This window comes from Lytechinus pictus, chromosome 11 (genome assembly GCF_037042905.1).
Source record: "Lytechinus pictus isolate F3 Inbred chromosome 11, Lp3.0, whole genome shotgun sequence".
Classification (NCBI taxonomy): domain Eukaryota; kingdom Metazoa; phylum Echinodermata; class Echinoidea; order Temnopleuroida; family Toxopneustidae; genus Lytechinus; species Lytechinus pictus.
The window spans coordinates 32,862,201-32,993,564 of NC_087255.1; the positions used below are offsets into that span (position 1 = coordinate 32,862,201).

The 131,364-nt window shown below is 36.4% G+C and overlaps 7 protein-coding genes across 19 annotated transcripts in view; 4 read left to right on the plus strand and 3 right to left on the minus strand.

Annotated features, from left to right (window-relative positions):
* The window catches only part of LOC129271205 (ubiquitin carboxyl-terminal hydrolase 24-like), a 64,660-nt gene extending 37,931 nt beyond the window's left edge, over positions 1-26,729 (plus strand). For both annotated transcript variants that reach the window (XM_054908580.2, XM_054908581.2), the window contains 20 exons: positions 4,886-5,030; positions 5,384-5,500; positions 5,732-5,959; positions 6,368-6,450; positions 7,134-7,272; positions 8,820-8,939; positions 9,563-9,777; positions 10,338-10,480; positions 11,381-11,516; positions 12,482-12,707; positions 13,413-13,516; positions 13,899-14,012; positions 15,433-15,652; positions 16,266-16,358; positions 17,016-17,127; positions 17,638-17,762; positions 19,071-19,184; positions 20,346-20,484; positions 21,070-21,224; positions 21,518-26,729. In XM_054908580.2, the coding sequence (XP_054764555.2) occupies positions 4,886-5,030; positions 5,384-5,500; positions 5,732-5,959; positions 6,368-6,450; positions 7,134-7,272; positions 8,820-8,939; positions 9,563-9,777; positions 10,338-10,480; positions 11,381-11,516; positions 12,482-12,707; positions 13,413-13,516; positions 13,899-14,012; positions 15,433-15,652; positions 16,266-16,358; positions 17,016-17,127; positions 17,638-17,762; positions 19,071-19,184; positions 20,346-20,484; positions 21,070-21,224; positions 21,518-21,832 (3,043 nt within the window). In that variant the 3' untranslated portion in view covers positions 21,833-26,729. The remainder of the gene's footprint in view (positions 1-4,885; positions 5,031-5,383; positions 5,501-5,731; positions 5,960-6,367; positions 6,451-7,133; positions 7,273-8,819; positions 8,940-9,562; positions 9,778-10,337; positions 10,481-11,380; positions 11,517-12,481; positions 12,708-13,412; positions 13,517-13,898; positions 14,013-15,432; positions 15,653-16,265; positions 16,359-17,015; positions 17,128-17,637; positions 17,763-19,070; positions 19,185-20,345; positions 20,485-21,069; positions 21,225-21,517) is intronic.
* A 3,698-nt stretch (positions 26,730-30,427) lies between these two features.
* Positions 30,428-42,781, minus strand: LOC129271206 (glutaryl-CoA dehydrogenase, mitochondrial-like). 6 transcript variants are annotated; one of them, XR_010295054.1, is made up of 10 exons: positions 42,590-42,781; positions 39,311-39,490; positions 37,706-37,939; positions 37,012-37,141; positions 36,039-36,261; positions 35,452-35,555; positions 34,456-34,581; positions 33,871-34,031; positions 31,957-33,308; positions 30,428-30,988 (listed from the first exon to the last, which is right to left on the minus strand). XR_010295054.1 is itself a non-coding variant. In XM_054908582.2 (9 exons), exons 1-9 carry the CDS (start codon positions 42,690-42,692, stop codon positions 33,232-33,234), a joined length of 1,338 nt encoding a protein of 445 aa, XP_054764557.2. In that variant the 5' UTR covers positions 42,693-42,781; the 3' UTR covers positions 30,428-33,231. The 6 variants fall into 6 exon arrangements, 1 of the variants encoding a protein (XP_054764557.2); XR_010295053.1 differs by having other exon boundaries at positions 30,428-30,995; XR_010295052.1 differs by having other exon boundaries at positions 31,205-33,308.
* Positions 42,782-54,070: 11,289 nt separating this feature from the next.
* On the plus strand, positions 54,071-74,222 carry LOC129271207 (phospholipid phosphatase-related protein type 5-like). Of its 6 annotated transcripts, none has more exons than XM_054908585.2 (9): positions 54,071-54,476; positions 59,871-60,139; positions 60,660-60,810; positions 63,177-63,309; positions 63,761-63,932; positions 64,827-64,884; positions 65,827-66,003; positions 66,624-66,830; positions 71,549-74,222. In XM_054908585.2, exons 2-9 carry the CDS (start codon positions 60,042-60,044, stop codon positions 71,558-71,560), a joined length of 1,008 nt encoding a protein of 335 aa, XP_054764560.2. In that variant the 5' UTR covers positions 54,071-54,476; positions 59,871-60,041; the 3' UTR covers positions 71,561-74,222. The 6 variants fall into 6 exon arrangements, with proteins under 6 accessions (XP_054764560.2, XP_054764558.2, XP_054764561.2 ...); XM_054908586.2 differs by having other exon boundaries at positions 54,209-54,476; positions 70,250-74,222; XM_064106375.1 differs by having other exon boundaries at positions 54,272-54,472.
* Positions 74,223-74,310: 88 nt separating this feature from the next.
* Positions 74,311-75,642, plus strand: LOC135155911 (uncharacterized). Its single transcript, XM_064106374.1, has 2 exons — positions 74,311-74,546; positions 74,577-75,642. Exons 1-2 carry the CDS (start codon positions 74,354-74,356, stop codon positions 75,545-75,547), a joined length of 1,164 nt encoding a protein of 387 aa, XP_063962444.1. The 5' UTR covers positions 74,311-74,353; the 3' UTR covers positions 75,548-75,642.
* Positions 75,608-91,605, minus strand: LOC129271208 (V-type proton ATPase 21 kDa proteolipid subunit c''-like). Its single transcript, XM_054908587.2, has 7 exons — positions 90,988-91,605; positions 84,161-84,209; positions 83,174-83,257; positions 82,354-82,431; positions 80,567-80,691; positions 79,649-79,839; positions 75,608-78,214 (listed from the first exon to the last, which is right to left on the minus strand). The coding sequence occupies exons 1-7, from the start codon at positions 91,043-91,045 to the stop codon at positions 78,176-78,178; spliced, it is 624 nt and encodes a 207-aa protein (XP_054764562.2). The 5' UTR covers positions 91,046-91,605; the 3' UTR covers positions 75,608-78,175.
* A 2,744-nt stretch (positions 91,606-94,349) lies between these two features.
* On the minus strand, positions 94,350-120,326 carry LOC129271210 (R3H domain-containing protein 4-like). 2 transcript variants are annotated; one of them, XM_064106379.1, is made up of 9 exons: positions 120,176-120,326; positions 110,472-110,661; positions 105,343-105,497; positions 103,166-103,287; positions 102,461-102,650; positions 100,278-100,363; positions 99,789-99,930; positions 98,754-98,895; positions 94,350-98,579 (listed from the first exon to the last, which is right to left on the minus strand). In XM_064106379.1, the coding sequence occupies exons 2-8, from the start codon at positions 110,495-110,497 to the stop codon at positions 98,792-98,794; spliced, it is 825 nt and encodes a 274-aa protein (XP_063962449.1). In that variant the 5' UTR covers positions 110,498-110,661; positions 120,176-120,326; the 3' UTR covers positions 94,350-98,579; positions 98,754-98,791. The 2 variants fall into 2 exon arrangements, with proteins under 2 accessions (XP_063962449.1, XP_063962447.1); XM_064106377.1 differs by having other exon boundaries at positions 94,350-98,895.
* Positions 114,240-118,268, plus strand: LOC135156052 (uncharacterized protein K02A2.6-like). Its single transcript, XM_064107092.1, has one exon. The coding sequence runs from the start codon at positions 114,240-114,242 to the stop codon at positions 118,266-118,268; it is 4,029 nt and encodes a 1,342-aa protein (XP_063963162.1).
* Positions 120,327-131,364: the final 11,038 nt, after the last annotated feature.

Consider the following 131,364-nt stretch of genomic DNA (forward strand, 5'->3'; position numbering starts at 1 on the left):
GACTCGAGGAGCAGGAGGGAAAGCTGTTGGAGCTGGAGACGAAAGTGATGGAGCAATCAACTGAGCTAGCTCGGATGAAAACTTCAGAAGAGGAGAGATCGGATTGCACCTTGGGTCTGAATAGGAAGATTGATTTGCTGGAACAGTACACACGACGGAACAGCGTCCGTGTCCATGGTATTCGTGAGAGCTCTACTGAAAACACTGATCAAATCATCTGTAACTTAGCCACGGAAAAGCTTGGAATTGAACTAGATGTCAATGATATAGATCGTTCACACAGAGTCTCATCGGCTAGAAATGGAGAAAGGAAAGAGCCCCGTCCAATCATCGTAAAATTTTGTTCGTATCGCACGAGATCAAAATTCATCAAAGCAAGGATCAAGCTGAAGGATACAGGTATTTTCATCAACGAGGACCTGACAAAAACCAACCAGAGCATCTTCTATAATGTACGCCATCACAAGAAGGTCTTGCGAGCATGGACTGCGGATGGAAGGATTTTTGCTGGTGTCAAGAACTCAGGAGGTCAAATCACAAATAAAATGATCACTTGTGTTGAGGATCTTGGGAAATTGTAAAATGACATAATGAATAACTTAACAGCATGTTAGCTTTTTTTCTTATTGTTATCTTTTTGTCTTCGTCTTCTTTTTTCTTCTTCTTCTTTCTTTTCCTTCTTTTTCTCCTCCTTCTTTCTCTTCTCCTTCTTCCTCATCTTTGGAAGGCAATACAAATAATAATGTGTATTTAAGATATTCTAAAACCTGGCAGCTTAATGTTTTCTGATGTATAATACGTTTACTTTGTATTTTTATGTGTTTTTAAATCGGTAGAGTAAGATTTTTACATTTTAGCTGTGTATATTGTGTTGCTGTTTGTGTAGTATACATCTTTTATGTCTTTATCTGTCCCGAGCCTGTTTCAAAATTTTGATAATGATTCTGTAAATACTCTGTCAGAGATTTTGACTCCAGCAAATAGTAACACTAACAGCTGTAATCAATCATATTTTACACCTAATGATTTTAATGTGAATTTGAACCGGAACTTTAGTGATACTGTTTTAAAAGATTTATTTTCATGTATGCACATTAATTGTAGAAGTTTAGTAGGAAATTATGACAATGTAATATCATTTTTAAGCTGCTTGGATCTGAAATTCACAGTCATTGGCTTATCTGAAACCTGGTTACAAGATAATGCTCTCACTGCAATATATAATTTTAATGGTTATACTTTTATTGGTCAAGGGAGAACGTGCAAAAGGGGAGGTGGTGTAGGCTTTTTTATTAGAAATGACATTGAATATAAAAGTCGACCAGACTTAAGTGTGAAAGAATTACATATAGAAGCAATATGTATTGAAGTGAGTATGTGTAATAATGTATTTGTTCTTGCTACAGTCTACAGGCCACCTGGACAATCTGTTGATATGTTTTTAAATTCACTTAGAACAATACTTGAAACGTTGTGCAATGAAAAGAAAACTATTTATTTGTTGGGCGATTTTAATATAGATTTGTTAAGTTTTAATAAAGTTAACTATGTAAATACATTTATTGACACTGTTCTGTCATACTCTTTACATCCATTAATTTTTAAACCCACTCGTGTTACAGGACGATCTGCCACAGTTTTAGATAACATAATAACAAACGATGATGATAACATCATTTTATCTGGTCTCATGCTGTCGGATGTAAGTGACCACTTTCCAATTTTTTCCATCAGTAATATACATGTTAAAACCAGTGAATGTGTAAACAGCAATATAAGGGACTATAGTGAAAGAAATATTATTCGATTCAGTCAAGCTCTCCAGCACGTCTCCTGGGTATATGATGATTCCAGTCCTTGTGTCAGTTATGATATTTTTTTAGAATCCTTTTTAAATGTATATAATAATTGTTTTCCTGTAAAATCATGTAAGGCAAAAATTAATCAGAAATACAAACCATGGATTACCAAGGAATTGCATAAACTTTGTAAAAAGAAATATAAAATGTATGTTAAGTACCTAAAAAATCCTACTGAATATAGAAAGAGCGTTTATAAAACCATAAGAAATAAGGTGACAAATATGATAAAATATGCTAAATTATCTTACTACAAATGTAAGTTTCAAACTGCTACTGGTAATTCACGTCATACATGGAAAATAATTAATAAAGCACTAGGTCAGCGAAATAAACGAAAAGTCATCAAGTCACTTCTAAATGATAATGAGGAAGTTACAGATGCTATCGCAATGAGTGCATGTTTTAACACGTATTTTGTCAATATAGGTCCAAACCTTGTTTCTAAGCTGGGGCAGTGCAATAATAGTGTTGATGTTTTGGATTATATAAAAAAGAACGACAAAACTTTATTTTTTCAGCCTATTACACCAAAAGAGATTATAGAAATTGTCAGTGGGTTTAAGAATAACACAAGTCCTGGATATGATGAAATAACAATCAAAATTCTTAAGAGAGTTGTTCATATTATTTGCATACCACTATGTTCTATATTTAATGCTTGTCTTGCCATGGGAGTCTTCCCAGATCAACTTAAAATAGCCAAGGTTGTACCTGTGTTTAAGAATGGAGCCCGTGAAATTTTAAAAAACTATCGTCCAATTTCTGTTTTACCAATTTTTTCTAAGGTTTTTGAAAGATGTATATACAACCGTTTATTCAATTTTATTTCTGAGTGCAATATTTTAAATGACAATCAATATGGCTTTAGGAAAAATCACTCCACTGCTTCAGCATTAATAGATTTTATTCACAAGGTAGTAAATGCTCTTGATAATAAGGAAACAATGATAGGTCTTTTCCTTGACCTGAGCAAAGCTTTTGATACGTTGGATCACATAATACTATTACGTAAATTGTTTCATTATGGAATTCGTGGTAATGTTCTTAAGTTATTTGAAAGTTATCTTTGTAATCGTAAACAGTATGTCACTCTTGCCAACAATAAATCTTCACTTCAACAAATCACTTGTGGGGTTCCCCAAGGGTCAATTTTAGGACCACTTCTATTCACTCTATATATCAATGACTTGCCTAACGTATCAAGTGTTATCAAATGTATTTTATTTGCAGATGACACCAGCATGTTCATGTCCCATAAAAATCATGATTTTTTACAAAATGTATTCAATAAAGAACTACACAACATATCCAACTGGTTCTTAATAAACAAGTTAACTTTGAATATCTCCAAAACACATTTTATGATTTTTTCAAATAAAAAAAGAAATAATATTGATATAAATATTCAATTAAACAACATTCAGATTCAAGAGGTGTCTTCGTTAACATTCTTGGGTGTAATCGTTGATAATAAGCTTACTTGGGGTGAACATGTTGGTGTCATCTGTAACAAGATTGCAAAAAATGTTGGTGTATTATACAAATTATGCAGCTTTCCTAGAGAGATTTTAATTCTTTTATATAATACTTTAATTTTACCTTATTTAAATTATTGCAACCCAGTCTGGGGAAATTCTTTCAAATGTCATATCAACAGATTATTTCTTTTACAAAAAAGAGCAATACGAATAATAAATCATGCCCCATACCTTGCCCATACTCAACCAATATTTTGTCATTTGAGAGTACTAAAATTTGAAGATATATTTAAGTTCAACATTGCAATTTTCATGTACTCTTGCCATAATAATGTTTTACCGAAGACACTGTTGCAATATTTCTGTACAAATAGTTCCATACACATGCATATGACTAGGAATGCATCAAACTTTCACTTGCCATTTTTTAAAACCTCTTTGTATAAACAATCAATATTTTATCAGGGTCCTGTCATTTGGAATTCCATTCCTTGCCAAATTCGTAACAGTAAATCTCTAAATGTTTTCAAAAAAAAATATAAGACTTTTTTACTGGATCATTATCATTTGCATTAATATCGTAGGCTCTTGTATCATAGTTTTGTTTTTGTCTAGGGTTTGTACGGTATTTTGTTTTCTTAATTTTTAGTATAATTGTGTTATTTCAATTTATTTCATTAAGTATCTTGGGTTGGCGTTTATAAGGCTCGTCCTTTTTTGCCACTGCCCTCACTCATGTTAACTGGATTTTAATGTATATTCGTGTCATCTATCTTATCTGTTTATATGTTTGTACTTTGTTGATTTCTTTTTATGAGTGAAAAATAAATACGAATTGAATTAATACATGCCAATGACTCTATTTCCATATAATTCTCTATATTCGTGGGCATGTCACCATTTAATCGCTGAGCACTTTTGTAATTTTATATCATTTTCTAGCGATGGTGAAATTATTTTGTAGTATTTTTTTTGGGTTGGTGTTTCAAAAGTTGTTTTTGATTTATGCTGTAATGGCTGGTGACTTGTTGTGGGGTGCCTAAGCATATCCTCACTCATTTTGAATCCAGTGAGGATTTCTGAAAATATCATGTCAGGAAATTTGCATTCATTTCCACTTCTTAATTTTCATACAAGTTTATATTCAAATATTGTAAAATTATTTCCTCTTGTGATCACACACTACCTCAGTTATTGATTTTAATTCATTCTTGTATTTATTTTTAAAAAGAATAATTATATTTTGTATGTAATGATTTAGTATTGTTGTTCAATGTTTTGGGTACAAGTACCTTAAGTCATAATCATATCCTATTGTAATATTGTCATTTCAGAGATTTGAATTGGTCTTATCTATCCTTCGGGCTGATCTTGGGTGCCAATCACTTTTATCTTTTTGCTTGATTTAAAATCTTACCTTTGTTCTTGCATATCAGGAATAGAATGACTCTAAAGTATTAGAGTAAATTAGGAGTTTTAACAGGATAACAAAATAATTGTTTCTGTTTTTCATTTATGTGTGTATTTTTTGTTGTTATTTTTTAGGATATCTGGTAAGGAATCGCGTGTAGCAGCCTTTGAGTTACTGGTTGTGCTATGCGAGGGTTGTCCGTACAATCTACAGAGGATCGCAACACAGCTTATCAATATGCATCATCAGTTGGACCCTTCCATTGCCAAAGAGTGGGAGGTAAGTCAAGTTAATGAGGGACATAATTTGCAAGCTTTAATACTGTAAATGGATTTTTCTCTATATCGGGGGGGGGGGGGGGGGGACTATTTCATTAATATTTGTGTACAAAAGTTGGTCTTCTTTATAGTCTAATGCAAGAGGGGCTAAACCCATTTGGTCTATTAAAAACTCTATATAATACTTAGTCTGCTTCTTGCTTGTCTCTTTTTAGTTCTTACCTCCTGTAGAAGGTACAGGTAGGATGACCAAGTATGTTGGTCTGAAGAATGGACGTGCTACCTGCTTTGTGGCAACAAACATATTTTCATATTCATTATATTTTTTCTGATTTTTTCCTTTTCTGTTTGAAGTTCTTGCCACCCGTAGAAGGTAGGATGACTAAGTATGTTGGTCTGAAGAACGGAGGAGCTACCTGCTACATGAACTCTGTTATTCAACAACTATACATGACTCCAGGCATCAGGGAGGTTAGTATTTCAATTATTTTTTTTTTACTTTGTCATGGTAAAATGGTTACGACCCCTTCCTACATCAAGGTTACCTTTTCCTTTCAGTGATACAATTTTCTGGGTATCCTTTCAGGTCACACCTGAGAATAAGAAACGTTTGATATCTTTCTAAGATCTAGATGTTTCTGATTATTTATACCCACACCAACATCTTTCTATCTTATTAATTTTTGTAATGAAAAATTTCAGGGTATCCTAGCTGGCCACACCCCTGAGAAGGAGAAGGGAGAGGACAGTATCTTCTATCAGATGCAGAATGTCTTTGGTCACCTCCTAGAGAGCAAGCTACAGTACTACGAGCCAGAGAGGTTTTGGAAGGTCTTCAAGTTCTGGGGGGAGCCGGTCAACATCAGGGAGCAGCAAGATGCCTTTGATTTCTTCACCATACTCACTGATCAGCTGGATGAGTACCTCAAGGTGAGTTAGGGATTTCCCCTTTTGAATAAAGGGATTCTCCCCTTATTAATTTGGGACTTTCCCTATCCATTGCTAAGATCTTTCAAAAACTGTTATTGTATATTGAATAGCAAAAAGATGTGTTTATTAGTACGATCTTGTTTTATTTATTTGTTATTATTATTAATTTTTTTGGGGGGGGAGGGGAGGAATGTTGTTTATTGGAAATTCAGATACTTTCCTTGTCCTTCATATTTAATTTTTTTTAAAATATAAATTGTATAAGGCCATGATACCATAAATAGCTTCCCAAAAGATAATAAAGTGCATGATTGTATATATTGATAATATTTTGCCCTGATTTTGCAATCTTAAAGATTTGTATGATTTTATAATTTTGTATAATTTTACCATCTGATATTTTTGCAGCAATCTGGTCAGAAAGAAGTGATGAAACAGAAGTTCCAGGGTCTGTATCTCAACCAAATGATCTGTCAAGACTGCCCTCACAGGTTGGTTTTATGCAATTTAGGATTCTACAGTCATTTATCGATAATTGTGATGTCATGCATACAAATAAATAGCCTTTGTTACAAAAGTAATACTCCTCTGAAAATGAAGTCTCTCAAATTACTTCACTAATTTGTATTTTGCTACTTTTCTATTTTAAACTGATTTTATTGGACTTATGAAGACTCAACCAGGTGAATTTCATAGAAACCAAAAGGTTCCTGCCAAAATGGTTAATTTCAAGTTTGGTGCTGACCTAATGGTGTCGGCATTGGGCCAATGTTTACATTAACTCAGCACAAAAGTAAAAGATAAGACTGGGGACAAGTCTCACTTGGTGTTGTGTTCAGCTAAATAACATGATTTTTGGACTATTTTTATAAACTTGGATTAAGCCATGGAAGGGAATCTAAATCATGCTTCAAACGCCAACACCAGCACTTACACCAAACATGAAAGTGCTTAGTGTACACGGCTAGTTTTAATTGTACTTTCAGTTGAGTATTTTAAGAAACAAATAGTGATTTTCACAATTTTGCTGTGTGCCAATCAGATGCAAGGATTTCAGTAGCTTGTAACAATATTCAGTGAAAATCACCGATTATTTTTTCATGAATTGCTACTCTTATGTGAAAAATACCAAACACTACATTATAATTCATTGTTTATTTGTTCGTCTATGTAGGAAGGAGAGAGAAGAGGAATTCTTTGCTCTGAATCTGACGGTCAAATCCAACAATCTCAACGATTCTTTAGAGCAGTTTGTCAGGGGTGAGATGCTGGAAGGGGAGAATGCCTATCTATGTGAAGAGTGCAATGAAAAGGTAAACAATGCACACAGTTGAATTTCTAGACAGTTTTTAAGTGCAAGTGCTTTGCCCATTGCAGTTTTGTTTATTATTATTAGTATCATAATTGTAATTCTTGTGGTGAGGGTAGTGATGGTGATGGTGATGATGATGATGGTGATGATGATGATGATGATGCTGATGATGATGTTGATGATGCTGATGGTGATGATAATGTTGATGATGATGAGATGATGATGGTGATGATGCCAATCTTGATGACGACAGCGTCGATGATGATGATGATTAAAGGGGAATCCAACTCAGATAAAAACTTGTTTTTATAAGGAAAAGAAAAATCAGACAAGTTGATAGGTGAAAGTTTGAACAATATTGGACAAACAACAAGAAAGTTATGAATTTTTAAAAGTTGTAAATATTGGTAATCACGATACCCATGGAGACTTCAAATTGGCCGCATATGGGATGTCATAGTGATGTAAGGCAAGGACTACTCTTCCATGTACTCCAATACATATTATGACTAAAATGTCATTTTTCCAAAAAGTTTTATTTCAAATTATATTTTTCTTTCATGAGGACATAAAACAATATACTACCTGGGTTACATTTAGATTACTGCCCCAGGGGAATGGGTACTTAGGAGAAAACCACTAATCCCTGATAATAAAGTACATGGCCTATGGGAAAGTTGTCCTTGCCCCTTGTCATAATTTACTAACTTAGTTGCCAATTTGAAATCTACATAGTATTAGTGATCTCAATTTTAAAGCAGCTATAACTTTCTTATTGCTTGTCCAATTTCTTTCAAACTTTCACCATTCTGTTTCATTTATATTTCTCCCTCCCAACACAACATTTTATGGCCAAGGCTGGATTCCCCTTTAACATTATGACATGGACCTGGCCAGGGTGGATTATCAATTGTTGCCGTAGGGTGCTGTGACAATGCTCAGCACCCCCAGTAACAATAGAATAATCCTCCTTGGCCAGGGCCCTTCATTATGTTCAGGGGGGATGAGAAATTTTAGCTGATTTCAGCTATTTTTGCTTTTCGTTTCAGTTTTATTTCAGTTTATTTCAGTTTTCGTCTGTACAAAAGTATGGGAACTCTTTCAATTTTAGCTGTTTTCAACACTATTCAGCTCTTTTTATTGATGATTACTCACACCCTGGATGATGGTGATGATGATGATGATTGTTCATCATCTGTTATATTCTTCTAAACATGTATAATATATCCACTGAAAATATCAAATTCATTTCTTTTCTTTCATTTCCAGACTCTTCATCAATCACTTTACATAAGCAGCTCCCTATTGGTTCTTTATTCTTGTACATTCCTTGATTTATTTTGGATTGGATGTATTGTATGCACGACTAAAGTCTGGGGGGGGGGTGTTTCATAAAGCTGGTCATAAGTTATGCATGACTGATGGCCATTTCTTTCACGAAATTGTATGTTCGTATGTAGCACTGAATGTTCCAAATTAGCACCTAAGAACATGTTCCGGTCGTGCATTAATTCCTAAACTTTTCTTGTGGTTATCAATGTATTACAGAGGAATACTATAAAGAGGACATGCATAAAGACACTGCCACCTGTATTGGTAATACAGCTCAAGAGGTTTGGATATGACTGGGAGGCCGGGAGAGCTCTCAAGTGTGATGACTACTTCAAGGTGAGATGATGATGATGATGATGATATTTGTGATGGTGATGATGATGATGATGGTGATGATGATGATGATATTGGTGATGGTGATGATGATGATGATGATAATGATGATGATGATGATATTGGTGATGATGATGATGATGATATTGATATTGGTGATGATGATGATGATGATGGTGATGTTGATGATGATGATGATAGTGATGATGATGATGATATTGGTGATGATGATGATGATAGTGAAGATTGTTGATGGTACTAGTGGTGGTTGTGATGATGATGATGAATATACTTGTAATTATGATAATGATGTTAATGATGATCATGATCATGATGATAGAGATGAAGCTTTTAATGAATTTAATTGTATAGATGTAGATGATAATATACATAATGATGATGATTGTAGTGGGGGATTCTATTGATTTTGGGTGATGGCAATGGTGGTGTTTGTCTATATAGTTATTTTGATGTTTTACGATGTTGATGTTCATTATTAAAAAGTAATAATGATGATCATAGTGACAGACATTTCAATGTGATGAGGTTTGGAAGAGTTACCTAAAGTGAGTAATACTGTGCAGGTATCACAATATGTGAAATGCTTCTATTCTCTATTACATCAGTTTCCATGGGTGTTGGACATGGAGCCGTTCACATCCAAGGGTATGGCACGTAGAGAGCAGCAGCAGCAAGCTGATGATCCACCCAGTCCTATGAACTATCAGAGGAATGTCTCCTCCCAGAGTTCTACTGATGATCTCTACCAATTGGTGGGTGTGGTCGTTCACAGCGGGCAAGCCAATGCCGGCCATTACTACTCCTTTATAAAGGATAGGGCGTAAGTCATTCTTTTGATTATTATGATGTTCTTTCTTTCGATGTGTCCAATAGTCTGGTACACTGTATGGGGCATCATGTGACCTGACATCCAATTTTCGGCTTTTCTCAGTTTCCCCTAGCCCAAAGTCTGTCATTGTAAGTCTATAGCAAATCATTAACAAAAAGTTACGGTCGAATGTAATGTTAAGTGTATCTTTATGTTACACTTCCTTGTTTGAATATGTGAAATGTTTCTCCTGAAAAAGAAAAACAGCTAAGTTCTTGGGAAACATAGAGTTTTCTTAAAACCTTGAGGAATGTTTATGTATCAAAGGGATTAATTTTTTTTCTTGCTTTTCCTTTGATTTTCTGGTTTGGTATTAATAGTTTAAGCTTATTGCATAGTTATACCATGCTTTGAGAAAATATAATTAGGAATTGTTAGTCCTAGGTTAGACTAGCAATTATGTTTGGTATTATGATGCTACAAATGATGTATATATTTGAACCAATCCTTTTACAAAATTTAATGCATGTTTGATGTAATCATTTTTTTTGTCTGTTGTTGTTTTGGAACAGAGGTACATCCATCACTAACATCAGCAAGGGAAAGTGGTTCCGCTTCAACGACACGCAGGTTGAAGAGTTCATCATGTCAGATGCTGCCCTCGAGGCTGAGTGCTTCGGAGGCTCCTTTAGGTCCAAGTCCAATGAGACAACAGGTCAGAATGATTCCTTTGAATCAACATTTGATTTCCTGTTTAATGATGGAAAAAAAAGTCTAAGGCCCATATTCTGATCTGTGCTCTAACTCAAACCATGGTCTCAGGGTTTGCTGCAAGAAATATTTGACAATAATTTGATTATATAGTTTGAAAGATTTTCTGCCACATTTGGCTACTCATAGCTGAACCTTAGATTTTTACCATGGGTTTAGTGTACTAAAGTTCAGAATAAAGACCTAAGATTGATAAGGACAAATCAGTATTAGAAAAATGTAATAACTAATACAGCGCTACAGGCTTACTTCATACCCCCCCCCCCACAATATACAGCATACATGTACCTTCATAGAATAATGACATTCATACTAAACATATTGTTCCTTAGCGAATGATGTGTTATGAGTGTTGTAGAGAGAAACGTAAAATTATTTATCACACTAGTGGGCATATTTAAGACTACGTGATGACATGAAGAAGAAGACCAACGTTTAGATGGAAACATGGTGGAAAAAGAAAGAAATAAGGTTGGTCTAAAAAGAGGATTCTCAAAAGAGAAAGAAGTGGAAGTTGAGAGTTGTCAATATGTGAGAGTAAGTAAAGAGGGAAAAAATCTGACTGAAAGAAATGATGATTACAAATAATTGATGATCACTTTATTGCACACACACTTGGTAATAATCCAGGAATTTTATGATTTTAGCTGGTGTTTTTCAAAGTGGCCGTGGCAGATTGGTATTAATGTTTTCAACTTTTGATGTGTTTTTTATTTGTCAGGTTCATATGGACCAGAGAATCAATTTTATGAGTAGTTTATGGTTTTAGCTGATGTTTTTCAAAGTGGCCGTGGCAGATTGATATTAATGTTTTCAATTTTTGTTCTTGTTTTTTATTCATCAGGTTCATATGGACCAGAGAATCGATTGAGGACGTGGAGTGGGTACATGCTGTTCTATGAGAAGATGGAAGGTATGAGAAGTCCAGACCCAATGGCTAGAATAGGACGCAAGGGATATCATCATGGTGATATTCATGGGTGAGTAAAGACCTTGCATGGCCTTGTAGCATAACCATCATTAATAATAACAATAATACTTGCTCATGTACATGTAGCACTTACTTTATCAGAAGTCTCAAGCACTCTACAGTAATGCAGTATAGTTACCCTGGCTTTAGCAGAACAGCTGTTAGGCACGCTGCATTTCAATGAATAAATTCCTACCAGGTACCCATTCACCTCACCTGGGTTGAGTGCAGCACAACGTTGGTAAATTTCTTGGGTAAATTATAAAATGATGATAGAGATCCTAATCAAATGATTGGCTGGAATCTATTACATGACCAGTCATTTATTTTAATTAGTTAGTAGCCAAATTTGTTAACTAATGAATGGTACTAATAACTAGTTCCGTTGACCTGATATGGTTTTGAGATGAGGACGATTTATCAAATAACAAGGGTCCACAACACTATCTTATAAAACATATAGTTTTGCTTGGGTATTAGAAAAATTACCCACATTTGTTACTTTTAAACAGTTCAAATGCCCTTAACTTTTTCATTCATTGGTAGCTGCCATGGTAACAATGTTCGATGAGCTTATCGAAATCAAGGATTTCCATGGAAGTGGAGCTTTGGATAGCAAAAAATATAAAAGCAACTTAATGTGAAAGGGTCGTGATCAGATTTGACTCTGGCATTGTGGAATAGACTTTGCTTATGCCTATCAGTTCAAAAATATATATAAATATTTTCTACTATTTAAAATCAATTGGGTATATGTTTTGTGCAAAGATTAGTGAAAGTTGAGGAAAGAGACATATTTTTAACAAAATGATTTGGTGAATAAGGCTGATAAAATTGAGGTTGCTGTGAAAGTACTGCCCATTGACCCTTTGGGTCCATTCCTCTTTTACATGTAGTTAACCAAGGGCTCTAAATCATTGCTATGAGGAAATCAACCATTGACATTTAGTCCTATCTCTCTTTTCTTCTTCCCAGGAGTATGGATGGCCTCAGTTCACCTGAACTCTCCCCAACGGGCGACAGGATGAGTGAGCTCTCTGCTCTGGTCCACAAGGGCGAGAAGAGAGGATTCTTCATGGATAAAATGCCCGCAGCCATCCAGAGACTGATAGAGGATGAGAACCTACAGTTCTTGAGGAACAGGGCGGTCTATAACCAAGAGTACTTCAGCTTTGTCCGAAAACTGGCATCCTGCAGTCTGGTGAGTGGTCTTTGATGTTTGAGATTGGATGATCGATTTGGTTTCAAGAATCAGGTCTTGTGATAATGCTGCCAACTATTGCATCTGTCTAGAATATATTACTACTTGCATTCATTTGCCGTAGATCAATTGCCGTAGATCAATTTACCAACATGAACCAGTTGAATGTATTTCTTTAAACAAAGGTAATCTGTGAAAATCTGTAAGCTTGCCAAAGATATACCTGATATAGGAACAAATCATGTTTGGGAATGGATTCCAAGTATTACATTTCTCTCATTAATAATCTGGTTTATTGATTTATTATTTACCTTTCCGCTTGGTACCCTGGCAAGGGCAATAAACAATTTTTTAAACTTGATATTTTTTATTTGATTCAATGACGGATCAGCTTTGAACAAATCTCTCATTTGCGATAAGAAATTTTTTCATATATTTGTTTCAGTAACATGCCCTTTTTGAAAATGATTCATTATTGCTTGAAATAAAGGGCAACCTTAATGACAGAGTTAATATTGATATGTATGTAAAATACAGTGAGGTTTTTATGCACCAAGTGTGTTTTTTTTATTCAAATTTATATACACTCATTAACTTGATTTGAAAATTCATGGTAATGACACATCTTTGTACTGGATACTTCTTATTTCTATGTTTTTTGTATAAAAGTATTCTAACAGAATATTCTTTTTATTTTATCCTTAGCATATGACATACCATCCAGCCTACAGCATGATGGCCCTACAGAGCATCAAACTTGCCATGCACTTTGTTCTCAATACTCTCTTCAGAACGAAGAAGAAGCTACGGTAAGTTGATGTTGGGCCCTGTAATTGATCAAATCAGTCTCATTTATGCTCAAAACATGATAATTTCAGGGTATTACAACCTTTCATATGAACTAGTTAGCAGACATAAAATTTCAGGAAGGTCCTACAAGCAGGGGGACAGACTAATACTTCACTGAATTGCCTGAATAATAGCATTCAAGCCTCAACAAAGTTCCATTTCACTGAGTATATTAACATTTTCATTTTGGTTAATTTATATTCATTCATGCATTTGTTCTTTCGTTTGTTTGTTCGTTTGTTCGCTCGATCACTCATTCATTTATTTTCTGGGGGGATATTAATTTGTATGAGGCAGCAGAGTATGTAAGGATAACTATTGATCTTGATGACGCTGTTGTAGGTATGATCTTGAGGATTGGAGAGACCTGATTGATAGCATCGTCAGGGACAGTCCTGAAGCATGTGAGTGGGCTCTGGAGCTCTTGGCGTCATCGCAAGGCAGAGACTACCTCAGGTAACCAATTTGCATCATGATGCTTTAGTCTCTGAATGATAAAAATACTATAAAACCTACTTAGGGACCACCTTCATAGATAGACCACCTTCCCATAAAGATCATATTTTGTTTAACTTGACAATAGGACCTTTATCAGACCTTCATTTTTGAGGAGCGCGATCGCGCCGGCGCTCCTACCGTGCTCCTAAAAAAAATAAGGATAACAAAAAATCGTGCTCCTAAAAAAGAAAAAAAAAACTTTCACAAAAAGTTGCTGAAATTTCACATTTTACATCTTTATATTTACGAAATAGGCATCTGTTTTCCATAATTTCTTGAAATTATTTTGATCTAGTTGGAAACTACCGAAAAAATGAAGAATATTCACCTGTTTCCCGACTCTGATTTGATTTTAAACTCGGTAAATATTGTAGTCCCATATGTAGACTTTCATGGTAACACCATATATTTACCGAGTGTAAATTCAAATCAGAGTCGGGAAAAAGGTGAATATTCTTCATTTTTCTGATAGTTTTCAACTAAAGCAAAATAATTTCAAGGAATCATGGAAAATAGATGGCCATTTCATTGATTTAAAGATGTAAAATGTGAAATTTTAGCAATTTTTTTGTACAGTATTTTTTTTTAAGCAGGAGCGCGATATTTTGTAAACGTATTGACCCAGGCCCAGTTTCACCACAGATTAATAGCTACACAGCTATTGCATATACGATGTTAAGAAAAATCTACAATATATCATACATGTATTGTATTAAATTTATTTGAGCTCCTCAAGGAGAGCGATTCTGAGGAGCTCAATTGAGCTCTTCAAAAAAATAAGGAGAGCGATTTATTGAGCTCCTCAAAATTATAAACCTGAAGGACTGCTTTATTTATAAAGACCACCTGATCATGAAGACTGCTTTTCTTGTCTCCCTTGGATGGTTTTTATATATATGTTTCATTATATTAATTGAATCTATAAAGATCTACAATTTCTCCCTTGAACAGTTTTCATATATACACATTTCATTTAGCAAGATATATGGGGTGCTTTTCCAGCCACTACAATTCGGAACTATTATTCACCCTGGCTCTAGCTAATGCCACCTCTTGATTCTGATTTGTCTGGTTAGCCATAACTTACACCAGATCACCATCAACACCATTGTGTATCATCAACGTACAGTTATCAATATTTTGACTCCTTGGTCAACCTCTGTTCATTTTTTTCTCACTCACATTTCCCTTTGAGTGTCTAAACCAATTCAATTACGGCAATGGCCAAAATCATCCAAAGTGGAATGCAATACTTCGTTCAGTGATTTCATGGCACCCACCAGGCCTACCTTAAGAACAGAGTGTATGATAAAATTACAGTTAGTAATATTTTGTAGACTCCTTGGCTAACCACCACTACCTTTTTTTTTATTTCCAGGGCATTCCTCCTAGAGTGTCCAAACCAAGAGGTCCGTATGGCAATGGCTAAGATGGTCAAGAGCGTGATGCAGTGTTTTGTCCAGCGGAGCCATGACACCCACCAAGTCCACCTCGACACCATCCTGGAGCATCTACTGTCCCTCCTGGACAAGGAGGTCCTGGAGCACTGCAGGAGCTGTGTTGAGTACTTTTGGCTGCTCAGCATGTACCTCGAGCTTGTAAGAATTTATTTTATTCTTTCATTGATTTTATTTGTTCATTCATTTATTTATTTTGTATTCTTTTACAACATAGTTCTGTCAGTACGATACTGTTTTCTTTGGGGCAATGTATAACATTAACACACACAAAAAAAGCATATATATCTATGTACAGTACAAATGGGAAAATACATATCATATATAAAACAAGATGGAATTTTCAGATTAATATTATCTCATATGATGTAAAACTTCATAGATGTTAGAACAATAGTGTATCCCAGAACTGTATAGATAGGATAGAAGGAATAATTAAGAGATACCGAGGGAAAAGTGGAGAATAATTAAATGTGAGTGAGGGATGGGAAGAAAGCAGGATATATAACAGTAAATAGTGAGCTAAAGCAGAGGGAAGTAGGCACATCACATTATATATATATATAATATCCACTCCAAACTGCACTGACCAAGAAACAGACCAGATTCAATGAGATAGATTCATAATGCTCAATGTGGATTAATTTCTTTTGCTGAAGGAAAGCATATGTACATTCATACAGGATCAACTTGGCACTGAAGAGTTGAGACTGAAATAACTCTTCTTCTCTTTTATCCGTTGTCTATCTTGTAGGGATCTGACACGTGTGAACATTTATTCAGAAGGAAAGCTTTCCATAGACTCATCACATTCCTGATAGGACCTCCCTCGGAGCTCAACGACATGGTAAGATATGCGCATTGATAATACTGATAAGATAATAATTCGGTTGTTTTTAAGTTGCTTGTGATTTATAAATCAAATTCCTAAATCCAAAAAATCATGGGGGATTGGTCACTTGCACATGCTGGACCATCCTTGTGGAATCAGTTGCCATATGCCATTTGTAGTATTTCAAACATCGATTGTTTCAAAATTGCTCTAAAAACCCTTTTGTTTAAAATTGCCTTCCAGTAGTTTCATTTCATTGTCATGACTGTGTTTCTGTTATCCTTGTCCCTTCCTGCTCCATGTTATTTTTCTCTTATTTCCTTTTCGCAGCGCCTAGAGCACATAATCAATGTGGATTTATCATCATCATCATCATCATCACCACCACCACCACCACCGTCGACGTCGTTATCGTCGCCGCCGCCATCGTTATCGTCGCCGTCGTCGTCGTAGTCGTAATCAAGATGGTGAGGGTGATGATAACGATGTAATAGTAATGGTGATGACGATGATGATGACAATGATGACGATGATGACGATGATTACGATGATGATAATGATGATGATGATGTCGATGATGACAATGATCATCATCATCACCATCCCCGTCCCCATCCCCTTCATCATAATAACAATCATTATTATTCATCTGATTTCTCCCTTTGTCATTAGGACATTCAGACCAGACGATGGACATCACTCCAAACCAGAGAATTTGGATTCCTTCATACCATGCTTGCTGCTATGGTCCTACACACAGATGTATCTCCACATTGGTCTGTTGGTGAGTAAAACATTCATGAGCTTTAGGTGTTTTACCAAGGTTGAAGTCTGACCAAAATTCATTCTAAAGTACCAATGTGCACATGATATTTAATGAGTAAATCTTATTGAGAAATGTGTTGTAGTGTGTTCCCCATGAGCGTGGAGATATGATCTTATATGTGATTCAATACCATGTTTAGCTGGGGATTTAAGAGCATTTAGTCAGACTTAAATCTTTGTGAAACACCCCCTTGTAGAATTAGTAGTCTCTGGATTAGACAGAATCCTTTAAGGATTATGAAGGTAAAGTTAATTTATGGTCATTTTAGTGATTTATCAAAGAAACTGCCTCATATAGTGATCAGGAATGCATGCATGAATTAGTACATGTAGGAATAAGAGTTACATACACAGAAATTGACTACAGACAAATGTTTGGCATGAATAATTTTAGCTGTTTTCTCAATTTTTCTTATATGAGTAATTAGATATCTTTTTTAAAATGTTCCAATGTATTCTGTTTTACCAGACCTTGGTACCAAGCCAAAGAGAAGACCAATCTTGATCTTGGAGAACCTGAACAGATTCTTACCCATCCCAGAAGATATGAGACATATATTATTTGGTCCACCTTGCCTTAAATATATTAAGGAGGTATGACAGATGAATAGATGGATGGATGATTGATGGATGGATGGATGGTTGGGTGGCTGGGTGGGTGGATGGATGGATGGGTGGGTGGCTGGGTGGGTGGATGGATGGATGGGTGGGTGGCTGGGTGGATGGATGGATGGATGGATGGATGGATGGAGGATACATGGATGGGTGAATAGATGGAGGGGGTAGGAAGAAAAGAAGGATAGAGTAAGAATATGAAAAAAGGAGAGAAAGTGAACAGAAAGGTAAGGGGCAACCATAGAAGTTTTGTAGATGGATGGTGGGTGGAAAGATGGATTGATAAGCAGATATGATAGATAGGTATGTAGATGAATAAAGACATGTTGGTCGGTAAGCATGGTTGACACTTGCACGCATTTCAAAACATTGTATGCGCATATCGAGTGGACCTTCCTAATATAATAGCAACACTGATGTGTGTTGCTGCCCTCTACGTTTGTTGCATACATCGGCCGTGAATAATACGTGTGAGGAATTTGATACTGGCCCAAAATCCCCAATTTTGAGGATAACCGGAGGATGGACACGGAGTGAAATACGGGTGTAGAGTAAGATATTAAGCTATTTATCTTTCTCGTTATATTTTTGTTTTTGTAATTTTTGCAATAAACCATCATTTCATCCCACCTTTGTCACTCGGTATATCCGAAATGGTTCACCGTCCCGAAGTTTGGGTAGGTGGAGCGTAGTGTAGCTTTAGTGAAGTGGAGTGGAGCCTGCACGAACTTCGCTCGAGGTAAGGCCAAGCATACTTCATGCATAGTTTGCGAATGATATGCGGAAAATGTTGTGTGCAGACCATGTGATCAGTGTAGGTGGTCCTGATCAACGAACGTAGAGGGTGTCTACACCAGAACGTTTAAATATTTGAATTTGCGCTTAGATACATCGCAGAATAGGGTGTCAAAAATATTTGCTGAAAGCACATCGGGACAGTGCATGAACTATGCGCAAGCAATGTGGAAACATGTTGCAACTATGTCGTGAACGTTGCGGGGCAATGCGTGCACTAGTACAGACAAGTCGTGCCATAAAATGTCCTGCACTGGCACGCATCATTGCGGGTCAATGCGGGAACCACAATGCGTGCGAGTGTCAACCGGGCAGTAGAAAGATAGATTTACATTTCTATGGTTTATGATATATGAAAATATGTAAATTCATCTTTAACTTAAATGAGAAAGTATAACAATTAGCAAGTGGCAGAGTGTAGTTGAATGAAAGATGAAGAAGAAGATTATTTTAATGTAACTCAGATGTATTGCATTTGATTGTTATTTACAGTCTGTGTTAGCTTTCCGTGAAGTCCATTCCTCAACCACACCAATCCTTGATATGTTACTACACTGTAGCTTCTGCAACCAAGGATTCACATTGAATGTCATGATGATCATACATGTGAGTTAAAACCTTCTTGCTCTTTGGGTTGAATTCGTAAAGGTGGTTTAAATTTAGACCATGTACGGGTACTTATCATGCACTTTGAATGATCCAATGGTTTCTAATGAAGAATGCATGCATGTGTTTGGTAATATGTGTAGTGGTCCACCTGCACTCCTCCTATCAGTTATATCAGGAGGAGAGACCTGCAGGTCATAGTGATTCAGTTCACTTTTTGCCTCCCAGGCACAGGTGACACCAAATGAATAATGATAATAACTCAATTTACACATGTCAGGGTTTTGATCATGGACTAAAGCAAGCTTAGTAAAGATTATTAAATAATCTGATCAATGTAGACTAAATTTCATTTTATCAACAAGGAATAGAAAATGCAATATTTTTGTCAAAGTTTGATAAGGGGAACATGATCCTATTTTCTTACAACATGGAAAATTTCAGGATATCTCATTAAGCACAAGAAAGGGTCACTAATCCTTGCATAACTAACAAAGAGCTTTATAAAACAACCCTGGGATTCATGAGAAGATGAGTACATTTCCCATGAAACAATATATTATATTGGATGGCTCAGAATGGAATACCAGAAATATTCCAAGAGTTTGGGCAAATATTCCATGAATCGCAGATAAGTGGAATATTAGCCCTAATGAGTGGAATATTTCTGGTATTCCATCAAATAAGCCATCCAATATAATTATTATCATCTATCCCATCCCAACCCCCCCCCAAAAAAAAGAGGGAGAAATTTGGTTGAACAAGTCATATCACTTATCACATTATGGCATCATCACTTCATTAGGATAAGTTTTGTCGTTGACATGCGACTTAAATGTAGTTCATTATGACGTCAGTGAGTGCCATTGTGCTCTATTCTGCGCATCACATTGCTTTCATTGTTGTACGCGTTGTATATTTCACGCATTCGCGCATGCGTACTAGACTGTTGAATATGGTCTCTTACTCAACGGTAAATTTTGTACAAGAGCCTATGGAATATTTGTCTGATTTTGGTCCTTTTTAGGGATATGCTCTGATACTCCACAGGCAATTGACGCAGACCGAAATATGCGTATTTAATGCATCGCTAAAACAGTCTGTATAGATGATAATTCTTAACAATAATCTGTCATGTGATTGGTTGATTTTACCCATCAGAGTCAAGTATCATCTGCACCGTCTAATGAACTGAAGGCTATCTTTGTACTGTTGCTAGAGCTGTTACTACTTGATGATCCTCTACAGTTAGGAAGATTAAAACTGGCCATGGAAGGCAATGACAACAATGGCTTATTCAGTAAGTTTAATACCATGTAGTAGGAGAAGATTAAAAAAAATATGAATTACCATAAGGAGAAAACTTCACAGAAGTTAGATGTAACAGTTCTGATATTCATGACAATGACAGAATAATTGTTTTATCTTGTAAGAGTCAACATAATGTGATATTTGGTATGTGAAAATTTAAGAAAAAAAAATCATTTTAAAGTATTGAATAGGAATTGCACTCAAAGAAATGAGCTAACTCAAAATAAATTAGTGTCTATTTTCTCAACAATCTTGCATCATCATCATCATTTACCAGCAGCAGCATTTAGAGTTCATCTATCCAAATGTTGGGGTTAGACAATTTATTTCTTTTGTAGTGACAGCTTCCCATGCTTTTCTTGCTTGTCTCTTTGTCATAATAGATGTACATTTAAAGTTAAAAACAAAACAAAAACCCCACATCAGATACCCCAAATCTCACTTGCAGATAAAAGTATGTTTTATCTCTTGTAAATATACCAGGAGTATATATTTGGGAACAAGATTTGATAAAAAAATTAGTAAATTTTGAGTGAATTAGCATTGATATTACCATGCCCTCCTAATGTTACAGGTATCATCAGGAACTGTACAGGCAACGACAGTCGTCGGTCCTACCAGTGCATCAAGTTCTTGGTTCATTTATCCAACAAGTCACCACTTGCCAAAGAATACCTGACGTCGGTCTCCCAGAAGTGGCATTGGGCCGTCAACTGGCTCAAGAAGAAGGTCAGTGTAACAGCCCTGAAAGACGGAGCGAACTCTATAAAAAGCTAGTCTTACAATAAAGTATATGCCATATCCTGTATTTCAATTGTCAAGGACCAAATTCATTTTAGATTTCTAACATTTGTTATTGATAAGATAAATGAAATTGGGCATTCGGAAAGCAAACTATAAATCTGACTTGCAATGATAAAGTGTTCTTTGGAGAGATTGCAAGGAATTTGTATAAGTCATAGGATTCTGTTCTAAAAATGAAACGGTGATGATCTTAATTTCCTTTTTTCATTTTTTGGCAGATGACAGAGCACTACTGGAACCCACAGAGTTCCATCTCCAACGAGTCATCAACCAGCAAGGGTTTCCAACGCACCATGAGTGCTCAGGACACCCTGGCAGAGGCTACCGCCCTCCTGACGGAACTCACCACCCAAGACGAAGATGAGGACGACGATGCTATCACCAAGGAAGAGGGTGAGGGAGACGAGACTACAGAGGGCACCGTCACGCCAAGGATGGAGGTCAACGGGTCGTCGGAAGGGTCTGAGGTTAACGGAAACAGCGGGGAGAAGTCGACGGAAAAGATAAGTGGAATAGATGATGTGGATGGGTAACTTGATGACAAGACCTGAAAAAGGTTGCTGGTAACAGATTTGCTTTGGGAACCTTGCTGATCCTGCGTTAAATCCTTTGGATTCAAATTAGTGAGGACTCTCCGGATTGAGACATTGACCCAAGTATCAGATAAAAAGGAATTATGCCATAGGAAATTGATTGGGATCAAGAATATGGACATTACCTACTTCTACAACTATGATCTGATTCAAGGAGTGTCCTAGCAAGGGGGCCATCTGGGACCGGAAAGCAGGTTCTGAGAGGTTAATCTTGATGTTGCACACCATACACAGGTTGATTCCTTGGAAGGAACATTGCAGAATAAGGACAGTGTCTTGGTATCCAACAGCAGTCACTTGGTTTGATTTGAATTATGGGTTCAATGAGGGATATCGCAACGGGCTGTCCTGGAGGGAAAGGAGGTTCTGGATGATTAACCCAGGTGACATGCTCCACATATTGAATGAGTCCTCGGAAGGAACATTGAAGAGGAAGAAACCTTGCCTTTGATCCTTGAAGCAGTCTTTGTTTCACACCTGCTGGTCAAAAGCCCCAGAACTCAGCACAATTGAATGAATCAAGAATTGTTTGAACTATTCTGAAGGGATTGTTATGCTCCATGTTGTGGTACCAGAATGGAAGTTGGATTACTCAAAGCAATTGATATGATTTGCGACATGGCGACCTTGAGCGAATTCAGCGGGATGAGGCCTTAACAGATCTTATACGGAGCTTGGTGATCATTGCTGTTTGAGCTATTGTTGATGGTTCTGAACCAAGGCTCTATCTTGAACGCAGGATGCCATCTTGTATCTACTCCTTCAGAAGCATGACTTGGGCTAAGATGATGAATCAATCTAATCTGACCCAAGTTCTTGCAGGTCTTTCTTCAACCTCATTATGAGAGAAAGGATGATAACCCTATGATGACTATGTTTTCATTGCCATGGTATTGGTAACCATAGAGTTTCTACTTGAACTTCACAGATGATTTTGGAGTTGCCATGGTTTAGAGATGAATACCCAACCATAATTTATTGAACATACAAAGTGTGTTATTAAGATTATATTTATCAAGGACAGATTTTTTTGAATGATGTATGAGTGTTATCAAATCAATTTCTTCAGAAATCCATGTACTTAATCTTCATGTTGCTAAGACCTAGCTCGGACTACATATGTACAAATATTATTAGCAACCAAAGCAATATGTTTCATGTGAATGATTAAGCACAACAGTTGAGCCTTTCTGGTATACAGTTTTGGTACATTTTGCATTCTGGATGCAATATTTATTAGACTGGTTTGAAGTGACCTTCATTGATCGCTATTAACCTATCCATGACCTCCACTGACCTTTCCATGACCTTTCAGCAAGTTCAGGGTAGTTTGATGTAGTCAATGTTAATTCTGATTTATCATATATCTCTTTTGGAAATATTTAATCTCCAATTTTGAATGTATGTTATCTGCCCCTCTGTGGAATTTGTATCCACCATTGTTACTAATAACAGGTGGCTGTTTCATGGAGCTGTTTGTAACTTACGAGCACCATTACCGTCGATTGGAGACCCTTTCTGAGGAACTAAATCAGCAATGATATAAATCTATTGTGTATCTACTGTAAGAAAGGATCACCAGTCGTTGGTAAAGTCGCTCATAACTTACGAACAGCTTTATGAAATACCCACCAGGAATGGTATTACCATAAGAGGTAAATTCAATTGAATGGTAACTTTCTATCAAATTCATGATAAATTTTGTAATGATATAATTGGTAGAATATTTGTGACTCAGCTGCCATTTCATATTCATGACTTCAGGGACGTCACAGGCTCGTCTTCATATAGCACCAAATGTATTTTTGTCTTTTTAATGAAATTACATTACACATATTGATATGAAGTTTCTTGAACACAAGTTTCTCTATGTTATGAATATGGGAGTATAAGTTTGGTCATGGAAACATAACAAAATTGTAAGGATGATCTTATATTAGGCCGTGGTTGATATCTTTCATTACCAAACTGGTTTTGAAGTGCATTTGTATTCATCGGTGTACATACCAACAAGTGCCAATTTGAGAGAGAAAAAAAATGATGCAACTTTGACAGTTTCAACTTTTTCATGTTTTGACATCTGCCATGTTTTTGCTTGATGTATAGAGAAGTTTCTACTGTAATTAGTGCCTCAATCGACATCTGTCCAAATTATATATTTCAATTCAATTCAATTCAATTTAATTGCATAACAGGTCACAACTAGAAATGTACACTTGCATGTGAAAATAAGCCAGCTCTTTGACATGAAACTTTGCTGTATACTTCATTTGGAATAAAGCTTACTTGTGCTTTTTGCCAGTGCCGAAATGATGGATTTTTAATTAGTGCTTTTAGTTGAACCTAAATGTGGAAATTAACATTTTCTAGCAACTACTGTATACTGAACTCTGAAGAAGACTAAATGAATTCCAGCTAAACTTCAACTAATGCTAATACTGATAAAGTGAGTACCGGTATAATTCCTATCTGTGAGACTGCACAGAAACTCTAATGACCCAAGATATTCTATACACTGAAATATTAAATGAACAGTTGTATAGTCTGGATTCTTCATGATAGTAAAGATTAAAGAGATATCCGAAGTGCATCTGTTTTTTGTGTGAATTTTGAATACATGTTCAGTATTCATGCTCTGTCATGAAAAATTGCATTGTTGTACTCTTCTCTCTAATCATCTTTGTTATTGATCTATTCCTATTCCAATTATTATCTTTCTAGATTCTTCATTTGATTTTTATCACACTATCACTACTGCTAATCTCTTTTCCTCTCCTTACCCTCTTCTATTTATCTGCTTTATTCTTCCAATTTTAATTTTCTTTTGATTATAATCAGCTGATTTTTAAGAGTATTTATTGTACTTCCAAAGAAGCAGGACTATTTAAGGTCAACAGTTTTATTTTTGTATGTGAGAATTCAGTCTAGAGTTTGAATCGGAAGCAAGAGAACGAAGTCCGCATTGTAGCAATATATATATATTTTATTTCTTGGGGTGTACTGTCACAGCGAGTACTTGACTATTTAAGTTTATCGTACTTTTTATATTATGCAATTTTCATTTTATTTTTATATTAAAGCATTGGTATTAGAATTGTTTTCAAAAAGCATTGGAAGAAAGTGAGTTTATTTAGAAGAAATAGATGAGACCCCCACCTTCCAATTTTTTTTTTGGGGGGGTGTAGGGTATGACACTTAATAATATGAGGAATGGCAGAGACTTGTTGTCACCTGCAGTACTGTGAAACTGGACCGATACAACCACCTACAATTGCTATGTAAAAAACTCATGAAATCTTTGTGCGCTGGGCAATGAACCCCTTGATATGTGCTGAATTATTTTTAGAGAGGGATCAGGAGCTGTAAACAAAATGGACTTGCTCAATTCAACTCACTATAACTTTTCACTTCAACATTTTGAGGGGAAATGTTTCACAGTGAAGTTGTAGAGAATTTCACAAGCTTTCTGACTATATAACATTTTTTTGGGGGAAAATAATGATAACAAATTTGGTAAATAATGCCTCATTTCATACACAAATATGGCATTGTTATGGTAAAGATAAATACAATGGATTGTTTGTTTGAGCGTGAATTGTGAAGTTCGCTTGGCACCGAGTGTGCATTGGTGCAAAGTATGCATGAAAAGAGTTAATCAGAAGATACAACCTATATAAATGATTATTTATTTCTGGCATCAGGAGTAAAGATTATCTTAATTAATATTTTTTATGATATTTAATATATTTTCCACATTTTGGAACTTTTTTCATTTTATCAGTTTTGTTTAAAAAAAATTATTTATGCAACAGAGATAAGATCTCTGATATTCAAGATTGTCTGTTATTTTATGTTATGAATGATGGGGATCTAGGACCTGCCAATAGCTCATATTCATGTCACAGTTATTTATTGAACAAGAAAATGGAGTGAGTTCAGATTAATATGGTTTAAGAATAGTGGTTTCAAAATTAATATTTACATGTTTTTACCACATTTGATATGATTTTATATTTACAAGTACATTTAAATTTATAATTTCAACATTTCTTAATCTTTTTAAAATACCCAATCATTTGTATTCTTTGTGCTGGAGAATTCAATATGTGAGAGCATAATGTAATAATTAGTTGATGGACAATTATGTTTACCAGTCTTACATAGTCTTAAAGATTCATTTGTTTTTTTCAATGTTTATTTTGAGTTGCTTCCATAGAGTTTTTTAATAAAATATTGCAAAATCAAAGTGAAAAATACTTTACTTGATCTTGTATTCGAGTAAGAGGTAACCGAATAATTCACATGCAATACAATGAGACAATAACACTATGCTAACCATCGAAGCCTGGGGCTGTTATGTTTGCAAGATATATTGAATTAATTTCTCTGTTTTAATGTGCAACAATGAATTGACTTTTTTGATGTGTATGCTGTTAATGTACTTCACTGTTGTCTATATGCGAACAATGAAATAGATGGATGGATGTTTTTTAAAGTATGGATTACGATTGTCTAAACAAACGAGTACTGTGTATGTATCTAGAATATACTCAGGTAGCTCAATATGTAGCATAAGATGGAGATAGATAGAGCTGTTGTTTATATATGAAGGAAAAATAAGATTTCTATGAAATACCGAAAAGCATTTCACATGCATTTCCTCCTTTTTTTATTTGCAGAATTTTATAGAGTGAAATGAATAAAAAAGAGGTTACTACTTTGGCAATCAAAAGTGATGGATGTACAGTTTATTTGGATGAAATGTAAAGATTAAATGATGTTGTGCTGATAAGAGTATAACAAGAATAAATACTATTTCACTTTGAATAAAATAATTGTGTTTTGAATTTGTTTTGATTTGTCCTGAAATGACTATTACAATAATATTTCCATTTTCAGAACACCAGAGCATCACTTACCTTACATACACTAAAGTGAATGTTAGTTTAAAAGAATGTTAGTTTATTAGTTAAGAGTGTAGATTGTCACTGAGGCTTTTTTTTTTATAGAATAATTGACCAGTTTGTAGTAATTTTTTTTCCCACAAATCTTATTTCCAATACCCCTTTAATGTTTTTATTTTTCAGCCCTCTAAATATGCATTGACCTGATATCACACCGAGGCCCTGTATTGTTAATGCGGAGTTGCAAGAAACTTGCGATCAATTGCAAGTATATTTTTGGTCTCTAAATGAATCATAAGTTGTAAAATTAATTGTGACTTTGCAATTGATTTGTTTCGGGTTTCGTGAAACAAGCAGTGTAATCAGATTTGCTACAGTTGAGATTGATCTATTGTTAGCTTGCAACAGAATATTTGCAATTGATTGCAAAGATTTTCTTGCAACATCCCCTAAGACATACAAACATTATTTACAATTGAACTTTTCCATTCAAGATATGCCAGACTTATGGGGTGTTGCATGAAACTTACAATCACTTGCAAGTCTATTATTGGACTGTACATCAATCATATTTCTTGCAATTGATTGCTAATCTGCTCCATGAAACAAGTAGTGTAATCTACTTTGCTAAGTTAATTGTAAAATGCAAGAGAATATTTGCAATCAATTGCAAGAAATATGATTGATTGACCTGGCAACCCCGGTCGACCCATCCTCTCAGGAAATGGTTCCTCAACAGAGAACATCTCCCTTTTTGTTGATTACCACATTAAGCCCCTTGTCTCACGTGCACCCTCTTACATCCACGACACTCCAGACTTTCTCAGGAAACTAAATGACATCAAGGACCAGATACCCGAGACTGCGATCATCGGCACTTTCGATGTTTCTTCACTGTACACCAGCATTCCCCACGACGAAGGTATCCAAGCATCATGTGAAGCCTTGGCCGCCAGTGGCCATTCCAGTCCCCCCATATCCGATATCAAATCTCTGATGTCTCATGTACTAACAAAAAACAACTTCACATTCATGGGCAAGCACTACCTACAGATATTCGGTACAGCAATGGGCACCCGGATGGCTCCTTCATTCGCCTGTCTCTTCATGACGAAGCTGGAACAGCAGATGTTAGATTCAGCCCCCTGTCGCCCATGGATTTGGTGGCGTTACATAGACGACATTTTCTTCATCTGGACCAGGGATGAAGACAGCCTCCATACATTCATTGACCACATCAATTCCTTCCACAGGACCATCCAATTCACTTCTGATTTCTCCCAACAGGAAACCCACTTCCTTGATGTTACAGTCCAGAAAAAGTCTAATGGTATCACCACTACCCTATACTCTAAACCCACAGATACCCACCAGTACCTCCACTCATCCAGCTGCCACCCCCGTCACTGCAAAACCGGCATCGCTTACAGTCAAGCCCTCAGACTTCGCCGTATCTGCTCCGAGGACCCTGATTTTTCCTTCCATGCCAGGAATCTGCAGAAACATCTCTGTGCTAGGGGCCACGGGGCCAGGGCAGTCCAACTGGCAATTAACAAAGTTCGTTCTCTCCCCAGATCTGAAGTTCTCAAACCAAAAAGTGACAAGGAGACCACCGACAGAATACCGCTTGTGACCACCTTCCATCCCAATCTACCCCCTCTCCGCAAAATCCTGTTTGATAACCACCACATTTTACACACTTCTGATCGTCTCCAACAGGCCGTTCCCGATACTCCCCTTCTAGCATACCGACGCCCACCGAATCTCAGGGACCTCATTGTTCGTGCTGAAGTGCCCTCCCTCACTAACCATTCTTCTCCCATACAGCATGGCACCTTCAAATGCACCAGCAACAGGTGCATCATATGTGAAATACACCTTCACGAGGGCGATACTTTCACCAGCAACTCTACCAGCCTGTCTCACCAAATCAAGGGCAACATCACATGCACTACCACTAATGTTGTATATCTCATCACTTGCAGAGTTTGTAGGGTACAATACATAGGGGAAACCAAGACCACACTCAAGAAACGATTCTACGGGCACAGATCCACCGTCATCACAGCAAAGCTGGACACTCCAGTTGGCCGCCATTTTAACCTCCCCAACCACTCCATCACTGACATGATGCTACAGGGCATCGAATCTTTAGGTACCCGTCCTGACTCAGTCCGTACTAGCAGGGAGAAGCTCTGGATGAGACGACTTCGCACCACCCAACCTCATGGCCTGAACATCCAAGAGGGGAACGACTGATTTTTCTTTCCTATCCACTTTCAATTTATATATACATATAATTTTTCCCCTCAGCTCTTTTGAATAGTTACATTATAGTTTCTTACTCTACTTTCCTCCCATATCTCATACAAGCTCAGCTCCAATTTTTCCTTCCTTATTCAGGCGATATAATAATTATTATTATATATATATATATATTTGTTTTTTCTCCACTCACCTCTTTTAGATTTACCACATTTGCTTATTTACATGTATACTATGGTTTCTTCATAATACACCCCCTCTCTTCTATATTTGCTTTTACCTTTTTAGGCAATTTGCTTCCTCTTTTTCACATATACAGAATTTTTTTTCTTTCCTACTATATAGTCTTATGTTTTTTCCCGTCACACCTAGCGGATTACCATATCAGTTACACCATATGTGTATATATTTATATATTTTTTCATATACATTTCTTTTTTGGATATATTTATATACATATCACTTATAGATACATATTTACACTTACCTTCTTCTCTTAGTTTGTTTAATGCTTTATCATATAAACTTATATGTCTTTTGCACATTATCAGTTGTTCCTCATTCTTTTTCTTCTTTTTTCCCCCCACTCTTATGCACCAGTTTATTAAGCCTTTCTTTGTAACCTGTTTGACCCACCTCTCACTAATTCTCTAGTTATTCATCCCTCTATCACTGTTTTGTTCCAGATCCTGTTTGATGTTGCCTGCCTCATTTTCTTAATCCCTCTTGGCCTTACTTACACTAACTTCCCTTTGTGTCTGCCTACTCCTTTTCTTTCATCCCCTTCACTAACCTGATTGGTCTTCTCTACTCACTAATGCCCCTTTTGTCTCCTTGTTTCTAGTGTTGCTGTAGCTTGTTTGTGGTCTATATTATGGTTGTTCCACTTTATATGTTTGTCATTTTGCCTCCGACGAAGATTCTGCTAGGATCGAAAGCTTAGGCCCCTTTTTGACTTTATAAACTTTACATTTCAGCGTTTTTGATACCATATCTGGGAAAAACATCCACAACCCGAATTTGGTTGGAATCTGTCCATAGGGGCCCCAAGATTTTTCCACATGAATACAAAACTTACCCTCATTGAAATCGATGTAAACATTGGCCTGGTTCCAAACTGTTATGAACCTGCCTATTTTACACTGATTGCAATGGATATTTCAGGTATTGATTTATAGAATGACCATGAACCAATTCAAGTGAAATTTGGTGTATTGAGGTTTTACATCATGCTCTACGGATATACGGTCATGAAAATGCTGAAATGCAAAAAAAAAAAGACAAGAAAATTGACTATTTCACTCTTTGGTGCTCATTCTATCCACACTTCAACATGCCCCCAGGATCAAATCAAATCAGAAACTACTTTTGATGGTTCTTTCAATATCTTTATTCACTCTCACCATTTTATACATGTTCAAATAAAAATATACACTTTGAAATTGATGACATAATTGGTTTTGATGTCCATCATGCACATCAAATCTATACAAGGCTTCTAAAGCCAACCAAACTCATCACGGGTCTGCAGTATAAGACTAATATTTGAATGCAACTTACAAGAAATGAATTCCCTTTTTTGTAATCTGCTTATCGTTAATAAAGCTAAGTTCACAAAAAGCTTCATGACATCTCTCAGAAAAATACTGTTAACTGAGTATTGTCATGTATGGTCATAAAATCAGACTAGGGAGTGTGGGGGAAAAAGGGTGTTATTTCCACATACATGTTGATTTTCACTTTTGTCACCCACATGATTATTATGAAGTCATTTTATTTTTTATGGGTGTCATTCTTCCACCATATTACATAAGCATTTAGCGAAGCATGAATCAGGGATTTCAGTGTAAGGACTTAAGTCGATTTCTAGGAGTAGCATTCAAATGAAAGAGCACTGCAAAAACACTGGTGTTCATTTAACACCAGCCTGGTATCTATATCAGTAAACACCAGGGAAGTGTTGAAAAAAACACTGGTTTGGCATTAGGCTAACACCAGATAGGTACTAAAGCAATATCAATAGTGTTGAAACAATATTGGTTTTATTCTAAACTGGTGTTGTTTCAACACTTCCCTGGTGTTTACCGATATAGATACCAGGCTGGTGTTAAATGAACACTGGCGTTTTTGTAGTGTGTTATACAGCAGACCCCTCTTACGATTGTCACATATTACAATAATAATAATGGCATAATACATGTGACCATATTCGGGGGAGGGAGGGGAGAGCGGGATAGAACCATAAATCAAACATTTTGTGCAACAAAACTGGTAGTGCTTGTATTAACTGCAAAGATAGAACATACATATATTATGTTATTCATACATGTAGGTGCCAATGATAAATTCAGGGGAAAGTTTAAAGAATCATCTTTCCAGTGATCTTGACTGACAAACGACTGACAAACTTGCTCTGAGACAATCAGATGCAGCAATTTCAGTAGCTTATAACGATGTTTACTGACTTCTTATCGTGAAATGCTCCCCTGAATTTTCATCAAGTATATTCTTCCCAAGACAAGACTTGTACGATAATAAATACCTTTCATGTTGGCATGATTTGATTTATCACAAGTTTAAACCTCCTTACCATACTTTCAAATCTAATAGTTCTCAAAGCAGTACAGGTTCTATTATGCATAGAGAGACATTTTCTTTTTATCAGCACTTGAGGCAATTTGAACATAACTTTACAATTACCTGTATATGTGTTCCATGATTTACTACTCTCAACACATACTTCATCCTGCAGTTACATGCTGTATTTTATGTACAGTATTATAAGACTTTCAAGCTTGTTACAGAAGAACTATTGCAGTATGAAGTAGTTTGATATCAATACACTCATGGATGTTAAATACATGTGTTTTTTCCTATGACATTTCTTTTTCCAGCATCATAATCAGGTTTATTCCGTCAGACTATACATCATAAGTATTCAAGCTATAGACTAATTGCAACAATTTGACCAACCCATTGTTGTGGTTACTTCTAATGACAAAGTTGTAGGTTTTATATTTTCTCTCTTTTTGTAGTTAAAAAGTGAGGTGAGACTTTGAAAATATACAATTCCATGACTTGTAGCCTTATTCAGAGACTTTAAAATGGTACAGAAAGAGAAAATAGACAAAAAGTCAAGGAAAATACAATTTCAATGCCTGGACGTGCAATTCAAATGCATCAACCAGATTACCTTTAAACAAAAAAAGGTAGAAAAAAGTATAAAGGATATTTCAGACACAACCAAAAAATACATCAACAAGTACACATGCATTGTGCATTGAATTTTCAAATTCATAATGTTCATGTACAAACATTTACATGAATTTTCACATTTACTTTCAATACATTATTCTTAATTTTCTAATTCAGCTTACTCTTTCCCGCCGAGGATGAATAAATAACCAAAATAAAAATAGTATTGGCAGCAAAAGTTTGTTATGATACCCATCATTTAAGGAAATGGCAGAACTGCATTTCCGATATGGCCATAGATCTGGTAACAATTTCTATAAGTTCACATGCAAGAAATAGATTGATATCAACATAATGATATCAGGTGACTTAGGTCAGTACCAAAACATATTGGTAGAAAATACTCTTTACACCCACAATGATATATTGATAAATGTGAATGCTTAAGGTATGTAATGGTTTCTTTTGATTCACAAACAAGACATCAAATAACTTTTAAACATTTTCTATTGAACTGATAAAAATACCCTTTTATATTCTGGACCTCCATTATGATATTGCAGGATTAGCTCATCCTGTTGGATATAATGATGATGTAAAGCCAAGATACAGTTAATATCTTGAAAAATGCAGAGGGTAAAGCTGATGTGTGTCCAAATTACAGCATACAGAAAAACAAAGGAACAACTGCTAAAATCGAATATATTCCGTGGATAAATGGGATGCAAGACAAGGTCAAAGGTCATATCCTGCCCATCTTCACAATAGCTTCATGACATGTAGCCATTGAGATATCGATTTTTTGAATAGTAGTCCATCATCTGGTGTCTCATGAAGCAAATAGTAAGTGATATTCACTGGCTAATCTATTCTGAACCAATCAGGAGCAAGGATTCTTGGTAGCTTATAACAGTTGTCAGTGAAAATGACTGATTACTTGTTTTATGAAAAGCTCCACTAGGGTAAGGGTCATGCCTATTTGCTGGTTGCAGTGAATGATTGGAGTCCTGTGATAGCTCGGCCAAGGATTAGGGCATGGATGTCATGTGTACCTACACAAAAATAAAAATCATCATTCTGATTATGAACAATTCTTTAACATAATCTAAAACCCCTTTCAATACTTCACCCTCAAATAGGTTTGACCGACTGCCTATCAGAACAGTGCAGACTGAATCTGGATCAGAATATTGCAGACTCGGCAATAAAAATTGTGCTTGTATTTAAAAATAAAAAGTAATCTATATGAGTCTAGTAGAAAATGTGTTTTGCCGAGAAATATGAGCATGGTATCAGGACAATTTCTAAGCAATAATAACACACAGTCCCACATGTGCTAATCTGTGTTGGCAAACTTCAGTACACTTGCTTTCAGCTTAGATTACTTTTCAGGAAATGTTGTGGTTCAGTCACTTGACTCAACTAATCCAAGGGTTCAAGGTTACAATTTAGCCAGCACTATTGTCCTTCGTATGACATTTAACACTCTCCAACCAGGTATTAAATTATTTTCTTAATAGGATGCAGACATCAATGTATTATGAAGATATGGTGACAATTGATCTTTATTTTCTTTCTCATGAAATTATTTTCTATTGTGAGTTTGATTCTTACCTTCATACGTGTTAACAGCCTCTAGATTCATGACGTGTCTAATGACATGGTACTCATCACAGATACCATTACCACCGAGCATATCCCTTGATACCCGGGCAATGTCCAGGGCCTTACCGCAAGAGTTCCTCTTTATTAGGGAGATCATCTCGGGTGTGGCTCTGATAAAAGATATGAGTTCACAGGTCAAAGGAATTAACAGATAGGCCAAGAAACAAGTGCACCATATGATTTTGGTAGTGTTAGGTCTTTGACCTCCACACCCATTTGTTTTTGGAAGTGTTTATACAGCATTAACATCACTGATAGATCATTGTTATGGAATAGGTAACATAAACTCGTAATCAAGAAGTCAAACAAAAATAAATACAACATTATGTAGGCCTACTTTTATCGCTATGTTAAGAATTCATACATTAATTATTTTGAAGATAGTTTGGAATATTCATAAAGCTTTCTGTTTTTATAATAGGGGGTTCATGAGTGAGTTTAGAAAATAAGACAGAATACTTATTTTTCCAAGTTGATGATAATTTTTCATCAGATGAAAAGAATTTGGCAAGTAGAAAATCTCTTAATACTCACTTTCCCTCATCCTTCAGCCTTCCAACTTGAATACACGATTGCAAACCAAGGGAGATCTCTGTTAACATGTCAGCCATCTTCTTCTGCATCAGCTGATTCCTAGCCAAAGGTGAACCGAACTGTACCCTGGGAAGACAATGTCACATAACAGTCGATGGCTTAGGATTAGAATATCAGTGGAGGTCTATGTGGTTATTTTTTTGCTGCTTCAAAGTTGATATATAATTGTTCAAGTAGACTCCTGAAGACGGACAGTCAACCTGCCCGAAACGTCGAGTAACCTCTCTTCACTTCAACCTGCTACTACTCAAACCATCGCTACTCAAGCCATATTCAGCTCATCTCATCTGGTTTACAGTCCTTTTCAGGACTTCACTCACTTTCAAGAAAAGAATACTTCTAATTTTCTCTGTTCATTCTATCTCGTCTTTCCATTTCAATCTTTCTGCCCGTTTTTCCCTTTCCTTCTCTTCTTCATATTACACATGGTGAACCGTAAACCTTCTCTAAGTTCAAGTATGGTCCACTTTCACAAAGAAACTATCACTTCCCCTCACTTTGCCACAATGATGTATATATATGGGGAATGTAAACTACATGTACCAGAAATTTCTCGCTCAGTACTTTCACATTGGCTAATTTAAACTTGGATGCCCTGTCGATACGCCTCAATGCCTCTGTCCCCTGCCATGGATATTTAGTGTGCTCTCTGTTTAATTTTTCGAATTTATGCTGTAAATTGGAAAGTGGCTCGGCCTTGCCAAAAAATTATTGAAATCTAAGGCCAGGAACATTTGTTTGGTGCAAATTTAGAAAACATTATGATCATGTATACGTGTTGCAGAATGATTAAAAGCATACTGGTAGGATTCCCCCTAAATGATTTTCACAAGTGCCATACCCTTTGAGCAACCGATTACTCAAATCTCATTATAAAAACAATCGAGACATATCAAACTATTAATTATGTTTAGTCTAAACAAGTGTAAGACTTACCTATCTAATGTATACTGCCTTGCTGTTTCCAAGCAGAATTCGGCAGCCCCTAATGTGCCCCATGCGATTCCGTACCTTGCGTTGTTCAGACAACCAAACGGCCCCTGTAAATATGAACAAACATGGATCAGTACATGAACTTGAGAAGGCTCTAAGATGTAACTTCTGAAGGTTTCCATTGTGAATGAGGTAGTATTGATGTTTGGAGTTGCACCACATATTCTTTTGTTGGCAAATGTTTGGTCCTGAAATTATTTTTGGATGGTCTTATTCAGGACCAAACATTTACCCACAAAAGAATTCATGGTGTACTGATACACTACTACAATAGACAAGGTTAATATCATAGAAGTCCACTTTCTCTTTCAATGATGTCTTATTCCTATAAACTGAGAGCTCCTATTATAAGATGCCGTTCCAATGTATTCCTTAATTCCTTTCGTAATTATCATTTCTTTACCACTTTCAATCACTATCAGTGAACAGTTAATGTACAACAATGAATTCTCCTCAATACGGAAAATTTTGCAACTTTTTTTGAGTACCAAGGGGTTGAATTCCAAAGGTCAAAGTTCAATGCTTCTCACCCCAAGACCCTTCACATTGGGCAGCATATTCTCCTCCGGGATCTCTACATCCTCCATAACGATCTGTCCTGTGGCTGATGCTCGCAGTGAGAACTTGCCATCTATGTACGGAGCAGAGAGACCTTTCATTCCCTTCTCCAGGATAAAGCCTCTGATCTTGCCTCCTTCTTCCTGATTCTTCCCCCACACCACAAAGACATCGGCGATGGGCGAGTTGGTGATCCTGTAAAATAAACAGGGCAAACAAATAATAATATACAAAAAATGCACATTTACAGGTGTGTTATGGAGTGCACTCGAGGGTATTTACAATATGCGACAAGCACGAGGCACTCGAGTGCTTTTGCATATTATGAATGCCAAAGTAGCCTGCATCGTTATAATATCACAAATTTTGAAATGTGCATTATTTGTTTTATAAGACAGGTCAGAAGTATATATTTTTAGTGGAAATGTAGTTTGAATCCCTCAAACTTTTTCAAATAATATGCGACTTGCTTTCGCACTCACTTTGGATATATCCCTGAACCCATTTTATAATAAATGATAACATGCAACATTTACACAGCACATAATATATTTTTCAAAGCGCTGCATACTATTACCCTGATCATTCAATTAATTCCTTCTTACCAGGTACTCATTTACTACACCTGGGTGAAGAGTCACAAATGTAGATAAGTGCTTAGGGTAGTGTATTCTGACTTTCCACTCTCAATCAGAAGGTCATGGGTTTGAATCCCAGCCATAATGTTTTTTTTCCTTCAGCAGCTTGAGCTTAATCTATTAATTTAATACATTTATTTATATGTCCATTTAAATCAGCTTAAGTTTTGGCCATTTAGATGTATTGCCTAGAGTTGATTCAATCATCAAATGCTGGTTTTTTTTCTAAAGGGTGGATATTCATTAACATTCCTCTAAACAAATATCCAGATTTAAAGAAAAAGAAATGCTCTCAATACTGACATACCATGACTTGGACCCGTTGAGGGTGAATGTCTTTGATGAAGGATTATAGACAGCTTTAGTCTCCATACCAGCAGGGTCGCTGCCGTGATTGGGTTCTGTCAGGCCAAAGGCTCCTATCAGCTCACCAGAAGCTAAACAGAGATTAATAAGTAAACAATAGATACTATTCATGGGAGAATTGCTCATTAATGGAGGTTGGGAAATAATCTTCTGAATAAGACTAATTCTAATCCACTTTCAGTGTCAACTCAGTACTGATTAACAGTAGTTTTTTTATGAAGCAGCGATTGATCAAACACTTGATTATGGAGTAGAGTGACTTTTAAATGTTAACTACCATTTAGGATCAGAACTGGTATCATTGACATTTGTTTCTGCATGCCATACACAATGACTCTACATTTTCTCCCTCTCTCTCTCTCTCCTCCAGTTGGTATTCACTACTTTTTTCTTATTAATTGATCTATAAACTTGTTAAACTTAAAATATTTCTCTCTAAGCTGCCCTCCTTTCTAATAATATCTTTCTTTATCTTGCTCTCTGTGTATCTGTGTCTGTCTCTCCAGCTCTATCTCTGTCTCTCTTTCTCTGAAATCTACATTCTCAATGTGTTCTTCTCTTTTTCTCTCTCTTGCCTTCCTTCTCTTCTCCATTCCCTCCTCATCCTCCCCATCAATCTATCCCTCACTCCTCACCTAGCCTGGGTAGATATTTCTCTTTCTGTGCCTCTGTCCCATATGCATTGATAGGATGCATAACGAGCGAAGACTGAACGCTGAATGCTGATCTATAGCTGCTGTCTACATACTCTATCTCCCTGGCGAGTAAACCATAAGCGACAGAGGATACCCCAGCACACCCGTAGCCTTTGATGGTTGGTCCTAGCACTCCAAGGGCACCAAGCTCATAGAAGATATTCCGGTCAAACTCTGCATGGGTTCACGGGAAAAGGAAAAAAGATGCAGAATGCAGCATAATATATTTCACTATCAGACAATTTCAAGGGGGATATCTTTCCAATGAGAACCAAATTCAACCAAATGATCTCACAATGATCATTACTGTACTTTGGGATTGCTCTTAGATCAATGTGTTCTTCAAGGAACACAGAAGAGATACAAAGCTCAGAATTGAAATTAACTGAATAAATCACAACCCTTTATTAAGAAACAGAATTGAAGTAATAATAATAATCTAATTTGAAAATATTTCTTTATAATCATAATACTTCAAGAATAAAAAATATAGTTTAGGGTTACAGAGAAAACCACCATAGATTTTAGGAAGGCAGTTTCCAAATGAAAATATTGATAAGCCATTTGGTCATTAACTTTTCATCCTGACCACAAAGCTATCATGATACGGATTATTTTCATTTGGTCTAATGCCAATTCGTCCAATTGCCAACTCATCTATTATCATTTGGTCTACCATCAGTTAGTCCAATTTTCACATGGTCTAATTGCCATTTCGTCCACTTACCATTTTGTCTAACAACTAGTTGGTCCAATAGCCATTTAGTCCATATAGCATTTGCTCTAATTAGACTAAGTGTTAATTGAGCAACATGAATGAAAATAAAACAGATATTAGAACTGGTTATGAGACGAAATGGTCAAAAATAGTGATTAGACAAAGTGATGATTGGACCAAATGGTTGTTAGACGAAAAATTGATGGACAGAATAGCATTGGACTAAATGACGGTAGACCATGTGGTGATTGGACGACTTGGCAGTAGATGAATTGGCAATTTACCTACGATACCATAAAAGTTGAAGGGTCAAACTATCAATTCAGGAGATAAATTAATTTTGTGTCTTAGATATACATATTTATAAAAGTGATATGGATCCTAATATTTGCCTGAAATCTATCACATGATGACCAGTCATTTATTCTAGCTAACAGATAAATTTGCCAATGACTGGTAATAATTTGGAGATGACAATGGTTCATGAAATAACAAGGACCCACATCATTATCTCATGAAACATTATTGTACAGGGCCCCATCCTCGCAAGCTATGCTTTTCTTGGGGTCCTTCCGATTTTTATTTATGAATTTTGTATGTATTTGTTTTGATTGAGTTTTTAATGGAAAATAAATGAATTGAATTGAAAATTGAATTGAAATTGAATTGAAATTGAAAGATCTCATTTCGCTTGGGCATTACAATTATTACCCACATTTGTTACATTTCTAACAGTCTGAATGCCCTCAGATATGCCTCACATGTGTTGGAACCATTTCAAAGGTACCTTGTGCTGTTGTGCATGTTATTGTCTGTATAATAGTTACCTCCATTTCTATTAGCCATTAGGATTCTTGGCATGAGCTTCTCTTGGCAATATGCTTTGAACTGATCCCGGACCAAGATCTCTTCCTCTGTCAGTTGGCTCTCGAGGTTAAAGGCATCTTTCCAACTAAATTCAACCTTTCTTGTCGCTTTCTTTTCACCTGTATCTGACTTTTCAGAAGCTAGCATTTACAAATGAATACAGTTAAGGAAATGACATTGCAAGTCAACTTTAAAGAAACTGTATGGTTTTCTTGCAGAGCAACTGGCCTATTTTATGCGTAAATGCTTTCCATGAAAACGGCCATAATGGTGGCGTATATTGGCAAATATTTCCTTGCTGTTCCTAAAAACTCTGTAGGTCGAGAAATTCACATAAAAAATAAGATTTTGATAATCATTATGACAGAAAATTTGGAGTGTTCAAATTGCACTTTTTATAATTTTGATGGCAACATCATCAGCTGGCAGGAAAAATGGATTTCCATACCTTGTTTACATTTGGTTATCCATTACTCTGAGCTCTGTATGATTGTTTTAAAAAAAGTGCCAGGAATCTTAGTGTAATATAACAATAGCAAATGATTTTTACTCTCCAAAATGAAGTCAATCATCCTAGATTAGGGTTGGCAATGAGCACAAATGGTGCTATTGTGGATGTGCACAAAATTTGTATACATGTGGATTGTGCGCGTTGGCTCTCTCTACAATGCATTGCTGGCGATCACTACATGGTTATTCCTATTGCAGGAGGGATTTCCCTCTCTGTGGCATACTTGAATGTGACACTCAGCCGAAAGGCAAAGTTTCCCTGCGGCCGAGTGTCACATACACATTCAAGAACATGCCGAGACAACTTTGACTTTTGGGCAAGTTTTCCTTGGGGACGAGTTACACCGCATCCAGGCATCCCATCGATTTTCCATACAGATTACGTCATTATAAAGAATCCGGGACAGCCATGGACAACTCCACCGGGTCGATTTGTCCAGGGTTTGCTCCGGTTCGGACAAATCGACCCCGGGAATTTGACCACTTGAATTCTTCTTCAAAATGTCATGAAAATGAGTTTCTACCTTTGCTTCAGTGGTGTAATGAGCCAAAAACTTTGAGGGGGCTCAATATGGCGTATCGCATAAAAATAATAAGAAGTTGTTGACATTTTTATTACAAAAATCCATGTTTGTGATAGATTTTGCCATATTTTTCGGAAAAAATATATCTCACCATTGTTCTTTCCTTTTCATTCCTCTTTTTTTTTTAGTCGTGAATTTTTTTTGGGAGGGGGGCATGGCACAGAAATGTCAAAATTTTTGTCAAGAATATAGTAGAAACATAGAAAGTTGGAAAACTAATTTCATAGTTTTGAAGAAGAATTCAAGTGGTCGAGTTGTCCGAAGAACCAGAGCCAACCCTGGACAACTCGACCGAGTCAGGTTGTCCAGGGCAGCAGGTTGGGCTGTCAAGGGTCAGGCTGTCCGGCCCCCATTGCAAAGTGTCAAATGTCAATTGCATTGGGTAGGAAGCGTGGGAACATTTTGAAGACACAATCAAGACATCAGTCTGGTAAGGACTGGTTATTTAGAAAAAAACTTCATACTTAGATCTATGGCATCAGGGACAGGGGCAGTGAAAAATTAGAAAAAAAATAATGTGAAGTTAGACTTAGAACCCCAGGTTTTTTTTTTTCTTGAAAATTACCATTTCTAAATTCTGGATTTTATTTGGAAATCCATGTTTGTTTGTGTTTTGACAGGGGCCTATATAAAAGTATGTCTTGACTGCGTGATGACAAGACAACATCAAATTTCTAAAATCATCACAAATTCCTCTCGACTAGCTACGCCACGCATGCACGGCCCACGCCGTCGTAGCTCACCCATGCCATGGGTGCATTACATGCCGTCATGTACAGGAAAATGGAAGGCATGGCGCATGCAAAATTGCAACACTTCCATGGCCCTTGCATGATTTACCGAACGATGTGAAGTCAATTCCCCCTAATATCATGAATATCCCTCAAATAGCATTATCTAAATAAAAGCGCTATTTCTCTTCTCATGACAAAATATGGAGCAGTCTTCTATTTCCAAAGTTTTTCGTCTAATGAGCTAAAGAGGGAGAAATTTATCTTCATATCAAAGACACTACAAAGAAAAGACTAGGCACAAAAACTATTTTACACGTAAATCGATGCAAAGCGTTACGCGAAGTCGGCATCCGGCAGTGTCCTATCTTTATATTGTTAAGACTTTGGTGGAACGTTTGTTGACAAACGAACTGTAGCACTGCTGGCTCTGTTCAAGGAACGCAGAATTTTCTATTTTTTTGTTTAATTTGTCATCGCTTTGAATGTTTTCAAAAAGTATTATCGTCAGCAAGTTTAAGTTATTGCATTTATTGGTGTCTATATTTTATCAAACAATCATGGGAATTGCACATACAATGAATCTAGACTACATGTAGAATCTAGTTATAAAATACTGACGAGCTGAATTAAGGTTGAGAATTAACAATTATATTAGCGCCACCAACGACCTTCCTTTTCTGTGGAAGAGACATGCGAAGCCACTTTTCCGGCCGAGGTAAGGGATTTTGCTCTCTTTATGTGCTTTTTTAGTTTTTATATAAAAAATGGAAAATGGAACGCCCGTCACCAGAAAAAGCACTGGTGAGTAGCGGAATGAGCTTCAGCCAACAAGTAACATTATTGTATTCCCATTAAAAAGGCGTTGTGAAGCGATATTATTTATTATTAACCAACTCAAAAATCCACTGCATAAACACGTTCGTAGTGCGAGGTTAGTATAGTACACATTCGTAGTGCGAGGTTAGTATAGTACACGTTCATAGTGCGAGGTTAATAGTATACCCAGTTGTTGTGTGACCGGACAGGTTGTTTGTTCGGACGATCAATTTTAGAAAGTCATTTGGAAAAAAATTACAAGTGAAGTTTCATCAATTTTTAGTACAAAATGTTAGGAAATATTATAAAGAATAAAATAGAAGATGATTACAAGTATTGAATTCATATTTATAGTGTAATCCAAAGACAAAAAAGAAGGCTTCAAAAAGATAAACTGTCCGGACACCCAACCCCCCATCCTATAGTATACTAACCTCGCAACATGTGTGAGTGTGCGTAGCTAACGTTAGAACTATTCTAACTTCTCTTGAGTTGGTTCAATGACAACAATAATGAGAATGTGTGGGACAGTGCTTTGAAAAATATCATTGGCATTGCATCATATAAATCAGTAAGCTATAAGTATAAAGGATACGTTGTGTTGCAGGTACCGTTCCTAAGGATCTACATGGTGAGAAAACAACTGGCTGAGTAACTTTCCTCAGTAAATCTGGGGTTAAAATTCTCCGGAGGGCCATTATTTCAAGTCGTGAATACGGTCCTGTCGCAGTCACTTTTCCGTCTTTACGCAATCCACTAACCGATGACGTGACGTCACATCATCTATAGCTGCATTTCAAGAACCTGTAGTTTCATAATTATTATGTTACATCGATCATTATGAATAATGAGTTGAATGATTTTTAATAAAATAAAATAAATTGAATAAAAACAGCATGAAAATATTTTAAAGGGAATTTTACTTCACTATAATTTCGTTTGTACATTCACTAAAAAATAAATACAACAAGCGACTTTTCTTTTTTAAAGACGGTTCTGAATTCAACCAATGGGGGAAGTCGTGATGTAACACACCTTCTTCCAGCCCACCACTCTCAAAGAAAACCTTTTTATTTGGGAATGCTCATCGCAAGCAAGCAATGCATACCAATACTGAGGTGAAAGTTACTCTGCTGAGGAAAAGAATGGGGAACCTGTTTTCACTTGTCTTTCTAAGCTAAATCCCCATTTTATTCCCTACTCGTCAATCTTTCTTCTTTGCACCTGCCGCAAAGAACCCGTTTTTCTGTCCAGAACTCATGGCCATGGGTTAGCCATAATTTTTTGGTTGCCCTCCTACTGATATAGGGTCTACCACTCTACCTACTAGTAAAATATAAGTGAATATCTAGATGTTAGATAACAAACTATACCTGTACAGTCAATACATGAAATTATACATTACTAGATCGGATGAAAAGTTAACTTGTTTCTGACTTGTTTCAAAAGAAATGCGATCAAATTTATTATTTAATAATTTGCAAAAAAATTAAAAATTGGGATATCGACAAAATAACTGTAGGATTTCTCTTTGGTATATAACCGAACCGGAACTTCTCAAATGTGAAAATTCCAGGATATAGGCCTAATGTACGTTTATGGTTTTCTCATTTTGCAGTAATTAAGTTCAAGAAAGGTGGTGGAAGGAAAGTTTAAAATCCCATTATAGGAAACATGGAGAAGGCCTAATATTTTCATTCAAATTTTCACAAAAAATCATTCTGGTGAGATTTATCTTCAATACTTATCATTATTTTAACCAACCGTAATCTAAATTAAATCATAGGTTAAAGCGCCCCCTTTATAGGAGGGGTGTGACAAGGAAGGAGCCAAAATCTGTCACATAATTTATAGGTCTATGAGGAAACGAAAAAACGTAATATATACATTTTTTTAATGAAAGGAAAATTGAGAAAAATAAGATTTCAAGAGGTTTTTAATCCCCTTAATTGCTATTGACATTGAATGCATCAACATTTTAAAAACGATTTTGGAGAGTGAAAACGTACAGTAGCTTTTGAAATATTTCCCTTCAAATCCTCTGAATACTAATTTAGTATTTAAAGGATTTGAAGGGAAAGATTTCAAAAGCTACGTACGTTTTCACTCTCCCAAATCGTTTACAATTTTATGTGGTATTATTAAGGCTTGGATGATCAGGAGGTACATGCTTTGATGCCATGCGAGCCTAAAATTTGATTCAAGGAGCAACATGAATGACTGCAATAAATACATCCCGAAGATCATACAGTTAATAATCCTACAAGAGTTGTAGGAGTATTCATTGCCAAATAACTCAAAATCAACATAATATTTTTAAAAACACTGTTTAGTATAGCTATAAAATTATTCTCATTTCAATTTTATTGAAAATGTATTTCAATAAGGTTTATATCCAATAATAAGCATTATCCCACATAAAATAAACTGAAATTAAATTATTTGGGAGAAAATGCTGATTTAGGACATAACAGTTATGTACATGTATAGGATGCATTACAAGGACTTTCATGAATTAATATTTTTTAGTTGTAAGCAAGTGACTCAATCGGCCGTTAGGCCTAAATCTAGCAGAAATTGGATGCTCATTGCTTTTCGTAGTAACTATGCCGTTTGATGATCAATGAAGAGTATTTTAACATGTAATAGCCCCTTATGACTTGTGTGGAACAAATTTATGTTAATATCAACATGATAAAAAATGTTCTTCTTCTGATTTATGTCTTAAAGTCTTACCAATTTCAAAGATATACCTAAATTTTATCTCAGTCATGCCGGATTGTATAGATAATTCCTAATCTCGGATTATTATTATTAACAGATTTTTATAACATGACTATTTTCTTTCTTTTCCATTCGACCCAATTCTTTTGAATTTCAGAGCGCTAGATAAAAATGTTCATTGTAATTTGCACACACTATAAAAATTAATATTATCATTATCATACATGTATTTTCAAATTAGTACCCCTTGCATTGATTGAAGCTTTTATCAAAATTTATGTGCTTAATGTTCTCGACCCATAACCTATGCGACCCCCTGTTGCACCACAAATTGTCACCCCGCGACAATTTTGTGCAAAAACTGACCCGAAAAATCGTCACCCCATCACAAATTGTCGCCTCGCGACAATTTGTGCTGCACGTGCCGGTCTCAATTTTTAAACATATTGGGCCAATTTTGTGTCGGCAAAAAGAAATGCATATTGTCGCCTAATACACCAAAATTTGTCTTCAACCACCAGACTGGTGTGTAGTGTATATAGGCCGCCCTGGTGTGTGTCGTTGTTTGTGGTAAGGTTGTGTGCATTGTGTTAATAGAGGTGAGTGTTGTGTTGGTATGTGTGTGTGTAAGGGTGTGCGTGTGTGTTTGTATGTGTGTATTATTATTATTTTTATTTATTATTATCATTTATTTATTTATTTTATTCATTTATTCATTTTATTCTATTATAGGCATTTTATTTAAACTCCAATCTATTCTTCCCGAAAAACATCTGATAATGCTATACAATTCTTTAATCCTTCCTTATTTACAATACTGTAATATTGCATGGGGAGGGACAGGTTCAACAAAACTTGAACCCTTGCACAAACTTCAGAAAAAGGCTTTACGAATTTGTACATCTTCTCATTTCCTTGCCCATTCTCAACCAATATTCTTTAGACTTAAAACGTTGAATATTTTTGATATTCATACTTACCAAACTGCTATTCTAATGTTCAAACTAAAAAAAAACAATATTACCTAGCAATATCTCTTCATTTTTTCAACAAAATAAGCATATTCATTCTTACAATACCCGACAAAGTTCAAAATTACACTATTCAAAAGTAGAAAATGATCGCTCACTGAGATTAATCCGTCATCAAGGTCCTCGTATATGAAATACTCTGAATGTGAATGTTACATCATGCAGCTATTTAAACTCTTTTAAACAAAAATGTAAATCAAGCTTGCTATCCACTTATAGTCACTAAATATACATTTTTTTTTTCTCTCTCTAATAATTGGATAATATGTATGTACATTGTGCTTTACCGGTATTTGATGCGTCTCACTCTTTGTGGCTGGTTCACTTACAAATTTTAGAGTGACTTGTTCCAGGCACAATTGACTAGGCACAAATACCTCCCCCCCCCCCATGCCTGTGTGATTGACTGTGTGGTGTGGATGTGTTTGTTTTGTTTTTGCTTTGTTACTCTGTTTAAACGCTTTTTTTTATCATCTTCTTTGTGTACACAATCTACTGAATTTTTGTTCCTGGGGGGGAACATTTAACCCACAAGCTTCGCTTTTTAGTTCCCCCCTTTTTCCTCATCTATTATATTATTGGTTACAGCCCGATAGACCGCGGGTCCGATAGACCGCGGGTCCGATAGTCCGCGGGTCCGATAGACCGCGGGTCCGATAGTCCGCGGGTCCGATAGACCGCGGGTCCGATAGACCGCGGGTCCGATAGTCCGCGGTGTGTGTAAAATTATGATCAGGATATATTGAGATCCAATGTCATCAAGAGGTCAAAAGGCCAATGGTACGAGTCCATGGGGTTCTATAACGATGACCCAAAGGACAATCGCCCCCTGACATCTACTTCAAGGAAAATATTATCCCCATATTTTTATCGTGCAGGGACTGTTACCCCCCCCCCCCCCGGAAAATTACCCTCTAGACGCCATACGGAGCCTCTAAAATGCCATCGACTTGACGACATGGCGAGATACTTTATCTTGCCTTGTCGACTAAATAAGCTTATTACGTCCGCATGGCGCGATACGTTATCCTGCCAAGTCAGTCCACTTATAAAAAGTTATATGTCAACATGGCAAGATATTTTATCTTGCCAAGTCGACTTAAATAAGTTACATGTCAACAAGGCGATATATCGGGATTCTCGCCGGGACTTGTTCACTTCATATCTCGCCATGTAGACATATCGACTTGACAAGATAGAATATATCGCTATGTCGAAATAATAAGCGTATTAATTACTTAGGCGGTGGAAGCGGGGGGGGGGGGGTATTTCCCCTCTAAATTTGAGGTGGGGGACGGTCCCCCTAGATTTTTAGTTGAGAACCTTTTTGTTTGCTTGTCAATTTTTTTTCTACGTCCCCCCCCCCTAAATTGAGGTGGGCCCCCCTAAAATCTTTTTGTCCCTCCCCCCCTAATTTTGGTTGATAACCTTTTTTTTTTCTTGTCAAGAAATTTTGGTGGTCCCTCCTATAAATTTTGGTTGATTTGCTTGTCAAAATTTTTACCTGTGTCCATCCCAAAATTTCAGGTGGACCCCCTAAATTTTTTTTGCCTTCCGCCACCAATTATTAATTAAGACATGGCAAGATAAAGTACCACGCCATGTCTTCACGTTGATGGCATTTTCAAAACTCCGTACTAGGGGTAATTATCCGGGGTAATTGTCTGGAGAGTAAATTTCCGGGGGGGGGGGGTAACAGTCCCCGGCGGTAAAAATATGGGGATAATGTTTTCCTTGAAGTAGTTGTTAGGGGGATATTGCCCTAATTGGGTTATTGTTATAGAACACAGGCGCGGATCCAGGATTTCGTGGGGAGGGAGGGGGGGATTTGACCTGATTTTTGGCGCCCATGTGTACTTTTCGAAAAATGGCGCCCACTCCCTCCTGGCCAGGCTAACTTAAGTGCCTTAAATGGATTTTGAATTATCTTATAATCACATTAAAAAAAAAAACCACTTTTTCATCAATATCCATCCATCAATATATAATGTGATATCAATGGGAGCGCGAAGCACGAGCGATGGGGGGGGGGGTTCAAATTGGTGTAACTTCTAACCAGAGTAGGCCCTATACTAGAATATTGTGTGAACGGGAGCTGTAGTTTCTGTACTGTTGATTAAGAATACCCTTCAATAATATTAATGATAACCTCTTGGGAATAATGCAATCTCGAAGCAATCGACTAATTCTCCTCATCAGTGGCGTATTTATTCAGCATGGGGTGCACGGGGGGGGGGGGGGTGGCGACGACACCAAGTTAAAAAAAATAAATGAAGTGGGAGGGGGGTAGACGTTAAAGAAAATCTGAGATTTCATTCTTAAAAACACATTGAGGTATCTCACATGGCCTAAATAAATAATGAGAACGCGAAGCGCGCCATGATTTTTAAAATATATTTTTCATGTATTATATCCTGAAAGCCTAAGTCAGGGGCGGACCCAGCTTCCGCCAATAGGGGGAGGGGCCATTTTTCACCCATATTTTCCCCGATCGGCCGCTCAAAGTTGATTTTTTTTTCTTTGAAGGGGTTGTCCCAGTGCCGTAATGAGCCAACAATTTCGAGGGGGCTCGATATGGTGTATCGCATAAAAATAATAAGAAGTTGCCAGTGAGCGAAGCGAGCAAGCAAATATGCCGACATTTTTATTACAAAATACAAGGTTGTGATAGATTTTGACATAATATTTGGTAAATAATATTATATTTCATCCTAATCCATTTCCTTTTCTCTCTATTTTTTCTTAGTCTTGATTCTCTCTTTTTTTTTTTGGGGGGGGGGGGGGTGGGCAAAACGCCCATGTCCTAACAGTCATTTCCTAGCTTTACTTTATAAGCCACATAAATGTGTAATAATCTCTTAAGCCCTATGTAATCTAAAAATGAAATTTCATGTATTTTGTCCTGAAAATTGAACATTTTGGGCAATGTTTGTGAACCTGAACAGGACGCGTATGTAACTAGATAATTACCACGAGCGCGAAGCGCGAGCAGAAATGTTAAATATTCGTTCTGGCCTGGTCGAAAAGGGACCTGTTAAGGATGTTTTGTAGTTAGCCATTAAGACGATACATATTTCAACGATTGAATAATGCGAGCGCGAAGCGCGAGCTGAACATTTTTGATATCCAACCTAAAAAGATGAGATTTCAAATCCCCCTATGGGACATTCGATTCATGTTTGTCAATCATGAAAAAGCATGGGTAATTTTTGGTATCTTTTTACAATAATAATGTGAGCGCAAAGCGCGAGCAGAAAATTTTTGATATTCTGATCCGAAACTGGATAATTTTAGCACATTTTGAATAAGATCAAGCTTTGTATCTCAAAAAACATGCGTGCGCGTGTTTTAGAGTTCGACAGAATCCTGGCAATCTGAATACATTTCATTTTTCATCATAAAAATCAATAATGCGAGCGCAGAGCCCGAGCTGAAAATAATATTTGAAATTCTGATATGAAAAGGGTCAATTTAAGCACTGTTTACAGCACTGTGTATATAGTGAAATTTGATAGCACTATATAAATAATGCGAGCGCGAAGCGCGAGCTGATATTTTATTATTATTTTGACCTAGGATCGAGACATTTTAGGCCTAAGGACATTTTGTCATCATATAAGAATGATGACTGTCTTCTATTTCTTTTCCTAAAACTTGTCGATATTTATTTCTGAAAAAGGGACAATTTAGTTATTATGAATTCATACAAATTTTATTTAATATTAGTTAATCTGTTAAGCCTAGTGTGTGAAATTTGTTGACAGTGCATGAGGCCTGAAAACTGGATATTTTAAGTATTTTTGTAATCATGAATAGGATTCATTGGTTGATATATTTTTAGCAAATAATGCGAGCGCAAATCGCGATCCGGAATTTTTTAATGGGGGGATTTAAGTAGTTTGTTATAGAATTAATATACAGGTATACATAACTCATCAATCAAAATGCGAGCGCACAGCGCTAGCTCATAGGCCTTTATTATTATTTTTTTTACAATCGAGACACCTGAAAAGGTATATTTAGAAAATCTTATATGACATACAAAAAGACAATAGGTAGGCCTACTTGGCAAATCGTGCTAGCGCACAAAATGTTGTAAATGTTGATTCAAACCATAAAACGGACATTTTCCAGAGCACTTAAAAACATAAATTGGTAAATAAAACAAAATAATGAAAGATCGATGTCCGAGCTGAATTATGTTTTGTATATTGATATCAAAACTTGATATTTTAAACTACATATCAGCATATTGAGCAAGATATGTATCTCATCGAACAGGCAATGCGAGCGCGATGCGCGAGCGAAACTTTAATATAGTGACATTAAATATTTTCAAAAATTGTTTTCCAAGTCTTCTCCTGACCTTATTTTATTCACTCGTCTTCCTCCTGTTATGTTTCGTCTTCTTTTTTTCTCCTTTCTTCCCCCCTTTTTTTTCTTTCCCCGTTTTTCCCAATTTATTTGCTCTGTCAATAGGGGGGAGGTTGCCCTCGGGCCGCCTGGATCCGCCTATGTTAGTAGTTGTTATGAAGAACACGATGCATATCTATTAAGAAATGAATGCGACCGCGAAGCGCTAGCTGAAAACTTGATGAAATGAAAAATACATTTTCAGTTGTCAGGTTAGAATATCAAATATTTTCAGCTTGTGCTTCTCGTTCGCATAAAAAACTGTAAGGTCGGGATGCGTATATAACTAAACAATTCATTGATGCCAGCGCGAAGCGCGAGCTCAATTTTTTTATATACTGACTTAAGAAAGACTAAGGTATAATTCCTATTCTAATTGCTTGTCCTTTTCTCTTTGTTTCTGTTTCTTACCCCTTTTTTGCGCCACCATGGGGGGGGGGGGGGGGGAATCTTTGCCCCCTGGATCGGCCAATGTATGTTGACTTGAAAAACACTAACACTTACATGTGGGATTGATGCAGAGGATGCATACCTCATTAATCAAATATTGCGAGCGCGTAGCCTTTTTTGTGACCCTGAACATGGTATCTATCTCGCTAAACAGACTTAAAACTCGAAAACATTGGTTTTGTCTGTTATCGTAAAAACGGGATATTTTAATTCAGCCGCATTAATTTAAGTTTTTTGGGCAGGACATATATTTCACTATAAACAGGCAATACGAGCAATGTTGCGCCCCTGGTCATAAATGAATTTGCATTAAGCCCCCTAAGTTCAAGGTCAATTTGTAGCCCTCGGTTGAATATAAACTTGGCGCCCCCATGTGAAATATAACTTTGCCCTCCCTCCCCCTCTCTGAAACATGTATTTGTCGCCATATGGTCAAAATTCAAATTAGCGCTCCCCTAGTTCGAATATCAATTTGGCGCCCCCCCCCCTCCAGTTCAAACATCAGTTCGGCGCCCCATAGTTCGAAAGTCATTTTGGCGCCATCAAATCGACGTCCAGGTCAACATCTCCCTCTTCCGTTTCCCATCTCCATTTCTTTGTTTTTTTCTTTCTCTTATCCTCATTCCCCTTCCTTCCTTTCTCTTTCTTTCTCTCTTTCTTTCCCCCTCTTCCTCTCCCCTTTTCTTCTTCTCTTCTTTTCCTCCTCTCTCTCTCTTTTTCTTCTCTTTATTTTCCCCTTTTCTTCTCTCATTTATTGTCTTCCTTTCCCCCTTTTCTTGTCTTTTTCCCCCATTTTTTCTTTCCCCCTTTTCTTCTCTTTTTCTGTCTTTTCTTTCCCTCTTTTCCTCTCTCTTTTCTCGTTTTTCTTCTCTTCCTCCCCCCTTACTCTTTTTTTTCTCTTTTCCCATCTTCCTCTCTCTTTAAATATTATTCTCTTCCTTCTTTTTTTTTCTTCTTCTTTTCCTCCTTTTCCTTACTCCGTTCTTTTCTTTTCTTTCTTTTCCCCTCTTCCTCTTTTTTTCTCTTTCCCCTTTACTTTTCCCTTTTTCTTTTCTTTCCTTTCCCCCTTTTTTTCTTTTTATCTTTTTTTCTTCTCTCCCTCCCCCTTCCTCTCTCTCTCGCTTTCTTCTCTTCTTTTCCCCTCTTCCTCTCTCTCTCTTTTCTTATCTTTCTTCCCATCTTCCTCTATTTAAATATTCTTCTCTTCCTTCCTTTTTTTTCTTCTTTTTCCTCAGTCCTTTTCCATTCTCCTTTCTTTTCTTCTCTTCCTTTTCTCTACTCTCTTTTTTTTCCTCTTCTTTCCCCTTTTCTTTTCCCATTTTCTTTGTCTTTCCTTTCCCCTTTTTCTTCTCTTTTTTTCTTCTCTTCCTTTCTCCTTCGTACTCTCTTTTCTATTCTCTTCTTTTCCCATTTTCCTCTTTCTTTTTTTATTTTCTCCCTTTTCCCCTCTCCCCCCTCTTTTTTTGAGCTGGGGGTGGGGGGGGGGGGGGCTGAGGCAGTTTCCCCTCGGCCCCCCCATGGATCCGCACCTGATAGAACCCCATGGCCTCGTATCATTTGACCTTTGGACCTCTCGATGACATTTGATATATCTGATCATAATTTTACACACACTGCGGACTATCGGACCCGCGGTCTATCGGACCCGCGGACTATCGGACCCGCGGTCTATCGGACCCGCGGTCTATCGGACCCGCTGTCTAACGGACCCGCGGTCTATCGGACCCGCGGTCTATCGGGATGTCCCCATATTATTGTACATGAATTATGAAATGCATTTTTTTTTATGCTCTCTTTATGTATGTAAATATTCAATGACTAGAAATGCATTTATAATGTTATGTGTTGTAAATATGAATTTTTTTTTTTTTTACTGATATGGAAATAAAGACATTGAATTGAAAAAAAAAAATCATTATTACTACTATTATTATTATAATAATTATTAAATCATAATAATAATTATCATTATTTTATTATTATTAGTGTTTTTTTTTTTTTTGGGGGGGGGGGTTATAACCACTTGGTCTAGCAGTAGCAGTTGGTCAAACTCTCTGATAGTCTAATACCATATGAGCTTAACCCATTAGTAACAGTTTGGTCTAACTTCCACTTGGTCTAATGTATAGGACTTGGTCAAATTCTTGCTTGGTCTCATGACCACTTGGTATAATTGCCGAATCGTCAAATAGCCAAATGGTCTATCGCCTTTTCGTCTAAATCCCAAATAAATATTTCCAGTCTGTTACAGGTTGACCAAGTGGTATTAGACCAATTATTAGACCAAATAGAAATTAGACCAAATGGAAATTAGACGGAATGGTAAATAGGCAAAATGAAAATTAGACCAAAAGGTAAACTTGTTGTAGACGAAATGGAATCAGACCATGTGTAGGATGAGGCTAAACGGCCATTAGTCAAATCGGGTTTAGACCAACTGGCATTTTACCTTTGGGGAGGCTAATATAGAGAACAGCAGCAGAGCGTGTGGAAAATTCGTTTTTTATCCACTTGGTCTAACAACAGTTGGACTAATTCTCCGTTTGTCTAATAACACATGGGCTTAACCCATTTTGTCTACTAATAATTTGGTCTAATTTGCAATTGGTCTAATATATACTTGGTCTAAATCTCATTTGGTCTTATGACCAATTCGTCTAATAGCCAAAATTGCATTTTCGTGTAATGCCCAAATGACTATTTAGTCTATACACAACAAAAAAAGTAAGTCCCCCTAAATCAAAATGCTGTAACAATCAGACCTGAATAGGGATACTTTGAGAACTTTATGGAATACACGAAAATAATGGGTACCTGACAAATCAGAAAATGTTAATATTCACAACATAAAACTGGCATTTTTAGAGAGCACCTTTTAAAAATCAATTTCAAACTGAATAATTAAAGTTCGATTTCCGAGCTGAAGTATGTTTTGTATATTGACTTCCATATTGAGCAAGATATGTAAATACAGGCAATGCAAGCGCGAGCGAAAGTTTGATATAGTGACATGAAATATTTTGTTTATTATCCAAGTCTTCCCCCCATCTTATTTTATTCACCCGTTTTCCTCCTTTCCCCTCTCTTTTCCCTCCTTTTTTCTTTCTTTCCCCCTTTTTTTTCTTTGTTTTTCTACGCCAATAGGGGGGCCAGTGCCCCTCGGGCCCCCTGGATCCGCCTATGCTACAGGGCAAATGAAATAAAATCACCACCTTCAGGCGGAACTTTTTGGCAACCCAAGTAGGCCTGATAGTTCTTTCCGGTGTCCTAAGAAATACCAGTTATATGAATCAGCGCGAACAGCACTGCCGAGCTTTTTGTTGATTTCGAACAAACCATTTCAATATCTTCAAAGAATTCGAACATTAAACAGTCTGTCCTCGGAATATAAAACGAGTCCGTTTGATAAGGTTCACTGGACACCACGTTCCAAAACTGAACAGAAATGGCTTTTCAGCACATAAAAGTTATATACACCTTCTCTATAATGCCTGTATGCAATAACCCATACAGTTTACACGCCGCTAGGGTTCCACCCGATTTCACACCACAGGCACACACACACACCCCTACCTGTGTACGCCAAGCCTATACACACACACCTTGGCGAGTGTGACACACACATGGTGTGTTGGGTGTGGCGGTAAATAATAGACGACGACAAAAGCTTCTAAGCCAATATAGTAGAAGGGTGTGTATTGTTATCTTCTTCGCTTAATCAATCGCATGAAGAATACATTATCAAAAACCGTCTTCCTAAAGTGGTACATGTGTTTACAAGAGAAGGTCTGCTGTAGATGCGTGAAAACATTTGGCAGGATACTACCACATACAACTGTTGCGTGCCACCAACTGTTGATGTAGGTAAGTTGCAATGCTGGCGCTTTTTTGCGTCCGCCAAGTGAAAGTATTAACAGGTGCATTGTATATTTGGCCTATAAGTGAAACTTCGATTGTGTTGCTCCCCGGTGTTGCTCAATTATAATATGAAACCGGAAAATAGGATGCCATAATAGAAGTGTCAGTGTAGGCGGGTCAGTATATTGTTGCTGCAGTTGTCAGAGTCTTATACCAATCATTGATGGTGGATCAATGATAACGTCAACGGTGTCGTGTTTCTTCAGGTTACATCTGGCTCCTTCAGGGTTGAAGATTCTTGTAGAATCTTGTGTTTTAGCCTTGAGGACTCCGTGATGAAATGTTTTAATATGTAAAAATATTTTAAAATATCATCACGGAGTACTCAAGGCTAGTCGCGTTCGTTTATTTCTCTTGGTAGTCCTATCTATATGCATCTAGCCTAATCATCTTGAAATGTTGACATTGTATTTTATATACCGTGTTTTAATATTGGGGGACATAAATCTAATGACGGCTGGCGTCGCTTTTGTGTAAGTCCTAGTATAGGCATAGATATTTCCACTTCATCTAGTATAGCAAGGTTGATAACTTACGTGAACTTTCATTTATTCATCTTATTCAGTCCTTATTCCTTGTACCCACATTGCATATGTACTTTGCAGGTTGGATTACATTATATTACAAAAATAATGATCGACAATTATGCATGTATGCATTTCATATTCCAAGATTTGGTTATTTCTAATAATTTAGAATTGCAGAAGATAATCTTAAAAAGTTAATAATCATAAAACATCTAAAGCAAGGATATCATACATACTTTTCAGAAAAGGCAAAAAGCTGATTTAGATTGTTCATATTCATAATATTCATAGTACTGCAATGGGAAATTTGCCATGAATTCAGACAATGTCTGATTATTTTCAAAGCTTAGGATTAAATGTATTTGTATATTATATTCATCTCAATTTCTATTATGGGACTGTCGTGATCTATTGCCTTTGAAATAAAAAATACAACACTTCACGTGACAAAAGATTGAATTCCATAAACTATATCCTATTATGATTGAAATATTACACACTGAAAGGAATCACTCGAATGAAGAAAAAGAGTTTTAAATCAGAATAAGCTTAAAGGTCCAGTTAAAATAGAAACTAGTTATTTTAAAACAACACAACGTATTGTAGAAAGAGTCTTATAGTTAAATTATTATTTTCTAGTTTGATAAAATTGTGCCAAAGGACAATTTCATTACTTTATTCATCGGTATATAATTTTATTTATTTATTCATTTTTAGAGGGTAGGGTGGGGTGTGATTTTTAATTGTTGCTCATTTTGTGTGTATTAATATTTAGGTCAGGATTGTGTTGCATTTAATATCACAGCAACTTCAATGGGACTTTAATTTTAATTGCTAATGAGCTCCGTTACCATAGTAATTGTCACACAGCAAAGCAAAGCTATCTTGACCAAAGTTTTTGTGAGTATTTTGTCTGAATATTGAATATAGGCTTAATATTTAAAACCAGGTCAGTTAAACGCGGTTGCGCTTTAAGAAGGAAAGAATGAATATGCATTCGAGTGGATTTGACCCGTTTTCAGGGATACCTTGTTCATTAGAAAATAATTTATATAACTTTATTAAATTGAAAAAAAAATTGTTAACATGCATGCATGAACAAGTGTATGGATATGTTTACTACATGTATATACATTACTAATTCTCGCAGTACAGAGTATATTTTTGGGGAGAAAATATAATTCAGAGGATTTTTTATTTATTTATATACATTGTAAAACGAAAGACAAATTCGATTATAATGTAATCCTGTCTTGGACAATCTGATTATTCTAAATTCACTCCCCCTTTTCACAACCTTCCATGATCCTGTTGAATTTCTGTCTTTTTATGGCATTTCATGTTCCACTCACTCCCTTTTCTAAATCCCTCTAACCCTCTTAATGTCTTTTGTATTTTCCTCGAATTCTTCTTAAGCTCCCTCAACCAGAAAGTTTTACATTACTGAAAACAAAGGTATTCCCTTTTTTTATCATGCGATGTTTTTCTTTTTGAGTTCTTGGTAGACTGCTTTCTGTTTTCATAGGTTATTTATAGAGGACTAACATAATTATTTTCAGTGGTAGGACTACATGGGGAATACCATTTTTTGTCCCTGACGTATATACAATTCCGAGGGCAAGAAAATGTGCCTCTTCCAACCTCCGAGACAAGAGCTAAAATTGCACCCATTTGAACATCAGGATTTTAGGTAAAATGCCGCCCTTCGAAACTTTACATGCCAATAGCTACTTCGAATCGTTCGTCGGATCTATCGTTCAATGGAGGGGGGGGGGTATCCCTTTCATTCCATTCCCTTATTTCTTCTCCTTCTCTTTTACTCTTTTGCGCCCTTTGAAAGCGGCGTTCATGGTATGTGCCTTCTTCCCCATTACAACCATTGTTGATTGGTCAATAGTATAAGCAGGCCTGAGTGTAAGAGGAAGAATCCGATTGAGCAAAATTATGTACACATGCCCATATCACCATTCCAAAAACGATTTCTCAATTTCTTCAAAGTGATTTTTTTAGAGGAGATGTTCCCCTAACTAAATTTACAAATTTACAACGTGATCTTGGTTGCTAATAACTGATCAGGGACCGTCGCGGAACCGGGGTGGAGGAAATATGTACACTTGAAAATGACCATTAAATTTATGCATGCATGTTCACACCCAGCCCCCCTTTAAATGCATCCCGTCGCCCCTGTTTATGGTCATATATTCAGTGGTACTAGAATATGATATGGTATAAGCCGACCATCATGTACAACTATTATAATACTGTAGTGGTTTTACAATAGCGGGCCATTTATCCCATGTAGAAGAGGAAATAAACCCCCACCTGATCGGTCCAGAACACAAAGCAGATGGAATTCAGACCTTGTATACACAGAATTAGAGGCCCTTTTCAAATCGCAAGGGGGAAGGGAAATGCAAATAATCATTAAAAATATCAAATTTACATGATCCCATTTCTAATTTCAACATGTTCACTCCAATGTAAGATCTCTCAAAAGGATCCAGTGTGTCTATTAGAAATGCAGGAGCGGCTTCGAGGGTCTTTTTTTATAAGAAGGGGTACGATAGCATTTAGGTGACGTCATCATTGTTCTAAATTCAGAAACGGAGATAATTAAAAGTTAAATGACATAACTAATCGTTTTTTATATCAATATTTCAATTTCTCACTCCTTTTCTCCCCCTATATCTTTACTACTTATAAACAAAATCTGGTGGAGGGGTCAGTCGTGCCGACTGTATCCCCGCCATATAAGGATGATGTCAAACATTACGACGGAATTGAATATTACAAAACAAGTCGATACTCTGAGAGAAATGCTCTGTCTTGATTTTGGTCCTTATTTAAAAAAAAAATTGTAATGTTCTTTCGAAATTTGTGTATATTGAATATGATTATTTTGATTCACTTAATTAGACTAACACAATCATATATTAAAAATATATCCCCATGTGTAAAAAAAATCATGGATTTTTCACTTAACACCAAATAGTGATTGAATTATATATTTACATAAATAATACCATTAGTCGTTAAACTTACACCTTGATTCAAACACTGGTGTAAGTGTACCATAGCCCCCTGTCAATACAGGTGGTTTAGTTTTAACACCTCTGTTTCTGCCTTCAGAGTCATGCGTGACTTGATTTTTAAACATGAAACGAGTTCAGTGTTCAAAGTTCGGTGTTTTGTGTTACTCAATACTGTTGTTGCGATTGTACGAGCCAGGACTGATTTTTTTTTTCAAATACGATTTAAATGATGTATTGATCGAAACATGGAAGAACAGAGGTATTCTGTTAATACCGCTGAAATGGGTCATCCATATTTTATATGATGAATACGATTTGTTAAATTTGAACATGTATGTATTTCATTATTTTCATATGGAAATAAATACAAACAAACAAACAAGCATAGGCTACATTTTACAGTTTGAAGGCATATCAATCACTGTTCTTATAAAGAGTTTACTTGTATTTCACTGCATGAAGTGCCTACATAATATACATATCACTCACTTGTATGCCTACCACACCTGTGTAAATATGTTAATCCAATTTGACCGATCGTTATTGATTCATTTATTAAATAATATTTCTCAATGACAACGATGTATATAGAGGCAAATAGTGTGTGACTTGCTCTATATGTACGCGTGTTCAGATTCTCTTGAGAAAACGATACATGTAAGCCTAGAATGTTAGCAGAGTTGTGTTAAAATGTGTAAAGTGTTAAAAAATGTACATTCTGGTGATGATTACATTTTCTTTTCTTTAAATGGAATAATGTGTTAGTAGAATCTTTGGAGGGTAGCGAAAACTATAATCACTCAAAAATAATCCGTATCAAATGCGGAAGCCTACCTTGTTATTTAAAGAAAATTCCAAAATTTAGCTACAGTGTTGACACATTTAACCCACGGAGGTTCAGTTTTGCAGTCTTTTTAAACTCTTGATTACTAGTAATCAGTAAAGAATATAATTGGAAAGAGAAGATTGTACTGAAAAGTGATGTAATTTCCAATACAGCACTTCGTGCCGTTCCTAAATTAAACTTGTTTTCATTGAAGCTAATCATTATCTTGATAATGTTCTGTAAACTGGTATCGGAATGAAAACATTTCAGGTTATCAATATTATGCACAGAGATTCATGTTTAATAATGTCTATGAATTTATGTTCCAGTGTCTATCATAAAAATACATTTCTTTTGGGGGATTATTGAACTTATAAAAAGGAAATAATTGACGCCAAAGTTAGGAATAAAAATTGATTAATTTAAACCTTAGATACATGTAATTATATACATGTACAATTTACCTGTCTATGAAATGCCATTTGACACAACTCAAGCTATATCATTTATGATTGTTCTGTTATTCAAGGTCATCTATTTTGATTTTCCCCGTTTACGTTATTTTATGTTTGTTTCTATTGTACAATTTACCAATGTCGTATCCATTATTGAAAGGAAAGACTTGAACACCCCTTGCACTAAAATTGCTACACCTGTGGGCAATATTAACTGATTTGTATTTTTATTTTAATTGGTGTTGATTCCAATCGATTTTTTCTTCAAATAGATCAGTATGTCACTATTTCATGATACTGAAAATGTTGAAAATGAATGAAATATTTGGTATATAAGAAACATCCCCCTCCTTCAAACATAATTTAATCCCAAAATGTTCACATGCAAAAAGCTTAGAAATAATAAGTTTACATGCTATGTGGTAGAAAGTGTTAGTTACACTATAGAAACCAACGTCATGAGCACGTTTTCAATCAACGTAATCTTTTTCATTTTACAGATATTAAATGGGTGAATACTAAACGGTGAAAGGACTTAAATTCCCAACTGCAGTGATCGATTTGGATTCAACACACAACACTACTCCTCACCAGTTTTGCATGCACTACTACGTGTGATCTCTCACCAATCGTTACCTAGCAACAGAACGCTCCCATCATCCATAGACACAATGAGGGGTCGTCATAGCAACCAGACTACGAATAACTGGCTTATCCCCTGTTTCTTTCTATTCGATTGTATTCTACTGGCAGCCCTAGTGGTATTATGGTGAGCGCTTTATGATATTAATTTGTATGCAATTCGTTGGCTCGTTGGCCCTGCATAACTGCATTACAAACAAATCTAGAGGGTGTTCTCTCCCCATTCCATCCTCCCCTCTCTGTCCGATCCTTAAAAAAAAAAAATCCGTTTAGATTATTTCCACGATGCCATTTTTGGTTATGAAGAAAACAGATCTATTTTGGTCTGATGAACAAAAAAACAAAACATAGCGTTTCATAATTTCAAATTATTTTCAAAACATAGTAATTTGATTTTCCAACGAGAATGAAAAAAAATGGCCCTGAAGTTGAACTCTGAACAACAACAAAACATTAACAGATTAAGTAGTTTGGTTGATACCTGCTACTGACCGATCAAGGCAAATAGGTTAGTTCGAATGGAATATCGTCGTTCCGTTTGGAGTCGGTTTTGTAAGTGTGAATAAAGCGTTAGAAAAGGATATCCACCCCAATCCCGGGATCATCTTGTTTAATTCCATCATGATTTCGTTTTGTTCAAAATATAGGTATTTCATGCAATGGCAGACGGCGACATTCACATTACACGATGCCACGATACCGTGTATCGATATCGCCTACTACAGCTATCCCGAGAAGGTCGATATCATACCCGAAACTATCGTTTTTGTCCTCGTATTCGTTCTCCCGCCAATTGTGGTAAGTTTGATTGTTTAAATTGATTTGATTATTTGACTGGTTAATCGATTGGTTAATAGCCTAGATTTATTTAAATGATTTGAAAACTTGGACCGAGCCCCCATTGCTCAGTGTCCCGGAAAACAACCAAAGTTGCCAACTTTATCTGTTTGATGCTTTTTACCCTTATAAAGATAAGTAACTCCACTTAATTAATTTCTCAAGATATAGGTATTTTGATTGGTAAATTATAATCTATATTGAGATGTTGATGAAACAATTATGAAACTAGAATTATACAATCACAATTATACATGTATACTAACAAACTTACCGTCTAATAATAACATACATAAACTGTGAATCATTCAAACAATATTTAATTAAAGCAATGGATTATCTGTGCTACTACTATTATGTATAACTTCGAAATGTCAACCAGGATAAACAACTTGAACTAGATAAGGCTAACTTATAATGTTACTGTTATGTACTCCTAATTAATCTACAGTAATTAGTAATTAAGACACATAAATAAGCACACGTCTGATACTCTTGGTATATGATTCCAAAGCAAGTTTATTCCGCATTGCGCCTGCGCAGCTACAATTGTGAGTCATGGTATGACATCATGTATGACATCATTATCAATATATAACAGTTACATTACAGTTTTCACATTTATTAGTTCGCCATATTTTAAAATATCATAATTGCACTTGTTAACATAATGGAAATATCTCTCATAACAAGATTCTATGAATATGAATAACTATATAATACGTTACAAACACTCTTTTTGTTGTGGCAGTTATTGTATTTGCTGTTATGCAGAACGCAAGCGATACGTCTGATGTGGCATAGACTACGAATTGTAGATGCTTTTTTTTTAATTCGTAGTCTTTGCCACATCAGACATATCGCTTGCGTTCTGCATAACAGCAAATACAATAACTGCAGCCTCCGCTTAGATTATAGGCTAGACTTGGCGTATTTATTTGTTTTGCCAATGGCATGATGGCAGGGATCGTCTAAGAAATTCACCATCAATATGTCAATCATAATTAGTTATAAAAATGAATGTATTTTCTGAGAAGCCTTGCTGGATCGTGATGCGAGAATTTGTCTAAAAATGTACCACCTATTGGTCATTTATAATTCTGTTTATTAAAATGTACGTATATTTATAGAACCTGGCTGGATCATGATACGAGGGGCCATCTAAAATTTCACCCACACTATTTTTTTTTTTAAAGATGTTTTATTGTTTTTCTCTCAAATCAAATTTCATATACAATGCAGTTTACAAAGTAATAATTGTAAATAATAATTCGAACAAAATAATCTCTTAATCTCTTCTATTGTAACAATATATCGATATTCATGTGAAGAATCGTCATGTGAATTTACCAACCAATTACTATAACTGGTGTAATATTTAACAATACAGAACGCAGGATTTTGTGTTAGGAATCGTCTAATAAATCTATCACAATTGTTCTTTCTTATTTTGATGAATGAACAAGATGACAAGCTTTTATGGATCATCATGTGCGGGATCATCTAAGAAATTTGCCAATTAAATTGTCATTTTAGTAAAAACACTGCATGAACAAGATTGAAATGTTCGCTGGATAATGGTGTGTGGTATTTTTGTCATGGAGATTTACCAACAAATTATTTTCATTCACATGTACGAAGACGATAAGAAGCTTTTATGGATTTTCATGCGAGGGATCGTCTGATAAATTCAAAACTGTCGCTTGTATTTAATGATATATAAAGAGACGAGATACTGGATGACGTGAGTAATGGGATAGGCATCTCCCAGATGTCATTCATATTCTAGCATATAATGATGTGAGTGATCTACAAGATACTCATCAAGCAATATTTATTAAGCTTACTCTATTATAAATTCCATAGCGATATTACCAAATTGAACAAGAGAAAGATCAATGTTTTTTGTATTGCCATTGTCTGTCTAATTAAACATTGTCCTTGGATGTAGAAATGAACTGAATTCCACCAACAGTAGCCCTACTCCTTCGACAATTATGAATCAAATCTCAGTCTCACTCCCCCTCTTTTTATCGCTCTCTCTCCCCCTCTCTCTTTTTTCTCTCTCGCTCTCCATATCACCCCCTTTCTCACCCCTCTCCCTCGCACTCTTTCTTTTTCTCTCTCTTTAACTATCCATATTCTCTAATAATTCTCACTTCGCCCCGCTCTCCTCTTATTTCTCCTCTCCTCACTATCTCTCTTTTCTCTATTATGTTCTATCACTCTTTTCTCTATCTCTCCCCCTCGCTCTCTCCCTCTGTCTTGTTGTCTCTATTTCTAATACTCTCTCTCCCCCTCTCTCTTTCTCTCCCTCCTCTTTGTAGGTGTTATTCGGTGAGGCAGCGGTGGGTTTATACAACCTTCAAGGCGGTAAGAAGCAACTCTTCATGGAAAAATCGGTCTCGACTTTTGGCATGAAGCTCCACGCTCTCCTTAGGAGAACTGTCCGTTTTACAGGTAAGGCATAAGAGGGGGTGGGTGGTATTGGTATTGTCGAAAGGGATGCTAGAATAATTCATAAAGCTTGTCAGCACCTACAAGTTGTTATTCTCTCACCAAAGTAACAATCAGAGGCCAGTACGTGATTCCACGGAAAGAGTTTAACTCATCACTGAAAGATTTTAAAATTGAGATTTAAAAATCAATCTACCGTATAGGATTAAAATTAAATCCATCAACCACAACCGATGTGAATTTTACTTGAAATCACTGTGGTGATCAACAATTTTTTTCTGTCTCGAAATATGCCGAAATCGGTGGAAATGTTTACACTTTAGAGGTGATTGTTTAAGGATTGATATGTTTCACTCTTTTTAGAATGACTACAGTCATCAATCAGGGATACTGAAAGTATTTGCATAAACTACGAACTCTGAATTCACTCTAAATTCAACCATTTTTTATCCAGGTATCTTCTTGCTTGGTGCGTTCATCACCTGGATTCTTACTCGTGCGGGTCAGCTCATCCTGAGCCACCCTGCTCCGGATTTCTTCACCCGATCAAGCTGCACACCGTGTTCGGACCCCACGGCTCTGACATTCACACTCAGTGAATGCCCCGCACCAGTGGATGCCTTCAGGTATATGGTGTGGGTGGGTGTATGTGCGCGCGTGTGAGTTATGGACGAGTTGGTGAGTTAGCGTGTGTGTGTGTGTGAGGATGTGAAGGGGTGTATGTATATGGAGGTGATGTGTGTACGCGTGTGTGGGTTTGTGGAAGGGTACGTGGTTGAGGGTGGGTGTGTGGGTGAGTGAAGGAAGGTGTGCATAAATGCGGCGTTGTGTGTTTGTGTAGTGGTGGTGAGAGTGAGAGTGTTGGTAGAGGTGGTGGTGGTGATGATGACGATGGTTATGATTATGGTCGTGGTGAAAGTGCTAATGATGGTGATGAAATGGACGTACTAGAGATCCATGGTGATGATAAAGATGGTTTCTTTGTGGTGATATTGAATACGGTGGTAGTGATGATGATATTGATGATGATGGTGATTTTGTTCTGGGAGATGAGGAATCGGTGGAGGTCAGGGGCGACACCGACGGGCTTTTTTATAGGGGCAAGATGACCTAAAATTGACATTTTTCCTTAATTGACTTATTGGGTCTCACATAGTCCAGGCCTCTTTTTAATTTTTTTTACATGTTTGCTAGCCTTTGTTGTCCTTTCTTCATGACTTTTTTTTTCTGTTTTTCCCCCTCTCCTTTAACAACTTTGAAAATCATATTAATGGTGGTGATGCTGAAGTTGATGATTTTGATACCGATGGAAGTTATGATGATAATCGTTACGGTGTTACAGCTGATGTGGTTTTCATTCCCATCAGCATCATTTATTAGGCAACTAGATATTCTCCAAATATCCCACAAGTATATACAGGTTGCAAATAGGTTAGCATATCAATTGTTACAGCATTATGTAATATAATCAAATTATCATTATAGATAACAATTATATGTATGTTTTTCTTTTATTGCAGGCAATCTTTCCCGTCCCTCTATGCTTCACTCAGCACCTATGCCTCAATCTATGTTGCTGTGAGTATCATTTATTCATCCTCTGTTTCTCTCTTCAATAAATTCCCCAAAAGTAATATTATATTTGAACTGAATATTATTATTTTTATATTACTTTGTTTTATTTACCTTTAAAATATTTTGTGGCCATTTATGGAAAAGTAATAATAAATTATGTTTAGTAAATGTTTTGTTTTTCCTTTTTTTTTCTTGATAAACCCGTGTCCCCCCTTTTTTTGCTCTTTAGATTTTCTTAGAGGAAAATTTCGTTTTTGTACTAGTGGTAACTGTAATATGTTTACTTGTCACATTTCGTGGGTGGGAAATATCGACCTATTCTACTTCCAAGATCGAAATTTTTGTCGACAAGAACCCAATTTGTGACGAGGTGAACCTCCCTCCCCCAAAATTTTGACTGCTATTATTCATCATAGTATCGTGCAATAACATACTCATTACAGTAATTCATTCATATCCACTATCTTTCAATAAAAATAACAAAGGGCTTGCAAAGTTATATAATTTAACCTACACTGTAAAAAACCCCGTGATTTTACAGAAAAAAGAAGATTTTGCAGAAAGCAATAACAGAATCATTCTGTAAATTCATAAAACAGGAATTTTTCTGCAATTTAACAGAACAGGCCTGTTTAAAAAGGGAAAAAGGGTGTTTTATTTAGGGAAATTTGTAAGCTTCCATACACCAAATACCAATTTCCTGTAAGATTACGCAATCTGGTAAGATTACAGGTGTTCTCGAGACTCTGTTGCAGGAACTTCTTTTATTTTAAGGATACATTTTCTAACAGTGTAGAGAGGAGACTGCAAGAAACAAAGAAGAGCTTTGTACCTAACAGGCTTCACCACATCCCAACCTCTGTGATTATCATGCAGGTTTTTTTTAGCACAGTGCTATCATATTATAATTGTAATTGTACCCTAATTAATCCACTCATTAAACAGGTATACGTCACAAATTTGATGAAGCTGAACTCGGCCCACACCCTTCGCCCTTTCGCTGGTCTCTGTTTCATCGCCGTACCGTACTTACTGGGAATGCAGCAGATCGCAGCGCACAGAGCACATTGGAGTGACGTCATTGGAGGATGGATCCTAGGGGCCGTCGTGGCTTTCTATCTGGTAGGTGCATGGTGTTTGATTTGACCCTTGACCCTTGACCAGGCCTGACCTGACTTGATTTAATTTGACCTGTCAAGCGCACTATACTGCACTCAAGAAACCAACCGTCCGTCAATATCATAGCCTGAAAACGGATTCCGAAAATGATTATGAAACTTTCAGTTTTAGATCTTGAATACTAGATAACGTTACGTCATGAATGGGAGATTTGTAGTATTTTACAGAGGAAGGCAGATGGACTACGATTAAAAAATAGCTAAATACAAAATGCAATGAACTAATTTAGGAAGAAAAAATGATAGGGCACTGAAAAGGAATAGCCTTTGAAAGAGGGAGGGAGAAGGTATAAGCATGGAAAATAAAAAAATCAGCTGCCAGTGGTAGCTCCATAGGCCTACCTTTATCTCAACTTAGATCATCTCATCATTTTTTAAATTTTAATCATATCTATGTGGTAGCAACAACTATCTCATATTGCCTTCGACTTTCATTTAATGAAAATGACAAACTTTTGAGACAGAATTAAATTCAAAGCCCGAATCAAAGCTAGATCAATTGCTGTCATATAGGTGGATCATAGTTATTTAAATAAGGATTGTATCTCTGTTTATCTTTGAAAGATCTACGGAGTCCTCGATGCCTTCCTCGGCCCTCTCATGTCCACCACGAGCCCGGGGTTGGACAGTGACGTCGACGCTAACGAGGATTACGTCATCGAACACGACCACGCCCTTCGAAACGGCACCACCCTTGACAAGCCTATGCAGATGAACGGCCTGCGACACAGCCAGCGGGAACGTGACGGGTACATGGATCGAGGAATGGAGGTAAATGGAAGCTTGTATGGCCCTAGGGATGCTAACGCTATCAGTGGCAAACGGGTTCCTGACGGGAAAAGCAGGGGTGTAGATCATTACGTTTACTAACAAAAACATTGAGCATAAAACCATCTTGCTTTACTGTCCTAATTCTGGCATAGAGGGCGCCGAGTTTCACTCGCTTCGGACAAGCATTCAGATATTGGAACTTGACACTCCCCCTTTTCTGCTTATTAAAAAAAAATGATTAGCACATTGGAATATTTAAATTAAAAAAGATCCTCTTTGATTCATTAAATGATTTCCACACCTGAACGCTCAAAGTCGAATATAATTTTAAAGTAACAGTGTTTCTTTTTATATACAGAATGACCAAATCTGAATTCTCGATTCTCACTTTGCATATAGCATTGTATTTTGTTGAATGTTGTCGAGTTTGTAATTTTAATGTATTCAACCAAGGAATGGTCCAATGTTTTTCCTCAGTGTTTCTTATTCAAGAAATTGAATCTGTCCGATGTGTATTAGAAGCCGGTCGCAATAATATTGTTTTCTAGGAACACTTTTCATGCAATGGAAAATGTTTATAATCTCATGGTAACACAAATAGAAATGTCTTTAATTATTATATATCATCATGTTTTCAAAAATCTAACTACACATCATCATCGGAAAAATGGTGTATATACTACTAAATGAATGCTATATAATTCTCATATCAAAATAATTTATTAATAATTTATTTTTGATTCATATTGTGCAATTTCTAATTCTTTAAAACAAAATGACAAAAGTTCGCTTTATCAACGAGAAAACGAAAATTTGTCAAAAGAGCTTCCAAATCGGTTTATTCACATTATTTTCCTTGCTTCATATCCAAAAAAAGGGAAATGAGTAATTAATGAAAACAGTACTTTATTTTGCAAGAGAATGACAATATATATATTTTCATTGATTGAATAATTCCAAATATTGTTTCTTTATTGTTAACTGAAAATTCTTGTTTTTATTAGAATGAATCATAAACAAAATGTGATGAAGAAGCTATGATCCCGTCTATTTGTTATATATATTGGGGAAAGGACTTGTTTGTTTGTTTTCATTTCCATATAAAAAGCATAAATAAAATACATGAAAATCAAGAAAACATTTACGATGGAGGATAGCCCATTTCAGTGATATTTACTATCAATGTTCTTCCATGGGGTCCTAATTAAAAAACACTGATTTCGTTCAATAACTAAACATGTATTCGACCAAAATACCTTCTTAAATGAATAAATTACTGTTTACCCTATATTTTATCGTGATATATTGTTAAAAATTGGTGTCTTCCGAAATGTTCCATTAATGTTTTTATATTATCTGCTATGGGTTGTCTGGAAATATTAACTGCGGTCGACATGGTCGATCTTATGTCTTCTTTGTTATTGTCTTTTAATATCTTTGCTGTATGCTTCTAAATTGCTTTTGTGTGATCATTTCTGCCCTGTAAAATTCTTCAATTGGGAGTGGTGACTTAAAGATGTTCGTAAAGTAACTCAAAACATAAGTACGAATGGCAAGCTTGTGATGTGTCTACGGCATCAATTTAAATCACATCATGTAAAAGTTGACGAATGGTTCGTTCAAGAAACTTACGTTTAATTCAAAATTTAGTGTATTTGTTTTTTATATTTGTTCAATTAGTACTTGACTTTCTTGAACATCTCATACGCTTGGATTCGGGACTTACGCTTAATGCAGAAAATAATATGCCCTAACAACTTACATACTCTCTTTAATAAAAGCCCTGAGGTCATTAATTTTGTGGTACTTCATATTCCAGTCGGTCGTTAATTTATTCATAAATTTATGTACAGCTTTAATGAAACCGCCCCATGGTTAGATAATGCACTTGTCAATATATTTTGTATATGATTTTTTTTCATTTAATTATCTCTGTTGCATGACTGTAAATTTTCTTTCTTTTGTAAAACACCCTTTACTTTTTCTTTTCCTTGCTAATTGTATACACGCTTAAAATGATTGGCAAAAATAACCAATTGTGTTGCTGAATTGTGCCCGACTCCCAAAACTGTCCAAATAAATCAAATCATTGGTTCGAATCTACCTTATTTTCATTAATTTTGAGCATTATTTTTGGATGGATACAATTTATATTTACGAACAGATTGGTTATTTGAAACATTCCTTTTTAAAAGTGTGTTGTTTATGTTTCAAAATGTTTATATCGCAAATATTATATATTTTTATATCACTGCAAAAGATTGAAAGATCTCAAACACAAAGAAATAATTTTGATTTATTTTTAGCATAATGATAGTCCAAGGAAGGCTAATGCGAAATTTTGGATGCAATGTAGCTATAACACTTCCATAGATTATTATATCAGTTTGTATATCTTGTTGCTTATGAATATTTCTGTTTGTACCTAACTGCTTCCATTGTGATTAAATCAGCTGAATTCAGGTAAAATTTGACGTGTCATTTTCTACCTTTTGGTGGTGTTCTTTGATTTATTTCATTTAATTTGTCGGGTCTATAATATTCTGTAATTTTCTACAGTTTGCAGTTTGCATGATTTGATTTGTGTCTATCAAGCTACTTTAGTAACTGTTGTTATTCATATTCCATTCTAAATCGTCTATCGAACACATTAATTTGTATTGATATTATCTAAAGATGGAGGTTTTTGTTATATAAATCTAATAATCTACCTTCAAAAGTTGAAACTGCTTTTTTTAACTTTGAAAATACAAGAAGAAGAAGAAAATAAGCCTTTATGATTGTAGCTTCGATATAAACCAACACGTGACTTTTATCGCATAGGCTAAATCTCGATGAAAATATTATTTGAATATAAGGTTGTTGGTTTACTACTCTACGAGGTCTATATGGAAATCGGCATAATGAATTGATGGTCTTCATGTAAGGGTGTGTGTGTGTGTGTGTGTGTGGGAGGGGGGGGTGGGGTGAGAGTAGGTGATTAAAATGATTTGCTAGTGTGTGCTGGGGAATGTGCTTGTGTGTGGAATTATTTGAGTGGTAGAAGAGCACAGAACGCAGGCCTATTTAAAAAAAGAATCTACGAAACAAAAGATGAATGTGGTCGAGGTAAAATGGAAACTGTTCACTGATATAGGTTGAGTGTACATATTCGTACATTCATTCACGAGCTTACATGATTGTCAATGATCGCCTTTAAAAAGGTACTTTTCATTCAACAATATTATAGGTCAAATGATCATACCTACCTTTAATTTAAGATGTTGAGTAAACGAAAACGATCTGCGGTATCCAGACCTGTTGGACGGTGACTGTGATCACTAATTTCATATCTAACGCTGATAACACCTTGATCAATCACTAACTCTATACTGGTTTGTTTTATTCATTTCTTTCCATGCACCCCATTCTAACATCAGCATCTACAGTAACCGGGGCAACGGGGAGGACTTCTTCTAACCAATCACAATCCTCCTACCACATACCCCGACCGCTCACGAAAAAGGGCGTCTACTCGTACCTCTACGACGGTCGTAGGGGGCGTCCCGTTTTCAAACCCTTACGGACGCCACCGTCGCCGCCGCCCGTAATTCCACGAACCCGAAACGCCCACCCTGATCGGCCCATACAAGTCGTCAATACTGTGAACAGGACTGCTAATTCGGAATACTTCTGAAACATATCGTCATAATAAAGACTTTTCGACATCTTTAACGGAAATATACCTCACTGGAAAATACATAATTATTTCACTGAGAGACCTGCAGACCTGGGCCTGCAGAATGATTGTTAAACTTCTGCACAATATCTGCGACTTTTAAGCCACTTTTCTATTTGGAAATTTAAGCAAAATACACTTCTGTGGAATGTGGGCGATCGGCTTTTTTATGCAGTGTTACTGTGTGAGCTTTCATCGTCATCTTGTCACCTTTTTATATATCAATTTATTTTCCATGTTATCAATACTAATACTTTTCATTCGCCGTGGGATTCAATATTATTGTGCTATAGGCCCTATAAGTGGGTGAACGTGAACTGTTTATCATTTTCGGTCTTTATTATATATTACTCTTTAAATGTATTTTATATTAAAAAGATTTAATGATGGTAAGTGCCAACTTATAGTTTCCTATATTAGCCTATGATATAATCTGCCAATAATCTATAAGTAAGATGAAATATTTGGATTTTATAAAATGAGATCAGTTTATTTTACTATTGAAGACATTTGCAAACAGACTCTCCAAAATTATAATGAGTCTATATTGTAATTGAACGGATTAATTTATGTGCATCCTTGGGGACCTTATACTAGTATTTCATAATGCAAAAAAAAAAAAAAAACATTAACGGGAATAGATATTTGTCCGTATGCTTAAACATATACATTCTCTTTTTTTCCAGCATTTAATTCATATAAAATACATGCTCTCTTGCTACGTACTCTCGTGATTTCACCGTAAGAATACGGTTAAACAGCATTGGATCACACCAATTATTTTACATCGGTGTAAGTTCAACAGTGTTATCTCAACACCTTTGGTGATAACTTTTCAACGCTTTGGTGTTATATTCAATCTCTATAGGGTGTATATTTTAACATCTCAATGTGTGGTCCTCTCGGGACAACTTGTGTGTAAATCTTAACATCTTATTTCATTGTATAATGAGATCTTAAACCGTAAGTTTTGATAACACTTTATATCTTACTTCCCCAGAGTCACCGCTGAGACGCCCTCAACGCAGTTACGCTCAAGAGTACATGGATCAGTACAACCTTTGAAGCTAAAAATAGCGATTATAATTATAAAACATTATCTAGTCCCCTTCTCTTTTCTGAAATGCATGAATAAATCAAAATGCGAAAAAGTTCAATCTTCATGAATTAGAGTAAATCAATTATTTCATATAAAGTCGAACTGTATTTTCAGTAAATTTGATGTCATTTCATGATCACTCTTCTGGTGATCATTGAGATAACTCCCACACGAGTAAACAAAAAAAAAAAATCACATTTCACTCATAGTTTACTCTAATTACACCCCTTAGAGAGAGAAAAACTATATATCTATCTATCTATCCTGGCAAAGGGTTATTTTAAGAGGCAGTTACTTAAGGCAATGCAAAACTAAAATTGGATATTACATAATCGAATAGCTTGTAACATGAGGACCATAAGTTATTTAGATTAGATATCCCGTTGATCAATAATTATCATTAAGAAAACAAAAATAGGATTTAAGATCCATTATAGGTTATTAGAAGGTTCAATTTGGTGTATGTCTATGGTGTATCAACATGAAGACATATATATTCGTTCATCTATTAATGATAATGCTTACCTTTTGGCCAAATATTATAATTTCATGTATTTGTTTTTTTTCAACAACGGTTGTGCTTGACCTACACGTAAATCAATTCCAGCACAGTTGGTAAAAATATAAACGTGTAAACGGCGGTGTCTTAACGTAGTAACAATGTTTTATATAACAAAAAGATGTCTTTCAAATGAAACAAGTGGAATCTAGATTCATATTAATTTATCGATATATAAAACAAATCGATATAAAAAATATTCGCCAAGAATGTAGGCTACGTCTAATATTAAATGTCCGGAAGTTGGTGGTTCATTGTTAAGACTTGTATTGTGTTTCATAATAGCAAATACTATATTTCCAAGTGCTTTCAACTAACTCCATTTCTATGAAAAACAAACACATTGTTAGCTTATGTGAGTAAGATTGTATATTTATCAACCAATTTCAAATGCACGGGATGTATTCTCGTCGATAGTGTATGAAAGGTAAATGCTTATTAATACAATTCATGTAAAGTATATGTATGGATTAAAAACTGTGTTACGTATATTCATAAGTGACCCGGAAGTGACCTTATAATCGTAAAACCATATTTTGTGAATGATTCTGTTTTAGAACCAGTGCTGAGGTTTATTTTTTTAAATCAAAGTAGGCCTACAAGCCATTGCCAATTTGCTGCCACAGCTTTTGTAATGATATTGACTGAACGCTCGGTATCAATTGAGAATTATTTTTATATAAGCTAATATTTTTGTGTCCAATCAAAGATTTACAATAAATTTAATCATATAATCATCAAATAATGTTAAAGTAAAAACATAAATACATCTAAACATGCTGTATGTGCAAGTGTGAGCACTGGCATGACTGGTGTAAAGGATAACAAGTTTGTGGAGCTAATGTTTTGAATTTGCTCATTAAACTGTTAGAAATTGTACACTGCATCAAGAAATAGGCCTACATCAGTGTCTACATACTGTACATGTAGCTATATTATAAAGGAAACCCATTTTAACCCATCTTAAAGTTGATATCACTTAAACGGCACTTTAAGTCACATACGGGTGTTTAGAATAAAATTTAAATATTAGCTTATATCTTGCATCATTATCCCGACATATTAGGGTAAATATGGATGCACTAAAATGAGATTTATAGGTTTATATTAGTGAATTTGTATGGCGTGGAAAAAGTGGGACAAGGCGGGGTGGGGGTGGGGGCTACCCAGCCAGGGAAACTTGATATTATGAGATAGAGGAGCAAGAGATTAGTATCAATTATTATACGCTCTCAGAATTTTTTAAAACCAAATCCAGAGTTGGTTAAGTTATCAACCAACCAACGGTTGATAAAAAAAAAATCCCAATACATTTTGCATACAGCTTTGTTTACAACCGTTTATATGTTCATACTTGTAGGTTGATTAAACCTTTCTGAGAATGTAAGTATGCCTGCATTTATTCCATTTTGAAAATGTGAAAACGTAGCTTTTGTACTTTTTGTAATGTTCTTGTACAAATTGATTTGTTGTGATATTCGTATTATCAGTGGTGCATTTGTAATTTTGTTGAGACTTCATTAGTACATACAATAATATTTTGTACAGTTAATGGTTTAAAATACCGATCTTTTTAAATTGATAACATAAAAATAAATCATTTTGCCAAATACCGCAAATATATCATCACAATTGTTAAATCAATTTGATGCTTCAAAAAGAAACATCTCCGTTATAACAGAGGTAATAGAATATATTAGTGTGCTTGACGATAGTGGTACGTACAAATACCCATACTACATTCAAGAAAGAACTATGTTATCAGAAAAATATAAGAGGAAATATCAGAGGAATATCATGTCCATGATATTCCACTCAATGTGATATGTTTTCCCATTTAATGTTTCTCAAATTATATTTTGTTTGTGTTCATATTGGTGGGATAGATATATTAGCATTTGTATGTTAAGTGGGATATATATTTTTATCTCAGTCTTTCAGTTATCAATAGCCATGGTGATTTATCATATAAATTAAGAATGAAATTAAACCACATTATGTAAAAAGTAAAGTCAATGTGTTGTTCATATTGGAATTACATTTTGGAATTGTCATGTAAGAGGGGGGGGGGGGGGTGGGGGAGGGGGTGGAGAGGGAGGGGAGATAGAGCAAAGAAATAAGGAAAATATAGAGAGAGGGGAATTCAAATGCAGAGATTCTCTTTCTTTACTTCCCCTCTCTCCCCCACCTTCAACATTTCTCTTCCCCTCTCTCCTCCACCTTCCGCATCTCTCTTCCCCTCTCTCCCCAACCTTTCAAATTTCTCTTCCCCTCTATCTCCTCCACCTTCCGCATCTCTCTCCCCCACTTTCCACATTTCTCTTCCCCTCTCTCCCCCACCTTCCGCATCTCTTTCTCTCTCTCCCCCACTTTCCACATTTCTCTTCCCCTCTCTCTCCCCCTTCCACATTTCTCTTCCCCTCTCTTCCCCACCTTCCACATTTATCTTCCCCTTTCTCCACCACCTTCTTCATCTCCCTTTCCCTCTCTCCCCCACCTTCCACATTTCTCTTCCCCTCTCTCCCCCACCTTCCACATTTCTCTTCCCCTCTCTCCACCACCTTCCACATCTCTCTCCCCCACCTTCCACCTTTCTCTTCCCCTCTCTCCCCCACCTTCCGCATCTCTTTCTCTCTCTCCCCCACTTTCCACATTTCTCTTCCCCTCTCTCTCCCCCTTCCACATTTCTCTTCCCCACCTTCCACATTTATCTTCCCCTTTCTCCACCACCTTCTGCATCTCCCTTTCCCTCTCTCCCCCACCTTCCACATTTCTCTTCCCCTCTCTCCACCACCTTCTGCATCTCCCTTTCCCTCTCTCCCCCACCTTCCACATTTCTCTTCCCCTCTCTCCCCCACCTTCCACCTTTCTCTTCCCCTCTCTCCACCACCTTCTGCATCTCTCTTCCCCACTTTCCACATTTCTCTTCCCCTCTCTCTCCCCCTTCCACATTTCTCTTCCCCACCTTCCACATTTATCTTCCCCTTTCTCCACCACCTTCTGCATCTCCCTTTCCCTCTCTCCCCCACCTTCCACATTTCTCTTCCCCTCTCTCCACCACCTTCTGCATCTCCCTTTCCCTCTCTCCCCCACCTTCCACATTTCTCTTCCCCTCTCTCCCCCACCTTCCACCTTTCTCTTCCCCTCTCTCCACCACCTTCTGCATCTCTCTTCCCCACCTTCCTCATTTCTCTTCCCCTCTCTCCCCCACCTTCCACATTTCACATCCCCTCTCTCCCCCACCTTTCACATCTCTTCCCCGCCCAACCATCTGTCTTTGCCCCTCTACCTCCTATATACTCATCATCTCCAGCAGGTTTGATAAGACAATCTCCAAATGATATTTTCTTCACAACTGATGTTATACTCCTTTTATCAAAATAATGCAAAAACCATATTCATACAGATATAGAATGCTTTTTATTAAAGCTTCAATCACATTTTCATAACGGATAACATACATGTACATGAATATCTAAATGGACGAGACAATTTATAGGGAAGAATTTGTGTCATTTCTCGCAATTTACACATTTATATTGCAATTTCCCTTTCTCAGCTTATTCATTACCTACTACAGAGAAACAATGGCTAAAGTAAAAATTACCTTGTTACTTTGTTCGCCTATCAATAAATCTATGCAAGTCTCCTTATGATAAAATAATTACTCAATTTGAATATACAATAAAATCATGTCATTGAGAAACTTAAAGAATTCATATTGGAGTTTAAATGTAAATGGGCTGCAACACCATGACGATTTAGCCATCATATTCCAACATACTGTACTCGTGACCTCCTATACGCACATTTACTATCAAGAATCCCATACTTTATATCAAGAATTGTGATTTGTTACCAGCCAAAATTCTAAGAATTAAATTCTTTACAAGAAGATTCACTTGTGTTAAGACAAGGCAATTCTTGATATAAAGAAAAGGGATGAACATCTTGACATAGCCTAGGTATATCGGCTCAGGTGTATCAGCACTTTAAATGACAAAATTTATACATGATTTTGTCAACATTCATCAAATACACTTATAAATTAATAGAAATAAGGAAGTTAACTTGGACAATGGCAATTGTTATTTGCCACATTCCTAGCCTTACATTGTAATTTGGTGATCCATTATCTTTTTTTTTATTCAAAAACTATTTCACTACCCAAAATAATCTTACTTATGGAATGAAAACTTTAACATTTGTATAAAAAAAATTACAGAAAGCATAGGAAATAAATGAATAATCCATCTTTCTCAGTTCCAACCAGGCAGTGGTATGTCGATTTTTTTGTGGAAAGAGTACTCCCGCCTGAAATCAGAATGAATTGCATTAACAGAATAAAATTTTGAAAGCAAAATACTGAATATTAAATTCAAACCAGATTAAAAAAATGGTTATTTTCATGTTTGTATTATTGTGGTTAACATATTATGAGTGTGAAATGAGTGAGGTGATTTTTTTCATTCCTGTTTTTGCATGATATTATTTTTCCACTATGATTACAAACGAATAGTAGGTAAATAGTTCTGTCCAAATACTCATAACCTAAAATCCATTACATGCGATACCACATCACATTCATCATAATTGATAACCCGTCAATCCATTGACAAGTATACACAAAATGTATCCTAACCAAATCATAATGCAAAAAACCTAATGTCTCTCTAATTCAAATACAAGTTACATATTTTAATCCTTATCATTCCAAGATATAAATATCTATTACATAAACATCCAACGAAACATGAAATATAATCTTATATAAACTGTCTACCTTTCCCGAACAACAAATCCATTGGCATTAGCAAAAAGTCATCACGATAGGGATTTGTGACAAACACCAAATGCATTACTCATATATTTCTTGTGTTGAGTACTGAGTTACCTCACATATGTACACTAATTTTTTATGACTATACAACAATCACCTGTATCTCAACTATTTTGGCTAAATTTCATATACGCTATTAAAGGGTTCTAAGGATCGTATCAAGAAACATGCTATTTCTATAAACAAATGAAAGGTTATGCCACATTATACATGGAATGATTTGTTATTACACAAGCAAGAATGAAAGATTACCTCTCCTGAGAGAGTAGCTCGAACAACTAAAAATCATCACGTCCAAGTTTATAAAAGGGCTTCAAAACCAGGGTTTGAAAATGATTAATGCAAATTTTCTGCATTAATTATGATTAATTTTCTGCACACATTGAGAAAGGGTACAATAACGTATAGGCGTTTTTGTCAAATGGGACTGAAGTTAGGTTTGTTGCTATGGTGTGAGCATAAAACAGCTCATAATTTAGAATTAGTGTGTCCACTCTCTATTTAAATCAACTGAAATACAAAGTAGGCTCAAACTATAGTGACATGAAGCTTGAACCTAAAAACCTCTTAATACAATTAGCACGATCTATTAGACATTTGCCCAATGCACATGGTGATATTAGCATAAACCACGGTCTTAAACCAAAGCTTCAAAATCAATTATTATGAATGATGGGCCAAAGAGTCAAATATGATGTAGTATGGTGGCAGAGGTTAAAGATCGAGCTGAATTCTTTGGATATACTATTGGTGCATCATTAAATCACATATTTGAGAACTTGTAAGCGTTTTTGGATTTCACAAAAAATGGCTGTGTTACCTTACTTATAAGAAACACCTGGATTCAGAATGGACAGCTAAATGTTTGAACAAAAAAAAAAAAAAATCAAGAAGGCTGTCCAACAACTTTTCCTTCTTATCCTCTTCAATATATGTTATTAAAAAAAATCAGAAATGATTGTGATATATTTTAAACCCAAATGCACCGTGAAATTAGCCAATTATATTTTATGTCAGAAACCATTTACAATGTTGATGAAAATAAGGATGATCACATAGCTGAGCCTTGAGATAATGAAATATCATTTTAGTATAAATAAGATGATTTGCTGCAATCTCTGTTTGTTGTTCAGGCTATATCCTCACTCTTAAAGGAATATTTGCTGGCCTGTACAGAGATAGGAAGAGAAAGAAATAGGGAGATACAAAGAGAGAAAGAGGGGGGGGGGGGTAGAGAGAGAGAGAGAGAGATGGAGCAACAGATAAAGGGAGGGGGAGATAGAGAGATAATCAGGTTGAAGAAACAGGGAAAAAAAATTGATAATAAAATTGATAATAAAAATATGACAATTCTTCAAATGTAGTAATATTTTATAGAATAGGCATTGAATTGTTTGATATGTCCCTTCGGACTGAACCACTTGCCACTATCAAGTATAGTATCAATTAATCTTACATGTACTCCTTGTGAACTCAATGGAAAAAATGTGCTGGGATGGGGGGTTATTCACACCAAAGTACTTTTCAAGATAAACAGTAGGCCTTTGGGTAAAAAATTAACTACACCTAGGTATTCAAAAAAAAAATTCACTAGCCATAATCATTAAGTCTTCATATATAATCATTAGCATTAGGTAGTAAAAAATGACTCTTCATGCCAACATAAAACAATAGTTGATTGTGTCGGTCAGGCTTTAACACATCCCTGGAAAATCTGACATAAAATCTTTCAATCTCCTATTCTAACATATACACTTTTATCACATGAAAAAGATTAACCTGTTGCATGCTACAAATACTCATGTACATGAAACTGTTAAGTTCAGTAGAATACAGGCGAAGTTTGGTTAAAAATTACAGTTTTACTTATTTTCACCAATTCCTATAAGTAGCAAACAGAGAATATGCCCAACCCCCCTCCCCCGTGCTTCGCTGTCCCCACTACATCCTGCCGAGAAAAAAGGGATTATATTCAATTGGTCTACAAGCAATTGGTCCCCTTGTCAGACAGTCTAATTCCACCTGGGTGATATCAATTCAGTCTAATTCTCATTTAGTCCAATGTCCAGTTGGTCTAATTACTGTAATTTCAACTTGGTCTACTTCATATTCTTTTATTTTGTTAAATTAAAATTTGATTCAAATTCAGTTCATCTATTCATACAGAATCAGTTGTGGTAGACCAGGCAAATATAAGATGAAATGTGTATAGCCCAATGGGCATTAGACAAACTGGTTAAGTTGCTAAGTCTAAGTGGCAATTTGACCAAAATGATTAGAAGACAAACCAGTGGATGTTTCATAAAGCTGTTCGAAAGTTATGAGCGATTTTACGAATGACTGGTGATCCTTTCTTAGGACCTACATCAACACCAATAAAAATATGGTGTGTATCATTTACCACAAGATCTCCAGTCATTCATAAAGTCAATCCCAACTTATGAACAGCTTTATGAAACTCTGACCTAGTTCGAGATGAAGTCAGATTATACTACGTGGGATGAAACCAAATGGAAAAGTAGACAAAGTGGGTGTAGACTACTAGGCAATGTACAGAAGTAAATACACATTTCACTTTGGAATGAAAGGCAATGGTACTCACTTGCAAGATACCGACAATGACACCGAATAGTCCGATAGCGCTTCCGAAGATCTCGACGATGAGGACCTTGACGAATAGACTGGCATCTTGGGCGTCGGCTAGGGCGGCTCCGCTACCCACAATGCCCACACAGATCCCACAGGCTAGATTGGTAAAACCCACAGTCAAACCAGCACCAAAGATGGCATAACCTGGGAAGAAAAACAAATTTGAATATTGCAATGATCTTAAAATGGATCAAATTAAATTATCACCCAGGTGTTTGTATGTATTTATAAAAAGGATGTGCTACATGATTGTAGAAGAAAATGAATTGTTGTTGAGATATGAGCATTTGTTTTTCTTCTTGTGCTTTCATAATTATGTTACTGTGTTCTGTCGCATTCTGTTGATGCATTGATGAAAGAGTTGCAAAGTTACAAAGAGTTGCGATTGATCCGATCGATCACAACTATGGACGGCAAGCAATCTCAACATCTATTATGCATGTTTTTCAAAATATTTTCTAGCTATGATGTATATTCATGCATTCATTGTTTTCTTGAAAATTCACTATGCTTCTCTTTATTTACAAAGCAAATAACTTTCCTGGAGGAGAAATTATGACACTGATGGATTTCCAGAGTTACGATTGATTGGATCAATCGTAACTCTTTGTAAGACGGGGCCCAGGTTACGTACTGCATCGTCTAGAGCTTATCAATTACAAACTAAATTCACGGCTTAAACTTCCATATTTTAGTTCAAGTCCACTGTTCAATAGGGCACATTCCTATACATGTATTACAATGCACATGGGGGGGGGGGGGGGGAGGGAAGGCACAAGAAATGTACAACGCCAGAGAAAGTCACATTGATGCACTGAAAAGAGAATCCATGGTCTTAGATGGAGTCAGATTAACATCCAATTATCCTTACCTGCAAGATAATTATTTGCCATTGTCTTTTCTGAAAGCTCATTTGTTCCAAAATCCTTCACTTGACCCGAGAGAACAATTGCCATGATGATACCGTAAATGGCCACTGCTTCACAGAAAATAATGCTGCAAGGGTGATATAAAAGGAGCAAGTTATAAACACGATTTCATTTTAAAAAGATCGTCAATCTATGCAGTCAATTTTCAGAGCACAATACCTTTTCAATGAAATAAACATGAGCACATTGATTCCTAAACATCATCAGTATCAATTTTCAAATCATTTTAATTGAAAAGGTATTTTGCAATAAAGTTTACTGCAACTCCTGTAGAATTATGACTTCATGGATATCTGGATTCATTCATTGTAGTCAAACAGTTCTGGTACAAATCTGATTTTAAAACAATGACTTCTTTACAAATTGAAACAGCAAGTTTTATATGTGCTAGTCTTGTGTGAACTTGTTGATTTAAGTTTCAATCAGGGTCTAGCCTGCAGACTAGACATGCTCATCTACATGTAAACATGTATTGCGAAATGACCCCGTCCTCTCTAATTTTTAAAAAAATGTTTCTTTAACCAAAATACATGTAGCAGAGATATTCTTCACACGAGATGATACTTTTAATAGGCTCTGTATTATTATTAAATTGCCCATTCGTATACATGTCATTGAGACAACATAAATAAATATACAGTACACAGGTTAATAAATCCAAAATTTGAAAACATAATATAATTAGGATCATTTATTATTTCAGTTTCAAATATTGTACTATTAATGACACAACTAAGATCCCAATACACTTTTGATTGTTATCAGTTATCAATGTTGTTTCTGAATGAGCAATCACTATACCTAGTCCTTCCTGTGTCGGTGAGGTATTACTTCCTGTTTCAAGTTGGGTTATCTGTAATGTCCTTCCCTTGCTACACAGATGAGCCTTACAACTATGCATGTTTAGCTATACATGTATGTTTATATTACAGGTAGTACAATAATTGGGCTTGTTACATGAATTTCATTCATTTCCTAATACCAAATTGATGCATTTCCCATAATTAATTATTGAAGTGGGTATCAAAGCTACTGGTACTATTGCCTTTGATGCATACCCAAAAATTTGGGGTGAATGTTGTCAATTGAAAATTAACAAAAGGAAAGACATTATATGATCTTCAGATATCAATCAGACAATAAAAAAATAAATGCCCAATACATGTTGCATAGCAATCCACATGATCTGCAACATATAACCACTATGTCCCATCTAAAATTTAATTTACCATGTATTAATTAAGAAGTCCGTGTATGTTTTGATTTCTTAATAAAACACACAATTAAAAAAAAAAAAAATGTGAATAGCTGAATAGCTATGCAAAATTATTTGAGTGAAATTAAGTTTCCTCAAAGTACCCATTCCCCTGGGACAGTAATCAAAATATAAAACAGGTAGCACATTATTTTGTGTTCTCATGAAAGAAAAATAAAATTTGAAGTAAACCCTTAGAAATTTTTTATTTTATTTTATGTACTCGATCACCAAAACATTCCCAATGCGGTAAATTTGAAATATCCAGGGTATAGGTTTTGTGCATACCAGTTTGTATAACTTTTAAAAATCCGTAATTTTCTTGTTTGTCCAATAATGTTAAAAGTTTTACCCATCTACTCAATCTTATTTTCTTTCCCCCCTGTAAAAAATAACCTTTTATTTGGGTTGGATTCCCCTTAAATGTTTGATGTTGTGGCATGAAATTTTGTAGGTAGAATTTTATGAACCTACCTGATGAGATTTTTGGTTCTGATACGGGGAGCTTTTACACCTCCTCCTACAATACTTGTTCCTGTTGTGAAAATACCCCTGCATTGGGAGAAAACATTAAGATCATTAGTCACTTTAACAGTTAACATGCAAATAGAATCCTCATAAAGCCCAAGTCTACCCCAAAAACATGCACAAAACTGAAAATATTGATTAATCAGACATTAAGTAAATAAAAATACATTAAAGTTTGCTTGATTAAAAAAAAACATAACCCTTTATTATAAGAAGTCAACAGTTACATGTATGCAAATCCTGGTTGGTATGAGAGATCCAACATTGACACCACCCACTCATTATTTATTTTGAATTTTATCAGAAAGTGTTAATTTTCCATCATAATAATGTAAATAATAGCTTAATTCCACTGTATAATGATGGACTTGCCACTCTTGCAACTTATTATGATTAAACAAAGAGCCTCCTCACTATTACATCTGCAAATATGAATATTCCACATTTCATATAGTAAAATACAAAGGAAATATTAATTTTTAAGAAATTATTAAAAATCTTTTCTGTAAACAAAGGAAATAGTGAGCGAGTAACGTCGTCGACTCCTAAATTGTCTGTTTTCTGCATATATATGCTTTTATGAAAAATTATCAAAACTTATTCTACATCTGATCTTGAGGAAATTTTCCGCTTTATTATGGTTGCTTGATTCTTCTCTATTTATTCATGAATGGGGGTGGGCAATCTTCAATTGGAAATTCAAATAATTATCTGGGGTTCATTAAAACACCCATCAGCAATAGATACATGTAGGATTTCTACTCACCATGCTGCCCCTACAACAGATAGTGCTATTGATAAACCCACACCCACATCAGCCCACATGTAGGGCTCTATCGCTAATAGGAACCTGGTGTGTAAAAAACAAAGAAAGAAGATATATTAATTCTAACAGTGATTTTAGAATGTGAAAGAAACTGTCCATGATCTGGAAATGTTTACAATAAATGAAAACAATTACTCTATTTACCGAAGAACGTTGTCACTTCAGCTATTTTAGCTGATCTCCGAGCAGGCTTCTCATACCTCAAGTGCCTGACAAGAAGGCAGAAGATTCATTTTAAAATTATTTGGTTATGACTCGGCTGGGGATCAAATCAACGGCCTCTCTTTCATAAGACGGGCGCTCTACCAGTAAGCCATCATGCCCAGTAGATTAAGCAGCTGTATAATTCTTCCAAGCAATGGGGTTTGCCGTTAAAGCTAATGAAATTACCAAAATGATGATAACTTGATGTAGTTTTGCCAACAGTCAAATGCACTGTCCAAAGAAATAATTGCATGGGTCTGTGCACAAATTGTTGGCCCGACCATTTCGAACATCACTTTTTTTCCCTTCAAAGTATTAATCAATTGCTACATGTTATAGTGAGATGAATAATGGATTTATAAACCACATACTTTTTTTGCATTACCAGTATTCTGGCCATAATTGTAAATTGCATGCGTCATCCATCATAACATTATTATTTAATAAAAAAAAACCTTCTTCATATTATAACATTTCATCTATAATGTACATCAATATCGGTTTATTTTTCCTTTTTTTGTCAAACTTAATACATTTATCAAACAAATACAATTGATGCACATTCAAAATACGAGTACCTGTTTCCTAAACATGCAATATTATAGATATTAATTATTTCATTCTTTGATAAAATTGTTGAATTCAAGGACATTTTAACACTTTTTTTTCAGTTTGTAATATAGATAAACCAAACATGGCAGGGGTGGGTTAAGTTTTACTTACCATCCAAAATCTAGTCTGTACAGCTGATCAGTCAACAGATACCACAGTACTGCAAAATTGACATACAAAAACATGTCTTTTTAGTCTTTAAGAAGAAAAAAATCTTAAATTTCATTACTTTCACCTGTATACTGGAAATAGTCTTCCATTTTGTACTTAAGCAGACATGGAAGAGATAACAAAATATAAACTCAAAGTAACTCTCTTCTTACTTATATCGGTTTTAGCTATTAAAGAAACATATTCAGACCTCAAGCTGTATTCTACGATAAAATGTATACAGAAGATGCAAAAAAAAAAAAAAAAAAAACCCAAAACCAAAACCAAAAAGTGAAACACATGCATGTACATCTCACAATAACTAGTATTAACATAATGAAAAACAATGGTTCATGTTGGTTAAGTATAATTGAAAAAAAAAAAAAAATTTTATTACTTGAAATTTACCTGTAATTACATTCATCCCATTTCCTATACTTGTGTAAGTGTTATGAAATAGAGGCATATAGAAATGATTTTTTTTTTCGGTTGGCGACAGCACACAAATTGCGCGGTTTGCAAACAAGCTGTCGCCAAGCGAAAGACAATGAAATCAAGATGGCGACACAAGGTGGCAAGTTTTCCCCGTCTTTTCATAACATTTTCCTAATTTTTTAAAAGAATTCTTGTTTAAAAATGAAATCAATATCGTAGAAATGAAGTTGTATCCCATGTACATGATTTAGGGCTAGATCTTTTAGAAGGAAAGTGGAAATCTCGGTGGGCGAAAATTTCAGGTTTTTTGGCGGTACATGCAGATAAATGGGAAGCAATTCCTGGCTCCGTTGAGAGAAAGCATACGTTAGTAAATGATTTTTACTCTCTAGGAGCCTCCTGGCTAGTCAGCCATGAAATAAAAATTTAAATCAATGCAAGAATATTCTTTAGTACTGACTTAGCAAGGTAAATTTATTGATCATCTAGACCACAAAGTCATCAAAAACCTTTATCCGTCCGAGAATTGCCAGGAATACGGTAACAAACAGAGAACAAGGTCAAGGTTATATCATAACCTGCCTTGTTCATTGAATGAGTGTCATCCATATTATCAAATTTTATGACGTTTACGGTGCAAAAACAGAGTGGAAAGCATGTTGCGATTTGCTTTTTTTAAAACAGAACCACATAACTGACATGGCTGAATTCTGTTTTTCCCTTTTCATGACTGAAACAGAGACTCCAACCCCAAGCACCTTCTGATCTGGAGATTCTCCCACCTGGATCCCCTAGCAAACTGGAGACTCTAATTTGATGTGCGCGAAGCGAACATCACGAGCGCGAAGTCCCTTGCAGCCGGGGTCCTGGGCCCACTAAAAGGGTCCAGGAAGCTCTAGGGTTCTAGATGCTCTCTTATGCCATCTCAGGCTAATTTTTGAATACGATGGCACCAGTGGCGTAATGAGCTCAAAAATTCGAAGGGGCTAGATATAGAATATCGCGAAAACTTGGAGAGTTGCGAGCGAGCGAAAATTTTGATGTTTTATTTCAGAAATCCAATTTTGTTATAGATTTCGACATTTTAATAAAATGATAACATCACATTTCACCCTACTGTCTTTCCTTTTCTCTCTTTCTTTTCTTAGTCGTGACCCCCCCTTACCCATCTGTATAACTTAGGAGGGTACCAAGTAATTAACAATTGAATGAATCAAATCATACATTTTGGCTTGATACAACTTAATATTGTAGGAAGTCACCCCCATCCCCATACAGGTCTGCTACCGGTAGAGGGCGGAAGTCCACTTAAGACGCCGGAGCACGTTAAACGATTGTACTTGAAGCTGATCTTGAATGGAAAACACCGGAACTGAGGAATCTCTCCAGGAAAACACTGGTAGGTGCCTTGTTTTCTATTCTATAGTTCTTGTACCACAACCTAGTGGTCAATCTAGGGGTGCGACCGCTACATTAATAAAAACTTTTCATATATCATTATTAATGCATGCATGTAAAATTGATAAGCATCTATAGACGGGTCAATATATGGTTTGACCCGGAACAAATTGCAACAAATGATTTCTCAACTGTTTCTGGCAGTATTTGACCTCAGGAATAACATACTAAAAATCTACCAAAATCCGCACATGGGAAACTAGTTATTTTCAAGATGGCGTCCAAGATGGCCGCCATTCACTGAAAATGGATATAACTCACTCATTATCCACCCTAGAATCCTATTTGGATTCATATTCCATGGTCCAGTGGGTAAACAAATTTATTGATACAAGTTAGAGTGAATATTAGCACTCCAGGGTACCAGGAAAATCCAAGATGGCGCCCATAATAGCTGCCGTAGGCTAAAAAAAAATCAAAAATTCATCTATTACTTACTTAAAAGGCTTTAATTTGGTTTTTATTCAATGGTTTTAACGGTGAAGTAGTGCATCAGGACAAGTTACAAGGACGGCCAGTGGTCTGGTGTGTCAAAAAATCCAAGATTTCTTCAAAAAATTGAGTTTAAAATGGCCTTTAATACTTAAAATTGACATAGCTCATATCATATCCACCTGGGATATATGATTTTGGTGTTCAGACCATGGTTTCAATGGTCGAATAATACATTGGGACAAGTTACAAGGACAGTCAGTGGTCCAATATGTTCAAAAATCCAAGATGGCTTCCAAAAATGGAGTAAAAAAAAAATGCTGTTGCTACTTAAAAAAACAACAACCTAGGTTGTTCAATATCCGGGTATATGATTTTTGTGCCTATTCCAAGGTTAAATGGGTCAAATAATACATTGGGATAAGTTACAAGGACGATGGGTTGTCAATTATGTCCAAAGTCCACAGTGGCTTTAAAAGAATAGTATAAGATAGCCGCTGGTATTTACAAATTGGCATAGTTCATGTGATATCCATCAAGGGAATATGATTTTGATGTCTGTACCATGGTATTAAAAGTCAGAAAGTCAGTTACAAGGACAGTCAGTTGTCCAGTATGTCGAAAATCCAAGATGGCTTCCAAAAGATCGGAGTCTAAAATGACTGCTGTTACTTTAAAAATGGACATAGTTCATTTAAAATCCACCAAGGAGATATGATTTCGGTGTCCACACTATGGTTCATGGTTAAAAGAATACGTTTGGACTGGTTACATTTATATGCAGTTGTCCATTTTGCCTAAAAATCCAAGAGGGTTTTCAAAAAAGGCATCTAAAACGACTCATATCACTCAATAATGGTCAGAGTTCTACAACGTCTATCTGTAAGAAATAATGTTGGTGACTAGATTGTGGTATGAAGGGTCAAATAATACATTCGGACAAGTAACAAAGATGGTTAGTATTCCACTTTGTCAAAAAAAATCCATGGCGGATTCTAAAATTTCACCAAAATGGGTGCTGTTACCAGCTCATGAAACAATATGATAACTTATCCCCATGCATTTAAGTGTAGGCACCAAGATTATTTCTCACAGGTGGATATTGTATGAACTATGTCAATTTTTAAGTAAAAGCAGTCACTTTAGAACCCCTTTTTTTTAAAGCCAACTTGGATTTTAAGGCAAAATGGATAACTGCATATCATGGTAATCAGTCCCAAAGTGTTTTTTACCCTTGAAGCCCTAGTGTACATACCAAAATAATATCCCAAGGTGTATTTGTAATGTTCTATATCCACTTTTAAGTTACAGCAGTCATTTAAGACCCCTATTTTTAAAGCCATCTTCGATTTTTTGACATAAATGACACCTGACTGTCCTTTCAACTTAACCCAATGTGTTACTTAACCCTTTAAACTCTAGTGTAGACAGCAAAATCATACCTTCAATGTATATTTCTAATAAACAATGTACATGTATACTTTTAAGTAACAAAAGTCAATTTACACCCCATTTTTGAAGTCATCTTGAATTTTTTTAACATACAGACAACTGGCTGGTCTTGTAACTTAGCTTAGTGTATTACTTGACTCTTTAAACCATGATTCAGACACCAAACTCATATTCACCAGACAGATATTGAACAAACTATGTCCTATTATAAGTAACATCAAACATTTTTTTACTCCATGTTTGGAAGCCATCTTGGAATTTTGGACATACTAGATAACTGACTCTCATTGTAACTTGTCCTAATATATAATTTGACCCTTGAAACCATAGTTCAGACCCCAAAATCATATCTCACAGGTGGATATGAGCTTTGCCACTTTTAAGTATCAGCAGCAATTTTAGAATCAATTTTTGGAAGCCATATTGCATTTTTGGTCATACCAGACCACTGACTGTCCTTAAAACTTGTCCTAATGTATTATTTTTACCCTTGAAACCAGCGGTTTAGACACCAAAATCGTATCTCCCAGGCCGATATGAAATAAGCTATGTCCGTTTTAAGTAACATCAGTCAATTTAGAATCAATTTTTGGAAGCCAACTTAGACTTTTTGAGAATCAATTTTTGGAAGCCAACTTAGACTTTTTGACAAACCAGGCCACAGACTGTCCTAATGTATTAATTAACACTTGAAACCAGAGGTGTAGATACCAAATCACATCTCCCAGACCGATATGAAATGAGCTATGTCCGCTTTAGGTATCAGCAGTCTATTTTTAAGATCATTTTTTTGGAAGCCATCTTCGATTTTTTGACATATCAGATCACTGCACTGTCCTTGTAACTTATCCTAATATATTATTTGACCCTTGAAACCAGTGGTTTAGACATCAAAATCACTTCTACCAGGCCAAAATGGAATGAGCTATGTCCGCTTTAAGTATTAGCAGCCATTTCAGAATCTATTTTTGGAATCCATCGCGGATTTTCGCACATACCAGACCACTGGCTTTCCTTGTAATTTGTCCCAAATTATTATTTGACCCATTTAACCATGGTGTAGACACAGAAATCATATTTCTGGATATTGAGCAAACTATGTCGTTTTTTTTTTAAGTAGCAGCAGCAATTTTAGACTCCATTTTGGAAGCCATCTTGGATTTTTTAACATATTGGTCCACTGACTGTCCTTGTAACTTGTCCCAATGTCTTATTTAACCATTGAAAACATGGTCTTGACACCAAAATAATTATGTCCCAGGCAATATGAAATGAAAAATGTCCCTTTTAATTATCAACAGCCATTTTAAACTCCATTTTTGGAAGCCATCTTGGAATCTTGGACACCATCTTGGATTTTTGGACACACCATGGACCACTGGCTGTCCTTGTAACTTGTTCCAATGTACATGTACTACTTCACCATTAAAAGTAAGATTAGTTAAAAGCATTGAATAAAAACCAAATTAAAGCCAAAGAATTGTGGATTTTCAGCCTACGGCAGCCATTTTGGGCGCCATCTTGGATTTGCTAGGTACACTGGAGGGCTTATAATTCACTCTAGCCTGTATCAACAATTGTTACCCCCTAGACCATTGGATATGATCCGAAATAGGATTCAAGGGTAGATAATGAGTCAGTTGTATCCATTTTCAGTGAATGGCAGCCATCTTGGACGCCATCTTGAAAATAAACACTTTCCCGGATGCGGATTTTGGTAGATTTTTAGTATGTTGTTCCTGAGGTCAAATAGTACAAAAAAACATTGAAAAATCATTTGTTGCAATTTGTTCCGGGTGAAGGTATTTTTGGTCGTATATTGACCCGTCTACTACAAAATCATACGTTTTTGTGAGACCTTTATCCATATCAACCAGTGAAGACATACTACCTCACGGGCTTAAAATTGACATTTCCATCCATCTTGTCTCAATACTTGATGATCTCTGGAGTAAGATTGCTCCAAACGCCATAGCGGGGCGCGCCAATGGGCGAGATCGCGCGCAGCGTTGACGCGCTAATTAAGTCTTAAACTTGAATATCGGCTTGGATATGGAAATTTAATTCGGGTTTTCAAAAAGGAGTTCGGGCGGGAGAAAATACATCTTATGCGGGAGACACAGGGCCTGGGCAGCGCAGGAGATGTAAAATCTCAAGCGGGAGAACGGGAGATTTTGCGAAAAAGGGCTTTCGATGGGAGATCTCCCGCCAAAAGCGGGAGTGTTGGAGTCTCTGCTGAAACAGAAAAGTGGCACTTATCAAACCTTGTCCTTGATTCACACGGACATGCAGTCACTGTATGGCAAGTTTCGCCAAGTCTGCGCAGTCCCCCTTGTCTGCACACACGCGTATCTGCGCGATTCTAATAAAAGATATGCAACGAGCACGAACTTTAAACGTGCAATACATAGACAGGTATTCATAAAAAATCCGACTCAAAATGGTGGAAAAATAATGAATTTAGGTCATTTCATGTGACGGCCTCAAAATGCAGCCTTTCTCATCAAAATCCCCGAATCGTGTGCAAAGTGAATGCGTGCGCAGACATGGGGTATCAATATCATTTTTTTTTCAATCTGAAAATGACTGCCCGAGGTTTTTTCAAGAAAATCCTATAGGGCCTATTTTCTTTCATTTTTTAATGAGAAATTTGGTACACTTACCGGTACTCTTATTCTTAATAATGTAACTTTGTAAGGAACATTATTAATTGAAAGATTTTTTGAAATAAGAAGAAATTCATGTTAAATCTTAACTCAAATTGTTAGGTGCGCAGACTTGGGGCCCACCCGTTCGTATATATATACGAACCTCGTATTACTAGTGTGAGTGGGGCCCACCATCATTCATACTAAAGTAAAATTCAGCAGACAAGGCCGATGCAGTTCTGAGCTCCGATGGGCCAGGCCAGGGGAAAGACTGCGGCGCTGAGCGATCAATCCATGCAGAGGCAACGAACAGCTCAGAGCTGGGTGGTGGAGATACGACTAATAAGACAGAAAAAAACTTACCAATACCAGTAGCTACGGCACTCAGAATGCCTAAAATCGAATATAATCTGACACTCATCTTTAGCTGCTATAAGTTCGAATAAATATATACTTCGGCTAGTGTCTACAATGTCAACAAATCAGAAAAACATGACACTTTTCGGGACAGGTCGCTGAAGATATGTCTTGATGCGATGACATATGACCCAATGGCGCATGACTTCCGGCCGCGCCGGGTCGATCCGCCGCGCCGCGCGCGATGACGATCAGCGTACCGTGCGCTAGCCATAGAGATATTAGTATACATCTCTATGGCGCTAGCCTAGTATTGCTGCACAGATTCTTGGTCTACGGTAGCTTTATACTGAGACCAAAGTTTCACTATAAAAGTCATCTTCGCATATTTCAACCACTGATCTGCATATTTAACATTAATATAGAGATCACTCGTTACAAACCAAGGGTCAGTGGCATTTATAGTTCAAGTCCAACCCAGAAGAATGTTGATTTCAATAAATAGAAAAAAATCAAACTTGATCGCACAACGCTGAAAATTTCACTCAAAATCGGATATAAACTATGAAAGTTATGATATTCTAAAGTTTCACTGATTTTTCACAAAACAGCTATGATATGCACAACTCAGTAACATGCTAATGAGACAGATGATGATGTCCTTCACTCACATTTTTTTTTTTTTTTTTTTTTTTTTTTGAAATATACAATATTTCATTTTTTTGACAGATTAAGGACCAACTTGACTGAACCATATGAAAATTCCACATGTTCAGGGAGGGATTAATCATTGTTTCATATAATGAAATATAGAGAAATAGTGAGTGGATGACGTCATCAGGCTCCTCATTTGCAGAACGACCAGGATGTGCATACTGTTTTGTGAAATTAAGCAAAACTTTAAATTGTATAAAACTTTCTTATTTTACATCTGATTTTGATGAAATTTTCAGTGTAATGATTGTTGGATTTTTCTCTTTTTATTAATATCAACTTTTTGTTGGGGTTGACTTGTCCTTTAACAATTTTTTCAGTTTGGGAGAGGCGGCTGCGATGATGGAAATGATAAGGGAATTAAAAAAAGTAATTTATATTCATATTGACAATGTGTATATTCAATAGCGTTCCAAAATAAACTTTATTTCATGATCTTATGCCACAAGAGAGAAATAAAAATAATAAAAAATCTTCTGTTTGGAAGTGGTTATTTCATTGAAAAAGAGTCACGTACTACTAGTATATATTTGAAACGCTACACATGCACATTAGAAATATCAAGTACAATATTCTAATAAGGCTCGTTTACTAATTTTGTATATTTCATGTCATGGGGGCGGATCTCTTTGTGTGTATGATGGGTGGATGGGGGGGGGGGGTGGGGGTCATGTCTTCCTGCCCAGGCCCCTCCCCTGGATACCATACAAAGGATGTGCTATATTTAGGTACAATGAACTGACCAGTGATGGAAATCACTGGTCTAACACTATATACTCCCATAAGTACCTAGGGAGTATAAGTACAACCAGCTAGGCCGGACTGACAACAGGTGCATATGGATCAGATAAAAAGAGTCAGAGATGGGTAAAGATGGGATTATTACAGGTAAACTGCTAATTGGTCTAATTACCATCTATGCCCATTTGCCATTTTGTCTAATTTGTAGTAAGGCTATATCCATTTTCCCATTCAGACATAGGGCCTGTAGCTACCCATTTTCCCATTGAGGCATATTCATTTTCCTCTGAGGCATACCCATTTTTATATCGAGGCTATCCTTTTCCAATCGAGACAAACCCATTTTCCCATCGAGGCATATATCAATTTCCCCCCGGGGGGGCCACTTACATTGACGAGTGGATACCATGCGCGACCAAAAAAACACGTAAAAGGGACGTCGTCTTTTTCGAGATAGGGCACGTTACGTACGTAATGTGATAAGGGTGTCAAAAACACTAAAATAATGAAAAAAGGGTATCTATTTTCGCTAGGAAAGCTACGTGTTTAGGGTCATATTTGCGAGGGTGTAAAAATTAAGACTAAAATGTTTTATAAAGGATGTACTTTTGCCCCAAGAGTCAACACTACGTGTTTAGAGTACGATTTGAGCGAGATGTGGGAGGAGGGGCTGTACTAAACCCAGTGATGTAGGTGAAGGTAAAACCGACGACCGTGACATAACAATAAAAATATTGCTGTACTTGTTTAGGGGGTCAATTCAGGGAACTTGCCAAGAGTATCGTTTTGTTTCCAATACTTGTTAAGGGGTGCATTTTCAGAAAATGGAACATATGTGTTTAGGGTGCTTTTCGAGACCCGTCACCCCATGGTCGCGCATGGTATCCACTCGTCAATGGAAGTGGCCGCCCCGGGCCATTTTCCCATTGAGGCAAACCAATTTTCCCATTGAGGCATACCCATTTTCCCATTGGGGAATACCCATTTTCATGTCGAGGCATGTCCATTTTCCCATTGAGGCATACCCAGTTTCCCATTGAGGCATACCCATTTCTCACTAAGGCATATATTTTCCCATTGAGATATCCATACATTTTCCAATTAAGGCAAACACATTTTTTTATTGAGGTATACCCATTTTCACATGAAGGCATACCCATTTTTCAATTGAGGTATATCCATTTTGCCATTGAGGTATACCCATTTTCCCATTGAGGCAGATCCAGTTTCCCATTGAGGCATACCCATTTTCCCATTGAGGCATAGGTCTACCCATTTCACCATTGAGGCATACCCATTTTTCCAATGAGGCATGTCCATTTTACCATTGAGGTTAACCAATATTCCCATTGAGGCAAAGCCATTTTCCCATTGAGGCATACCCATTTTGCCATTGAGGCATATTTATTTTTCCATTAAGGTGTATCCATTTTCCTAATGGGGCATAAATATTTTCCCATAAAAGTTTTGAACAATGGACTGAATAAAATAGCATACTCAACCAAGGCAACAGGTGTCAATTTGGAGCACTGTGACAAAACTTTGCATTAGTATTGGACACTTTTCAGTAAATTAAGCATAATTTATACAGGAAATCTGCATATACCATGGGTTCAACCGATGGATTTCAGAACCACCTTTGTGAATTCAGGCCAATGACAAAAGTATCAAACTGATAGATCAAATGCATTTAGTCCAACTGAGAAGTACACCAAGCAAGTGAATTCATGTAAACGGTATATTCCAGAGAAAGGTACAGTGAGAGAAGAGGTTTGTGTTCAACCAAGACTAAGAACCGATATACTGCAGTCAAGCGGGGGGGGGGAATTACATCAAACAGACAAAAGCATACGTGATATCACCAACAAGTTCTATGAACACTCTTAACAATGAAGAAACCAAATGCAAATATGTCACATTGATCTATAATATATTTAAGGTACATAATCCTCAAAATGAGCTTCCACACAGGAGAAATCTAGGTGTTGTTAATCAAAATCTTAATACTCCACATTAGAATCCAAATCAAATTACACATACACCATGATATAATTTTCGATTGATTATTACACAGCCAATAATTTCAAAATGCATTTTCAACTATCAATATATGTTTCTGTTAAAATGTTTTCCTAAAATTTAGATAGCTTTAAAACTTTTGCCGTACACAGAATTTGTATTTGATTCATTTGTTGGTAGTAATAATAATAATGACAAATCATACATTTTATTTTAAAAGCCTTTATGAATATAAGACCCAATGAATGAATGATTCATTCAGCAAATCACAGATTACTAAAATTATGTTGTTTCATAGGTACTTTGTTGGTTAACAAAATAAGACCATCATGAAGAATTCGGTGATAAAAGAATCTTATCAATTCACCAGCCTCCTGCACTACAGGAAAATGCTAAATCTAGTATAAGAAAAATACTAGTAATAGAGTACAGAATGATTAATATGCTCCTTTAAAAGGTAATTAATAAAATATATTCAAAATGTATCATGTAAAGACATGTAAATAATATATCATTACTAAAAATAATAAAATATGTTCATCATGTTTATGCAAATACTAGTATATCAAAGAAAGGCAAATTAAAATCATTCAAAAATATCCTGATTGAGCTGAATAAAAATCTCTCTCAAGTTTAAAAGACAGAACTTCGAAAAATCCGGAGGTAGATTAAAAGTTTTGTTAATAATTTTGTTCAAGTAAATATGAACACTTCAAAATAAAAACTAAAATATTTCTAGTGAGTGTGTAGTGAATAATTTCCATACGAAACAGATCATTGGTTGTTGATTGTAGTATAAACATGAAAATGAAAGAGCCATCCAGTGCAAGTTCCCATCGCGTGATTGGTTCAAATTGATTTCAACTATGGAAAGCCAGCTGTGTAATATTTTTGTTACCTGAAACCTATGGCCAGAATTCACAAAGGGGATTTTGAGTCCTTGGTATGCAACCATAGTGTATGCACATTTTCATTGTTGGATTAGTGTCTCATTATACCATTGATTAAGCATGGCTGATGCATTGAATCTGTATAAATCGGTTTCAGACCACATATTTAAAATCACCCCTGTATGAAATTCAGGCCTATGGTTAAAACACCATGCTTCCGAGAGATAATATCCCTCCTCCTGTGCATGTGCCATGGCTTTGACTTGTCACTCTACTCCTAATACTCACAAGGGGGCACTTTAGATGACAAATGAAAGAGCTAGTAGGCTTTCCATAGTTAAAATTGATTTTTTTTTTCAAACATCAATCACATTCTAGAACAAAAGACAACTGTGATGGTCCATTGTGATTAAAGTTCCACCATATTGATTCCCATTTCTGCTCCATAATTTTTGATTAGCAGCCTAGAACATACATGTGTGGAAAACAGATGCACAGGTCTCCAAAATGGGACAGATTACATCTAATTCAAATGAGAAAGAGGAACAAGATATTGACAGATAATCCACAATTCATGATAAAAATGGATAGCACTTTTTTACACAGTGATCCTACAATGTACAATACCATGACGCCTTTCTCTCTGAGTGTTGAAATCTTTTATATATGTCACCAAATTCAGCAAAATAGGGAAGGGTCTATTACTTTGACAATATCATATACACACAAATGATAAATTACAATTATTGAACAAGAAAGGGCCATTAATCTAGTCTCAATGAAATAGCTTCATTTGTATAAAGTCACTAAATAACTTGATATAATGGCTTATATTCAGATTTCGTTGCTTTCTTCAGTTACTGTATGGCTACATGAAACTACATGTAAATTCAAGTATGATGTTTTAATAACACGTATAAATGTGCATTCATTATCTTCAATTAAAAATTCTAAAATGACCTTCTGAAATATCTATCCATTATTTGCATACAATCCTGATTGAAATATAAGATCTCCCAATGTCATATAATAAATAGGATAAAACAATATAATTTGTATCAAATAGTTAAACTATTAAAATTCACAGCAAATCAGTAGGGCCTACAGACTCATTCCGTGCTACCAGTAGGTAAAAATCAAGCTTTAGTCCTGTTAACATGCTAAAACAAGCCTCAATCCTGTTAACATGCTAAAACAAGCCTCAGTCCTGTTAACATGCTAGAACATGAATGCCAGTTATGGTAACAATCTCAAAAAAAAATTGAACGGAATCTAATAAAATGACCAACAAAAAAAAGTAAAAATTAAAAAATATGAGACAAACGATTCTAGTAGAAATTGTGTAATTGCTGAGAATACAGAAATATGATCATCAAAATTGAACATAAGCTAAATATATGTAAATACTTTCTAGTTTTTTTGTGTGAATTAATAGAAATTTGAATTGAAAAAAAAATGAATGTCTTTCCAATAAAAAATGACTAAATTTGAGGGATAAATGTAAGAAGGACCAATATTGAAAAAAGTTGTTAACATTAAGTCATAATTCAATGACTTTATCGTAAGTGTGTCCCCTGTACATTGTATGGATAATGTCGTGATGATCTATATTGCATGGAACTAGGAATTTATGCATCAATAAAAATGAAAACTTGCAACTAGTTCTGGAAAAATTCCCAGATTCTGAGGTGACATGTACATAATGACTGATACAAACTTTTTATAGCATTTCACATCCACCGATACAAGATATTAATAACTCACATCCAATTACTTGACATTATTCCACAATCTCTCTCTTCTAGGAAACTTACTTTAGATTACATATACACTTCAAGTTATGAACCTATAAATAGTACACAGTACTAGACAATGCCACAAACCTCTATCCTGTCATAATTCAAAAATTGTCTTAAGCACAACCAACGATCTACATGTAGCAAACTTTTAGAGCACACAGCTAATAGTTGAATATACCTTCAAACTTGTACATGGTACATAATACATATACACATAAAGCTATTCACTTAGAAAGAGTAACAATTTGCAAGGTAGTCGTTTACGATACAGCGATGTCATGCGCAGTCATTATCCCTATTTCTTTTTCAAGAGAAATGACATATTTGACAGTGATTTTTACAAAGAATATTTGCCTATAAGACAGTAGCGGATCCAGGCCAGGGGAGGAAGGGGTGTGCACCCCCTTTATGTTTTTGTTAATCACTCATTGAATAAACCTTTATCTGTAGCTCTAATCAAATAGTCTCTGCCGCTACCTCTATTATTCAAGTTGCTCTTTGCTCCCCCTCTATTTTGAAATCCTGGATCCGCCACTGTATGCTAACATGATTGAAGAGATCTATCTCACTATGCAAATATATATATATCTGTATGCCATTATGAAGACAGAATTCAATGATTATGACTACATGTACATGTATGTAATATCAACAGTCTTCCAATGGACCAAATATTGCTCCACTTACACCTGTGAAACCAACCCCAGACTGACCAGGGTCTAAAACACAAACGTTAGCAATCAATCGTACACTTGATTTTCACGATTGATTGTACATTGCAGTCAATGGAATCGATCGTAGAAAAATGTTCTATGATCATTGCTAAGTTTAGTGTTACGGGCTACAGATCTATTATGTTATTTCCAATGACATGCCATCCATCCATTTGGAGTTAGATCAACTGATGTGACTTTTGGCATCCCCCCCCCCCAAAAAAAAAAAAAAAAAACTCTCCTATCATAACCTGTCCTGTTTTACAATACATGTATGCATTTCAAATTTAAATGCAAAGTGACAAAGCTACTTTGAATAGCATCAACTCAAGTCCAAACTGTACCCAATTGGTTCCTGGTCCCATTCCCAGAATGCACCATTTTACTCATGTATTCTGATTACGATTTTGTTGAACTTTGGTTCACCAACACAGATGAACTTTCATGATCGTATGTATTCTGATTGTTAAGGCTACATAGAGACCCTTAAATTGTAATTATCATTACTATTATAATATCAAAATCACATTGTGAAATTTCAAGATGAATTTATATCACCAAACATTTGATTTTGTGAACTGATATAATTTTGTATCATGATTATACATGTAATGAAGCACCTCCAAAGATTGTATCATCATAACATTTATCCAATTCATATGTGTGTATGTGTGTGTGTGCTTGCCGACTAGAAGAATAATGTGGGAAGTGGTTATAACCTGGTGGGTGTTTCATAAAGCTGTTCGTAAGTTAAGAGCGACTTTAAGAACGACTGGTGATCCTTTCTTGTGGTAAATGGTATATTCATTGGCGATGGGTTAGCGCGTAAGAAAGGTTCACCAGTCGTTCTTAAAGTCGCACTTAACTTACGAACAGCTTTATGAAACGGCCCCCAGGACTATCCCTGTGGTAGATTTTCCTCAGAAGCTTTTCATTATCTCAATGAATCCAGGTAGCTTGAGAGGAGAACAGCCGGAGGATGGAACGATTCGTTGTTGTTCTCCACACGGGTTTGCCGTTGTCCGTCACAGTCAAAACCTACGAAGGAAACATACATGAAAGAGAGTTAGACTGGAATACAGACCTGCTTAAAAACACCAGAGATAGGACTTTTTACATCTGCATACATCTCTGCTTTTGATTTCTTGTTTATCAGCAATGAAGATATCATTCTTTAAGAGAAGATTATGACAGATTGAAGGGGTGGAGATGGGTTGCCAGGAGTATTCCTAGCTGTGGGACTGCAAACAATTTTTCATCCGGATAAAAACTAGTGATTTTCACAGAGTGACTGTTCACACACTGAATAATTATTGAAAATAGTCAGAGAAGCTCAGCAAAACTTTCATAGTGTTTCTGACATCATGAGATAACCCGTCTCATGATGATTAATACAATTAAATTGCTCAAGTCTTAAAACTAGCCCAAAATCATCATTTTGACAGGACCTGTCGCACAAGAGACGCGATCAAACACAACTTAAAAGATAAATTGCAACTTGACTTTATATCAATGGAATGCACATATTAGAATTGCACTTAACATTTTGAGTAACATTTACATGCTACTCGTTCTGCAATGGTCCCAGATAAGACGATTTCATTATCACATCACATAACATTTATTATTTCATTAACTGATGAACTTTATTGAAGTAACATTAAAAATATGAGCTAACACCAAGAGGTAAAAAAAAAGACAAGCATAGACATTTAACACAAGGAAAAATTTCAAATAACAAGGATCAAATTATGGATCTTAGCACTTGATCGTACAACAGCATTTTATACTTGATGACACTGTCATTATGCACCATCAAGCATTCCAATCAACTATGCAATCAAATTGCTAAGCTTTGTGTTACGTGCCGGAGGCGAGTCATTATTTATTTTCTTAATACCAATCGCTGTCTGATGTGAAAGAGGTCTTACTTTCTGAGCTGAGGCCTAGGTACTGGCAAACAGCATGGAGAAGGAGCCGATCAAAGCTACTATGTAAACTGGAGATGAACACTGATCCAGGATCCTCCGTAAACCACATCAGGAGCTCTTCTTCATGGAGCTCAATGGCTCCCTGTGGAGAAAGTAAAACAAATAATGCACTGAAAAATAAAAAAAAAGAACAATCAGCAGGAAATTCAAGCATTATGGAAAGAAACAGAACTTTGTTATTCCTTGATCATTTTCTCCGAATGAGGCATCATACTAAAGAGAAAATATTGAACTTTTAAGACATTATTTCCTTTTTGAAGATCACATTTTTTTTTCTTTTTGAAGATCAATGAAAGAGGAGAAGAGGAGAAATTAAGCTTTACAAAGGTATGTCATTTGTCTATTATATTTGTGATTAAGTTCTGATAAAGCATAGATAATTCTTGGTCTTGTTTTTCTTTTTCTGGGACACACTGTACAGTCTTTTACCTTTGGGAGGTGCCTTCTTCGGAGCATGGTTTGAAGACGAGTACTGATCCTACTGAAGCAGTCCTTGGGTGAGTGAGCTGGATGCTCTGATAAATTCAAAGATCAAAATTCAAAAAAATACCATAACATCAGCATAAACAACATTATTCTACTTCCCAAACACTGAAACAGGTAAAATAGATTATAAGTCTGCTGTGTAAACCCTTCACTCAAGTTAAGTGGTCTGAATGCAAAGTCTACAATGACTTGGCCCCCTTGTTTGAAACAGCAAGTTTTATTTGTGCTAGTCTTTGTGTGAAGACCCACTTCTTGTCAAAGTTACAATCAAGGTCTTGCAGACTAGTAGACTATTTAGGCAATTATCATATCTAACAAATAAATAAATCCCAATTTATACATTTTAAAAATATCATGATACTTCATAAAATTTTAGCATAGCCAGGTTATATAGTATAAAATACATGTACTTGTGCAAAGTTATTCTATAAATCATAAATCTAGATGCAATGAGGTTTTTTCCGAGGATTTTCTTCATGAACTTGAATCATACGTGATATTCCTCCAATTTTCAGCATTGTATTCTCGATTTTATTTGTGAAACGAGAGACCGGTGATTCTACTTCGAGAAGCTTATGTGTCTTATCGAGACTTGCCAGTGAGTTTACAATCATGACACGGTCCCGTATTTCAGCGGAAGAATTGACGAAGGAAATCAGAAGTGAGGTGAGAAATGCCATTGAATCTAGCAATGATATCATCGATAAACTTGTAAAGAGGATAAAGGAGGCATTGGTAGAGGAAAACGTTGCTGGAAATATTAAAGAAACTCTTGACTTCGAGCTTAACGAGAGGGACAACAAGATAGACCAGATGCGAAAGGAAATTGATAGCCTAAGTTTTTTTTTTTTTTTTTTTTTTTAAGGGTGGGTAGTGATTTTTCTTTCTATTTCATGCATTAAATTAAGTTTTGTGTATATTTTTGTATATTTGCTTTATATGCATGTATTTATGTTTTAAAGGGCCCCATGGAAGAACAGCGGTATTTTATTAATACCGCTGAAATGGGCCATCCTCCATATGATCTGTATGTTATGTTAAATTGAGCATGTATATATTTTATCTTTTTTTTTTAATGGAAATAAATACAAACAAACAAACAAACAATGCATGCAATTTTCATGATAGACCCATCCCCCTTTTGTTCATCCATATGTAACTATCAGAGTTCACGGTTTTATATGTCATCACCATTGTATAAAGCTTATACAATTAATTCTATTAAAAAATCAAATACTGGTTGAACAACAATATATAATCATACTACCCTATTTAATCTGGTAATTCAATGCCTCGTTCAACTTGAACTGAACATAAATCAATTGAGTTTATGAATACGTAAGAACAACCCTCGTCCTTTTTTTTGGCAAAATTGAATCAAACATGGGAAATCATTGCATAAACACGAGTCTATTTTGTGTGTAATTCAAATGCTTGAATTCTAACGAGGGGCCCATAACACAAAGCTTAGCAATGATCGTAGAACAGTCTTCTACGATTGATTCCATTGACTATAATGTACAATCAATTGTGAAAATCGAGTGTATGATTAATTGCTAACCATTGTGTTACGTGACCCAAAGTGTCTAAAATGAATGAAAAACTGACCCAAACCTTCATTGTACAAACAAAAAATCATTTCAATTCTCTTGGACAACTTGAAATGAACTGTCATTGACTTGGGTCAGTCTTATGTCTCAATTACCTAAATCAGTTTGAAATTTATTCTTTGCAAGAAATGTTCATGTTAGGGGTGCATGTGAATTTTGTATTCTAATGCATTATGGCAATTCCATTGAGGTAATTGCCATAAAACAGGGCTGTACAATCTTCAGGCATTAGTCAGAGAAAAAAATATCACTGCTTGTGGGACAGTGTAACGACTATCAAACCAACCAGGAATTGGGTGTTTTGCAATTAAACGTACTGAAAATTTAGGTTTTAATGCATGTTAAATAATTTAGAATAACCCACAGGATATAATAGTTACCCACTCTGCCTTCTTCACAAGATACATGTGTGTATGCCCCCCCCCCCAAAAAAAAAAATCTGTTTTATTTTCTTCAGGATTTCAAAATCCCCAGAAATCTGCGGATCCGCAGAGGAAATTCATGCTTGAATCTTACCACTTCTCTTGTCCTGGACCTCCACTGGAGCCTCCTCTACTTTAGCTGGGACCTCTGGCTTGGTAAAACTGTTAACATTCTTGTCCTGATCAAGGGATGCTTTCTTGGCAACCCGGATCATCCCTTCTTCTACTTCCTGTAGGAAACGATCCTGTTCCTCTCCTGATCGGTTCATGAACTCACTCCAGATCTGGGATAAATTCAGCCAAAGTATAAATTGAGCCAAAGATAAAAACATTAATATCAATACTATTCCAATTTTACAGCAAAAAAACATAATTAATATGTAAGACTGTGGTCTGCATCAATCTTTGTCAGGGTGTCAAATGTTCTGTTGATCTCAAATTATTCAAACATATCTCTATGTACTGATTTGCCAGCCATCATAGCACCAATTCCTTTGGCAAGACATATAAGCTTTTGTCACTCTTGACCCAGGTGAAGTAAATGGATAGTGGATACCCAGTAGATAGTAATTCCTTGAATTACTGTATGCCTATTCACAGAAGTCATGCTTTATAAAGAAAGGATAAAATCATAGTACCACTTAGAATTATATAAAGATTATTTGCATCTTCCTCATCAACATCAACATCATCGTCATCATATTTATTATCATTGCTATGATTTTTTACATTATCATCGGTAGTATTATATTATCATTCAAATTATGATTGAACTTTATAGGACAAAGTTACTTTATACCTCCATATTTTTCTCCTGCAAGAAGAGTTGTTCAAATGCACTGGAATGCGAGGAGATAAAGTCACTGATATCTGGCTCTCCAACTTGGTAGTCTTCATCAAGCAATGTCTTCAAAAAATTGTCTGAAATAATAAAATCCAAGCCAAATATCATTTGGAATTTGAAAAGAATACCATAAGGGGCAAGTTGGAGAAAGAGCAGCATTAAGTAGAAAACAAATGTGGTCATCACAAAATCATCTAAAATTAAATCTAAGAAAAACTAAAGTTGTTGCATATCAGACCATGTTGTAAAATGTCATCATCATTGTAATTTACTGTTTCTGATATTCCTATTCTGTCATTTTCTATTATGTCCATAATGGACTGCTTCTAGGAGTACCAGATATCCAGCTTTCTAAACTCCAGCGTATACAAAATTCAGCCGCAAGGCTCTTAGTTCACGAAAAGAAATTTGAACATGTAACACCGATCCTACATAGTCTCGACTGGCTCCCATAAAGGATCGCATTTTGTTTAAAGTCCTCACTCCCTGCTTACCTCAGTGATTTAATTCAGAAATATCAACCCAGCCGAAATTTTGTTCACTATCAAAGGATCTTCTCTCAGAAATACGAGTACAGTCAAAGGCTTTTGGTGATAGAGCTTTTGGGAAAATGGCACCAAAATTGTGGAACAATCTGCCTCATAACATAAGATCAACAACAGATTTCAACAGATTCATATCTGTGTTCAAAACATACCTTTTTAAGAGGCACATTATAAGCCCAATAGAAAACAATAATTTTTCTTACACGCATAGAGACTATTTATATGGTATTATGCGTCTCTAAGAACTGCTGATTATTTTTATTACTATTATTACATGTACATCAGAGAAATTGAAAGTGATTGAATTACCCATTGGACATAATCTCTTTAATTTTCCAAAGAGGATATATTTTGTATTACACCCAGTCACAGGGTATCTTATGTCTCATAGCATTCTTACATTACACAGCATGAAGTCTCTCATTTACTCAAAATATTCAGTTTATGCCTGATTTGTCTGCATATCAAAGAAAGGTGATAAGGCACACAGAGGAACTAATGCCACAATATGTGGATATTATCAGGAGGGGGGGGGGGGGGGGGTGGCACTGGTATTACATGGACTTTCAAAATGGAACCAAAACAATAGACCAGTTCGTAGTTACTTCATGGACAATTTTGGTCAAATTACCTTTCATTTCTTTCATTTTGATAGGCAGATTTGAAAGCAAGATATTACATACCGGTAAACATGCCTTACATCGTACATAGCAGGATGAAGGAATTGAATAGACCAGGTGACTAGAATGGCACACCAATGAACACTCCATAAAGGCATTTGTTGCATTTCTGGTTTGAATGCATATTAGAGCATGTTGTACAATGTACTTGGCAAACTGTGAAATACATGTACCAGTCGTTCGTGGACGCATTGTTTTTTGTGGATGTAAATGCATATATGGAAGTGCTTATCTCATTAAATTTTAAACCACCATGTCACTTTTGTACTACCAATGACCTTCCTCTGATCATGGGCAGAATCTTCTGATCATGTGAAGTGGAACTACGAACTGGCTTATTACTGTACGTTATCCATCCACCTCAAAGTATTTTGTCATGATTTCCTAACCCTAACGGGTGAAAAGCGTACCTTTTTACCTGATTAAGGCAATTTGGGTATCTTCTCGTTGTATAATGTACACCCTCCGTCTGTAAAATACAACTCTTTTCAAACTTTTGCTTTCCTGTACGAGTGCATAGTGTCCACCTAGTATTGGCAGTGGCCCCTCTGTCACCTGACAATACTATTCCTATTAATAAAGGAGAAGTAAACTGAACCACTGTGACTAGCGGGTCTTTCCTCCCGTTATAACTGAATTTGAAGGTGTGCAAGTTGGCCACTACATCAGGAGGTGACTCTCCTTCACATGGGACCTCCATTTAACATCCTATCTGAGGAACAGTGTTTTCCACTGTAACATAGTCTGCGACGATGAAACAGGGAGTGGCGCGTAAGCACGGAATGCAGGCTTCAGCCATCCTTAAGGGGTGGACTTGAACCCTCTTTCTTTGTCTGGCAGACATATCCTGAACTGACTATAAAGCCAACTAGGTCCCTAAGTTGTAAATTAACAAGAACAGACTTACTGTTATCAATCCTCCTTGCTTGCCTGACTCCCGTCTTCTTCTTACGCCGAGGAGAATTAGAGAACGAGCTGGAGGGAAGATTCTTCTTTGGGGAAAGTCCCTTTGGCTCGGTCTTCATAACTGAAGGCTGTAAGCTAACCGGTGTCTCAATCAACCTGTATATGGATGAGAAGACACAAAGGGAGATTGATTTAAAGAGTATTTCTTCATTTACAGCACTATTTTGGTGAGTCTCTTTCATATTACAGTATGGTAGTGGATTGTATAGAGTACTTACTGTACCGGAGTCATGATGTCACAATTTTTTATAATTTTTTTGAATGTTGCCAAATGCCATTTTCACGAGTAGATAAAGACAATTTATAGTGAGATTTATTTCATCAGAATCATCACTGTTGAAATAAATCTTATTGGCAATCTCTCTTTATATCTACTCTTCAAAATAGGAACCACCTATGGAAATTCTCCTGAATTACATGCTGGTTCCCATTTTCACGAGTAGATAAAGACAGTTTACCAGTGAGATTTATTTCGTCAGAATCATCACTGACAAAATAAATCTCATTGGCATTCTCTTTATATCTACTCTTCAAAATGGGAACCACCTATGGAAATTCTCCTGAATTACATGCTGGTTCCCATTTTCACGAGTAGATAGAGACATTTAGTAATATCAACTGCAAAGCAAATACCACCCTTGCCTTCCTATGCAGAACCTCCGCATCAACCTGCCTGAACTTAAAGCTACTGCCTCCAAAGTACTAGCACAGCCTCTTGTTGAAGACTGTTCTTCAATATGGGATCCATCAACCAGTTGTCTTATCCACCAGATTGAGATGATCCAAAGGCGGGCAGCTAGATTCGTGCTAAACAGATACCACAACACCTCTAGCGTTACATCTAAGCTTGAAGAACTGGGATGGCCCCAGCCCCACACTACAGAAACGAAGGGAAGAATACTGGTCCTTACGTACAAGCTGCACCACAATCTTGTCAGCTTCCCAGTGGAAGAATACATCACCCCAATAACTGGATCAACAAGAACTCGATCACAGCAGCAAGGAAATGGCTACCAGCTACCACACTGCAGGACTGAGCACCATCATCAATCCTTCTTTCCAAGGTATGGAATGCTCTCCCTCCCAACAAAATCAATGCCTCTTCTCCGAAAGCCTTCCTCCTGAGACTGGCGGAAGGCTAGAGCTAAACCAGATGGGACTTTTACTCGCACCTGTGTATATATTTGCACAGCACACCTAAACCTGGCCATACACACATGCCAAACCATCTACAAGAATATTCAATCCTGAAGGAGGCAGATGTAACCTGAAGAAGGAGAAGTTTACAAGTGAGATTTATTTCGTCAGAATCATATCACAGACGAATTAAATCGCATTAGTAATCTGTCTTTATCTACTCTTCAAAATGGGAACATTGTACATGCTGGTTTTTATTTTCATGAGTACCGGGTAGATTGTAAGATTTTATTGACTCTATCAACCCCCTCTCTGGGTATGAGAGTACGAACATATTTACAATACATGAATACAAAAATATAAGTCATAATATATACATGTACAATATGTGAAACTAAAAGATTATATAAACAAGTCCTGCCATTCAGTGGCGGCCGCACAGAAGCGTTGTGAGCGTAACAGAACACTAACAGTAGGGCCAGTCACATCTTTCACGGTTGACACCGCCTAGACGCATTGTTTTCACTAACAGAGCGCTAACAGGAGGCCTATCGGTATCAATAAACTCACAGAAGCTTAGCCAAATTCATAATCTAACAATAAAAGGCCCAGCAGAAGCTAACAGTGGCGTTAATGTTAATCTTTGAAGCAATATTCTGGGTGGACAAAATTTAAATAAACCTAATTTTGTATGATACAATAGACCCTCATTGCATATTCCTGAAGATATGAATATATATTTCACCGAAATAGGGCCTAATGCAAAATTTTAAGATAGCATAATTTTTTGTATTCATTTTCAATTTTTATAAATTTATAAGTGTTTTGTTTTTCTCACTTTACTGTTCAAACCGTATTATTTTCTTCAGCCTGGAGTACCCCTTTAAGAATGGGTATAGCGGGGGATGTTGATTAGTGCCAAGATATGATCCTTTTCATCAAGATTTTTTTCTTCCTAAGATATATCATTGTTTTAAGTCTTTGAAGACATTTTTAAGAATAGAAAGAAGGACAATAGCTGATGAAATTCATCGCATTATAATCTTCATTGGCAAATACTCTATCATGAGCATGATGAGTGAAGTCTGTGAAGAGCATTTTCAAACAAAAGAAACTGATGAAAAATGGGATTGCATTTTCTTTTGGTACAGAATCTCCATCGTAATATCATGATACGCTAATTTTCTTGATCTTTTTAAAGCTTATTTGATATTTTTTAAAATCAAATTAGTATGTATATTTACTACTTACTGTCATTTCATGTTTAAAATGTAATAAGGAAATTTTTGTAGGCCTATACAGTGCGTCCCAAAAAAAAAACGAAACCGAGATTTAGAGATGATTTATCATAACTTAATCATAAATACAATAGACAAATGACCTACCAATGTAAAGCTTAGAATCTCCTCTTTCATCTGATATTACTTAGATTATTCCTCATTCACGCATGAGTGAGCAAAAACAATTCGAAGAAAGGATGCCAAAAAAACATTTGGCGGGGGTATCTGAATTTCAAAAAGAAAATCACATGACTAAAAAGTTCAATATCTGCTCTTTTGTTTGATACCTTAATCACATAAAATGGTCAAGAAGTAAAAAAGTTATGATCCCTCGAAACAATGCTTGTATTTCAATAATTTCATTAAATAAACGTGTTTTCACTGGTTTCCCACAGAAGTAAACTCACGGTAACAAAAGACTTAATGCATGGTTGATCGTCAACAAAACGGAGTGTCGAGTGAGTTTGAACGCTAACCTGTAAAACCTAAAGCCTTATTTCAAATAACCAGAACTTTGTTATTTCTTGACCATATTCTGTAATTGAGGTATCAAATTAAAAAGCAGATATTGAACTTTTTAAAAATTTGGTTTTCTTTTTAAAACCCAGATACGGCCCGCCAAGTGACTTTTTGGTATCCCCTTTTTAGATTGTTTTTGCTCACTCATGCGTGAATGAGAAATAATTTAAGTAATTTCAGATGAAAGAGGAGATTCTAAGCTTTAAAATGGTAGGTCGTTTGTCTATTGTATTTGTGATTAAGTTATGATAAATCATCGATAAATCTCGGTTTCGTTTTTTGTGGGACGCACTGTATAATAATAAATTACATTCCTTTACCCTTTCCTAGACAAGATTTTAAACTTGTAGGATGTGCAATAATCATAACTAAATCTTAAGTTAAAGGTAAATGCTAGTTTTGGTAACGATATCAAAATGAGTTCGTACAGAATCCAATGAAATGACCACCAAAGTGTCAAATTGTATAAATAAAACGCATGTGCCAAAGGATTCTGGAAGAAATTGTGTAATTGCTGAGAAATCAGCACATAAGCACAGGATTCGGGTAGAGCGTCGGGCCCGACGCTCAAAGCAATAATTATACACTGTCCCACGTGCGCTTATCTGTGTTGGGGAAGTTCAGTCTGAACATTTTTCAGCGTAGATTTCAAGATTTCACAAAGTTCAGTTTATGTAACTGTACCAGATCTAGATCCTCGATGATATACTGACAATTAAGCATGGTTTTACAGACTTTCTCATGAAATCAGTGTTTACTGCAACTACTGGAATTTCTCTTTAAGTCTAGATCACTACGCACAAATTATAGATTTTGCCTAACTCAAATCCCCTAAAAACACTCGCGCCATAACGGCGCCCTAACAGAGCTTTCTGCGCCTTCTGTGCGATCATTCTACCCATGTTGTTAGTAGCTGATTAGTTAAAGAATAATGATATACAGATTGTGATGTCAAGCGTTGACCCCAGATGTAAACAATGCATCAATAGCTCCATGCTTTGACATTAGCCATCACGGCGAGATTACCGGTTGTAACAGGGCCCTTTGTTAGCGCAATGTTAAGCTACATGTAACAGCGTTTCTGTGCGGCCGATACAGGACATTTGACTAATCTACCACTACATGTTTGATTTCCAAAACTTATTTTCTTTTAGGATGAAAGCAAAGGGATACAGAAAAAGGGGTAGGAAAGATGGAAATCGAAGCAAAAGGATAAGTTTCTGCGCCTTCTGTGCGATCATTCTACCCATGTTGTTAGTAGCTGATTAGTTAAAGAATAATGATATACAGATTGTGATGTCAAGCGTTGACCCCAGATGTAAACAATGCATCAATAGCTCCATGCTTTGACATTAGCCATCACGGCGAGATTACCGGTTGTAACAGGGCCCTTTGTTAGCGCAATGTTAAGCTACATGTAACAGCGTTTCTGTGCGGCCGATACAGGACATTTGACTAATCTACCACTACATGTTTGATTTCCAAAACTTATTTTCTTTTAGGATGAAAGCAAAGGGATACAGAAAAAGGGGTAGGAAAGATGGAAATCGAAGCAAAAGGATAAGTTTCTGCGCCTTCTGTGCGATCATTCTACCCATGTTGTTAGTAGCTGATTAGTTAAAGAATAATGATATACAGATTGTGATGTCAAGCGTTGACCCCAGATGTAAACAATGCATGAATAGCTCCATGCTTTGACATTAGCCATCACGGCGAGATTACCGGTTGTAACAGGGCCCTTTGTTAGCGCAATGTTAAGCTACATGTAACAGCGTTTCTGTGCGGCCGATACAGGACATTTGACTAATCTACCACTACATGTTTGATTCCCAAAACTTATTTTCTTTTAGGATGAAAGCAAAGGGATACAGAAAAAGGGGTAGAAAAGATGGAAATCGAAGCAAAAGGATAAGTTTCTGCGTTTGGTATCTCATAATGTTAAGGTAATTAAGGTAAGGTATCTCATGGAAGTGGCACCATATAAAGATAATCTTTGATTTTAAAGCATTCAGCACTTTAAAATTTGATAATTGTGAAGGTATAAACCACACTCCTCAGCTAATCTTTATGTCACTTATAGGTAAGCACCTTAAATTTCTTAATGGTTCAATGATTACTTAAATATAACACTTACCTTGTGTTTCCTTTCATAATGCACATCGCTTTCTTCTATTTTTCTTTACTCTCCACTTTTATTTTCATAATTGCTTGATTTTGCTTCTATATATTTTTTGCTTTAAGCACATCATTATCTTGCATATACCGTGTTCTGCTATTTCTTTCTTCCTCATTCTCTTATGGTTTGGAGCATACTGGAAATGGTTCTAAGAAGAGATGGAGGAAGCATACAATGATGTCAAGATACCAAGTGTCCCTAAAGCAACTGTTGCATGTGACCATGGAGGACCATGGAGTTCCCTGGAGATCATTTTGGAAGATGATATGTTGAGACTTTTGGTTCACTCACTTCCTGTTTCACCTTTCTTTGGCCATTGTCAAAAGATGAAATGTCAAGAATTTGCTTGCTTTTCAATGAATATTAATTGAATGATTAATTTGTGCAACTTGAGCATCTATTACGAGATGGATATGGTACCTAATCAATTGCATTTATTTTTTTTTTTAAACTGAAAAAAGCCTAAAAGATATAATTGTATTGTATTGGATTCTGCCGTTTGATAGACCTTCATCCATATAATTGAGGTGGGTGCATAATTTTTATTTTTTTAATTTGGGGTGTTTTTGCCACCCCAACATCGAGAATACCGATATTTGTTAATGTACATGTATAGTGTGGGAGCCTATGGTAGCGCTCTGGGGCCCGTTTCATGAAATGGTCTTTGGTAGAACTGCTCTCTGTAAGAACAAGATATCGCTCAACTGTTTCACAAAGTCGATACGAAGAATGGTCCTTGGAAAGACACCTCAAGACAACCCGAAAACGGATGTCATTTTAACTTCTCCGGGTCCTAATCTAGGCCAAAATAATTTTTGTAATGTTTTCTTTTATTTTCTCACATTTTCTCCCTCTTTTCCCTTTTTTCAACCAAACTTGAAATATCGAAATAGGCGGCAATCTCTCTGACCCCTCATGCTTTATCATGAGATAAACAACATGAAAAAAGAAAGAAATTATGTATGTTAAAGACATACTGTTTATAACGTTCAGCAAAAAAAAAATAAGAAAAGGAAAAAAAAACCACGGCCTCAATACAAATCTAAGATGTTACTAAACATGCTAAATCATTTATTTATTTTCATTTCATTATCATTATTATTATTTTTGCTGAGATTAATTTGAATCAATAAAAATTGTTGGATTTGTGTTAACTTGAGATGAATGAAACAAAAAAATCTGCGGTAACAAAATGGCTAATTGAATTTGAAATATAGATTAGGCCTATACCTCACAATCATTACAAATGAAGTTCATTGTAGGCCTACCTATTAAAGAAAAGGTTATGGAAAGTCCATACAAAAAGGCGCATTTTAAATCAGATAGGGTAGGCCCTATGTCATGTTAAAGCAATAATGTACGTCTAGATGGTACTCTTAACTATGAAATGTCATGAATGTTGAACATATATATTTTTTATATTCTTGAAGCTTATGTTCTTATATAAACTTCCATAGTTATCAACTTTAAATATGACCAACGTTTAGGATCATTATTGTCATTTTTAGCATTGTTTCTGTACATAGAGTATGATTTCACACATTTTTCTGTTTTATTATTGCAAAAGCCAAAGCACTACTTTACTCACATTTGTATTTCTTGCGTTATATCTGACAAATAAAATAAAAAAATAAAAATTGATTTTTCACACGCAGCCTCTCATATTTTCCATTTTAGTCTCATATGGTAGGGGGTCCTAGAGCTACGCACCACTCATCGCGCATGCAGTTTTCAATGGCAAATGCACACTCTCTATGTGAAACTGTGACTGCAGAGTGACGAACATTTCATATTCAATTTTTTTATACAGAGGCTGCAGTTAATCTCTAAATGTAGAGAAAACCCACAACTCTTTGGAATTTTGGAGTTGCATTCACTTTAATTTCATTTTTTTCTTTAATAATATGAAATTACTTTAGTTTTAGAGTACTTTACTTTAGTATTAGAGGCACAGGAAATATGATGGTGGACCCCAAGTCTGCGCACCTTACAATTTGAGTTAAGATTTAACATGAATTTCTTCTTATTTCACAAAATCTTTCAATTTTTTCAATTAATAATTTTTCTTACATCATTAAAAGTGTACCAAATTTCTCATTAAAAAATGAAAGAAAATGTAGTAATATGTATCATTTGCATACTTGATGCGCGATGATGTAACTGACGTCACATTGGATACGCGTTGCTATGTGTTGTGGTTACGATATGGCGGTCCCGGCCCAGCCTACCTTGTTGCCGGTGTTGCGACTAAACTGAACAATAAACATTATATTATGATGTTGGATCATATAAAGCTAGTACAGGATTCTTTATTGACTATAGCTTGACATGGTGGCAGCTAGATGCGGACCTGTGCTATGAGTTTGGATATTGAACTGGATCAAGTTTGGACAGTATGGAACATTGTTTGCTCCTGAGTATCGGTACGTACAGCGCAGTGTACCGTATACCGGTACCGTACGGTACGGTACGTTATGAATTTGTGCACAAGTTGACTTATCGTCTGCGCCGAGATGATGCTGATGTGTGTGTGTACCGTAACTGATCCATGATTTTGAGTCTCGCGGAGTCGCCGGGCCGCCGTGAATGTGATTTTGAGATGGACTGGAAATAATTCTAACGTCGTGAAGTGGACTTCCGAATGTTAATTGTGCAAGATGGATGCCGTTTATTATAGATTTCCAGTGACTGATTTAATGAGACTTAATCAGGAGGCATGATCGATGATGACGCCGACGGTAGAATCTATAACTATATCTACGCTAATCTGGAACGATTTGCCTGGCAACGAATTAAGTTAGGCAGAGATAGGCCTAGCCCTAGCCTATATGGAACTGATTTCATGCATTTTAAATGTTCGCCTCGATGACTGAGTGTACGCCGTAGGCTGAACAGATGGTTAAGTTCCCATGATTATGAAGCTGTGTGTGAACATTAACAAGAGCGCTAGAGCGCGAGCCCCAGCCTAGAGGCTGATCCCAAGAAAGATGAAGATTTGGACCTATCCTGGACCTGGATCGAGTTCAAGGCCAACTTATGAACGCTATGCTGAACATGTGTTTACCCAGTGGATTTTGAGACTTCTGCAGTCTGGATGATCAGAGGGAAAGCTCATGAGAAATAAGTTGAATTGTGAACATGAACGCTAAATTGAAAACTGTGTCTGTGAACTGGAAGACTCATTTTACTGTAGCTTGTAGGCCTATCTGTAATTTTTCCTGGAAAGTTAGACTTATTTTGCATGCAGGTCTAAATTAATTCAGTTGATTTAGAGGACTCTAAGTAACTGTTTTACATCGACATGCTATAATGTTATAATATTGCACTCAATCAATGTTATTGTTGCATGGTGTAGTAGGAAAAATCGAGTCTATTGGTGTGCAAGGTTCCATTCACATATGGTGGATAAATTCAACATATTTTGTGCACACTATTATGCTGACAGTTCTGTTCACATATGCTTGCAAAAATGTTATATACGATGTATATGTATGCAGAGTTCCGTTCACATATGATTGCAAAATTGTGATTAATGCTGTATTGTATACAGAGAGTTCCGTTCACATATTGCTCAAATATGAATATTGTAATTGTGTACAATTGGAGTTCCGTTCACATATGATAGATATTTCTGCTTGTTTATATGCATTTTGAATATGAAATAAGTCATTATTTTTTCTCTCAGTGCATTTATTTCATGCAGAGGATTTGATCACAGGTATCATCATGGCTAGTGCATCTATTCCAAGTCCCAGAATGGACTGGTCCAACCCGGACCGTTCGCAAGCATTGCGAGAGTTTAGACAAGTTGCTGACTTGTGGTTCAAGATTAAGAAGACTCCAGCAGAGGAGCAGCACACTTATGTGATACTGTGGTCGGGGGTTGAAGGTTTGAGGATGTTCAACACTTGGAAGTTGACAGATGAGCAACTAACCGACCCCAAGAACGTTTGGGATGCATTCGCAACCCAGCTGGAACCCCAGGAGAACTTCCGGATTCATCGTCTAGAGTTCCAGAGATACAGGCAAGGATCATCAGAGACTATTGATGATTTTATTCTCCGGTGTCGCACAAAGGCAGCGAAGTGCAAGTTCAAGACTGATGACACTGTTGAGGAGAGAATCATAGAAGTATTAATCGCCGGAATTAGACACCCAGAGGTGCAGAAAGCCTTACTGAGCAAAGATGAAAATCTCAAGTTAGATGAGGCTGCTTCATTGGCTAGGACGCATGAGGCCAGTGACTCTCATATGAGCCAGCTGAACAGCTTAGACAGAGCCTCAGTACATGATTTGCACCAGTCCAGTTCTTGTAGGAATTGTGGTCTGCAGCACCCACCAAAGAAGTGCCCAGCGTTCAAGTCACAGTGCCATAAGTGTGGCATGAAAGGCCACTGGAAGAAACTGTGCAAGTCTTCAGGAGACGGAAGTAAACATAGGTCTCGGTCTCAGACAAGACAGGCTGGACGTGAGAAAGGAAGCTGGAAGAATCGAAGTAAGAGCAGATCTCGTAACCATGGAAAGAATCTGCATCCAATTGCCAGCAAGAATGTCGACGACGACCTACCGAGAGACTTTGAAGACATCTCCATAGAATCAATCTATGTTGGACATGTTCATGTTGATGGTGTACCCATTGATGACAGCGATGACAAAGACGAGCTTTTTGCTACTCTGAAGTTTAGCATCAGGGATAAGCCAGGTAACCACACCTTGAGGGTTAAGGTTGACACAGGAGCACAGGGGAATGTGTTGCCTCTTCGATGCTTCAGGAAGGCTTTTCCAGAGCTTTTAGATGATGAGGGATATCCTCTTGAGTCAGCTGTCAGACTGAGACATGTCAGGTTGTATGCCTACAACGAGACACCGATACAGCAGTACGGATGTTTTGATTTTCCCTGCCAGTACAAAGATGGGAAATGGTTCAGAAACAGCTTCTTCATCGTGGATACACGTGGACCAGCTATCCTAGGATTGCAAAGTTCAGTTAAGATGCGCCTAGTTATAGTGAACTGTGAGATGCATCAGAGAAGCAGTCCAGGCATGATAAAGAGTACACAGGATCTGGTAGCTGCATACCCAGATCAGTTCCAGGGTATTGGGAGGTTCCCAGGTGAATACCACATCACTCTTGAAGAGAATGCTGAACCGGTTGTCCACCCACCAAGGAAGTTTCCTATCCATCTTCGAGACGAGTTGAAAGAGGAACTAGACAGGATGGAATCCATTGATGTCATCAAGAAAGTGTCCAAGCCTACAGATTGGGTTTCCTCGCTAGCCTTCAGCAGGAAGAGCAACGGGAAGTTACGAGTGTGCCTCGACCCAAAGGATCTCAACAAGGCATGTAAGAGGACATATCACAAAGCTCCAACACTTGAGGAAATCACCCATAAGCTACATGGTGCTCAAGTTTTCTCAAAGCTAGATGCAAGGCATGGATATTGGAGCGTCGCCCTAGATGACGAATCGAGCTACTTGACAACCTTCAATTCACCTTTTGGAAGGTACAGATTTAAGCGTTTGCCCTTTGGCATCAGAGTAGCTCAAGACATTTTCCAAGAGAAGATGGACATGATTCTCGAGCAGTGCCCAGGCACAATTGGCATTGCTGATGATATTGTGGTCTATGGAAAGACTGAAGCAGAGCATGACAAAGCATTGCACAATCTCATGACTGTGGGACAAGAGTATGGACTAGTCTTCAATCCAGACAAATGTGATGTGAAGCTTCCACAGGTCAAGTTTTTTGGCTGTCTTTATGACAAAGAAGGTGTGCATCCTGATCCTTCAAAGATTGCTGATATTACCAGTCTTCCAACACCAAGCTCTTTGAAAGAGTTACAGCAGTTCCTTGGGATGGTACAGTACATGTCTCCATTCATCCCAAAGTTAGCAGAGAATGCAGAGACTCTGCGGGCACTGACAAGGAAAGACAGCGTATGGCAATGGACGCCATCGCATCAGAAGTCTTTTGAGCATTTGAAGTCATTGGTATCGTCCATGTGCACCCTTACCTACTTCGACCCTTCAAAGCCCACAACAATCCAGGTAGATGCGTCTACGAGAGGACTAGGGGCAGCTTTACTGCAAGAGGGGAAGCCAGTGGCATTCGCAAGCAAGGCCTTGACAGACACAGAGAGCCGATACGCGAATATTGAGAGAGAAATGTTGGCAGTAGTGTTTGGTTGTACCAGATTTCACACCTACGTGTATGGAGCCAAATTCACTGTGGAATCGGACCACAAGCCGTTGGAGAGCATTCATCGGAAGAATTTAGCCAACGCTCCACCCAGATTGCAGCGGATGCTCCTCCGTTTGCAACCGTATGACTTCAACCTCGTTTACAAGCCAGGAAGAGAAGTTGCCCTGGCAGATGGTTTGTCAAGGATCAACCCAGAGAAGCAACCGACAATGGAATTTGACAAAACCATCCACGGAATCTACATATCTCCAAGCAAGCTAAAACAGATGCAAGATGACACAGAAGCCAACAGGAGTCTAAAGGTGCTCAAGGACATAATCCTAACTGGTTGGCCTGATGACGTAAAGAAAGTTCCCAAAGAAGTACGTCACTACTGGTCTTGCAGAGATACACTTTCGGTAGAAGATGGTCTCATCATGAAGGGAGAGAGAATCTTCATACCAGAGACGATGCAGCAAGAAGTGCTACAAAGTCTTCATGCTGGTCATCAAGGAACGACAAAGACCCAACTCAAGGCAAGAAGTTGTGTCTATTGGGATGGCTTGTCTAAAACAATTGAACAGATGGTGCAATCTTGCCAAGCATGTAATGAGTTGCAGAAAGCTCAGCAGAAAGAGCCACTTCTTCAGCATGAAGTACCCAATTACCCATGGGAAACAGTCGGAACTGACTTGTTTCATTTCGAAGGCGATGAATATCTTGTCATCGTAGACTATTGGTCTAAGTTTCCTGTCGTGAGGAAGATCAGAGGAAGTTGTACCAGCTCAACTGTTGTCCGGATCACCAAGAACATCTTTAGTGAGCAGGGCATACCCTTGAAGATCGTTAGCGACAATGGACCACAATTCTCTAGTCGAGAATACAAGAGTTTCACAGATCAGTGGAACATCCAGCATGTGACATCAAGTCCTCATTATCCGCAGAGCAACGGACTTGTGGAAAGGGCAATACAGACAATCAAATCAACACTCAAGAAGGTGAAGATGACTGGAGGTGATCCTGACCTAGCCCTATTGTGTCTGAGGACAACACCAATTGACAGTAGTTTACCTTCACCAGCGGAACTACTACAAGGCAGAAAGTATAGGAGCAATCTTCCCATGAAAATGCACTCTGACCATCAAAGTGAGATTAAGGAGAAGCTCCGACAACGCCAAGAAAGGCAAAAGGACGATTTTGACAGAAGAGGAGTTAGAGAACTACCCCCTCTGGTGCCAGATCAGAAAGTAACGGTGTTCGACCATGTTTCTGAAACATGGGCCCCGGCTACAGTAATCCAGAAGTGCCAATTAGAACCAAGATCGTACATGATTCAAACTCCAAATGGTAGTGTGCTACGTCGTAACAGAAGAGACCTGCGTAGCCTTGAAAATCCACAGAGAAAGCAAGTACGGTTCAACATCCCACAAAACTGTGCAGACAGAACACCCTCACTTCCTAAAGACTATACCCAACAGAACCCGAGTGATGATCATCATCAATCCAGTACTAATGGGTACCACACTAGGTCTGGACGATTAGTCAAGAAGCCCGATCGACTAATTGAAAATTAATGTTTTGTTTTGTTTTCCAACAGCTAACAAATTGAAAACGTTTTAATTTATGTCTTGTTGTACATTGCCATACACCAATTAGTAAATATGATTGTTGTATGTATCTATAATAATTTGTTGGAAGTTGATCATACATGTTGTCTGTTATTGATGATATAATTGTATTACGAGTTATTTATAACTGGTCACTTGGATTAATTACTTTCAAAAAATTGATAAAAATAAGAGAAATTTGGAAATGGCACAACAAAATCATATTGTTGTATCAGGAGTGTTTTACGGATACATGTACGAAAAAACATGCGTGTTACTAATTTTTGCCTTTTATGACAATTGAAGGGTGTAATTGAGTTATGATACAATTGATACAAATAATATACATATTATTGATACATGTTGAAATGTGTATATAACAACACAGTGATAATACTAGACTGTTCTGCATGGAGTTACCCAATGGTTTTATATTCCAAAAAATGTTTTGCTCGAAGTGTTACAGTGATATTGTATGGATTCAGAAAACATTTTTTTTTTTATATATGAAAGGGGGGATGTAGTAATATGTATCATTTGCATACTTGATGCGCGATGATGTAACTGACGTCACATTGGATACGCGTTGCTATGTGTTGTGGTTACGATATGGCGGTCCCGGCCCAGCCTACCTTGTTGCCGGTGTTGCGACTAAACTGAACAATAAACATTATATTATGATGTTGGATCATATAAAGCTAGTACAGGATTCTTTATTGACTATAGCTTGACAGAAAATATAGGATTTTCTTGAAAAAACCTCAGGCAGTCATTTTCAGATTGAAAAAAAAAAGATACCCCATGTCTGCGCACGCATTCACTTTGCACACGATTCGGGGATTTTGATGAGAAAGGCTGCATTTTGAGGCCGTCACATGAAATGCCCTAAATTCATTGTTTTTCCACCATTTTGAGTCAGATTTTTTTATGAATACCTGTCTATGTATTGCATGCTTTAAGTTTGTGCTCGTTGCGTATCTTCTTTTATTAGAATCGCGCAGATATGCATGTGCGCAGACAAGGGGGACTGCGCAGACTTGGGGGAACTTGACATATACCCAGTTGTTGTGTGTCCGGACAGGTTGTGTGTCCGGACGATCAATTTTAGAAAGTCATTTGGAAAAATTTGAAAGCGAAGTTTCATAAATTTTTAGTACAAAATGTTAGGAAATATTATAAAGAACAAAATAGAAGATGATTACAAGTATTGAATTCATATTTTTAGTGTAATCCAAAGACAAAAAAGAAGGCTTCAAAAATATAAAGTGTACGGATACCCGATCCCCCATCCTACAATTTTTTTCGCATGACATATCGAGTGCATAGCTTTTTTAGGACCCCTTCTACATCGGGCGGCAAAATTAAGAGGTGTTCGGAAAATACGGCGGGATTTTCGTATTTGTGAGTTTTGTGGTATTTTCTTCTTGGTTTATTATGATCTCAGACCTTAGAATGTTTGCCACAAATTAGTGAAATATAATTTGTTCAAATATTAAAATTGGCACAGTTTTTATCGTTTGTAAACAAAGTGCGTAGCTTTGCCTTTGGCTTTACTTTATTTAGCCTAACTTAAGTTTAGCCTTAGGTCCTCCCCATCATACAATCAGACACATTGTCATTGATTTTGTTTACTCCATTCAAAGTTCATTCCCTATTTTACCTCAACAAAATAGACCAGACCTAACTGTTAATTTACTTCCCGCGAGGCGGGCCGCTCCCTGCCCCTGGCCCTGGGAGCTCTGCTCTGGCCAGGCCCAGGGTTGGGTGATGATGTCATTGATATTTGCAATCACTCATCGTCACTGACTCAGTCAAATTTTGCCTCGATTTGGGGCGGGTTTTTGTCTTACACTTACTTTAGTGAAAATACTCACCCCAAAGCGTTCCTGTTATCTTTAATTTGTTCTTCATCCTTGCGTAGACCCATATTCTCGTTGCGGTTGACGTTCTGTGATTTCTGTCTGTAAAATATTGCGGTAACTCGTTAGCGCAAAATGCCGGTTGTATTGTTTACATATTATCTACAGCCGGTTCGCAATTCGATCGGCGCATAACGCAATACGTAAACGGGCCGGACGGACAGCCGATCGGTCTCGATTATATGCCGTGTGTTCGACGTACATGGCCGAATGGTCTCGGCCGGGCGACAGGCCGGCCGGCGCGAGACATAGTCTGCAGGCACAGACCCGATTGAAAATTTTGATCAAAACCTGTGTGTCTCCACGGTGTCTCACCACGCAAAGACTAGCACATACAAAACTTAATTGCCGTTTCAGAGGGCCTTCAGTACACAAGGCATGAGTAGGCTGCACATTAAAGGACAAGTCCACCCCAACAAAAAGCTGATTTGAATATCAAACATGAATAACGCTGAAAACTTCATCAAAATCGGATGTAAAATAAGAAAGTTATGACATTTTAAAGTTCCGCTTATTTTTCACAAAATAGTTATGCTCAACTCAGTGATATGCAAATGAGAGAGTCGATGAAGTCACTCACTCACTATTTCTTTTGTTTTTATTGTTTGAATTATACAATATTTCAATTTTTACGAATTAGACAATTAGGACCCCCTTGCTTGAACCACAGAATGTTAAAATAATGGAATTCCATGTGTTCAGGGAGGAATTAAACTTTGTTTCACATGACAGTGACGAGAAAATCAAAATATTTCATATTTCATATTATAAAATACAAAAGAAATAGTGAGTGGGTGATGTCATCGGTTCCCTCATTTGCATACCGAACAGGGTGTGCATATAACTGTTTTGTGAAATTAAGCGAAACTTTAAAATGTCATAACTTTCTTATTTTACATCCGATTTTGATGAAATTTTCAGTGTTATGCTTGTTTGATTTTTCTCTTTCTATTCAAATCAGCTTTTTGTTGGGGTGGACTTGTCCTTTAACATAGGCGGATCCAGCTTTTGGCGAAAGGGGGGGGGGGGCGCACTGCCGAGCGGCGCACATATTTTTGCACTTCACCGACACCGGCGCCATAAAAGAAAATGTTGAAAAAGTGGTAAAGTCTGACCCTGTCAAATGCTCTTTTCAAAATGTAGGATTTCCAGTCATGCCATTTTGCATGACCACACGCAACGCAGATAATATTTCCGGGGGGGGGGGGGCAAGACTCGATCGAACATATTTTTGAAAAAAAAATAAAAACGATAGAGTAAACGGACCGAGCTGCTCAATGGGGCGATTATTTTTTTTACAAGTGTACACTCTTAAAAATGTTGGGCAACATACGGTCCACACAACAATTGGTTAAAACTTTATCCAATTCTGGGTAGTTTTCAACCAATACTGTGTAGTTTTCACCCAAAGCACACATTATTGGTGTAAAACTACCCAGAATTGGATAAAGTTTTAACCAATTGTTGTGTGGACCGTATGTTGCCCAACATTTTTAAGAGTGTAATAAAAGTATTTGGTGCACATCTCACATTTGCACATTTTTCATAGTTTTCATGAAATGTTAAGGAAATAAAATGTGTTTTCACAACAGCTGATCGGGAATTTGCCCCCCCCCCTTTCCCCTTGCTGTGTACGACAATTCCATGAAGTCCACTTAAACATATCTCATTATGACAGAAAATATACATCAATTTAAACATATAATCTTTCTAAAACATATAGAGAGAGATTAAAAAACTTATTAAAAAAGAAACAAGCAAAAAGTAACACAAATTATGCATGTTATGTGCGATTTCAAAATCTCGTGTACTAACCCTTTTATTGCGATGAGGCCAATACTTTTGTATAGTAATTGAGATACAAGTTTTTTTTTACTATATATATATATATACACAGGGGCGTCGATCCTTTTTTAAGATTGGGGGGGGGGGGGCAAAATCATGAATCAACTTTCCAAAGGCGCTCGATCACACAAAACAAACAAACTCACACACACAAACACACACACACATATATGCATATATATATATATATATATATATATATATATATATATATATATATATATATATATGTTTATTTATATGACTCATGAGATAGAGACACATATCTCACCAACAAATTAATGCGAGCGCGAAGCGTGAGCTGAAATTTTTTAGTGTACTGACCTGAAAACAGGAAAAAGACCTGTGCCTATTTAGGACTGTTTGTAGAAACTCATAAGGAGGATACATATCTCACTACACAGATAATGCGAGTGCCGAGGGTGAGCTGAAATTTCTTTACATTCTGACCAGAAAGCTTGATATTTGGTACCAATTTTGATATTTCGATCTGGAAAAAAATGACAGTTTTATGGACGTTTTTAACAAAGAACAAGATTATATCCAGCAAAAGATTATCGCAAATCGAAGCGGGAGTTCTTTTGAGGTTTAGAACTGAAAACGGGACATTCTATTCACCTATTTAATCATGAAAAGTATGGGGTTTTGCTACAGAAATGATGCGAGCGCGAAGCGCGAGCTGAAAATTTTTATATTCCAATCTGAAAAGCGGACAATTTGGGCAGGATTTTAAATGAAGAACGAGTTGGGTAGCTCAATCTCGCTTGTTGATTTCTCTGTAACATTACCATCTTATTTTATTTTTGCACATGCGGAATTATTTGGGGGGGGGGGCAAATCGATATGTTTGCCCCCCCCAAATATTTTCATTGGTGGGGCGATCGCCCACCTGCCCCCCCCCAGGATCGACGCCTCTGTATATACAATGATACTACATCATGAATCATTCGGAATACATCACCAATCCAGGTTTATATATTATCATTCAATTTTCATGTACATGATGTATAGGCCTATATACAGAATTTGGTATATATTGTGATGCTTTTCACTAAATCTACTGCAATTTGTAATGATGAGTAATTTTTATCTAATTACTTTGATGAAACTGGATATGATGCTTATGACCTGAATTCAGAAAGAGATCCTTCAAGACAGAGCTTTGGAAATAGTTCTCCAGTTTTACAGGTATCGTTATCTTTGTTTTTAACTTCTTCCTGAGTGATCAGATGAATAATATTTAACTTAATGGAAGATGAAAATAAATCAAATTTTGTGGCGTAAACATTTAAACGTTAAAACAAAGCTATTGACAAACTGTATACATTGAAAATGATATTTAGTGGTTTAAGGTCTAACGAATATACACATGGTTGCGTAATTATACACTCCCAGTATTAGCAACGGGTTTTAGCAAAGTTTTGGACTAAAATATCGAATCATCTTCATAAAACACTATAGTAGCCGTCTTACACTAAAGGCCATAGAGGTGGCACAATGAGGAATGTGTAAAAAAAAAAAGTGACTGACCTTTTTCTTATTAAAGCATTGGAAAATAAGATCAAAATTAAATTTACGCTTTTGTATGATTCTGGAATTTTTTAAATAACAAATTAAAGATTTCATGACATCTGTGGGCAACTGCCCCGCCCCAGTCCACTCTGTAAGGGCATGCGATAAGCTTTGTTATGACCATTCAACAATAAAATGTATAACCAGGTGCCGCTGATCATTCTTGACCGGTGCCGATCTAGATTTGGTTGGCAATAGGCCCTTCTTCATTATTCTACCTGCGCCTATTTATTGGAACCAGGGGACGCTGATTATTCTTGACCGGCGCCGATTTGAATTTAGGTATCGCCGGTTAAGACAAAGGCAGCGCCGATTTGTCTTGACCGGCGCCGATTTAGAACAAATAGTGCTGATTATTTTTACAGACGTCACGTAAGATTCAGGCAGCGGCATTTCATAATCGACTGGCGCCGATTTAGAACGAGGAGGCGCCAATATTCTTGACTGGCGCTGATTTTTAACCAGGTGGTGCTGGTTATTCTTGTCCGGCGCCGATTTAGATTTAGGTGGAGCTGATTATTCTTGATCGGCGCCGGTTAAGACTCAGGCAGCGCTGATTTATAACCAGATGGCGCTGATTATTCTTGACCAGCCCCGATTTAGATATAGGTGGCGCTGATTATCCTTGATCGGCGCCGGTTAAGAACTCAGGCAGCGCCGATTTTTCTTTACCGGCGCCGATTTATAACCAGATGGCGCCGATTATTCTTGCCCGGCGCCGATTTAGATTTAGGTGGAGCTGATTATTCTTGATCGGCGCCGGTTAAGACTCTGGCAGCGCCGATTTATAACCAGATGGCACTGATTATTCTTGTCCGGTGCCGATTTAGATTTAGGTGGCGCTGATTATACTTGATCAGCGCCAGTTAAGACTCTGGCAGTGCCGATTTTTCTTGACTGGCGCCGATTTATAACCAAAATGGCGCTGATTATTCTTGTCCGGCGCCGATCGATTTAGATTTAGGTGGTGCTGATTATTCTTGATTGGCGCCGGTTGTGTGCAGGCAGCGCTCTGCTGATTATTTTTAACCGGCGAAGTTGTTGGGAAAAGGGTAGTTAAAAGAAAAGATAAGGAAGATGATATGATTGTGCTTTGCTGGGGGATAGTCTTTCCTCTACTGTTGCTAATATTATATCAGTGTATAATTTTTTTAAGCGGCGCCTTTTCTTTTCTTTTCTTTCCTTTATTTTTATTTTTTCAAGCAGCGCCTTTTCTTTCTTTTACTTTTTTTTTGAGCGGCGCCGCTCAAATATTAGGGGGGCGCGCGCCCCCTGTGCCCCCCTGGATCCGCCACTGATTAAGACCCGAGGCTTAGCTCGAGTGGAAGGTTTGCACGGCAGCTGATGACCGCGTCCCCGCCGATTTGTCGTGGGGGGCGGGGGATACTCCCTGTCGTCTGTATAACCACGCCCCTGTGGTCCATTTCCTAGTTACTATATCACTACGGTATATGCCATGGAAACCCGTGATTTTGATTGGCTGCTGATCAAAATTATAACTCTTCTAATATGAAACGGCCGGGTCCCTCCTCGGGGTCCCTCCCGGTTGATGGGGGTCTCAAAAAATGATCGTAAGTTACGAGCGGCTTTACGATCAACTAGTGATCCTTATTACCACAGGAACTTGACTCTTTGAGGGTAAGTTGTTCGCGAATATATACGAACAAATTTATGAAACACCGCAGATCATACTGGAGAAAAGTGATTGGATTAACGCTAAGTCACCAATCAACAAGCTTCTTAATTTTGACATCCAGAACTGTATGCTTATCGACCGTGTTTGGCTTTCCGTTTTCAATTCTTTAGTGTGGTTAGCCATATTGGTTTATTTGAGGCATTTTGTTTTTAAAGGAGACTAGTAAAAGATTGGCACTGACTGGAGATAATTTATATCTTTGGGATCTTCCCTCCAATCAAAATGGTGAGTCCGCATATTTATAAGTTTGTTCTATTTTATTAATTCCTCATTCGAGTTGCCATTATCCATAGGGCCCTGGGAACGATATTTTTACTCAGTGGGAGCTGGTGTAAATTTGAAGAAAAAAAAGGTTTTCACTACTGACAAAAATGGATATCAAATTGGTCCGGAGAAATTTGAAAACTCCCAAAATACAAAAAAACACACAAACAAAACAAACAAACCCACAAACAAACAAACAAAAAAGGGTTTCACTACAAAATGAAGGTCATATTAATCATATCTCAATTTTTCACATTTTCCGGAATATCTTGGGGTGTTGTCTGTGGAGAATAATACACGCAGCACCCCCAATAATCTTTTGGGGTGCTTCAGCAACCCTGCTTCCCAGGGCCATGCAAATTCATGAATTAAAACATTTTTTTTAACCAAGAGGTACATAGAAAGTTTTGAAGCGAATTTTCAAAGTATACATGAGCAAACTGAAGAAAAGGGATGGTCCAGGCTGGAGATATTTATATCTCAAAAATAGAGTAAAATTCGCAAAGCAAAATGCTGAAAATTTGATCAAAATCGGATAACAAATAACCAAGGTATTTAAAATTTGCATTATTCAGGTGAAACAGTTCTAGGCATGTCCTCATGAATATTCATTAGGTGGGCTGATGATGTCATATCCCCAGTTGTTCTTTTGTATTTTATTATATGAAATTAGGTTTATTCAAAAATTTTCTACCAAGAACTATAGAACAATTTGATTAACAACTGATAAAGTGCATTAGTTATTTATTGGAGACACATCATTTACACATGTATAAGAAAAAGGAAAGTGGGGATATGACATCATCATAAGTCCACCCCAGAAGAAAGTTGATTTGAATAAATAGAGAAAAATCAAACTAGCACAATGCTGAAAATTTCATCAAAACTGGATGTAAGATAAGAAAGTTATGACTTTTTAAAATTTCTGTATTTTTCACATTACAGTTGTATGCACAACTCAGTGATATGCAAATGGGAGAGTCGATGATGTCACTCACTCTTTTTTTTTCTTTTGTTTTTTATTGTTTGATTTATGCAATATTTCAATTTTTACAGATTTGACAATAAGGACACTTTTGGTTGATCAACAAAATGTTAAAATAATGATAATTCCACATTTTCAGAAAGAAATAAAATTTGTTTCACATGACAATATGGAGAAAATTTAAATAATTATTTCATATTTCATATAATAAAATACAAAAGAAATAGTGAGAGGATGATTTCATTGATCCCCTCATTTGCATACCAACCAGGATGTGCATAATAACCATTTTGTGAAATTAAGCGGAAATTAAGAATGCCATGACTTTCTTATTTTACATCCGATTTTCATGAATTTTCAGTGTTATGCTTCTTTGATTTTTCTCTTTTTAATAAAATATCATTTTTGTTGTGGTGGACTTGCCCTTTAATGAATATCCATGATGATGTGCATATAACTGTTTCACAAAATATTGATAAACTTTAAAATTCATTAACTTCGTTACTTGTTGTCCGATTTTGATGAAATTTTCAGCATTTTGCTCAGTGAATTTTACTCTATCTATTCATATATAAATATTTTAAGCCCGGACCATCCCTTCGAAAGTCAAGTCCACCCCAGAAAACTGTTGATTTGAATCAATAGAGGAAATCAACATGCTAACACTGAAAGTTTCATCAAAATCTGAGGTAAGAAAAGTTTCGCTCACTTTTTACAAAAAAACTCAGCGACATGCAAATGAGAGGGTCGATGATGTCCCTCACTATTCTTTTGTTTTTTTATTGTTTAAATTATACAATATTTCAATTGTTATTAATTTGACAAAAAAGACAAACTTGAACCAGAAAATGTTTTTTTTAATGGTAATATCAACATTTTCAGGGAGGAATAAAACTTTCTTTCACATGACAATGAGGATAAAATTAGAATATTTCAAATTTCATGTATACAAAAGATTCCATTTTGGAGCAGTGTAACAATGATGGTCATCTTGCTTTCTGAGCATTGGCGGCGGAAGCCAAAAAATTTAGGGGGGGACCACCAAATTTTTTTGACAAGCAAAAAAAAAAGAAAAAAAAGGTTATATTATATCAACCAAAATTTTAGGGGGAGGCCGACAAAAAAATTTGACAAGCAAAAAAAAAAAAATTAACGAAAACTTTAGGGGGATCGTCCCCCCAGTCCCCACCTCAAATTTAGGGGGGGACACGTCCCCCCGTCCCCCCCGCTTCCGCCGCCTATGTTTCTGAGGACATGACCTATTCCATTCCAACGTCTTCTTTTGAACATGGACCTATGAAACATTCACTAATCTGCTTTTCTGATTATTCTTTATTTTTTCTTTTACGTCAACTTCCCATTGAATTTGGTTCCCCTTTAAGATTACGTTTCTTTCTTTTTCTTTTAGTTTCTTTGGAGACTTTGGCATTTTGCTCCGAATGCTCGTACTATAAACCTACCGACATGCATGATATTGCTCTGCTTTACAGGTAAGATCCACTTTCAAATACTTCGCTATCTTATAAAAGAAAATGAAGTTCTATCATAGATCCATGAATAATGATAAAAACACTCAAAACGCGCCATACAGTCAAGTAGATGACACGAAAGTTGTGGTAATGCAAAGTGACAATGTGTGTAATATTGGACACCGTAAATTGAAGTTCTACCATAAATACATCATAATAAAAACACTCTATACGTGCAGCAATACAGCCAAGTTAGATGACATGCCCGGATGACAGGTGTTTTTTGGTAATGTAAAGTGATAATATGTGTAATATTTCACACAACAAATTGAAGTTCTATCATAAATCCATGAATAATAATGATAAAAGCATTCAACACGTGCAGTATAGTCAAGTAGATGGCAAAAACCAAAGAAGAGAGGCAATCTTATTGGAAAGAGTTAAATGAAAGGGACAATTTGAAACAAATATTCATCAAAATCGGTTATGGAATAAGCAAGTTATGGACTTTTAAAAAGTATTGTTGTACTTTCTATATGAGATCCTCAAATTGGCCACATGCTTCAAAATTGCTGACTTTGTGGACAACTCTCTGATTTGTTTTGTAAACAAATTTTCAGATTTTCCCCATTACCTTTCAAATTGCATTGCATACTTCATTCCAGTAATTATCTTAATATTCTGTTTTCTTATGTGATGTAAATTATGTGTTATGTCTTATAAGTGATATAAGTGATATAAGTTTATTCAAACCAATCAAGTGATATAATACAAATATTTAGTACAAAGGTTGACAAAGAGAATATAACATGAAAGGTTTTATGTATTGTAACTTATGAATTATACCTTTTCATAATAATACATGTATAACCCTGCCTAATGCCAATGAAGGGTAGTTTGTCCCATTATCACTGGTAAAGGACCTGGGTAAATTATACCTTCTCTATTTGATTATCAAATAAAGATGGTTTATATATATTGCCTCCTTCTGAGTCCAAGTTATGTCAAGGTCAGGAGGAAATAATGCGAAATGAGTTTACGTTCATATACATTAGTTTTACTCTTTCTTTGATATTTAAAGCCACTTCATGTTATATTTTGTTTATGATATTGTTATGATTGAATCATTTTAATGTCTTTTGTATATTCATATTTTGTGAATTTGCAATTGGAAAGCGCATAGAGAACTATTAAAGTTAATATGCGCTTCATAAATATCCTCTATTATTATTATTGATATGCAAAATAAAGGGGAAATCTGAAAATTTGTGTACAAATCAAATGTAGAGTTGTCCATAAAATCAGCCATTGTGTAGCATGTTTGCCAATTTGAGGATACCAACAGGAAGTACACAGTGGCGTAGCTAGGATTTTTTTCCTGGGGGTCCTTAATTGCTTTTTCAGGGGGCACCATTTTTCCGGTGTGTGTGTATGTGTCACAAGGGCGGATCCGACTTTCGCCAATAGGGGACGGGGCCCGAAATTATCTTCACCTATATTTTCCCCGATTAGTCACTTCTTAGTTTTATTCTTATAAAACAACATAAACATGAAATAATCTCATAAGCCTTATAAAAAGTGCGAGCGCGAAGCGCGATCGATTTTGTTTTTTTACTTTCATGAATTTTGTCCTGAAAATGTAATATTCTGGGCAATGTTATATGTGATCTTGAACAAGATTCGTGTGCAACTAGATGGTTACAGCGAACGCCAAGCGCGAGCAGAATGTTTTTATTAACCGTTCAAGCATTATCGAAAATGGACCTCTTAATGTCTGCTTACAGTTACCCACGAAGACGGTATATATTTCAATAATGCGAGCGCGAAGCGCGAGCAATTTTTTTTTACATTCCGACCTTAAAATGTTCATTCTAAGCACTTTTTGTATTGATAAATGGATAGGTATGTAACTAAACAATTGATGGGAGCGCGAAGCGCGAGAGAAAGAAAATTAAGATTTTAGACCTAAAAGCGGGACACTCTATTCATATTTTGTAAATCATAAATAGGATTTAGTTAATTGGGTATCATTAATAATGCGATCGTGAAGCGTGAGCAGACAACTATTGATATTCTTATGTGAAACTGGATAATTTAAGTACATTTTAAATAAAGAACATGCAGGTTATCGCGCATGTTTTAGATTTAGACCTAGAATCTGGGCATTCTTATTACATTTGTTTAATGGAACATTATGGAATACACGTAGACTTGGCAAATCAAACAATGTGACCACGCAGCGTGAGCTTAAAATGCTGATATGTAGACCATAAAACGGACATTTTACAGAGCGCTGAAATTTCAAAAAAATAATGAAAGCTCGATGTCCGAGCTAAAATATGTTTTGTATATTGACTTCAAAACTTGCTCCATATCAGCCTATTAGGCAAGATATGAATCTCATCGAACAGGCAATTCTGGCGCGAAGCGCAAGCAAAATTTTTATATAGTAACATAAAAGATTTGGGTTTTTTTGCAAGTCTTCCCCTCACATTATTTCATTCCCTCGTCTTCCTCTTCTTTTTTTCTTCTGTCTTTCTTATTCTGTTCCTTTTTTTTCTTTGCATCTTTCTCCCTTTTTTCTTTTTTTTTCTTTGCCAATTTTTTCAGGAGGGGGGGCACCTGGGGGGAACACCAAATATCAGGGGGGGGGGGCACGTGCCCCCCAGGACCCCCCTTAGCTACGCCACTGGAAGTACAACAATACTTTTCAAACTTCCATAACTCGCTTATTCTATAACCGATTTGATGAAACAAGATTTCGATAGCTCCTCTCATTTTGTTCTTTCTGATAAGATGCATTTTCACCTTGTGGTTTGGTTTCCTGTGAGACAATTAATTGAAGTTCTATCATAAATCCATGAAGAACAATTATAAAAGCACACGTGCAATAAGTCAAATAGCTGATACGAATGTATATATAGTTAAGGCGAAAAGTTTACGTACACCCATGGAATTCAGTGAAATTTGTTTGCTTGCCAAACATCGTAAAATTTACTATATATTCAAAAATGTATATAGGGCCTACTACCATGACGAATTTTTGGTATCAATGAAAGTTAAGCTCTTTCACATTGATTGGGATGCCGTTGGGATTAAAGTATATTTCAGGTGGAATTATCTTTGAAGAAAAAAGTAATATTTGTGCCAAATGTATTATATTGTTTGGTATTATTCTCAAACATCGTTTCATAGAAATATATGAATGTCAAATGTATGATTTTTATTACATTTTCTATCATGATATGTCACCAATGAACAAAAAGTGTAATCTGGAATGTCTGTGTTGAGAAGTATCTACCACAGATATGAA

Coding starts and splice junctions, on each gene's coding strand:
- LOC129271206 (XM_054908582.2), bottom strand. CDS start 42,692: ATGGCCCTCCGGAGAATTTTAACCCCAGATTTACTGAGGAAAGTTACT. Junction 34,582..35,451: donor AGGCAGTATACATTAGATAG/GTAAGTCTTACA, acceptor TTGTCTTCCCAG/GGTACAGTTCGGTTCACCTT. Junction 34,032..34,455: donor AGGCTGAAGGATGAGGGAAA/GTGAGTATTAAG, acceptor ATCTTTTATCAG/AGCCACACCCGAGATGATCT.
- LOC129271207 (XM_054908583.2), top strand. CDS start 60,042: ATGAGGGGTCGTCATAGCAACCAGACTACGAATAACTGGCTTATCCCC. Junction 63,310..63,760: donor GAGAACTGTCCGTTTTACAG/GTAAGGCATAAG, acceptor TTTTTTATCCAG/GTATCTTCTTGCTTGGTGCG. Junction 66,004..66,623: donor CCGTCGTGGCTTTCTATCTG/GTAGGTGCATGG, acceptor TATCTTTGAAAG/ATCTACGGAGTCCTCGATGC.
- LOC135155911 (XM_064106374.1), top strand. CDS start 74,354: ATGCAGAGATTCTCTTTCTTTACTTCCCCTCTCTCCCCCACCTTCAAC. Junction 74,547..74,576: donor TCTTCCCCTCTCTCCCCCAC/CTTCCGCATCTC, acceptor TCTCTCCCCCAC/TTTCCACATTTCTCTTCCCC.
- LOC129271208 (XM_054908587.2), bottom strand. CDS start 91,045: ATGAGTGTCAGATTATATTCGATTTTAGGCATTCTGAGTGCCGTAGCT. Junction 79,840..80,566: donor GGCAAATAATTATCTTGCAG/GTAAGGATAATT, acceptor TTTTCTTCCCAG/GTTATGCCATCTTTGGTGCT. Junction 78,215..79,648: donor TCATTGTCGGTATCTTGCAA/GTGAGTACCATT, acceptor ATCTCTGTACAG/GCCAGCAAATATTCCTTTAA.
- LOC129271210 (XM_064106379.1), bottom strand. CDS start 110,497: ATGTGCATTATGAAAGGAAACACAAG. Junction 103,288..105,342: donor AGCAAGGAGGATTGATAACA/GTAAGTCTGTTC, acceptor TTATTATTTCAG/ACAATTTTTTGAAGACATTG. Junction 98,896..99,788: donor CCTAGGCCTCAGCTCAGAAA/GTAAGACCTCTT, acceptor TTTCCTTCGTAG/GTTTTGACTGTGACGGACAA.
- LOC135156052 (XM_064107092.1), top strand. CDS start 114,240: ATGGCTAGTGCATCTATTCCAAGTCCCAGAATGGACTGGTCCAACCCG.